The sequence below is a fragment of the Bufo bufo genome, chromosome 4, assembly GCF_905171765.1.
Source record: "Bufo bufo chromosome 4, aBufBuf1.1, whole genome shotgun sequence".
NCBI classification, from domain to species: Eukaryota; Metazoa; Chordata; class Amphibia; order Anura; family Bufonidae; genus Bufo; species Bufo bufo.
Window position 1 is genome coordinate 408775816 of NC_053392.1, and position 144179 is coordinate 408919994.

Genomic DNA, 144179 nt, shown 5'->3' on the forward strand with positions numbered 1-144179 from the left:
AAAAGAGAAGTGCTATCTGGTGATAGAATAAAGAAACAAGTGGGAACACCAGGTGACATTAGAACGGCTGAAGGGTGGTTTAAAACTGATCAGCCGGATCTCCAACAAAAGGAGGAGGCGGGAGCTCCCCGTGGAAAACGCGGCTATAAAGGTTGCGGAAGTTAAAGGTTGTGGGCCTAAGAAGAAATCTAGAAAAGAAGCAAGCCGGAAAGCTAAGCTCTCCAGTGAAGAGGAGACGGAGGAGGCCCTTAGACACTGTAGTCTAGGTAGGAAGGCAGTGTTTATGACAAACAAAGCTCTGATGGCCTGGGTCTGGCAACATAAAGGGAAGCATGTGACGCTGGCCATCTCTTCCAAGGGGAACATTGAGCTGGAAGATGGCAGTATAATGCGGATGCCCTGTCACGAGCATCCAGTTGGTACATGTGTTTACCCCCACAGGTTTCAACAGAGGGGGGGGGGAGATATGTGGCAATGTGAACATTGAGGTGTTGTTTCCCCAGGTTCCAGTCCGGGACTTGAGGCATGCTCATGTCCAAGGATCCTATTTAATCCTGCTACTGGATCTTGGGTGTGTCTCACTCTGGAGTGTCTTGTGAAGCTGTGTCCTGGTGAGGCTCTGTGTGAGTGGTCTCAGCCGGGTGGGCTGAGGGGCCACGAGGCTAGGAGATAGCCTGAACTTTGGGTGACGCCTGTGAAACAAGGATCACGAGGCCAGAGTCGGGAGGACTATTGGGCCACAATCCTCCAAAAGGTATTGAAGTGTCACAGCCTGGAGGTTGCTGGACTGAATGGCTGAGGAAAGCCGCATTTGTGTTCCATGTGTGAACAGGGCTCTCTAGGTGAGTCAGGGATACACTTGTGTTTAGTTAGAGCCTAGCCGGGCAAGCGTTTGCTATTTTATGTGGATGTCACACGTGATAAGTTGAAGCTACGACTTCTTAACCTGTGCTTTGCTAAAGTGTCTGAAATAAAGCAAGAGTTTGGACATTATAATCGTGTCTGCGAAGATATCTGAGTGTGACCCCCTGAAAAGAGACGATCCCTTTATAATATATAAAGAAGGACGTGTATATATGTATGTATGTATGTTTCGCGATCACTCAAAAACACAACCATCAATGTCAACAAAACTTTGTATAGACATCCCTTGCTACCTGGAAAGAGATATTGTGGGGGTCACAGCTCTCTAGGACGTACCGTTCCTGAGATATTCCCAAAATATGACCTGCATTAGCCAATACAAGCCTGCAAGTCTTTCTCTTCATATCCCAACTGCCATACACACGGTCACATGTCCCTTATCAGCCAATAGAAGCTCGCAGGCCCTTAGTCTCTACATACACACAGTTTTACTCCGGGGTTCCATAACAAGCCAGCCATTTTCTTCACTGCTGTCGGTCAGCTTTAGGCTAGGGCTACATGAGGACAATAAGTCGCAAGACACATAGGGCACAACTACACTGCTACATGTTTTGTGCGACATTAATGTTTATAATGATAGTCTACGGTGTTGCACTGCGACATGTGACATGCTGTGACGCGACAGTCACAGAAAAATCCATCTTGGATGGGATTTTTGCAACTGTCGTGTCGCAGTCGCAGTGCAACACCATAGCCTATCATTATAGAAATTGTTGAGACAAAATGTAGCACGACACATGTTGTCGAATATCCCTAGCATTAAAGGGGCAACTGCTGTGGAGGTCACTGTTAAGGCAGCAGGGTACTGTGAAGGTCACTGTTAAGGGGGCGGGCCCCTGCAGAGGTCACTGTCAAGAGAGTAAGGTGCTGTGAAACTCACTGTTAAAGGGGCTGGCTGCTGTGAAGGTCAAAGTTGAGGGGATGGGCTGCTGTGGAGGTCCCATTTTAAAGTGGCGGGGCACTGTGGGGGTTCAGTGTAAAGGGATGGGGAACTGTGGAGTTCACTGTTATGGGGGATACTGTCAATATCTTTTAACTACACACACAAACATTAAATGAAATAGATGAACTATACCTGTGTGAAGCCGGGTCCTTCTGCTAGTCATTAATAATGAAAGAAAAAAATGCCATACCAAAGAGGGACAATATCAGTGGTCCTGCCCTGTACCTCGACGCGTGTTTGGCGTATTACCGCTTTGTCAGGATATTCAATAAATAAATGTTTTTATGGGTAAAGTTTATTGGCTCAGTTTATTTCTGATTGATGATAAATAATAATACCTTCAGAACTGGGGACTCGGGATCTCTATTCTAGTGGTTGGTGTAGTTGATAAATGTTTGGAGTAGGATACCCCTTTAAGGCTGTCCGCATTCAATAGAAGTTAATGGATCCACATGCGATCCACAAAAAAAATGTCAGATGCAGATGTAAAATACGGTTATGTTCATGAGGCCTATAACTGAAACTTCTTGCCCTGATACTGTAATGAAAGAGTAACATGCCAATAATGTATCTATCAGATGGCAAAAAATGCCTTCTTCATCAGAACATCCAATGACTGGAAATAATTAGGAATAAAGAAAAATTTCCACTAAATGTCACCTTTTTTATCCAACGAGAAGTGCAATGTCTTAAAATCACTAAAATAGACAAGTCACTGAGTTCAGATGTACATCCATGAGTTCTAAAAGAATTAAAAGGATTATCCAGCTTTAACCCCTTCAGGATCAGGCCATTTTTAGCAAATCTGACGTGTCACTTTGTGGTGATAACTTTAAAATGCTTTTACTTATTCAGGCCATTTTGACATTGTTTTCTCGTCACATATTGTACTTCATGACAGTGGTAAAATTAAGAGTCAAAAAAATAATTTAAAAAAAAAAAAAATGCCACATTAACCACCTCCGGACCGCCTAACGCAGGATCGGCAAAATTAAAAGAAGTATTTCGTCACCAGCCTGCCAGCAACGATCATTGGCTGGCAGGCTGGCAATTTTCAAAAAATCCAATCAAAAGTCATATAACAGATCATATTAGTAAATATGATCTGTTATATGGCTTGTCTGCTCCTGTGCTGGTCCTTTTCGTCGGTTGGATCCAGCACAGGAGCAGACTGAACTGTGAGTACACCAACACTACACCTTAGCCCCAGATCACCCACCTGCACCCCAATTAACCCTTTGATCACCCCTTTGATCGCCCCTGTCAATCACTAGTGAAAGGAAAAAAAGTGATCAGTGTAAACTGTCACTTTTTTTTTTCCACTGGTATTGGCTGTTAGGTTTTAGGGATAGTTTAGGCCCCTTGGTTAGGTAGTTAGCGTCAGTTAGCGCCCACCTCACCGCACCGCAGTCACTTTTATTCGCTGTTTAGCGTATCGCTAATCAGCATTTGTACTTTTATAGTATCTGTAAGTGATCAAAACTGATCACGGTCAGATCTATAATAGTATTAGTGTCACCTTAGCTCGCCCTCCACCCAAAACGCAGTGTTTGCCCGATCAGGCCTGATCGGTCGCCCACACGTGCGTTCACCCACGCCCGCCCCACCGCAGTGACAAAAAATATATATTTTTTGATCACTGCACATTCATTTTACACGCACTGCGGCGATAAAAAAAATCAGTTTTGATATTTTTTATCAACCGCAGCAGCCTCCGGTACTTCGCTAGCCTCCCCTTTGTAAGACAGGTTTGCTTTTTTTCTTGGGTAGTCTCAGGGAATACCCCTAAATTTAGTAGTCCAAAATGTCAAACAGGGGGTCTGAAGAGGCCTACAGGATTCTGACCCAGTCGGATGAGGAATGGGAACCCTCATCTGACGAATCTAGCGGGTCAGAATATGAACCTGTGGAAAGCAGTGGCTCTCTGACCCAAAGTTCGGACGAGGAGGTGGAGGTCCCTGGCAGCACCAGGCGTACCCGGCCCCATGTCGCTAGACCACAGGTTACGCAGGATCCGCTTCAAGAGCAGCAGAGTGGGGCTGTCACTGCCGGATCACGTGGTGAGGCATACACCAGCAGCGCAGCCCTTCCTGGACCTAGTACCAGCACTGCCGTACAACCTGGTGAAGTAGCGAGCACCAGAAGGGCAGTTGAAGCTGGTGCGGTGGCACGTGCAATAGTTACCCCGTCGCAGCCACCGCACAGACAGGCCCGTAGAGCCCCTAGAGTCCCTGAGGTGCTGGCAAATCCTGATTGGCAGTCACCAACTTCAGCCGCACCAGTAGTTCCCCCTTTCACCGCCCAGTCTGGAGTTTGGGTTGAGACGGCTCAAATCGGTTCGGCCCTGGGATTTTTTGAGCTGTTCTTGACTGCGGAGCTCTTGGACTTAGTCGTGGCAGAGACCAACCGGTATGCCACACAATTTATAACCGCAAACCCGGGAAGCTATTATGCCCAGCCTTTCCGGTGGAAACCAGTCCAAGTTTCCGAACTTAAATTTTTTTTGGGCCTTCTCCTCAACATGGGCCTGACAAAAAAGCATGAATTGCGGTCATATTGGTCAACGCACCCAATTCATCACATGCCCATGTTCTCTGCTGCTATGTCCAGGACACGATTTGAGACCATCCTCCGTTTTCTGCATTTTAGCGACAACACCACCTCCCGTCCCAGAGGCCACCCTGCTTTTGACCGGCTCCACAAAATTCGGCCCCTCATAGACCATTTCAACCTGAAATTTGCAGATTTGTATACCCCTGAGCAAAACATCTGCGTAGACGAGTCCCTAATACATTTTACCGGGCGCCTTGGCTTCAAACAATACATCCCAAGCAAGCGTGCCCGGTATGGGGTCAAATTGTATAAGCTCTGTGAAAGGGCCACAGCTATACCCACAAATTTCGGATCTATGAGGGAAAAGATCAGACCCTGGAGCCGGTCGGTTGCCCTGACTACCTGGGGAGCAGTGGGAAGACAGTCTGGGACTTGGTGTCACCCTTATTCGGCAAGGGGTATCATCTTTATGTGGACAATTTCTACACAAGTGTGGCCCTCTTTAGGCATTTGTTTCTAGAACGGATTTGCGCCTGTGGCACCGCGCGAACTAGTCGCGTGGGCTTCCCCCAACGGCTTGTAACCACCCGTCTTGCAAGGGGGCAGAGGGCTGCCTTGTGTAACGAAGAACTGCTCGCGGTGAAATGGAGAGACAAGCGTGACGTTTACATGCTCTCCTCCATTCACGCAGACACGACAATCCAAATTGAGCGAGCAACCCGTGTCATTGAAAAGCCCCTCTGTGTCCACGACTATAATGCGCTCATGGGAGGGGTGGACTTCAATGACCAGATGTTGTCTCCGTATTTACTTTCCCGCAGAACCAGACGCTGGTATAAGAAGGTGTCTGTATATTTGATTCAATTGGCGCTGTACAATAGTTTGGTTCTCTACAGTAAGGCTGGGAGAACAGGATCCTTCCTCAAATTCCAGGAAGAGATCATCGAGAACCTCCTTTACCCAGGAGGTTCCGTGGCCCCATCCACCAGTGTAGTTAGCCGTCTACACGAGCGACATTTCCCCAGTGTCGTTCCTGGTACCTCAACCCAACCGTCACCCCGAAAAAGATGTCGTGTCTGTAGCAGGAGTGGAATAAGGCGTGACACCCGCTATTTCTGTCCTGACTGTGCTGACCACCCTGCCCTATGCTATGGAGAGTGTTTCCGGAAGTACCACACACAGGTACACCTAGCATAGGGATCACATCTCACCAGGACAGGCACACAGGGCTATTAGGGCCCATTCACTCACAGCTGCTGAAAACCTCTCCTTTCACCTGGGATAAAGTGCATAACGTACTTCGCCACATCTTTGGGCGATTTGCGCTTTGCACATTGTCCCATGGGGAAGGAGAGGTTTGTTCTATAAAGGTAAAAAAAACTAAACAAAAAAAAAAATACCGGTAAGTAAAAAAGTTAAACGTTCAGTTAAAAAAGTGCAAAAATTTTTTCTATGTTCTGTTAAACAGTTAATAAATTTATTGCGTTGCGGCCTGGTTTTTTCTTTTTTGTTTTGTTTTTTTTACCTTTCAGGTGGACCAACCGATCGACTAGCTGCAGCACTGATGTGCATTCGGACAGAAGCATTGCGCTGCTGTCAGATTACACGCAAGTCGGTGTATGCGGCGCTGCAAGATGAGATTTCTCCTCTGCAGTAAAAGATACGTTTGCCGAGGCATATGAGCTGAGGAGGAGGCGGTGTTCATATACTTTGGCAAAAATTTTTTATATATAAAAAAACAAAATCCCGGCAATGATTTATTCATCCACATCGATTGATGTGAATGGAGAAATCTGGTTTGCCAGGGCATACGAGCTAAGTGGGCATGGATGTTGGGCGGAGCTCCTATGTCCTGGCAGATGCCTTTCCCCTCCTTTTTCTTTTTTTGGCAGAGATTTTTTCATCCACATTGATCGATGCGAATGAAGAAATCTGTGCCGTTCATTTTTTTCTTTCAGCCCAGAGGCTGAACGGAAAAAAAAAATCTCATTACCTGTATGCTCAATATAAGGAGAATAGCAGAAACTCCTAATGCTGGGCATACATGTAATGATTGCGGAGACCCTCAAATGCCAGGGCAGTACAAACACCCCACAAATAACACCATTTCGGAAAGAAGACACCCCAAGGTATTCGCTGAGGGGCATATTGAGTCCATGAAAGATTGAAATTTTTGTCCCAAGTTAGCGGAAAGGGAGACTTTGTGAGAAAAAAATTTAAAAAATCAATTTCCGCTAACTTGTGCCAAAATTTTTTTTTTTTCTATGAACTCGCCATGCCCCTCATTGAATACCTTGGGGTGTCTTCTTTCCAAAATGGGGTCACATGTGGGGTATTTATACTGCCCTGGCATTTTAGGGGCCCCAAAGCGTGAGAAGAAGTCTGGTATCCAAATGTCTAAAAATGCCCTCCTAAAAGGAATTTGGGCCCCTTTGCCCACCTAGGCTGCAAAAAAGTGTCACACATGTGGTATCTCCGTATTCAGTAGAAGGTGGTGAATGTGTTTTGGGGTGTCATTTTACATATACCCATGCTGGGTGAGATAAATATCTTGGTCAAATGCCAACTTTGTATAAAAAAATTGGAAAAGTTGTCTTTTGCCAAGATATTTCTCTCACCCAGCATGGGTATATGTAAAATGACACCACAAAACACATTCCCCAACTTCTCCCGAGTACGGCGATACCAGATGTGTGACACTTTTTTGCAGCCTAGGTGGGCAAAGGGGCCCACATTCCAAAGAGCACCTTTCGGATTTCACAGGTCATTTACCTACTTACCACACATTAGGGCCCCTGGAAAATGCCAGGGCAGTATAACTACCCCACAAGTGACCCTATTTTGGAAAGAAGACACCCCAAGGTATTCCGTGAGGGGCATGGCGAGTTCCTAGAATTTTTTATTTTTTGTCACAAGTTAGTGGAAAATGATGATTTTTATTTTTATTTTTTTTGTCATACAAAGTCTCATATTCCACTAACTTGTGACAAAAAATAAAAACTTCCATGAACTCGCCATGCCCATCAGCGAATACCTTGGGGTCTCTTCTTTCCAAAATGGGGTCACTTGTGGGGTAGTTCTACTGCCCTGGCATTCTAGGGGCCCAAATGTGTGGTAAGGAGTTTGAAATCAAATTCTGTAAAAAATGACAACTTTTCCCATTTTTTTATACAAAGTTGGCATTTGACCAAGATATTTCTCTCACCCAGCATGGGTATATGTAAAAAGACACCCCAAAACACATTCCCCAACTTCTACTGAATACGGAGATACCAGATGTGTGACACTTTTTTGCAGCCTAGGTGGGCAAAGGGGCCCATAGTCCAAAGAGCACCTTTCGGATTTCACTCGTCATTTTTTACAGAATTTGATTTCAAACTCCTTACCACACATTTGGGCCCCTAGAATGCCAGGGCAGTATAACTACCCCACAAGTGACCCCATTTTGGAAAGAAGAGACCCCAAGGTATTCGCTGATGGGCATAGTTAGTTCATAGAACTTTTAATTTTTTTGTCACAAGTTAGTGGAATATGAGACTTTGTAAGAAAAAAAAAAAAAAAATCATCATTTTCCGCTAACTTGTGACAAAAAATAAAAAGTTCTATGAACTCACTATGCCCATCAGCGAATACCTTAGGGTGTATACTTTCCGAAATGGGGTCATTTGTGGGGTATTTGTACTGTCTGGGCATTGTAGAACCTCAGGAAACATGACAGGTGCTCAGAAAGTCAGAGCTGCTTCAAAAAGCGGAAATTCACATTTTTGTACCATAGTTTGTAAACGCTATAACTTTTACCCAAACCATTTTTTTTTTACCCAAACATTTTTTTTTTATCAAAGACATGTAGAACAATAAATTTAGAGCAAAATTTATATATGGATGTAGTTTTTTTTGCAAAATTTTACAACTGAAAGTGAAAAATGTCATTTTGTTGCAAAAAAATCGTTAAATTTCGATTAATAACAAAAAAAGTAAAAATGTCAGCAGCAATGAAATACCACCAAATGAAAGCTCTATTAGTGAGAAGAAAAGGAGGTAAAATTCATTTGGGTGGTAAGTTGCATGACCGAGCAATAAACGGTGAAAGTAGTGTAGGTCAGAAGTGTAAAAAGTGGCCTGGTCTTTCAGGGTGTTTAAGCACTGGGGGCTGAAGTGGTTAACAAACTATTTGGAATAATTAGCAAATTTTCAAATTTCAATTTCTCCTTTTATAATAGATAGTATTACTTCCAAAAATAGTTATTACTTTACATTTACCATATGTCTACTACATGTTTAGATCATTTTGTGAATGCCATTTTAATTTTTGGGGACGTTAGAAGGCTTTTAAGTTTAGAAGCAAATCTTGAAATTTTTTAGAAAATTTCCAAAACCCACTTTTTAAGGACCAGTTCAGGTCTGAAGTCACTTTGTGAGGCTTACATAATAGAAGCCCCGCAAAAATGACCCCATTTTAGAAACTGCACCCCTCAAGGTATTCAAAACTGATTTTAAACACTTTGTTACCCTCTAGGTGTTCCACAAGAATTAATGGAAAATGGAGATGAAATTTTAGAATTTCACTTTTTTGGCAGATTTTCCATTTTAATAATTTTTTTGCCATTAACAAAGTAAGGGTTAACAGCTAAACAAAACTTAATATTTTTTTCCCTGATTCTGTAGTTTACAGAAACACCCTATATGTGGTCATAAACTGCTGTAAGGGCACACAACATTGCGCAGAAGGAAAGGATCGCCATATAGATTTTTCAGTTTCTCCACATTCTGAAAGCCGTAGTTTTATTTATTTTTTTGGGCAACTATCTTGTGTAGAGGCTTATTTTTTTTTCGGGATGAGATGACTGTTTGGTACTATTATACAGTGCATATGACTTTTTGATCGCTTGCTATTACACTTTCTGTGATTTAAGGTGACACAAAATAGCTTTTTTTTTTTTTTTTTTTTTTTTTTTAACGATGTTCACCTTAGGTTAGGTCATGTGATATTTTTATAGAGCAGGTTATTACGCACCCAGCGATACATAATATGTCTACTTTTCTTTTTTTTTCTTCTATTTTTCACAATTTTTTTTCCCCTTTTTATTTTGGCAAAATGATATAAAAAATATATATAAAAAAACTACTGGCAGCACCACCTTGGAAGCAATTGAAGGCGGGTGCAAAGTCCAAGTACGGTAACTGGATCTTACCCACTTATAGATAATGGAAAAAATTGGACTGCACTCCAGACGGTTTCTTCAGTAAAACAACAGGTAGTGTTTATTCACTCATGTGGTAGCAGCAAAAAAGCCTTTTTGCTGCTACCACATGAGTGAATAAACACTACCTGTTGTTTTACTGAAGAAACCGTCTGGAGTGCAGTCCAATTTTTTCCAATATATATATATATATATATATAAAAACGAAGAAAGGACAGCACTCCAAGTAAAAATATGATGGTCTTTAATCACCCATGTAGATGGCAACGTTTCAGCTCCAAACAAGAGCCTTTCTCAAGCGAGAAAGGCTCTTGAGAAAGGCTCTTGTTTGGAGCTGAAACGTTGCCATCTACATGGGTGATTAAAGACCATCATATTTTTACTTGGAGTGCTGTCCTTTCTTCGTTTTTGTTCATCTGGGGTAAGCAGCAATATCCCTGGACATAGCACCCATTTTTGCTTGTTTCCAGTGCCGCCGCCTTCTTCCTTTTTTTTTTTTTTATATATATATATATATATATATATATATATATAATTTATTATTATTATTATTATTATTATTATTATTATTAAATTTTTATTTTTTAGAAAAAACTTTATTTTGTAACTTTTTTTTTTTTTTTTTTATACATACTGTAATACACTTACAGCCTTCCTGCCTGTGAGATCCACAGGCTCTCCCGGAAGGCAGACACTCATGAGAAGCGTTTAAAACTATGAACAGATTGTGAACTGCTTACCAAAGGGTCTGAAAAAGAATGAAGGGATGGAGAAAATGCAGCCTGAAACTGACAACTGAACACTTTTCCATTTCATGTGTCAACAGTATTGTGCCATTAGTTGGCAATATAAGCCTTTATAATATTTAAAGGGCTTCTGTCAGCCCACTAAACTGTTTTTTTTTTTGTTTACTAATAATCCCTACACTGCGATTTATGCATACATAAGTTAAATAATCATTTCTGTTCAGTAAAATATGCAAATTACCTTGCTACCAGCAAGTAGGGCGGCTACTTGCTGGTAGCAGCCGCATCCTCCGACCCTAATGACGCCCCCTCCGCATTGTGATTGACAGGGCCAGGGAACGGAATCGTTCTCTGCTGGCCCTGCCTGTTCGCATTCAAAATCTGGCGCCTGCGCTGCAGCCGTACATATCTTCAATCTGCGCAGGCGCACTGAGAGGCAACCGCTCTCTCCTCAATGCGCCTGCGCCGGGTGTAGATGTGACGTCATCGGCGCAGGCGCATTGAGGATGGAGCGGCCGAGCGAGTGGCCGTCTCTCAGTGCGCCTGCGCAGATTGAAGATAGGTACGGCCGCGGCGCAGGCGCCAGATTTTGAATGCTAACAGGCAGGGCCAGCAGAGAACGATTCCGTTCCCTGGCCCTTTCAATCCCAATGCGGAGGGGGCGTCATTAGGGTCGGAGGATGCGGCTGCTACCAGCAAGTAGCCGCCCTACTTGCTGGTAGCAAGGTAATTTGCATATTTTAAAAATCATTTAAAACACATATAAAAACCCCAGTATGCTTTTCTGTTTGGAAAAGCTCCATTTTGTAAGGATTTTATCTAGTGTTTAGAGTGCTTGCATTTGTTCCTTTGCAGGATGTTTGCTTTCCCATTATCAAATCCTGACCATGTGCTCTTGCACTGGCTGGTGTACCGATGCTTTGGAGAGTGGAGAGAAATGCTTGAGGAGGAACTGTGGAGGAAGAGGATGTGGGTTCATCCTATTATTTCGCAGAGGGCTTGCAAAGGTCAGTTTGCAGACCTACGACCCTGCAAAATTTTATAATTATTGTCGCATGTCGATCACTGCTTTTGGCGGAGTTGAGGCCTGGCTTGACATTCATGGACACCAACATGCGGCGTAGTGTTTTAGCTGAAGAACAGCTAATTATAACTCTGAGGTATGTAAATATTTGTGCACTTATAACCTCAGAAATAAAAAGAATTCCTGATATATAGATGATTTGATTTTGCATATTAAAGGGGTTGTCCAGGTTCAGATCTAAACCCGGACATATACCCATTTTCACCCAGGCAGCCCCCCTGACTTGAGCATCGGAGCAGTTTATGCTCCGATGCTCTCCTTTGCCCTGTGTCATGCCCCACTCTGACGATGTGCGGAGGTCAGCCAGGATTGCAGCAATAGTCTAGCATTTGTTTTGATGCTGTGCTGGATCCGCCTCGCATCAGGTGCACTGGGTGGAGTCATTAGTTTAAATGGTCTCCAGCTAAAGTGCTCTGAGCGGATTATACTGTTCTTTAGTGTCTGGGAAGTTTGGAAGGAAGGTTGGCTGTTTGTTCCTGCTCTCAGCAGATAAGTATCTTTTCTTTTTTGGTTGTTTATGTCATCTTACCCATCCAGGTTCTGTGCGAGCTGGCTGCTCCTTTCTCCCCACTTCACCATCTCAGGGAGTTCAGGGTTCTGTTAGTTTAGGCTGGTGGACACAGCAAATCTACCATCAAGGTTTGTCTGTGGGCTGAGCATTGCAGGGAAAGAGGTCAGGGATATATTAGGAGGTGACCCTTCCCCTGTCTCTCGTCCAGAGCCTGGTTGGTGTGTTGTCTGTTTAACTGTGCACGTCCGCCGTGACACCCTGCGTTAAAGGGCTTCTGTCAGGCCACTAAACCGTTTTTTTTTTTTGTTTACTAATAATCCCTACACTGCGATTTATGCATACATAAGTTAAATAATCATTTCTGTTCAGTAGAATTTGCTAAAAAGTGATTTTAAAAATATGCAAATTACCTTGCTACCAGCAAGTAGGGCGGCTACTTGCTGGTAGCAGCTGCATCCTCCGACCCTAATGACGCCCCCTCCGCATTGTGATTGACAGGGCCAGGGAACGGAATCGTTCTCTGCTGGCCCTGCCTGTTAGCATTCAAAATCTGGCGCCTGCACCGCGGCCGTACCTATCTTCAATCTGCGCAGGCGCACTGAGAGACGGCCACTCGCTTGGCCGCTCCATCGTCAATGCGCCTGCGCCGATGACGTCACATCTACACCCGGCGCAGGCGCATTGAGGAGAGAGCGGCCGCCTCTCAGTGAGCCTGCGCAGATTGAAGATACGTACGGCTGCAGCGCAGGCGCCAGATTTTGAATCCTAACAGGCAGGGCCAGCAGAGAAGGATTCCGTTCCCTGGCCCTGTCAATCACAATGCGGAGGGGGCGTCATTAGGGTCGGAGGATGCGGCTGCTACCAGCAAGTAGCCGCCCTACTTGCTGGTAGCAAGGTAATTTGCATATTTTAAAAATCGCTTTTTAGCAAATTCTACTGAACAGAAATGATTATTTAACTTATGTATGCATAAATCGCAGTGTAGGGATTATTAGTAAACAAAAAAAATAAAAAACGGGTTAGTGGGCTGACAGAAGCCCTTTAAATCACGCAGGGCAAAGGCATTTTCTGGAGTTCTGGTGATGAACTGGGCACTCCTTAGGGCTGCCAGGTGGTGGCTTCTGCCCAGCAGTGAGCCCGATGGCAACACCGACACTGATGGGCAGGCTTTAGCGCTACCCCAGTCTATAAAACGGCTAGGGGAGAGATAAAGTCCGCCCATCAGAGCCGGAAATGTCACCGAACACACTTCTGGGCGGAAGCCTCCACCCGGCAGTGTGTTATTGTAAATAAAAGAGCCCTTGCCCTGCGCGATCCAGCATAGGGCAAAGGAGAGCATCAGAGCATGAAATCTTCCGATGCTAACATCAGGGGGGCACCCTGGGTGAAATTATGGGTATGTCAGGGTTCAGCTCTGAACCCGAACAACCCCTTTAAATAAATATAGTGGATGGTGATAGTGTTTTGACTGTTCCCTGATTGTTTTTATTTTTTGTTCACAGATTTTTGGCCACAAGAAATTCTTTTTCCTCATTACATTTTGAATTTCGAATGGGGACCTCCACAATTGCTGGGATAGTGAGGGAAACCTGTGCCACCATTTGATTGTGACTTCGAGCTGCTGTGCTGCCACAACTAACAAGGCAGCAGTGGCTTCAGATTGCCAAGGGCTTCCTGGAGAGGGCCAACTATATTGGTGCCCTTGACGGGAAGCACATAGAAGAAGAATCCACCAAACTCAGGGTCCCGATTCTATAATTATAAACAGTTTTTCTCTGTAGTTTTGTTGGCCAAACTACAAGTTTATAATTGTAGATATCAGGACCTTTGGAAGTTTGGCTGATGCTCGCATCTTCCAGGCTTCCAGAATGGGTCGTGGCTTCAGTCCAACCAACAGGACATTCCTCAGCCAGCTCCTCTTCCTGGCTCCTCTGGGCCACCTGCACCATATATTATAGTTGGTGATGAGGGGTTTGACCTATCGTCAAACCTCATGTGTCCTTTCCCCAGGCGAGGATTGGATGAGAAAAGGCGCACATTCAACTTTCGGTTAAGCAGGACCAGAAGGTTTGTGGAGTGTGCCTTCGGGATCTTAGCCAGCAAATGGCATATATTTCTTTCGGCCATCCAGCTGGCCCCGGAAAATGTTATTCATGTTATTAAAGTGGGTGTAGTTCTCCATAACTACATTCGCATTTATGAGGCCACTCCTGATGAAGATGTGGAAGTCTTTACAGCAGCAGCCCATGGAGATCCCTCTCAACTTGGAAGAGCTGGTTCAGCAGGACTGAGAGTAAGGGAATTCTTTTCAGACTATTTTTATGTCTCCAGTTGGTTCATTCCCTTTTCAGCAACAGCACTCTTTACATGAAGCAACATAATTTTTTTTCCCTTCCCCTCAAGCTGACTATACAGTGTATGTATCCTGGATAGATAATTTATCTTAGTTAATATTTTTGCTTTTTTTAAGTTAGGGACTCGCAAAACAATGAGGACCCTTGACGTGGGTTGCGAGCTTACATATTTTGCATACATAATGTAAGTTGAAATGTGTGTGAAATATAAACTAATCTCTCATTATGTTTAAACATTTTTATTGAATGTTTTCAAGTATTATATCAATATACTAACCTGAAAGAGAGATTGACCAGCCAAAGCAAGCACCTATTACGGTATACATATATTGGCAATTAATGACTGTCTAAGTTTGTTCAAAAAAGTACCGTATTTTTCCCAAAAAAATAGGAAGTTAAAATGGCAGTGCGTCTTATGGGGCGAATGCTGCCACTTAACACTGATACATCGTGGCAACAATGTATCAGCGGGGAGGGAGGAGGGGCTGGGGGCCGGCAACTGATATTGGAATGGTAGCAGGGCCTGATACAGTCACTGTATTCTATTACACTGGGCCCCGCTCACTGTAGTATTCATATCTAACGTGTAGGCACGGGCGCTTTTTTAAACGATAGCAATTTTTCGCAGCAGTAGAGAAATAAACTGTAGTACTTACTTGAAATTCCCGTAACAGGCAGGCCGAGCGGCAGCATAACATCACTCACGTGCATAGGTCACGTGCCTGCTCCGTCTGCTTCATTCACAAAGTGGGAGGAGCAGGTGCGTGACATAGTGAGTGACATTACACTGCCGCCCGGCCTGCCTACTACAGGAATTTCAAGTAAGTACTACAGTTGATTTCTCTACCGCGGCAAAAAATTGCTATCGTTTAACAAAGTGCCCATGCCTACACGTTAGATATGAATACTACAGTGAGCGGGGCCCGGTGTAATAGAATACAGTGACTGCACCGAGCCCCGCTGCCATTCCAATATCAGTTGCGGGCCCCCAGCCCCTGTATTGGGGGGTCATTCACTATTTACATAGGCACACTGTTGGGGGGGGGGGGGGGGGGGATCTGTGGATGACACATATATAGCATAAGATGCTATATATGTGTCATCCACAGATGCACTCCATAACAGTGCCTATCCACAGATGCACTCCATAACAGTGCCTATCCACAGATGCACTCCATAACAGTGCCTATCCACAGATGCACTCCATAACAGTGCCTATCCACAGATGCACTCCATAACAGTGCCTATCCACAGATGCACTCCATAACAGTGCCTATCCACAGATGCACTCCATAACAGTGCCTATCCACAGATGCACTCCATAACAGTGCCTATCCACAGATGCACTCCATAACAGTGCCTATCCACAGATGCACTCCATAACAGTGCCTATCCACAGATGCACTCCATAACAGTGCCTATCCACAGACCACCATTAGTTCAAAACCCACCAAAAACACACCTTTTGGTTCAAAAAAATTTCTTCTTCTTTTCCTCCTCAAAAACCTAGGTGCGTCTTATGGGCAGGTGTGTCTTATAGGGTGAAAAATACAAAAATAAAGTAGTTTAACATCCATATTACGATTAAGTTAAAGAAAGGAATAAGGAAAGGGGAAAGAGAGCGGAGAGGGAAAAAAAAACAAAAAAAACGTCCCAAACCCACTACTCTCAAGTTGTGAGAAGGGAGTGAAAGCCTGTGGATTCCTGAAAATCTATCAATTTTGACCAAATCTTGAGGTATTTGAAGGACTCTTCATTTGCTTCTGATAAGATGGTTGTGCGCCAGTGCCTAGATATTACTGATCTTGCCGCAGAGATGCAAAATCTCAGCAGGCTCTTTTTTTGGGACTGCTGCTTTCTGCGTGATGCTGCGGTATATGTCAAAGACCTGAGCGGTGTAACCAGTTTACATCCCCACCATATGTGAAGTATTGTGCCTCTTTCCCTTCCACACCGCCAGCACAACTCAGATACTGTAGGAAAGATCCTGTGTAGTGTAACTGGATATCTATACTAGTGTGACAATATCTTATTGTTTTTTCCCTGTGCAGAACAGGCCATTGAGAGTTTACTAATCTCTCATTATTACAATATAACAAATCATCTTCAGAACTATATTTAAATCAAATTACAGTGTGTATTACTTTAAAGAAAAAATAAAAACCATTAAACTTTTTTTTTTTTTAATAAACAAATAAAAAACAATAGTCTGGTCTGACAATGTAATGATCATTTCTTACACTATAACCAACATAATTACAAATTATAATAACGTCCTGGTGTGGCCGGGAGACCTTCACATTGAGAGGGCTGGTAAGTGCCCTAAGAAGAGGGTTCTAAGTGCTGGGGTGGAGCAGCCTGAGAAGCGGAGGAAGCTTGGTGCATATAGGATGTCTCACTAATGTATTGTTAGCCATTTTGTTGAGGTGAAGGGGCAAATTTTCGGTGAGGAGAAGGGTAGTGGGGAAGCCTGATGGGTATCTGTGGAGGAGCCCTAGGTGGTGGCTCATCAATGTTCCTATATCAGCGCCAGTTTTCTAGGGCCCAAAATACATCTGTGGGGTCATTTGGAGGCGTGGCTGCCTCCAGAACAATCCCAACTGCGCCTTAGGGCCGCAAGTACAGATTTGGAGGCACTCTCTTCAAAAGAACCCCCAGACTATGGCCATAAAGTTCATAATGGTCCTTCCAGCGGGCACTATTCACTTCCACTTCAGCAGAAGACAATGGCTGTTTCCGATGTGTTGGCAGCTGAAGTGAAGGGGCCCACTCCACTGCAGGAGGGATGTTGGTCATTGAGACAGTTAAAGGTCCTGCTTTGGCCATATCTTTCGGAGCCTGTGAAGGGGGATTCTCCTCCTCAGCTGCAGAAGAATGCTGCTGGGCAGCCTGGTCACTTTCTTTCTCCAGGTTGTCCTCCATTTTTCAATAGAAAAAGCATTAAAAAAATTACAAATTTGATTTTGGCCAATCCGAGAATTTCCTAGACATTACCAAGCATATATGATTATATATTTACTTATGGGAGCAGGTCCATTATGTCACGAAGGAACATTAGTTGTTCTTAAGTGGGCCTGACCCACTGTGGCCTTAATGGAGCATTTCTTTCCGGAATTGGTCCCAGCAGCTACTCCATCGATTCTTTACTTCTTCAACTTCAAACAATTTTTTTTTTTTACTTTTTTTTTCAACATGAAATACTGTATCACTACCATGTGCGAACCTAGGGGTGTCATCAGTAGCATAGCACATGTCAAACAATGTCGTCAGTAGCATAGCACTGTCACGCACATTCCCGCAACAGGTGACAGGAGATCGGTGAGAATGGCAACACATAGTTTGATCTGACATGTTTTCCGTTTGGATCAAATGACATCTGTGTTCTTTCTGGTGCTTGCCACACCTTCTTTCCCCAGGTGTGGCTATTATGGTCATTTAACCTTTTCAATTTATTGTTGTTTCTCCCACTATGCTATGCGGTTTATAGCTTCAGTTTGAGTTGTGGATAGCTGGTGTGTGGATCTCGGCTGAGCTCTTGGTGCTGCCATAGCCACTTGAAGTTAAGTGTTTTCTTTCCCTTTTGTATTCTGTTTGGGTTATTTTGTGTGTTGTATTTCCCTGTAATTTGTATCAAAGCCTGAGGGAGACTCCTGTTCATGCTTCCTTTTGGAGTAACAAGTTGTCTCAGTCCTGACATTAGTACCAGGGTCCTATAGGGTGAGTTAGGGCACTAGGTATTCCTGTGTATGAACTCACCTACCTCTGTGGTCTGTTCATACTGGTTGTTAGTCAGGACTTTTGATTAGGGTTTTACTAGGAGGTGTACATCTCCTTTCCCTAGTTTCCTGGACTTTTTACTTCACCCCTTTCCCTTCTTTGTTTGGTGTTGTGTTTCCCTCCCACACGCGAACGTGACAACTACATGTAAAACAATGGCTAAAGTAGCATAGCACATGTCAAACAATGTCATCAGTAGCACATCACATGTCAAACAATGTTTTCATTTAATGTGCTATGTAATGGAGGACAACATTAGACATGTGCTACAGGTATGCTAGTTAACAGAAAGTGAATATCACACATGTATATGTATGTAAGTATATATATATATATATATATATATATATATATACACTGCTCAAAAAAATAAAGGGAACACTTAAACAACACAATGTAACTCCAAGTCAATCACACTTCTGTGAAATCAAACTGTCCACTTAGGAAGCAACACTGAGTGACAATCAATTTCACATGCTGTTGTGCAAATGGGATAGACAACAGGTGGAAATTATAGGCAATTAGCAAGACACCCCCAATAAATGAGTGGTTCTGCAGGTGGTGACCACAGGCCACTTCTCAGTTCCTATACTTCCTGGCTGATGTTTTGGTCACTTTTGAATGCTGGCGGTGCTTTCACTCTAGTGGTAGCATGAGACGGAGTCTACAACCCACACAAGTGGCTCAGGTAGTGCAGCTTATCCAGGATGGCACATCAATGCGAGCTGTGGCAAGAAGGTTTGCTGTGTCTGTCAGCGTAGTGTCCAGAGCATGGAGGCGCTACCAGGAGACAGGCCAGTACATCAGGAGACGTGGAGGAGGCCGTAGGAGGGCAACAACCCAGCAGCAGGGCCGCTACCCCGCCTTTGTGCAAGGAGGAACAGGAGGAGCACTGCCAGAGCCCTGCAAAATGACCTCCAGCAGGCCAAAAATGTGCATGTGTCTGCTCAAACGGTCAGAAACAGACTCCATGAGGGTGATATGAGGGCCCGACGTCCACAGGTGGGGGTTGTGCTTACAGCCCAACACTGTGCAGGACGTTTGGCATCTGCCAGAGAACATCAAGATTGGCAAATTCGCCACTGGCGCCCTGTGCTCTTCACAGATGAAAGCAGGTTCACACTGAACACATGTGACAGACGTGAGAGTCTGGAGACGCCATGGAGAATGTTCTGCTGCCTGCAACATCCTCCAGCATGACCGGTTTGGCATTGGGTCAGTAATGGTGTGGGGTGGCATTTCTTTGGAGGGCCGCACAGCCCTCCATGTGCTCGCCAGAGGTAGCCTGACTGCCATTAGGTACCGAGATGAGATCCTCAGACCCCTTGTGAGACCATATGCTGGTGCGGTTGGCCCTGGGTTCCTCCTAATGCAAGACAATGCTAGACCTCATGTGGCTGGAGTGTGTCAGCAGTTCCTGCAAGATGATGCATTGATGCTATGGACTGGCCCGCCCGTTCCCCAGACCTGAATCCAATTGAGCACATCTGGGACATCATGTCTCGCTCTATCCACCAACAGACTGTCCAGGAGTTGGCAGATGCTTTAGTCCAGGTCTCGGAGGAGATCCCTCAGGAGACCATCCGCCAAGGCATTGTAGGGAGGTCATACAGGCACGCGGAGGCCACACACACTACTGAGCCTCATTTTGACTTGTCTTAAGGACATTACATCAAGTCAAGGAGGAAGGGGCAAGTACCCCGAAACGCGTTTGGTGAAGAGACCCCCAGAGTAATCATAAGAAGGACATGCTGGTATTATAAAGGCTGTGCTGTACTCAAAATCAATTGAGGACTCCGTGATTTACCAAGCCCTGACACGCCGGCGGCTACAAGCGCAATACACGAGGACACACAGTATCGTGACGCAGGTCAGCCGACGTGGGGAAAGGAACTTTGAGTCCCAGAGCTTGCCGGCTCTTAGCTACTACAGAGCGGTAGCCAGAGGAACACAAAGACACGGGAAAGAAAGCCGCAGCATTACACAGCCACAAGTTGACCATCAAAAAGAACCGCACTGCACAGTGAGTAAAAGCGGGACGCCGCGAACATACTCACCTAAGTGAATTTCTCTAACTGCAGTAATTTTATTCTCCTCCAAAGGATCAGGACTGTGAACTCTATATGACATTGCGAGGTTATTATCTGTAGTTACAAGACCACCATAAGCCACCAGCCGGGATCCCCTTATTTATTGATTTATATGGACTGATCACCGCCCAGTTTTAGTCTCAGTGCGGCTGGTTATATCCATTTTTTACACATGGTATTGAATGTCTAGTGGTTTTAGTGTGTTATCTATTCTATTTTAATCCATTTAATGGTTTTATTATGACTATGCGTTTACAGACCAATTGATTATATTATATATGTGTACAAATAAAGTGTATGATTCTACATAAGCGAGGGTGCCCAGTATTTTTTATCTTTAAGTAGCAATAAGAGGCTGGAAAAAGTAAATTTGAGCATAACAAAGAGCTGGAAGACCAATTAACACTAATTAGGTCAATTGGCAACATGATTGGGTATAAAAAGAGCTTCTCAGAGTGGCAGTGTCTCTCAGAAGCCAAGATGGGTAGAGGATCACTAATTCCCACAATGTTGCGCAGAAAGATAGTGGAGCAATATCAGAAAGGTGTTACCCAGCGAAAAATTGCAAAGACTTTGCATCTATCATCATCAACTGTGCATAACATCATCCGAAGATTCAGAGAATCTGGAACAATCTCTGTACGTAAGGGTCAAGGCCGTAAAACCATACTGGATGCCCGTGATCTCCGGGCCCTTAAACGACACTGCACCACAAACAGGAATGCTACTGTAAAGGAAATCACAGAATGGGCTCAGGAATACTTCCAGAAACCATTGTCAGTGAACACAATCCACCGTGCCATCCGCCGTTGCCAGCTGAAACTCTACAGTGCAAAGAAGAAGCCATTTCTAAGCAAGATCCACAAGCTCAGGCGTTTTCACTGGGCCAGGGATCATTTAAAATGGAGTTTGGCAAAATGGAAGACTGTTCTGTGGTCAGACGAGTCACGATTCAAAGTTCTTTTTGGAAATCTGGGACGCCATGTCATCCGGACCAAAGAGAACAAGGACAACCCAAGTTGTTCTCAACTCTCAGTTCAGAAGCCTGCATCTCTGATGGTATGGGGTTGCATGAGTTCGTGTGGCATGGGCAGCTTGCATGTCTGGAAAGGCACCATCAATGCAGAAAAATATATTCAGGTTCTAGAACAACATATGCTCCCATCCAGACGTCATCTCTTTCAGGGAAGACCCTGCATTTTTCAACAAGATAATGCCAGACCACATTCTGCATCCATCACCACATCATGGCTGCGTAGGAGAAGGATCCGGGTACTGAAATGGCCAGTCTGCAGTCCAGATCTTTCACCTATAGAGAACATTTGGCGCATCATAAAGAGGAAGGTGCAACAAAGAAGGCCCAAGACGATTGAACAGTTAGAGGCCTGTATTAGACAAGAATGGGAGAGCATTCCTATTTCTAAACTTGAGAAACTGGTCTCCTCGGTCCCAGTCCCGTCTGTTGAGTGTTGTAAGAAGAAGGGGAGATGCCACACAGTGGTGAAAATGGCCTTGTCCCAACTTTTTGGGGATTTGTTGACACCATGAAATTCTGATTCAACATATTTTTCCCTTAAAATGGTACATTGATTTATGCTCTATTCTGAATAAAATATTAGAAGTTGGCACCTCCACATCATTGTATTCAGTTTTTATTCACGATTTGTATAGTGTCCCAACTTTTTTGGAATCCGGTTTGTATATAATATATATATTATAGACAATGCACTTACCTAAACTCATGCGTTTTGTTCAGGGGTTTTTGAACAAACACTTGAGAACACCTCCTGTATTACTTTCACCCAGGCGGCATCCTTTTTGTATCTGTCATGATAGTCCCCCGACCTGGTGTCCCAAAGACAGGGCCTCTCCTGGACCATCACTATTAGTTTCTCCACATCCATAGGCTTGGTGGGTTGCCTTGGCATCTTGGCTGTGGCTCAGTAAGGGCAGCAATATGTCCAATAAAGCAGCTCTGTACAGGTATGCTCATTTTCTGTGGAATTTACCTTCAACTGCATTGGTAGACATGCGTTAAAAATGGAACGCAACGCATTGCATCCGGATGCAATGCGTTATTCACTGAGGCCCCATTCATTTCTATAGAGCCAGGGCTGCATGGAAAACGCAGAATATAGAACATGCTGCTATTTTCACGCAACGCAGAAGTGATGCAAGAAAAAAATTGCTCATGTACAGTACACAGACCCATTTAAATGAATGGGTCAGGATTCAGTGCGGGTGCTATGCGTTCACGTCACGCATTGCACCCGCGTGGAAAACTCGCTTGTTTGAAAGGGGCCTAAGACTCGAAGCTAGTGTTGAGCGAACTTACGATTTGTAAGTTCAGCGTTTGGGTTATCTAAGAATTCCGTAATGGATTCCGTTACCATGGACCATAACCGAATTCTATGACGGCATGCACCACAGAAGCCTATAGCATAGATTTCTATTATAATGGAATGCAATACGGAATGCCTCTTTTAGGCTTCCGTGGTGCATGCCATCATAGAATCCCATTATGGTCTGTGGTAACGGAGTCCATTATAACTCGAATGTGAACGCAGAACTTGCAAATCGCAAGTTCTCTCAACACTACTCTCAGCACCTCCCATGCTGAAGGTCGCCAAGCAGCCAGAAAGGAGATAAAAGCCGACTAACTGCAGCTTGAGGACCTTTGATAATGTCATGCCTGGGAGATATCAAATGAGAAAGAAGAAGAGGACTCCACAGTGGGTACTGTATTGTCTTTACACTGTAACTTATCATGTTTATTAAAGATAATAGTGTGTAGGGTGCCTGCAGGGATAAGGTGTACTGTGCATGCAGCAGAGTCGTGTTTGTATGTTCAGCAAAGCTGTGTGTATATACTTTGCATGTAGCAGTGCTGTGTGTATATGTATCTACTGTGTATATTGCAGTGCTAAGTATATAGTAAGTGCAATCTGCAGAGCTGTGTATCTAAAGTGTTCAGAGTTGGGTATATACAGGGCCTTGAAAAAGTATTCATACCACTTGAACTTTTCCACATCTTTTCACATTATACTCATAAACTTGAATGTATTGTATTGGGATTTTGTGTGATAGATCAACACAAAGTAGTAAGTATATGTGAACTGAAAAGAAAATGATACATCTTTTTCAAAAAATTTTAATCAATAAATATAAAAAGTGTCGTGTGAATTAGTATACCGCCCCATGTATTCTGATACCCATAAATAAAATCCAGTGTTACCAATTGCCTTCAGAAGTCACCTAATTAGTAAATAGGGTCCACCTATGTGTAATTTATTCTCAGTATAAGGCCTCAGGCACACGACCGTTGTGTGCATCCGTGGCCGTTGTGCCGTTTTCATTTTTTTTTCACGGACCCATTGACTTTCAATGGGTCAGTGGAAAAATCGGAAAATGCACCGTTTTGCAGCCGCATCCGTGATCCGTGTTTCCTGTCCGTCAAAAAAATAAGACCTATCCTATTTTTTTGACGGACAACGGTTCACGGACCCATTCAAGTCAATGGGTCCGTGAAAAAAACACAAATGCACACAAGATTGGCATCCGCGTCCATGGTCAGTGGCCGTAGGCTACTTTCACACAGACGGATCCGCAGATCCGTCTGCATAAAAGCTTTTTCAGAGCTGAGTTTTCACTTTGTGAAAACTCAGATCCTACAGTATATTCTAACACAGAGGCGTTCCCATAGTGATGGGGACGCTTCTAGTTAGAATGTACTAAGAACTGTGTACATAACTGCCCCCTGCTGCCTGGCAGCACCCGATCTCTTACAGGGGGCTGTGATACGCAAAATTAACCTCTGGCCTGAACATCTTACGGAGTAATGCATTATCCGAAAATGAAAGGAGTATTGCACAACTGCAAACCTACGAGGCCATGGCCGTCCACTTAAATTGACAGCCCAGACAAGGAGAGCACTAATTAGAGAAGCAGCCAAGAGGCACATGCTCACTCTGGAGGAGTTGCAGAGATCCACAGCTCAGGTGGGAGAATCTGTCCACAGGACAACTATTAATTGTGTTCTCCACAAATCTAGCTTTATGGAAGAGTGGCAAGAAGAAAGCAATTTTTTTTTTTTAAAGCAAGCCATAAGCAGTCCCGTTTGCAGTTTGCCACAAGCCATGTAGGGGACATAGTAAACATGTAGAAGAAGGTGCTTTGGTCAGACGAGACCAAAGTTAAACTTTTGGTCTAAATACAAAACACTATGGGGGTAATTTATTAGTAGATACAGTTGCAAGAAAAAGTATGTGAACCCTTTGGAATGATATGGATTTCGGCACAAATTGGTCATAAAATGTGATCTGATCTTCATCTAAGTCACAACAATAGATAATCACAGTCTGCTTAAACTAATAACACACAAAGAATTAAATGTTACCATGTTTTTATCATGAACACACCATGTAAACATTCACAGTGCAGGTGGAAAAAGTATGTGAACCCTTGGATTTAATAACTGGTTGAACCTCCTTTGGCAGCAATAACTTCAACCAAACGTTTCCTGCAGTTGCAGATCAGACGTGCACAACTGTCAGGAGTAATTCTTGACCATTCCTCTTTACAGAACTGTTTCAGTACAGCAATATTCTTGGGATGTCTGGTGTGAATCACTTTCTTGAGGTAATGCCACCGCATCTCAATCGGGTTGAGGTCAGGACTCTGACTGGGCCACTCCAGAAGGCGTATTTTCTTCTGTTTAAGCCATTCTGTTGTTTATTTACTTCTATGCTTTAGGTCGTTGTCCTTTTGCAACACCCATCTTCTGTTGAGCTTCAGCTGGTGGACAGGTGGCCTTAAGTTCTCCTGCAAAATGTCTTGATAAACTTGGGAATTCATTTTTCCTTCGATGATAGCAATCCGTCCAGGCCCTGACGCAGCAAAGCAGCCCCAAACCATGATGCCCCCACCACCATACTTTACAGTTGGGATGAGGATTTGATGTTGGTGTGCTGTGCCTCTTTTTCTCCACATATAGTGTTGTGTGTTTCTTCCAAACAACTCAACTTTGGTTTCATCTGTCAACAGAATATTTTGCCAGTACTGCTGTGGACCATCTAGGTGCTCTTGTGCAAACTGTAAACGTGCAGCAATGTTTTTTTTGGACAGCAGTGGCTTCCTCTGTGGTATCCTCCCATGAAATCCATTCTTGTTTAGTGTTTTACGTATCGTAGATTCGCTAACAGGGATGTTAGCATATGCCAGAGACTTTTGTAAGTCTTTAGCTGACACTCTAGGATTCTTCTTCACCTCATTGAGCAGTCTGCGCTGTGCTCTTGAAGTCATCATTACAGGACGGCCACTCCTAGGGAGAGTAGCAGCAGTGCTGAACTTTCTCCATTTATAGACAATTTGTTTTACCGTGGACTGATGAACAGCAAGGCTTTTGGAGATACTTTTATAACCCTTTCCAGCTTTATGCAAGTCAACAATTCTTAACCATAGATCTTCTGAGAGCTCTTTTGTGCGAGGCACCTTTTACATCAGGCAATGCTTCTTGTGAAAAGCAAACCCAGAACTGGTGTGTGTTTTTTATAGGGCAGGGCAGCTGTAACCAACACCTCCAATCTCATCTCATTGATTGGACTCCAGTTGGCTGACACCTCACTCCAATTAGCTCTTGGAGATGCTATTAGTCTAGGGGTTCACATACTTTTTCCACCTGCACTGTGAATGCTTACATGGTGTGTTCAATAAAAACATGGTAACATTTAATTCTTTGTGTGTTATTAGTTTAAGCAGACTGTGATTGTCTATTGTTGTGACTTAGATGAAGATCAGATCACATTTTATAACCAATTTGTGCAGAAATCCATATCATTCCAAAGGGTTCACATACTTTTTCTTGCAACTGTATGTGGCAATTTTAAGCATATATCTGTCGCAGATTCGGTCGCAAATGGGATTTGCGGCCATATCTGCAACTTTTCCCCGCTCACGCTAGATCTAAAAAATGTACGGCGAAAGGGGAAGTCTGGATGGCAATCTCAGCACTCTACTGGGCTTTCTGTACTAAGTGAGTTTCTGAATAAGTGGAGTTTGAAGAACCGGAGTGCTGGTGCTGAGTGTGATTTTGTGGGAGTGATTGCAAATAGTTGCATATAGTTTATAGCAAAGGTCCTTGTAAGCAGGGGCGTAGCTGAAAGCTCATGTGCCCTGGTGCAAGAGTTCAGCTTGGGCCCCCGTCCCTCAGTGCTTGTTGGCAAGGGGCAGGGGAACACATATCCTTCCTGCTGCCTGAGGCAAACATTGAAAGGGCACCTCCTCATGCCAAATTCTTAACCTAACCCTTTCCCTCCAGCCAGAGGTGTAAATTGACCAGTATGCACTTTCTATAATGCCAGTATCTTATGTGGCACAAGGGTCTTTGGGCCCCCTCAGGCTCCTGGGTCCGGTAGCGACTGCTACCTCTGCACCCCCTATAGCTACGCCCCTGCTTGTAAGTTAAGTGCTTGCATTTTGGTACTGACATTGTTTAACCCTTTCCTGACCAGCGGCGTAATAGTATGGCGCTGGCCGGGTTTTCAAAGGGATTCTGTCACCAGGATTAACGCTATAGTGATATTTATATGTGCCCATCACTCTCCTTGCTGTGTTTAAAATGATCCCACTGTTTATGCTCTGTGTGTGTTAGATTCTTATAAAAATCGATCTTATTTATATGTAAATCACCTCTGTCAGGAGCCCAAGGGGTTGTCCCACGATCTGTTGGAGCCCAGCCGCACCCATCAATCCCGAGCCCAGCACCGCCTACCACTTAATATATTCACTCCACTTGCCCTGACGTCATTTCTTCTCAGTGCCGTAGTCTCACGCAGGCACAGTGGACACTGTAGTCTGCACCCGTGCGGACTACAGGCACCTGCTTCGACAAGTCAACTGCGCATGCGCCGGCTTCCTGCGCACCACCCTGGCACTGGAAAAGGGAACCGGTGCATGCGCAGTTGACTCGTCAAAGCCGTTGCCAGTAGTCCGCACAGGCGCAGACTACAGTGTCCACTGCGCCTGCGAGAGACTACGGCACTGAGAAGAAATGACGTCAGGGCAAGTGGAGTGAATATATTAACCACCTCCCGACCGCCTAACGCAGGGATGCGTCCTGCGGGCGGCCGGGTTATTCCTCCTGGACGCATCGGCGCGTCATTTCGCGAGACGCGAGATTTCCTGTGAACACGCGCTCACAGGAGTGCGCGTTCACAGGATCGCAAGGTAAACGAGTTGATCTACAGCCTGCCAGCGGCGATCAATCGCTGGCAGGTTGTAGATGCGATTTTTTTAACATCAGAAAGGTACTGTTTTGTTAACAGCGTCTAATATACCTGCTACCTGGTCCTCTGGTGGTCCCTTTTGCTTGGATCGACCACCAGAGGACACAGGCAGCTCTGTAAGTAGCACCAAGCACCACACTACACTACACCCCCCCCTGTCACTTATTAACCCCTGATCACCCCATATAGACTCCCTGATCACCCCCTGTCATTGATCACCCCCCTGTAAGGCTCCATTCAGACGTCCGTATGTGTTTTGAGGATCCGCAAAACACGTGTCCGTGTTTTGCGGATCCACAAAACACATACGGACGTCTGAATGGAGCCTTACAGGGGATCCGCACATTGCCAGAATTATATATAAAATGCCTTTTCTTGTCCACAATTGCGGACAAAAATAGGACATGTTCTATATTTTTGCGGAACGGAAGTGCGGACCCGGAAGTGCAGATCCGCAATTCCGGATCCGAGCGGGACAAAGTCTGTCCCCACAGAAATGAATGGGTCCGAAATTAAGTTCCGCAAAATGCGGAACAGAATTGCGGACATGTGAATGGGGCCCAAGGGTCCCTTATCACCGCCAGTTAGTTAGCCACTTGTTAGGTAGTTAGCGCCCACCGCACCGCAGTCACTGATTAGCGCCATCGCTGTCGCTAATCAGCACCAGTACTATATAGTATCTGTAAGTGATCAAGACTGATCGCAATCAGATCTATATCAGTACATTAGGGTCACCTTAGGCTCTACAAAAAACGCAGTGTTCGCCCGATCAGGCCTGATCTTGTGCGCACACTTGCGTTCAGTCCGCCCCACCGCAGTGACAGAAATGTTTTTTTTTCTGATCACTGCAAAAACGCCGTAAAATCGCTGCAGCGCTATAAAGATCACTTTTGAGCTTTTTGGATCTTTATTAGCGATCGCAGGTTTGTTTGTTTTTTGCACATTTTTGGGCAGAGATTTTTTCATCCACATTGATCGATGCGAATGAAGAAATCTGTGCCATTCATTTTTTCTTTCAGCCCAGAGGCTGAACGGAAAAAATAAATCTCATTACCCGTATGCTCAATATAAGGCCTCATGCACACGACCGTGCAGTTTTTTGCGGTCCACAAACCGCGGATGCGCAAAAAACGGAAGGTGCCCGTGTTGACTTCCGCAATTTGCGGGACGGAACGGGCGCCGGCAATATAAATGCCTATTCTTGTCCCCAAAGCGCGGACAAGAATAGGACATGTTATATTTTTTTAGAGGGGCCGCGGAACGGAGCCACGGATGCGGACAGCACACAGAGTGCTGTCCGCATCTTTTGCGGCCCCATTGAAATGAATGGGTCCGCATCCGAGCTGACAAAATGGCGGCTCAGATGCGGACCCAAACAATGGTCGTGTGCATGAGGCCTAAAGAGAAAAGAAGAAACTCCTAATGCTGGCCATACATGTAATGATTGCAGAGACCCTCAAATTCCAGGGCAGTACAAACACCCCACAAATGATCCCATTTTGGAATGAAGACACCCCAAGGTATTCGCTGAGGGGCATATTGAGTCCATGAAAGATTGAACTTTTTGTCACAAGTTAGCGGGAGACTTTGTGAGAAAAAAATATAAAAAATCAATTTCCGCTAACTTGTGCCAAAAAAAAAATCTTCTATGAACTCGCCATGCCCCTCACGGAATACCTTGGGGTGTCTTCTTTCCAAAATGGGGTCACATGTGGGGTATTTATACTGCCCTGGCATTTTAGGGGCCCTAAAGCGTGAGAAGAAGTCTGGAATCCAAATGCCTAAAAATGCCCTCGTTGCACTTTCGGCCCCTTTGCGCATCTTGGCTGCAAAAAAAGTGTCACACATGTGGTATCGCCGTACTCAAGAGAAGTAGGGCAATGTGTTTTGGGGTGTCTTTTTACATATACCCATGCTGGGTGAGAGAAATATCTCTGTAAATTGACAACTTTGTATAAAAAAATGGGAAAAGTTGTCATTTAGGCCTCATGCACACGACCGTTGTGTGCATCCGTGGCCGTTGTGCCGGTTTCAGTTTTTTTTCGCGGACCCATTAACTTTCAATAGGTCCGTGGAAAAATCGGAAAATGCACCGTTTTGCAGCCGCATCCGTGATCCAAGTTTCCTGTCCGTCAAAAAAATATGACCTGTCCTATTTTTTGGACGGACAACGGTTCACGGACCCATTCAAGTCAATGGGTCCGTGAAAGAACACGGATGCACACAAGATTGGCATCCGCGTCCGTGATCCGTGGCCGTAGGTTACTTTCATACAGACGGATCCGAAGATCCGTCTGCATAAAAGCTTTTTCAGAGATGAGTTTTCACTTTGTGAAAACTCATATCCGACAGTATATTCTAACACAGAGGCATTCCCATAGTGATGGGGACGCTTCTAGTTAGAATATACTACGAACTGTGTACATGACTGCCCCCTGCTGCCTGGCAGCACCCGATCTCTTATAGGGGGCTGTGATCCGCACAATTAATTGTTAATTGTGCATATCATAGCCCCCTATAAGAGATCAGGGGCTGCCAGGCAGCAGGGGGAAGACCCCCTCCCTCCCCAGTTTGAATATCATTGGTGGCCAGTGTGCGGTCCCCCCCGCCCCCCCCTATTGTAATATCCTTGGTGGCCAGTGTGCGCCCCCCCGCCCCCCCTTATTGTAATATCATTGGTGGCCAGTGTGCGGCCCCCCCGGCCCCCCTCTATTGTATTAATATCATTGGTGGCCAGTGTGCGGCCTCCCCTCCCCCCCCCCGATCATTGGTGGCAGCGGAGAGTTCCGATCGGAGTCCCAGTTTAATCGCCCTGGGGCTCCGATCGGTAACCATGGCAGCCAGGACGCTACTGCAGGCCTGGTTGCCATGGTTACTTAGCAATATTACAATATTAGAAGCATCATACTTACCTGCTGCGCTGTCTGTGACCGGCCGGGAGCTCCTCCTACTGGTAAGTGACAGATCATTAAGCAATGTGCCGCACAGACCTGTCACTTACCAGTAGGAGGAGCTCCCGGCCGGTCACAGACAGCGCAGCAGATAAGTATGATGCTTCTAATATTGTAATATTGCTAAGTAACCATGGCAACCAGGCCTGCAGTAGCGTCCTGGTTGCCATGGTTACCGATCGGAGCCACAGCGATTAAACTGGGACTCCGATCGGAACTCTCCGCTGCCACCAATGATCGGGCGGGGGGGGGAGAGGGGAGGCCACACACTGGCCACCAATGAAATTACAATAGAGGGGGGGAGGGGGGCCGACGGAGGCCGCACACTGGCCACCAATGATATTACAATAGAGGGGGGGCCGGGGGGGGGGCCGCACACTGGCCACCAATGATATTCAAACTGGGGAGGGAGGGGGGTCTGCCCCCTGCTGCCTGGCAGCCCCTGATCTCTTACAGGGGGCTATGATACGCACAATTAACCCCTTCAGGTGCGGCACCTGAAGGGTTAATTGTGCTGATCACAGCACCCTGTAAAAGATCGGGTGCTGCCAGGCAGCAGGGGGCAGTCATGTACACAGTTCGTAGTATATTCTAACTAGAAGCGTCCCCATCACTATGGGAACGCCTCTGTGTTAGAATATACTGTCGGATCTGAGTTTCACGATGTAACTCAAATCTGATGGTATATTCTAACATAGAGGCGTTCCCATGGTGATGGGGACGCTTCAAGTTAAAATATACCATCGGATTGGAGAAAACTCCGATCCTATGGTATATTAACTCCTGACTTTACATTGAAAGTCAATAGGGTACGGATCCGTTTGAAATTGCACCATATTGTGTCAACGTCAAACGGATCCGTCCCCATTAACTTGCATTGTAATTCAGGATGGATCCGTTTGGCTCTGCACGGCCAGGCGGACACAAACAACTTTTTTTTCATGTCCGTGGATCCTCCAAAAATCAAGGAAGACCCACGGACGAAAACACGGTCACGGATCACGGACCAACGGAACCCCGTTTTGCGGACCGTGAAAAAATACGGTCGTGTGCATGAGGCCTTACAGAGATATTTCTCTCACCCAGCATGGGTATATGTAAAAATACACCCCAAAACACATTGCCCTACTTCTCCTGAGTACGGCGATACCACGTGTGACACTTTTTTGCAGCCTAGGTGCGCAAAGGGGCCCAAATTCCAATGAGTACTTTTAGGATTTCACAGGGCATTTTTTACGCATTTGGATTCCAAACTACTTCTCACGCTTTAGGGCCCCTAAAATACCAGGGCAGTATAAATACCCCACAAGTGACCCCATTTTGGAAAGAAGACACCCCAAGGTATTTCGTGAGGGGCATGGCGAGTTCATGTAAAATTAAATTTTTTGCCACAAGTTACTGGAATATGAGATTTTGTAAGAGAAAAAAATAAATAAAAAATCATTTTCCGCTAACTTGTGCCAAAAAAAATCTTCTATGAACCCGCCATGCCCCTCACGGAATACCTTGGGGTGTCTTCTTTCCAAAATGGGGTCACTTGTGGGGTATTTATACTGCTTTGGTATTTTAGGGGCCCTAAAGCGTGAGAGGTAGTTTGGAATCCAAATGCGTAAAAACTGCCCTGTGAAATCCTAAAGGTAATCATTGGAATTTGGGCCCCTTTGTGCACCTAGGCTGCAAAAAAAGTGTCACACATGTGGTATCGCCGTACTCGGGAGAAGTAGGGCAATGTGTTTTGGGGTGTATTTTTACATATACTTATACTGTGTGTGAGAAATATCTCTGTAAATGACAACTTTTTAATTTTTTTTTATACAAAGTTGTCAATTTACAGAGATATTTCTTTCACCCAGCATGGGTATATGTAAAAATACACCCCAAAACATATTGCCTACTTCTCCTGAGTACGGCGATACCACATGTGTGACACTTTTTTGCAGCCTAGGTGCGTAAAGGGGCCGAAAGTCCAACGAGTACCTTTAGGCTTTACAGGGTTGCTCAAAATTTAGCCCCGCCCAAAATGCCAGAACAGTAAACACACCCCACAAATGACCCCATTTCGGAAAGTAGACACCCCAAGGTATTCACTGAGGGGCATAGTGAGTCCGTGGGAGATTTTTTTTTGCCAGAAGTTAGCAGAAATGGAAACTTTATTTATTTATTTTTTTCTCCGAAAGTGTCATTTTCCGCTAACTTGTGAAAAAAAATTAAATCATACATGAACTCACCATGCCCCTCCGCAAATACTTTGGGGTGTCTTCTTTCTAAAATGGGGTCATTTGGGGGCTATTTATACTATCCTGGCATTCTAGCACCTCAAGAAACATGACAGGTGCTCAGAAAGTCAGAGCTGCTTCAAAATGCAGAAATTCACATTTTTGTACCATAGTTTGTAAATGCTATAACTTTTGCGCAAACCAATAAATATACACTTATTGGATTTTTTTTTTATCAAAGACATGTAGCACAATAAATTCTGACACAAACTTGTATAGAAATGTAATTATATTTGAACAATTTAACCAGAGAAAGTTAAAAATACACATTTTTTTTGAAAATTGCGGCCTATTTTGATTAATATCAGAAAAACTAAAAATCTTAGCAGCAATCAAATACCACCAAAAGAAAGCTGTATTTGTGAGAAGAAAAGGAGGTAGAATTTATTTGGGTGGTAAGTTGTATGACCGAGCAATAAACCATGAAATTATTGTAGTGCAGAATTGTAAAAAGTGGTCTGGTCATTAAGGGGGTTTAAGCTAGGGGGGCTGAGGTGGTTAAGTGGTAGGCGGTGCTGGGCTCCGGATCAATGGGCGCGGCTGGGCTCCAACAGATCACGGGACAACCCCTTGGGCTCCTGACAGAGGTGATTTACATATCAATAAGATAGATTATTATTATTATTATGCACTTGTTAAATATAATGTGTGTCCTCCTTGGGTTTGTTTTCGGTATTTTTACATTGGCACCTATAACAAAGTCAGGGGGAGATGGAAGGTCCTTAAAAATGATTTTAGGGAACTACGAGAGAAGCTCAAGTCCAGGACCTCCAAGGTAGTGTTTTCCTGAAATACTACCAGTGCCTTGAGCGTCACTAGAGAGACAGTGGGAGCTTAGGTAGTTTAACCCCTTAGTGACCAAGCCTGTTTGGGCCTTAATGACCAAGCCAAATTTTGGAAATCTGACGTGTCATTTTAGCTTAGAATAACTTTGTAATGGTTTTGCTCATCAAAGTAATTCTGACATTGTTTTCTCGTCACATATTGTACTTTAGTTAGGTGGTAAAATTCTACCAATATAATATGCGTATCTTTATTAAAAAAGTGAAAATTTATGAAAATTTGTAAAAATTGGCACATTTTCCTATTTTCAACTGCAATATTTCACATACATACATAAATACTATTCAATATTTTTATCAGAAATATATTTCCACATCTTTACTTTATTTTGGCTGCACTTACAAAAATTTTTTACTTTTTTTTTATTTAGGAGGCTTAACATTTTAAAATAAATTTTTGAAGTACATATTTTTTCCTGCAACAAGCCAAGTTTGCAGAGGCTTATAAGTGTCAGAATAATAGAACCCCCAAAAAGTGAACCCATTTTAAAAACTAGGCCCCTCAATGTATTTATCTATGGGTGTAATGAGTTTTTTGACCCACTAGTTTTTTAAAGAAATTAATGCTAAGAAGGTGAAAAAAAAAATATTTTAATTTTTTTACACAAAAGTATTAATTTAAAAACATATTTTTCCTACAGAGCACATTATTATTGGTCCCTGATGGTTACTGTGCTGAAGGCAGATCTGGTTACTGTGCTGAAGGGGTGGGGGTGAGGATCGGGACCCAGCTTAGGCCCAGAAGCGCTGGGGGACCCGATCGCTGCATCAGAGACTTTCTCCTTCCTCTCTTACATGAGAGGAGGGAGAAAGTTTAGTGCGGGCAGCTCTGCTGCCGGCATTTTCTGTGATCGCCGTGATAAAGTGTATCACGGCGATCACGTGATCAGAGACCGCTTGTCACGGTCTCTGATCACTGCCCCGAGACCTCAGCTACCTCCGGTAGCTGCGGGCACGGAGCTACAACAATTGATTTTATCACTAACTTGGGTTGAAGTGCCGCCGTAAAAACACGTATGAGTGGTCACTAAGGGGTTAATAAGTGGCTCGGAAACTGGTGCAGGAAGGAAGGGTTTGGGTTCATGGAGAACTGGACTGACTTCTCTGTTGGCTACAGGCTCTACAGTAGGGATGGGCTGCCTCTAATTGCGAGGGTGCAGTTGCTCTAAGGAAAAGAATGGTTAGACAGTTGAAGGAGCTTTTAAACTAGGATTTGGGGGAAGGAGGGGGGTCATACTAAGGTAGTAGATAGTGTAGCTAGAGAATGGGGTATAGGAGGGGACAGTGGGGATTTAGTGGGGGCTGGGGTTAGTGAGGAAAGTAGGGATAAGACTTGGCAGAACTGTACTTCAATGAAAAATAGAGCTGCTGGTAACATGGACCTGTTACATATAAACATCAGCTAAGGTAACCAAAAAATCCCAGATATTCACTTTATAGGTAATAGTAATTTAAAATGTATTTTCACAAATGCCAGAAGTCTAGCTAGCAAAATGGGGGAGCTAGAGGCTATGGTACTAGAGGATCACATATATTTAGTACAGTGGTCATAATGGGAGATTTTAACTTCCCAGACATTAACTGGGGTCATGGTTCTGCCTCAACTGCAAATGGGAGAAGATTCCTCAACTTGCTGCATGACCACTTCATGGACCAGTTTGTAGAAGCTCCCACTAGGGGTACTGCTCTTTTGGATCTGGTAATTTCTAATGAATGTTGTTGGAAATGTTACACTTCGTAATAGTGACCACAATCTAATTATATTTCCCCTGAACTATATGGCTGGTAGAGCAAAAACACTGAAAAGCCAATTTCCCCAGGTTGAGTGCAGAATTTCAGGGCATAGACTGGGAGCAGCTACTGTCACATAATAATATTGAGGATAAATGGGAGAGCTTTAAATCCACATTGAGTAATTGCAGTAAAAAATGTATTCCCTTAGGTAACAGTTATAAATTACTAAAATTAAACCCCCATGGCTTACAGCTATTGTAAAAAGAGCAATAAATGATAAAAAAATAGGGCATTTAAAAATACTAATTTGAGGGGTCAGCTGTAGCCTTTGAAGTTTACAAAGGGCTTAATAAAATCTGTAAAAGGGAGATAATAACTGCAAAAATACAAAATCAACAGCAGGTGTCAAATATATAAATGCTAAAAAAAACAAGGCCTAAGCAGGTAGGTCCACTAAATAACAATAAAGGGGGAGGGGGGGGGTAGTCACTGAAGATAAGGAAAAAGGCAGAGTTAAAAAAATATTTTTTGCTCTGTATATACAAAAGAAGAGAAAGAAGCTGATATACACTCACCTAAAGAATTATTAGGAACACCTGTTCTATTTCTCATTAATGCAATTATCTAGTCAACCAATCACATGGCAGTTGCTTCAATGCATTTAGGGGTGTGGTCCTGGTCAAGACAATCTCCTGAACTCGAAACTGAATGTCAGAATGGGAAAGAAAGGTGATTTAAGCAATTTTGAGCGTGGCATGGTTGTTGGTGCCAGACGGGCCGGTCTGAGTATTTCACAATCTGCTCAGTTACTGGGATTTTCACGCACAACCATTTCTAGGGTTTACAAAGAATGGTGTGAAAAGGGAAAAATATCCAGTATGCGGCAGTCCTGTGGGCAAAAATGCCTTGTGGATGCTAGAGGTCAGAGGAGAATGGGCCGACTGATTCAAGCTGATAGAAAAGCAACGTTGACTGAAATAACCACTCGTTACAACCGAAGTATGCAGCAAAGCATTTGTGAAGCCACAACACGCACAACCTTGAGGCGGATGGGCTACAACAGCAGAAGACCCCACTACAAATAGGAAAAAGAGGCTACAATTTGCACGAGCTCATCAAAATTGGACTGTTGAAGACTGGAAAAATGTTGCCTGGTCTGATGAGTCTCGATTTCTGTTGAGACATTCAAATGGTAGAGTCCGAATTTGGCGTAAACAGAATGAGAACATGTATTCATCCTCTGATGGCTACTTCCAGCAGGATAATGCACCATGTCACAAAGCTCGAATCATTTCAAATTGGTTTCTTGAACATGACAATGAGTTCACTGTACTAAAATGGATGTGGTGGAACGGGAGCTTCGTGCCCTGGATGTGCATCCCTCAAATCTCCATCAACTGCAAGATGCTATCCTATCAATATGGGCCAACATTTCTAAAGAATGCTATCAGCACCTTGTTGAATCAATGCCACGTAGAATTAAGGCAGTTCTGAAGGCAAAAGGGGGTCCAACACTGTATTAGTATGGTGTACCTAATAATTCTTTAGGTGAGTATATCTGTGGTGCCGGGGTTGTTGGTACATCCAGTAATATACTCAATTGGCTAACTGTAGATATGGTCCAAGAGAAGTTAAATAGGCTAAATGTGAACAAAACTCCAGGTCCAGATGGATTACACCCAAGAGTGCTTAAAGAGCTCTGTTCAGTCATTGTTGTGCCCCTGTTTATAATTTTTAAAGATTCTCTAGGTACTGGTACAGTGCCAAGTGATTGGCGCAAGGCAAATGTGGTGCCCATATTCATAAAAAGGATCTAGGTCTCCTACATTTATTTATAGACCAGTTAGTTTAACTTCTGTTCTGGGAAAAATGTTTGAAGGACTCTTAAGGGACTATATACAGGAGTATGTGACTATAAATAATATTATAAGTGATAACCATTATGGGTTTACCAAGGACAGAAGTTGTCAGACTAACCTGATTTGTTTTTATGAAGAGGTGAGTAGTAGCCTGGACAGAGGGGCGGCTGTGGATGTAGTGTTTCTGGATTTTGCAAAGTGGTATACCCCAATGATTCCTATTCAGAACGGTCCCAGGTTATAAGTGGTGTACCCCAAGGTTCAGTGCTGGGGCCTTTATTATTTAATTTATTTATTAATGATATTGCGGACAGGATTAATAGCACCATATCTATTTTTGCAGATGACACAAAGCTGTGTAGAACTGTACAGTCTATAGAAGATGTCCATAAACTACAAGCTGACTTGAACACTCTGAGTGATTGGGCATCAACTTGGCAAATGAGGTTCAATGTGGACAAATGTAAAGTTATGCATCTTGGTAGTAATAATCTCTGTGCTTCATATGTCCTAGGTGATGTAGCACTGGGAGAGTCACTTATAGAGAAGGATTTGGGTGTCCTTGTGGATGGTAGATTAAATTATAGTATACAATGTCAATCAGCTACTTCTAAGGCCACCCGGATATTGTCATGCATTAAACAAGGCATGGACTCGCAGGGCAGGGATGTAATACTACCACTTTACAAAGAGCTGGTGCAGCCTTATCTGGAATATGCAGTCCAGTTCTGGGCACCAGTCCATAGAAAGGACGCACTGCAGCTGGAAAAATTACAAAGGAGAGCGACTAAAATGATAAGGGGAATGGAGGGTCTTAGTTATGAAGAAAGCTTAAAATAATTGAATTTATTTAGTCTTGAGAAGAGACGTCTAAGGGGGGACATGATTAACCTGTACAAGTATATAAATGGGCCATACAAAAAAAAAACGGTGAAAAACTTGTAACTGATGTAAAATAAGCGTCAAAGCTTCTTTACTGTAAGAACTGTGAAGCTGTGGAATAGACTTCCTCAGGATGTGGTCACAGCAGGAACAGTGGACAGTTTTAAAAAGGGTTTAAATTAATTCTTAAAAGTAGAGGTGGGACGACGAATCCGTCGAATCCCTTGAATCTTGCTGGATTCAAAGGATTCGTGGACTCGAATCCCGACCTCCTTTTCAAAATTCAAATCCAACGAATCCCGGGCATAGTCATCCGTATCACTGTCCTCAGGACAGCGATACAGATGACTTGCCTGTGCTGTAGCAGGAGAGGAAGATGACTGTCTGCTGGGACTCCAACCCACGACCTTCTGTATCAGAGGCAAGGCACTTACCCACACAGCTATAAGAGCTGCATAGCTACTGACTGAAAAAATATGAGACTTCTACTGTAGACTCTGTTAGCTGTTATAGCCAGTGTACATCTATACACATGACAGCTGCCCCAACACACCCAGCTCTGCTATATCTCTATATGACAGCTGGCCCAGCACAGGTTGGCACTATGATACTTATTACTGGCACATGGGGGGGGTTTGGGCACTTGATACTGGCACATAGGGGGTTTGGCACTTGATACTGGCACATGGGGGAGGGGGGTTGGCACCTGATACTGGCACATGGGGGGGTTGGCACTTGATACTGGCACATGGGAGGGTGGGAAGGATGGGAAGGAGAGAGGCACTTGATACTGGCACATTGGTGGGGAGATGGCACTATGATACTGGCACATGTTTTTTTTTGGCACTATAATAATTGCACATGGGGTGTGGGTGGGAAGGAGAGAGGCACTTGATAATGGGACATTAGAAGGGGGGGAGATGGCACTATGATACTGGTACATTGGAAGGGAGGAGATGGCACTATGATACTGGCACATGGGGGGGGAGAGAGGCACTTGATACTGGCACATTGGGGGCGGAGATGGCACTATGATACTGGCACATAGGGGAGGAAGGAGAGAGGCACTTGATACTGGCACTTTGGGGGGGCGAGAGATGGCACTATGATACTGGGACATAGGGGGGGAAGGAGAGAGGCACTTGATACTGGCACATGGGGGGGTTGGCACTTGATACTGGCACATGGGGGGGCATCTATATGGACACTTACTGGCACATTATTGGGGGGCATTATGAGAGTCCCTTTTTACTGGCACATTATTGGGGGTTACTATGGGGGCATCTACTGAGGCCACAAAGAAGGGGTATTTTATATGGGAGGGCTCTGCAAATTAATGCGTTTTGCACGCGGGTGATAAAAAAATTAAGGTATACAAACAACATCTCTTAGCAACCATCCGTGAAAAACGCATTGCATCCGCACTTGCTTCCGGATGCCATGTGATTTTCATGCAGCCCTATTCACTTTTATGGGGCCAGCGTTGCGTGAAAAACTAGTGATGCGTGAAAACCAATGCACATGTACACGGCCTCATTTAAATTAATGGGTCCGGATTCCGTGCGGGCGTAATGCGTTTGTATCACGCATTGCATCCGCGCAGAATACTTCACACGACCATATTTTTCTGTCCTTATCCGTTCTTATTCATTTCAGGCTACTTTCACACTCGCGTTTTGTGCGGATCCGTCATGGACGTTGAGATAATACGACCGTCTGCATCCATTCAGAAAGTGTCAGTGAAAACGTATCCGTCTTGGCACACAATGTAAGTCAATGTGGACGGATCCGTTTTCACTGACACAATCTGGCACAATAGAAAACGGATCCGTCCTCCATTGACTTTGGCTCAGTTTCATCAGACGGACACCAAAACGCTGTGTCCGCCTCCAAAGCAGAATGGAGACGGAACGGAGGCAAACTGATGCATTCTGAGCGGATCCTTTGCCATTCAGAATGCATTAGGGCAAAACTGATCCGTTTTTGACCGCTTGTGAGAGCCCTGAACGGATCTCACAAACGGAAAGCCAAAACGCCAGTGTAAAAGTAGACTCACCAGGTGTTCTCCACATCGGCACTTCCATTCTGCATCCTCGCAAAAAAGATTGAAGATATCATATTCTTGAGTTTTTTTGCAGATAAGAGTAGGCATTTCTATCATAGGGAAGGACCTTCTGATGCAGAAGGCACACGGCTGCGTGTTTTGCAGATTCGCAAAAACAGATATGGTCATGTTAATGGACCCTTTGCCTAATAGATATAGCACGGTGTAATAATCTTCTGTAGATTGAAAGCCACGATCTTGGGGGAGGAGGATGAGATGAGAGAGTACAGAGAAGAGCCTCTTCCCTTTTAAAAAATATTGATGCTGTGGTTGCTACTGGCCACAGCATCTAAGGGGTTAAGCTGCCTGGACAGGACAGCTGGGATCCTGTTGCAACGGCCAAGATCGGAGCTAGCTCCTCTTCAGCTTTCACGGGTTTAGTTCCTGAGCCTATGCCATGCATCTACAGTCCTGCTGCACTGTACATGTCCTCTGCAGCAAATAGCATTTATTACGCAGAGAAAGTTTCATGATTATGACCACTGTAGGAAAGCGCAGGGGTCCGTCATTGACAGAAGGTACGTGTCACCGAGGTTCCTGACCTCGGTGAGATAAGAACCGGTAATTTTGTGTGTCAGCGGCAGCTAGTGCTTGCTGACACTGTTTTATTTAGTGTGGCTGTAAAACTAATCCGGGCCGGTTCTTATTGGAAGCAGCCAAAGAGCAGGGTGGGTGGCTCCTCCCCACGCTCTAGGCTGTCAAGGTATATCTTTTATATAAAATATAAATATTTTTTATAAAAAAATAAAATGTCAATAAAATATGGAAATCAGTCAGGAAATCCACTAGGCGGACATAAAACACCTTTTCTTTTATCTTCAGACTCTAAATTTAATTTATGCAATTAATGAAAACAAAGGGGCAATCAATTATGCAAAATATACAGTACAGACCAAAAGTTTGGACACACCTTCTCATTCAAAGAGTTTTCTTTATTTTCATGACTATGAAAATTGTAGATTCACACTGAAGGCATCAAAACTATGAATTAACACATGTGGAATTATATACATAACAAGCAAGTGTGAAACAACAGAAAATATGTCATATTCTAGGTTCTTCAAAGTAGCCACCTTTTGCTTTGAATACTGCTTTTCACACTCTTGGCACTCTCTTGATGAGCTTCCCCTGAAATGGTTTTCACTTCACAGGTGTGCCCTGTCATGTTTAATAAGTGGGATTTCTTGCCTTATAAATGGGGTTGGGACCATCAGTGGCGTTGAGGAGAAGTCAGGTGGATACACAGCTGATAGTCCTACTGAATAGACTGTTAGAATTTGTATTATGGCAAGAAAAAAAGTAAGAAAAAACGAGTGGCCATCATTACTTTAAGAAATGAAGGTCAGTCAGTCAGCCGAAAAATTGGGAAAACTTTGAAAGTAAGGGCTATTTGACCATGAAGTAGAGTGATGGGGTGCTGCGCCAGATGACCTGGCCTCCACAGTCACCGGACCTGAACCCAATCGAGATGGTTTGGGGTGAGCTGGACCGCAGAGTGAAGGCAAAAGGGCCAACAAGTGCTAAGCATCTCTGGTAACTCCTTCAAGACTGTTAGAAGACCATTTCAGGGGACTACCTCTTGAAGATCATCAAGAGAATGCAAAGAGTGTGCAAAGCAGTAATCAAAGCAAAAGGTGGCTACTTTCAAGAACCTAGAATATGACATATTTTCAGTTGTTTCACACTTGTTTGTTATGTATATACTGTAATTCCACATGTGTTAATTCATAGTTTTGATGCCTTCATAGTCATGAAAATAAAGAAAACTCTTTGAATGAGAAGGTGTGTTCAAACTTTTGGTCTGTACTGTATATAATAAATAATTTATTTATAAATGAGTAAAAATCCAATATAAAACAGACATAAGATCAATGGATAGATAAATCGACGCAGTACCAACAAACCACCACTAGATGGTGGTGTAACCCACTATCACTTTCTCACCAGCACAGAATTATTTTGAGTTACATAAGATAAGATATAAATGCTATATCTCTATCAAACAGACCAATAATTAATACATCAAGAGCAACTCAGGATTTTCTGTTTACCAATAGTGTTGATCACGAATATTCGAATTTTGAATTTTTATCGCGAATATAGGTACTTCGAAAATTAGCGAATATTTCGAATATAGTTATATATATTCGTTATTTCGAATATTCGAATTTATTTTTCTATTTTTTTTATTTATTTTTTATTTTTATTTTTTATCAGTACACATGATCCCTCACTGCTTCTAGCTTGTGGGCCAATAAGAAGGCTGCAATATACTTGACTTTAAGAGTAGTAGTGTTTGCAAATTTTGCTCTATATTCGTTTTTTTTGAATATTCGCTATATTGCTAGATATTCTTGTTTTAGAATATTACGAATATTCGAAAAAACTAAGTTATAGCAATATAGAGAATATTCGAAAAAAATCGAATATAGAGCAATTTAGCTAATATAGTGCTATAATCTTCTTTGTCTAATAGTTGTAAGTTGAAAAATTCTCAATAAAAAATTCGAATCCGAAAATTCGCATTTTACACAATCATTACCTTTTCCGATTTTTCGAGTAACAAAAATAATCGTGAATTTTTGAATTTGCGAATATTCGATGAATATTCTACAAAATATTCGCGAAATATTGCGAATTCGAATATGACTCTTGCCGCTCATCACTATTTACCAACAGGTTATTACATGACAAAATACAGATTAATACAAGAACAATAAATGTTGTCCCTTGACTCTGTCTCAGCCTATGACAATCAAAAATATAAATGGTATTAATATGATATTATATCCCACTCAGCAATCAGACTATGGAAATATAATTTCCCAGAGTTTTTCCTCTACTCAGACAATGTCTAATCTCCCATTAGCAATATGCATCTTTGCTAAGAGGACAACTAGCATTAGGGAGGTGTTTAACACTATACGTTCCCACAGTATGGGAACTCTTGACTATATGCTGAGAGGAATATCTTATTAATATCACAAGCAAAAAGTATAACATACGTTACCAAGTCGAGGATGGGCAGAGTTTCGGATGGGACCAGTTCTCAGGAGTTCTCTAGTGGTCAAAATATAATTCAAGTTTCTTTTGATATCCTTTCTTATAATCTGATCTGATGGTTTTTCTGATGGTTTTGATCTCCCTCTATGTTTCTCTCCAGCAATACTTATCCTCCCTGATATCTTACGTTACCTCCTTCTGGATTATGATCTCCCAATCAACTGAGGAGGGTGTAACATATGTTAATACTACTATAATGTAATCTTAACCCTTGATATGCTGGAGAAAACAAGTTATAAAATAATATAATATCGTCCATCTACCTCTAGATGCAACTGTTGTACCACATAATAATTTCAACATTAATTCTAAATACCTAATAATATGTTCATATGACCTTCTTGACCTATTCAGTATACATCAGTATTAAGGGTTTCTTCCTGACATTTTAATTACCCCTAATCTAGTCATGTTGGAGTCACCATCTCCTACTGTCTTCTTAGGGACAATGGACAATGGTTCCTTTTACTTGACATCCGGGTTCATTAACTTGCCCACATGGCTGGCTAATAATATTCAGCTCTCCTCATGAAACCCAATTAGTAGGAAGACAAATTCAATACTTTCTAAACCTTAAAAAGTCTATATGGTCAGTGGGATACACACGGCATAAAATATATATTCTAAATTTTATATATATATATATATCGACACACTGTTATACATAGATGACATATTATATAAGTCATTGGTTAAGATATGTTGCGAATCTAAATATACCACACATAAATATATAGAATATAATTATGAAGACATGAATGGGACATTCACACACCCAATTCTTCCTATAAAGTAGACTTCCCTAATGACTTTGTAATGAAGTAAAAAAATACATTGCTATTCAAATGGTCCTCTCTCACAGACACATGTCTGTAGGACCCATCATAGCATTAACAGATATACCACATCTGCTCATAATAATTTTAAGAGACAATACACTCTATGTCCCTACAAACATTTTACCCAAACTGAACTCAGCATAACCTCATCTCTGCCTGTTTCAACCTATAGAAAAGATTTTAGACTCTGGTTCAGTCTGTGATTACACTTAAAGGCAATGAGCATTGATATTTAGACTATAATATCTTCAGATAAGACTGTACACTTATGAAAATGCATGACAAATCCCCCTTCATTCCAAAATGTTCCATAAAGTGTGAATATATTTGGAATGTTCAAAAGGGCTTTTCATATGTCTTCTTCATGGGTCACGGCGCGTAGACTTTGTCTATGGTGTTTTAGCCATAGTTTACCTAAAGTCTTTTTGAATAATCTTATCCAACGCACTGTTTTGGATGGTCAGCAAACACAACCATTACATAGATTCTGCAAAACAGTATATAAGTTCGATAAATGTTTGTTTTGATTCTTCATCTCCACATAAATACTTAGTAAGTTACTTTTCAGTGAACCGATCTCCAGTTCCAATGTTTTAATGGAGATGGAATTAGTAACCGTTACACCTGTGACAATGACAGCGCCCACTACGCTAAAGATTATAGTGGCAACGATGGCAGAAATAAACCGTCTTGGTCTTTGACTCGTAGAAAACTGCTCTCTGGTCAAGGTCTTTCTCGCTTGCTCCAGGATTTGCGTAATCCGTTCTTGGGAATATCAGATGTGAGTCTGGTACCAGGTTTGGATCTCCGGTGACAGGATCTCGGACACGTTGAATTGTTTTTCGATGAAGACGCGTGGATCCAGGCTGATGTAAATCTTCTGGGACAAAATCCTCTTGTTCGTCAGAATGAATCCCGCGGTGTCCTGCAGCATGATTCCGGATGAAGGACCTGGCACAACAATCGGCTCGGCGTGGAACTCCTTCCACAAGATCAGGATGACATGGCAATCATCTTAGTTGGCATCTTGCGCCTAAAATATTGTATGAAAAATATGAGTACATACATCTTTCACTTTTTATCCTGCAAGAAAATAGGTTAATGCTATCATATATTTTTGAATGGCATAGGTTCTTTTCTTGAACAGGGTAAGTTTCTTGTTTTAGAGGTCAGTTAAGAGATGTTTAGTTATAGAGGAAACACACGTGAGGATGGGTTAGTATACACGTTTGTTCATACAATACCAATCCTAATTTCCGTCTTTAGCTGGAACTGTAAAATCTCTTCACCTCTCCTTCTCAGACTCCTTCTATCTCTCGAAGTCGTGAGCTAGGATGACAAACACGTAATTGATTAATGTGCACCCATTTTTCCCCAAATTCATCCCCCTTAGGGATTTTTATCTTGTATACCACTGGTGACAACTTTTCAATAATGACATAAGGTCCTTTCCATGAAGTTAAGAATTTTCTCTCCTTCACTTGATCCCGAGCGAAGTTATAGAGATAAACCTGATCGGAAATTTGATACTCCTTCTGAGTAGTTTTCAGATCGTAGTATGTTTTAGCACTTACTGCGGCTTTCTCTATATTCTTCTGGGCAAATTCAAAAGCATGCTGAAGGTGCTTGCGTAAATTTTCCACATATTGATGCGATGTTGTAGCATTTATCAAATATGATCTGTTGTCCGGTATAATAAATGTTGGGGTAACACCATCTTCCTTCCTGTGATCATCTCAAAAGGAGAAAGTTTGGTTGCTGCGCTTGGGGTGGCCCTGATGTTTATAAGGACCAAAGGCAACTTGACATCCCAATCTTTACCGGATTCATTGACAAACTTTTTTAGAATATTCACAATAAATTGTTTGTAACGCTCCACTCCACTCAACCACTAGAGGCTGGCCGATAAGCTATGTGTAGCTTCCTCTTTACTCCCAGTATTTCCTACATCTTTGTCATCACTTCACTAGTAAAATGACTTCCACGATCGGACTCGATGCGTTGGGGAAGACCAAACCTGGAGAATATGTGGTTAATGAGCAGAGATGCACATACGCTTGAACTGCATGTTTTGCACGGCAAACATTCCACCCATTTTGTGAACAAACAAGTTACGGTTAACATGTATCTGTTGCCTTTTGATGACGTGGTTACTGGTCCAATGAAGTCAATTTGGATGTCTGACCATGGCATGGACATCCCCCTTTTCATCAGCGGTGCCCGATGAGTGAGTCCTTGTGGCTGGAATTGAGGGCATATTAGACATCCTTGACAATATGTTTGCACGTCTTGTAACATAAGTGGCCAATAAGCGTAGTCCCGTAACAACTCGTACGTCAACTTCTCACCTCGGTGACCAGCTGTTGGAGAATCATGGGCATGTTGTAGCATCAGACCTCGATACGCTGTGGGTACTACCCATTGCGTGATACCGTTCTTTGAGGTCCTTATCAGCAATCCATCCTGTAATGAGAATTGGGACTTACCCTTCATCAAAATCTGTAACTCCTCTTTGCAATCATAGTCTTCCGTATTTATGGGACAATTCTGTGGATCTTCAATGTGTTTATAAAAGATACCAATAACTGGATCCCCCTTTTGGCTTGCAATGAGATCCTCACTAGGGGAATCTTGGCTCCATTGCAACACATTAGTTTCAGTTCCCTAATGGGCCTGACTCCTTGTTGTTGCGTCCACTTGGATAGTTCCCATGAGGTCATCAACGTCAAAGACCTCTCTGTCAATGGCTGCTTGCTTGGCGAGGGAATCTGCTAAATCATTCCCTTCCTTATCCATACCTGGATACTTTGAATGACCCTTTACCTTTTTCCAGTAAATTGTAAGACTGTGGGTAATAACCATCTCGTCGATTTTGCAAAACATCTTATCATGCTTGACTGGCTTGTTGTTGCTTCTCATCATGTCAGATCTTTTCCATCCGGGGAAATATTCCACAAAGCTATTTCGAATATAATCAGAATCTGTGATTATGACAAACTCTTTAATATCATATTCGCCATTTGTACAGCTTTGTACACAGCGGTAAGTTCTGCGACCTGGCTACTTTTGGAACCGATTTTGTATCCTGTGGACACATCCGGGAATATATTATTCCACACGATTCCGACACCTGCAACCAGCATGCGTTCGGATTCTATATCGGTATGGAAGGAACAGCCGTCTACATATACACCTGGTAATGATTTGCAGTACTCCTCTTCGCACGAATTATATGGGGATGATGATTGTTCCTCCAGGAAATCATTCTCCTGTGACTCACCTTTATGTTCCGCATTGGTACAATCATGGAGTTCAGCTAATCCTTGAGCAACTGGGTTTTTATTATTTTGTTTATACCTGATCTCCAACGGCCATCCCATTAAGGACATCGTCCAGGCAGTTATCTTGCTATTTGACAGGTTTCCATTCCTTATCCGATCACTTTGCAAGTATTGCAGCGCTTGGTGTGCAGTCTCCACAATGATCCTTTCACCTTGGATAAAACTCCTGAAATATTGTAATGCCCACACAGTTGACAGTAAGGCTTTCTCACAGCTTTTGAATTTTACCTCTACTGGTGACAAGGACTTGCTGGCATAGGCAATGATTTTGTTCCGGTTTTCCTGTTTTTGGAAAAGGACTGCACTCATGCCCTTGTCAGTGAAACCTGTTTCCACGAAGAAAGGTTTTCCACCTTCTGGATAGGCAAGGCATGGAGCCTGGATAAGTTTGGCCTTGAGTTTATTCACAGCTTGCTCATGACGCTCACTCCATTCCCATTTTACTCCTTTCTTCAGTAACTGCAAAAGAGGCTTTGGAATTTCGGCATAATTATCTATAAACTTACGTGAATAGTTCATGCCCAAGAATGATCTCAATTCCTTGAGATTTGTAGGTGACTTGGTATTGATCACTGCTTCTACCTTCTTCTGTGGGTTGATTCCATCAGCAGTGATTTCGTGACCTAGGAAATTAACCTTGGCAGGACACCATTGAGCATTCTGAAAAGAAAGTTTCACATCTGCTTTCCTCAGCTGGGTTAATACATGCCTCAGTTCTACAATGTGTTCCTCAAAAGTCGTGCTTTTGATTAGAATGTCATCAACATAGGATAAGGTACCTCGTTCAGTGGCATCAGGCATTGCCTTATGCATGAACACAGCAAATTCATGGCCCGCATTTATGTACCCGAAGGGTAGTCGGGTCCATGCATATTGTTGCTTTCCAAATGTGAAGGCCAGTTTGTATTGATCCCTCTCATCAATTTTAATAGTCGAATATCCTTGTGCACAGTCAAGGGCGGTGAAAATTTTTGATCCTTGAATTTGTGCCAAACATTGGTCAATATATGGCATGGGCCACCCGGACATGTAAATACGTTTGTTTAATTGTCTTAGGTCCGAGCAGAGACGAAATTGACCATTGGGTTTGAGGACTCCAAGTATCGGATGATTGAACGAGCTATGTATTGGACAGATAATGCTCTCCTCTCCAGGTTCTTAACGATTTCCGATAGTGACTCGTAAGCTGCCAGCGGAAGTCGGTATTGTTTGACAAATACAGAGGGTGCATCGGGATCTGTCTAGATTCTTGCAACATGTATGTCTGTTTCTCCACAGTCATAAGAATACTTGGCGAACATGCCCTGGAACTCTGTGAAGAGCTCTTTTAGCTCTTGACGCTCTGACTCATCGGAGCATGCATCAGCTATATAGAGACTTGTTCTTCCACCCGCTCCTGAAATTCTGAAAAGACTTCAGGCTGACTTAACTCGTAAGCTTCTTCAAGCTCACTAGTTTAATCATTTTGGGTGTAGCGTACCTTTATCCTTTCCTTGTTGGCATGACTCATACTCCTATTCATCGATCTCATGGTTGAAAACCAATGATGACTCTTCGATGTGGCATGTACCTTCTTCGGAGCTGAAAGGATAAACAGAGTGTATATTGAATAACCCCTCAGGGGTTGAGGAAAAACTTTGTTCTACTACCTGTTCTTCCGTCAAGTATTCATGAGGAATAAGTCCAATGACATCATTCTGGAATCCAAAGGTATAGTATTCTGAATCCATAGCTAGACCAATCACAGTGTCCTTTTGTAGGGATATGCTATGGGGAACCATATTATGGACTACCATCTGTAATGGAACCTGATGGACGTTTATCATGGGAGTAGGCTTTACCTTTACCTCTCAAAGCCTGCTTTTGTCACCACCAGACATCTGAGAAGCTCTGACAGATGTCCTTCAGAACCTCCTCCTTGAGGTTCCTTTTGTTTTGCTTTCATTTTCTCATCTCGTTAGCCTCTCTCAGCTGTCATGTAGTTGCACTGATTGCATCCCTTTAAATCCCTTCCCATACTGCTTCACTTTGCGGTTTATACAACTTCCTGGAGTGTATGCATGCTGGATGCTACTACTGAGTCTTCTACAGATAAGTTTTGTTCATTCATTTGTATTTTCCTGTTTGCTGGATCCAGGTGACCCTGACTCCCTCCGTATCAAGTGTAGGGAGCCAGTGGTCGTGTCCCCTCACTATTATAGGGTGTTCAGGCGTTATACAGTCGAGGTACGAGGATATGCGATCTTCTATCATTCAGAATTTTGCATAAGCTGAGCAGTCAGGGAGAGAGCCAGGTCTGTTGCAGGGCTATCCCTTTGGTTCCTTAGTTTTGGATCCATTCAGTCGGATCTTCCTTTTGTGTCTTCTAGTTTGCTGTACACCTTCCGTGACATTATAAACCGCCAAAACCGTCTTAAGCATAAATCCGGTTTCAACCTTGATTGACCGCATGCAGGGTCTTTCACTGGAGGTAGAAGATCTCCGGAAAACTGTCTCTCAGTTTGAGACCGTTTCTGCTTGCGTTCATGGAGTTTGTTCTGAGCCTAAGATCTCACTTCCGGATACGTTCTCCGGGGGTAGTGAGAATTTTGTTCGTTTTAGAGAGGCTTGCAAACTCAATTTTCGCTTACTTCCCCATTCCTCTGGTGATGAGGAGCGGAGGGTGGGGATCATCATCTCGCTGCTCAGGGATAACGCTCAGTCTTGGGCTTTTTCGCTGCCGGTGGGGGCACGGCCCCTCCGTTCAGTGGATGATTTTTTTTTAGCCCTGGGTCAGATATATGATGATCCGGATCGTATTGCTCTGGCTGAGTCTAGACTACGTCTTTTATGCCAGGGTAAACAATCCGCAGAGATATACTGCTCAGAATTTCGGAGATGGGCGGCTGATACTGGTTGGAATGATGCTGCACTCCGAAGTCAATTTTGCCATGGTCTTTCAGAGGGATTGAAAGATGCATTTGCCTTTCATGAGAGACCTACCTCCTTGGACTCTTAGAGAGAGAGGAGAGATCACTCCTTCCTGTCATACTCAGTCCAAGGACAGTGCGGCGGTCTCATTCAGTGCACAGGGGTCTCAGTCGCTCTCAATCCCTTCTGAGCAGGGGCCCATGCAGCTGGGTTTGCTTGCCTCTGACAATAGAGGATTCAGCTCTCATGGGAAGGTTTGTTTCTGTTGTGGAGGTATAAATCATTTGGCAAATGTTTGTCCCTCTAGGAGATTCAGGCAGTTTTTTGAGAGTAATAAAGAAACAAAAAGAAAAAAATCCTCTAAAAACGTTCCATCTGTTACTATTGGCAAGGTTGATGCGGAAATTGAAGGTTTTCCGTTTGCTCGTAGTTCCCGTTTTGTCCTACATGCTAGGGTGGCGCTAAAGAGCAAGAATATTTTTTGTGAGATTTTTGTAGATAGTGGAGCAGCTGTCAATCTTATTGATAATCAATTTGCTATAACTCATGGTTTCCAGGTATGCACTTTGGGAAAGGATATACCTGTTTTTGCTATTGATTCCGTTCCACTTTCTCAGAAATCGTTAAAGGGCATAGTTCACAATATCCGTTTGATTGCGAGTGATACTCATGTTGAGGATGTGTCATGTTTCGTCCTAAACGGGTTGCCTACTCCTCTAGTGTTGGGGCTACCCTGGCTCACTAAACATAACCCCACCATTGATTGGCAAGCGAGGCAAATAAATGGTTGGAGTGACTTTTGCAGAGAGAATTGCCTCACGACATCTGTTTCAGAGGTTTCTACTAAGACTGTACCATCTTTTCTCTCTGAATTTTCGGATGTGTTTTCTGAGAGTGGTGTTCAGGAATTGCCCCCTCACAGGGAGTACGATTACCCTATTAATCTCACCCCAGGCGACAAGCTTCCTAAATCTCGTTTATACAATCTCTCCCAACCTGAAAGGGTCGCTATGCGTGCTTATATCTCTGAGAGTCTGAGAAAGGGACACATACGACCCTCGAAGTCACCTGTTGCCGCTGGTTTTTCTTTGTTAAGAAAAAAGATGGTTCTCTAAGACCATGTCTGGATTTCAGGGAGCTGAACAGTATCACAATTCGTGACCCTTATCCGCTTCCTCTGATCCCGGACCTGTTTAACCAGATTGTGGGGGCTAAAGTTTTTTCCAAATTGGATCTAAGAGGGGCATACAACCTGGTCAGGGTCAGAGAGGGAGACGAATGGAAGACGGCCTTCAATACCCCTGAGGGCCATTTTGAGAATTTGGTTATGCCTTTTGGTTTGATGAATGCTCCAGCCGTCTTTCAGCATTTTGTGAACAGCATTTCTTATCATTTAATGGGGAAATTTGTATTAGTGTATCTGGATGACATTTTGATTTTTTCTCCTGATTTCAAAACTCATAAGGAACATTTACGTCAGGTCTTGCTCATCCTGCGGGAGAATAAATTGTACGCAAAACTGGAAAAATGTGTGTTTGCGGTTCCAGAAATTCAATTTCTGGGGTTTCTTCTCTCCGCTTCTGGTTTTCGCATGGACCCCGAGAAGGTCCGCGCTGTGCTTGAGTGCGAGCTTCCTGAGAATCAGAAGGCGCTGATGCGTTTTCTGGGTTTTGCCAATTATTACAGGAAGTTTATTTTGAATTATTCCTCTGTTGTTAAACCACTCACTGATATGACTAGAAAGGGGGTAGATTTTTCCTCCTGGTCGGTAGAGGCGCGTAAGGCCTTTTCTAATATCAAGGAGAGTTTTGCTTCCGCTCCCATTTTGGTACAACCTGATATTTCTCTACCCTTCATAGTTGAGGTTGATGCTTCTGAGGTGGGTGTGGGTGCGGTCTTGTCTCAGGGTCCCTCTTCTGCCAAATGGCGTCCGTGTGCCTTTTTCTCGAAGAAACTCTCCTCCGCAGAGAGAAATTACGATGTGGGAGATAGGGAGTTGTTGGCCATCAAGTTAGCTTTTGAGGAATGGCGCCATTGGCTAGAGGGAGCCAGACACCCTATTACCGTGTTTACTGATCATAAGAATCTGGCCTACTTGGAGTCAGCCAAGCGTCTGAACCCGAGACAGGCCAGATGGTCTTTGTTCTTTTCAAGGTTTAATTTTGTTGTCACCTTCCGCCCTGGGGTTAAGAATGTGAAGGCGGATGCCCTGTCACGTTGTTTTCCGGGAGGTGGGAATTTTGAAGACCTGGGTCCCATTTTGGCTGAAGGTGTGGTGGTCTCTGCTCTATATCCTGAATTGGAGGCAGAGGTTCAGGTAGCCCAGTCAGAGACTCCTGATCTTTGTCCTCCTAGGAGGTTGTTTGTGCCTCTCGCTTTAAGACACAAGATTTTTAAGGAGCACCACAATACTGTCCTTGCTGGGCACCCGGGGGCAAGAGCAACAGTGGATCTCATCGCTCGGAGATTCTGGTGGCCGGCGATTCGTAAGTCGGTTGAAGGTTTTGTGGCAGCCTGCGAGACCTGCGCTCGTGCCAAAGTCCCTCATTCACGGCCATCAGGTCCTCGCCTTCCGTTACCCATTCCTTCCCGTCCTTGGACACATCTGTCCATGGACTTCATTACGGACCTGCCTCGTTCCTCTGGTGGTGGTGGACCGTTTTAGCAAAATGGTGCATTTCATTCCTTTTCCTGGCTTGCCCAATGCTAAGACGCTGGCGCAGGCATTTATTGATCACATTGTCAAATTGCATGGTATTCCTTCAGACATAGTCTCTGATAGGGGCACACAGTTTGTTTCCAGATTCTGGAAGGCTCTCTGTTCTCGCTTGGGGGTTCGGTTGTCATTCTCTTCTGCTTTCCACCCGCAGTCGAATGGTCAGACAGAGCGCGTCAATCAGAATCTGGAGACATATCTGCGCTGTTTTGTGGCGGAGAATCAGGAGGATTGGTGTTCTTTTTTGTCCCTTGCTGAGTTTGCTTTAAATAACCGTCATCAGGAGTCCTCTGATAAGTCACCATTTTTTGGTGCATATGGGTTTCATCCGCAGTTTGGGACATTCTCTGGAGAGGGGTCTTCTGGTTTGCCTGATGAGGACAGATTCTCCTCATCTTTGTCATCGATTTGGCAAAAGATTCAGGATAATCTAAAGAGCATGAGTGAGAGATATAAGCGTGTGGCGGATAAGAGACGTGTGCCTGGTCCGGACCTGAATGTTGGTGATCTGGTGTGGTTGTCTACTAAGAATATCAAATTGAAGGTTCCCTCCTGGAAGTTGGGTCCTAAGTTTATTGGGCCTTACAAAATCTTGTCCGTCATCAATCCTGTTGCCTACCGTCTTGATCTTCCTCAGACTTGGAAGATCCATAATGTTTTTCATAAGTCCTTATTAAAACCTTATGTCCAACCCATTGTACCCTTGTCTTTGCCTCCTCCTCCGATTGTGGTTGATGGTAATCTTGAATTTCAGGTCTCTAGGATTGTGGATTCTCGTGTTGTCCGCGGTTCTCTCCAGTACCTCGTTCATTGGGAGGGTTATGGTCCTGAGGAGAGGATGTGGGTCCCAGTGACGGACATTAAGGCCACTCGTCTCATCAGGGCTTTCCATAGGTCCCATCCTGAGAAGGTGGGCTCTGAGTGTCCGGAGTCCACTCGTAGAAGGAGGGGTACTGTCACCACCAGACATCTGAGAAGCTCTGACAGACATCCTTCAGAACCTCCTCCTTGAGGTTCCTTTTGTTTTGCTTTCATTTTCTCAGCTCGTTAGCCTCTCTCAGCTGTCATGTAGTTGCACTGATTGCATCCCTTTAAATCCCTTCCCATACTGCTTCACTTTGCGGTTTATACAACTTCCTGGAGTGTATGCATGCTGGATGCTACTACTGAGTCTTCTACAGATAAGTTTTGTTCATTCATTTGTATTTTCCTGTTTGCTGGATCCAGGTGACCCTGACTCCCTCCGTATCAAGTGTAGGGAGACGGTGGTCGTGTCCCCTCACTCAGGGGTTATACAGTCAAGGTACGAGGATATGCGATCTTCTACCATTGAGAATTTTGCATAGGCTGAGCAGTTAGGGAGAGAGCCAGGTCTGTTGCAGGGCTATCCCTTTGGTTCCTTAGTTTTGGATCCAGTCAGTCGGATCTTCCTTTTGTGTCTTCTAGTTTGCTGTACACCTTCCGTGACAGCTCTACATTCTGGAATCCCTCTGGGTTTCCTGGTAATCTGGACCATAAGGTCTTATTCACCAGATCAATCTGCACGGCCAATTGGTGTAGAAGGTTGTTACCTATATACATTTGGTATCGTGGTTCATTTATCACGATGAAAACGTGTTCCGTGGTCTTACTTCCTATGGATATAGACAAAAGACATCTTGCAACCACATTATGACTCTGGGAATCTCCATCCAGATCATGAATCCATTGTTCCTGTGGAGAGAAACTTTTAATCATTTTAGGATTGGTGACCTGTTTTAAGAGTCCTAAGCTTATGTAGCTGGCTTCGGATTTCAGATCCAATTTGGCATATTTCACCCGGGCTATATTGTTCACCTGTATGGGAATCAATAAATTGTCATTGACCTTTTCAATCCGTACCATGGATTGAGTATGTTTGGTCAGGTCCGCGAATTTGTGATTTCCTCCTTCAAGAGAAATAGTCAATACATCATCATCCAAGGCTACCTTTTCGATTCTGTCCCTCTGGATGGTAATGATATGAGCGGCACCATTGACAACTTCCTCGGGCTTACCATTTTTCAGGATCGTGACATCCGGCGTTTGATTGTTCCTGAAATGAACTTCAATCGAGTTAGGCCTCTCTTCAATCACGTGACAACTGTGTTGTGTTTGTGTATTGCAAGAGAATTCATAGGCAATGGGTGTCTTAACCTGAGTCCAGACTGCTTCATTAATGAAGTCTATTATGGTACTCAATCTTTTCATAAGGTCAATTCCTATGATCAGCCGATCATATGGAAGATCCACAATCAATGTGGGGTGTCGAATGGTCTTTTTGCCAATTCTAAATGTCAACCATGCTGTACCTTTTACCTGTAAAGCGTCTCCACCTATACTTATCAAAGAGCCATCAAATGATCTTAATCTTGGCTTCTTTGTTGTTAAATCCAGAATCTTTTGGAAATAACTATATGATAAGATAGTGGCCTGTGATCCCGTATCAAGTAAACTTTTGATTGGTCCGATAAATTCATTTTGGAGATACGAATCCACAAAATATCGTCCTTCAATCTGAAATAAATCACACAAGAAATTAGAATGTTTGCTCATATGATTCCTCTGGAGGGTTTGACCTCTCTGCAGCGTCGTGACCTCTGCATTCCTGTGTCTCACAGGAGAAGTTGGAGGAGCAGCGTCAGCCCCCACCCTTGGGGAAAACTGGATTAAATCACAGTTTACAGCTGATTCATGACTAGAGGCTGGAACGATGGGATCACACACGGGAACAGACGCATGGTCGCAGGCATCGACATGATTAGACTGCAAGACAAATAACATATTAGACACCTCCTCCCTGGCCCCAATCTCTGGGTCAGGGGTACTGCAAGGAGAAATGGTATTAGTAATCACATCAGATTCTTTCACATCCATCTTAATAGCCTTGCAGTGGCCTGGGTTCTGACCCGGCCCAATCTTCTTTATGATGTAGAGCTAGGACCTGGAGTTGCCCCTAAAAAAGCTTCAGGCTGTTTTCCTGGGGATACCTGGGATAACTTTCTCACAATGTCACTCAACTGGGCCACTTGTTCTGCCAGCTGATCAAACCTGTTTGGTTTGCGCATATTTTGGTTTTGTGGGGTGCCCTGATTATTGGTGGGTGACCTACTCCTAGGTGAATTTGAGGGATCCTGCCTATCTTCCCTCTGTCTGGGCCTGTTATTCCAGTGCCTGTAACCCTGGGAATCCCTATTGTATTAGAACCTATATCCCTGAGGACCCTTATTGTAATAGGGACGGTAGTTAGACCTCCCAGCACCAGAATTATCCCCCTCTGACCCATTGGGATTTTGGGGCTTGGTTTGCTTGGGTCCTACCTGTTGTTGCTGGGTTTGTTCGACAGGTCCTGAAGACTAAAGATACTTACGTGGCTGTGTTTCAAATCCCAAGCTAGGGTTTACCTTCGCTTCAGCTACATTTTGCTCTGGGGACTTTTTAAATCTTCTCTCACCTGTTTCATGGCATTCACTGATATTATACAGCGTGGTGGCAGCCGTCACCAACCTATCCAAGGGAGCTTCAATATCCAGATCTCTGGCTAGGCTAAGTTTGATCTGGGTTGGCATAGCATCATAGAACAACTGCTTAAACTCTTCAGGTTCCCAGCTTGGGGACCTATATGCTGACCTATATGCTAACCCATAGGCATTTTTAAGGACAGAAAGGAATTCACGGGGACTTTTATTGGGCCTACATGTAAGATTATATATGTCCCGTTTTGCAGCAGTAATGGTTCGGTATGGTCCGAATTCCAGTTTAACTTCATGCAAGACACTTGGCCAATCTTGAATTCCTCTCTCGCTAAATGAGGTAAAGTAATGACGATACTTATCATCAAATGCCCATGGAAGGAATCTGATCCTGTCAGCATCAGAGTATAATTTTAAAGAATCCATAGTGGATTCATACAACTCTAAGTGATTCGCTATCTGAGAAGAACCTTTGGACACAGTGGTATTTAAAAACTTAATTATGCTGGATGAACTTTGATCCTTTTCTGAATATTGGTAATTTTTCTTCCTAGAGACCACCTCAGCATATGATGGTCGCCTGGGACCCTGATCCTCTATGTGGGTAAACACCTGCCTGTGTGGCAGAGAGTAAGATACATGCTTTCCCACATCACTATCAGACTCACATGCGCTTTCCCCACTCTCATGAGACACATATTGCACAGGTGATTTAACCCTAACCCTAACATGTCTATCCAGGGGACTATGAGGAGAGACACTTCTAGGGGCTTCCGTGTTACTGGCACCTAGTAAGGCGGTTACAGTTTGGAACGCCCGACTCAATTGGGTTAATGCCTCCTGTGTAATCATGCATACACTTTCAGGTTGATGAGTGTCTTGGATGGGGTCTGCTTTAAGAGCATGTAATGAAATGTCTGGATATTGGGGAGTAAGAAATGGAGGGTCAGGAGATCCCACAGTGTTAGATGGATCCATTTCAGCATTGACTAGATTATGGGCTGATCCATCTGTCTGTTTAATTTGGGAATACTGGAGATGTAAATCCTCTAAATCGCTTTTTGCCTTTTGGTATGCATCATGGCTGTGAAGAAGGTTGTATTTTAAGTCCTTGATCGTGGCCTCAGTGGCTTTGAGATCTGCTTCTAGCTGGGCTATATAGTGCTCCATTCTGTTCACAGACTCTTTTCTCTTTTGTGAAAGAGTATTGACCGCCAATAATGCATACAAAACAGGTGGCAATGTGCATAAAAGGTGTTGATCTCTCTTGGTATTATCTTGTGTCAACTCTATATATGTCAGGTATCTATCAACCATGCCACCTAACTTCCATATATCCCCACGTTCTTCATAGGCTCTTGCCTGCAGCTCATTAGTCCATTCATCTATATTTTTATCTAACTTCAAACGGGAATAAACATATTTGATAATGGATGGACTATCTGCTAAAGCCTGGCTATTACCTGGGTCGCTGCCTGTTACACTCATGATTCTGATCAATAATCAATAATCAATACAGATAACAATAACAATCTGGCAAGCTAAGAAGTGTAGAATTTTTCACTATTTTGCATAAATAATTTATAGAAATATCTCAAGTTCTCACTGGGGCCTCCATATATGTCAAGGTATATCTTTTATATAAAATATAAATATTTTATATAAAAAAATAAAATGTCAATAAAATATGGAAATCAGTCAGGAAATCCACTAGGCGGACATAAAACGCCTTTTCTTTTATCTTCAGACTCTAAATTTAATTTATGCAATTAATGAAAACAAAGGGGCAATCAATTATGCAAAATATATATAATAATTTATTTATAAATGAGTAAAAATCCAATATAAAACAGACATAAGATCAATGGATAGATAAATCAACGCAGTACCAACAAACCACCACTAGATAATGGTGTAACCCACTATCACTTTCTCACCAGCACAGAATTATTTAAAGTTACATAAGATAAGATATAAATGCTATATCTCTATCAAACGACCAATAATTAATACATCAAGAGAAACTCAGGATTTTCTGTTTGCCAACAGGTTATAACATGACAAAATACAGATTAATACAAGAACAATAAATGTTGTCCCTTGACTCTGTCTCAGCCTATGACAATCAAAAATATAAATGGTATTAATATGATATTATATCCCACTCAGCAATCAGACTATGGAAATATAATTTCCCAGAGTTTTTCCTCTACTCAGACAATGTCTAATCTCCCATTAGCAATATGCATCTTTGCTAAGAGGACAACGAGCATTAGGGAGGTGTTTAACACTATACGTTCCCACAGTATGGGAACTCTTTACTATATGCTGAGAGGAATATCTTATTAATATCTCAAGCAAAAAGTATAACATACGTTACCAAGTCGAGGATGGGCAGAGTTTCGGATGGGACCAGTTCTCAGGAGTTCTCTAGTGGTCAAAATATAATTCAAGTTTCTTTTGATATCCTTTCTTATGATCTGATCTGATGGTTTGATCTGATGGTTTTGATCTCCCTCTATGTTTCTCTCCAGCAATACTTATCCTCCCTGATATCTTACGTTACCTCCTCCTGGATTATGATCTCCCAATCAATAGAGATGTCGCGAACATAAAATTTTCCGTTCGCGGGTGGCGAACGTGAATTTCCGCAAATGTTCACAAACGGGCTAACTGGGCGAACCGCCATAGACTTCAATAGACAGGCGAATTTTAAAATCAACAGGGACTCTTTCTAGCCACAATAGTGATGGAAAAGTTGTTTCAAGGAGACTAACACCTGGACTGTGGCATGCCGGAGGGGGATCCATGGCAAAACTCCCATGGAAAATTACGTAGTTGACGCAGAGTGTGGTAAGTTAAATTCACAATGCGATTAATCTAACCTGTATTAATCGCATTGCGATTATAACTTAGATATGAGTTCCTAATGATTGTATTGCTAGGATATAATGAAGATTGAGAATATAGTGCTATATTCGTCAATTCTAGCAATAGCAATACAACCATTAGGAACTCAGATCTAAGTTGTAATCGCAATGCTATTAAAACAGGTTATGTTAATCGCATTGCGATTACAACTTAGATCTGAGTTCCTAATGGTTGTATTGCTAGGATATAATGAAGATTGAGAATATAGTGCTATATTCGTCAATTCTAGCAATACAACCATTAGGAACTCAGATCTAAGTTGTAATCGCAATGCGATTAATACAGGTTATATTAATCGCATTGTGATTACAACTTAGATCTGAGTTCCTAATGATTGTATTGCTAGAATATAACGAAGATTCAGAATATAGTGCTATATTCGTCAATTCTAGCAATACAACATAAAGTAACACAGTACTGTGTGTTAAGTAGTACTATTCCTATCAGTTTAATCCCTGTTACGTTCACTAGTATTATTATTATTATAAGGTGTGTTAAGTAGTACTATTCTTATCAGTTTAATCCCTGTTACGTCCCCTATCATGGAACGTGTATGTGGAATCGATTTTAGGAACCGGGAGATGGAAAAAGATGCTTGGTCGGTCCTCCTACTTCAAATTTGGGGCACTGCGCGTGCAATCTAATGTGCCACCAGATATGAATGGTGTGTTAAGTAGTACTATTCTTATCAGTTTAATCCCTGTTACGTCCCCTATCAGGGGACGTGTATGTGGAATCGATTTTAGGAACCGGGAGATGGAAAAAGATGCTTGGTCGGTCCTCCTACTTCAAATTTGGGGGACTGCGCGTGCGCTGTGTAATCCCAATATGTGTGGTGTGTTAAGTAGTACTATTTTTATCAGTTTAATCCCTGTTACGTCCCCTATCACGGGACGTGTATGTGGAATCGATTTTAGGAACCGGGAGAAAAAGATGCTTGGTCGGTCCTCCTACTTCAAATTTGGGGCACTGCGCGTGCAATCTAATGTGCCACCAGATATGAGTGGTGTGTTAAGTAGCACTATTCTTATCAGTTTAATCCCTGTTACGTCCCCTATCAGGGGACGTGTATGGAATAGATTTTAGACAACCGCAAAGAGTTGTCAATAGTTGACACACTCATGACATGATTTTTATACCTCTATGCGTCAATCTTGGTGTAGTTATGACTGTGCTCGTGCGCACGTTTGGGAGATTGCAGGCGATGGGGTTTTTCAAAGCCTATAGTCGTGCTGAGGTAGTTCAGTGACAGTTACGTGACCCAAAAAACAATGATTCTGCAGTGTGGGCCCATTGTTGGCCTAGTAGGCTTTAATGATCACCTTAGATGATCACAAAGAAAATTAATGTTTTTTCTATGCAAAATTATTCAGCCGATCGCTTTTGGTCTGTTCACAATGAAGCAACGACCTTACGATCTGGGGTGTGCCAACATTGCCATTGCTAACACACTCATAGAGGTGGTCGCTTCATTGTGATACGCAAGCCCCTTCACCACAACAAGGTAACGATCACGAAGGGGAATTGACACATGTATGTGCCTTTTTTTTGTTTGGTTTTTGAAGCCACAGTGCAGCACCAAAGGCCAGAAAAATTAGGCATGTACATATGCCTGAAAAATTAGGTATTGTTGCAGCCGCTGCTGTAGCAGCGGCCAGAAAAATTGATGTTTGTTTCCCAGGCAGAAAGTGCCCTAAAACATTGCGGCGTAAACTCTAGTTGGTGGCGGATAAGTCACGCAAGTCATCCGGCATTCAGAGATAAAATACAGCAGCGTGTGGACCATTTTTAGCCCAAGGCAGCTCATCTCAACACGCCTTTTTTAGTCAAATGTATCGCCCACTGTCAGTCCCTTCGGGATCCATCCCTCATTCATCTTAATAAAGGTGAGGTAATCTAGACTTTTTTGACCTAGGCGACTTCTCTTCTCAGTGACAATACCTCCTGCTGCACTGAAGGTCCTTTCTGACAGGACACTTGAAGCGGGGCAGGCCAGAAGTTCTATCGCAAATTGGGATAGCTCAGGCCACAGGTCAAGCCTGCACACCCAGTAGTCAAGGGGTTCATCGCTCCTCAGAGTGTCGATATCTGCAGTTAAGGCGAGGTAGTCGTTCTCTGAGGGTGGACCCCGAAGGGCTGTGGCGATGCGTAGGACTTAAAAAGCTCTGCATGTCCTCCATCAACAACACATCTGTAAAGCGTCCTGTCCTTGCCGCGTGGTCGTGGGAGGAGGAGGATTACTTTGACCTCTTCCCCTGTTAGATTCCCATTGTGCTGTGACATCACCCTTATACGCTGTGTAAAGCATACTTTTTAATTTATTTTGGAACTGCTGCATCCTTTCCGACTTGCGGTAATTCGGTAACATTTCAGGCACTTTCTTCTTATACTGGGGGTCTAGTAGCGTGGACACCCAGTACAGGTCGTTCTCCTTCAGCCTTTTTATACGAGGGTCCCTCAACAGGCACGACAGCATGAAAGACCCCATTTGCACAAGGTTGGATGCCGAGCTACTCATATCCCGTTCCTCGTCCTCAGTGATCTCACTGAAGGTATGTTCTTCCCCCCAGCCACGTACAACAACATGGTTACCAGATAGGTGACAGAGAGCACCCTGGGATGCCTGTTGTGGTTGGTCTTCCTCCTCCTCCTCAAAGCCACATTCCTCCTCTGACTCCTCTTCCTCACAATCCTCTTCCAGCGTTGCCGCAGATCCAGCAAGCGATGCTGGAAAAGGTTGTTTCTGGTGGTGATGGTGACCACAACTCTTCCTCTTCACGCTCATCTATGGCCTGATCCAGCACTCTTCGCAGGGCACGCTCCAGGAAGAAAACAAATGGTATGATGTCGCTGATGGTGCCTTCGGTGCGACTGACTAGGTTTGTCACCTCCTCAAAAGGAGGCATAAGTCTACAGGCATTGCGCATGAGCGTCCAGTAACGTGGCAAAAAAATTCACAGCCCCACAGAGGCTGTCCTAGCACCCCGGTCATACAAATACTCGTTGACGGCTTTTTCTTGTTGGAGCAGGCGGTCGAACATTAGGAGTGTTGTAATTCCAACGTGTCGGGCTGTCGCAAATCAAGCGCCTCACTGGCATGTTGTTTCGCCGCTGAATATTGGAAAAGTGCACCATGGCCGTGTAGGAACGCCTGAAATGGCCACACACCTTCCTGGCCTGCTTCAGGACGTCCTGTAAGCCTGGGTACTTATGCACAAAGCATTGTACGATCAGATTACACACATGTGCCATGCACGGCACATGTGTCAACTTGCCCAAATTCAATGCCGCCAACAAATTGCTTCCGTTGTCACACACCACTTTGCCGATCTCAAGTTGGTGCGGAGTCAGCCACTGATCCACCTGTGCGTTCAGGGCGGACAGGAGTGCTGGTCCGGTTTGACTCTCTGCTTTCAGGCAAGTCAACCCCAAGACAGCGTGACACTGCCGTATCCGGGATGTGGAATAGCCCTTGGGGAGCTGGGGAGTGCCGTTGATGTGGAGCAAGACGCAGCAGCAGAAGAGGACTCTTGTATGGTAAAAGCTGGTGGGCTAAGAGTTCAGACAAACCAGCTGTCAGACGCCGGGCAAGGGGGTGACTTTATGACATTGGCTTCTTACGCTCAAACATGTCCTTGACAGACACCTGACTGTGGGCAGATGAGCAGGAACTGCTCAAGGCTAGAGACGGAGTGGTGGATGGTTGAGAGGGGGCAAGGAGGACAGCAGTGGTTGATGTGGCTGAAGATTCTGGACCAGGAGGAGGATGGCGGCTTTGAGTTTGTGTGCTGCTTGTACTCATGTGTTGATCCCATAGGCGTTTGTGATGTGCGATCATGTGCCTTCGCAAAGCAGTTGTACCTAGGTGGGTGTTGGACTTCCCACGACTCCGTTTCTTTTGGCACAGGTTGCAAATGGCATCGCTGTTGTCAGAGGAAGACACACAAAAAAAATGACACACTGCTGAGCTCTGCATTGACGGCATTCTGGTGGTGGCAACAGTATGCGTTGATTAGCGTGCTGTCTGGCTGACCCCGGGTGCCGATGTATGCTGTCTTGACTGTGCCACTAGCTCCTTGCGATGACCTCCCCCTGCTTCCAACTCGTCTCCTTCTCCTCTCTGTCTCCCCATCTGAACTTTCCCCCTGTTCTTCTTCTCTTCGAGCGGGCACCCACGTGACATCCACGGACACATCGTCATCATCAACCGCTTCACTTGTATCTGACAACTCAGCAAAGGAAGCATCAGCGGGTACAACATCATCATCACACCGTACGTCCATGTGTGTAATGCTGCCTGACTGAGACATATCCCTGTTATCTACATCCTCTGGCAATAATGGTTGCGCATCACTCATTTCTTCCAACTGATGTGTAAATAACTCCTCTGACAGATCAAGTGAAGTGGCTGTGGTGCTAGTGTTGGTGGTGGCGGCAGGCGGGCGAGTGGTAACTTGAGAGGTGCCCGAAGCTGAGATGGAGGAGGATGGTGCGTCAAGGTTCCGAGCGGAAGCTGTAGAAGATTGGGTGTCCTGTGTTAGCCAGTCAACTATGCAGGGCCGGTTCTAGGTGAAATGGGGCCCTGGGGCGAAAAACAATAAGGCCCCCCCCACATGACACTTAACATCCCCCCCATAGCACATTTCTCACACTCCAATGGCCCCCCCGCCCCCCCAATGGCACATTTCTCCAGCAGTGCCAGCACATGCACATCTCTCATCATGAGTCATTCGCCCCCCCCCCCAAATGCACATTTCTCCAGTCCAAGCAGAACCAGGGTGGGCTAGTACATCTCTGCTCAGTGCTCCCAAGTCCCACTGCCACTGCCACTGGGACGGGTGAGATGGTGGGAATGGGATCCAGTTGTTATAATTAAAGGGCTTCTGTCACCCCACTAAACAGTTTTTTTTTTTTTTGGTTACTTCTAATCCCTATACTGCGATTTATGCATACATACTGTAATTAATCATTTTGGTTCAGCAGATTCTGTTAAAAACGTACTTTTAAAATATGCAAATTACCTGTCTACCAGCAAGTAGGGCGGCTACTTGCTGGTAGCAGCCGCATCCTCCTATCCTAAAGACGCCCCCTTCACATGTTGATTGACAGGGCCAGCGGACGGGATCTTTCTCTGCTGGCCCTGTTTGCAATCAAAATCTGGCGCCTGCACCGTACCTGTCTTCAGTCGGCGCAGGCGCACTGAGAGGAGGACGCTCGCTCGGCCGCTCCTTCCTCAATGCGCCTGCGCCGGGTGTAGATGTGACGTCATCGGCGCAGGCGCATTGAGGATGGAGCGGCCGAGCTGGTATATTTTAAAAGTAAGTTTTTAACAGAATCTGCTGAACCAAAATGATTAATTACAGTATGTATGCATAAATCGCAGTATAGGGATTATAAGTAACAAAAAATATATAAAACAGTTTAGTGGGGTGACAGAAGCCCTTTAACCTAAGTTCCTACCAGTAACTGTTCTGTACTTGGAACTTGGCTGTCTGTGTGTGTGGGCGGGCCTTTCCTGGCAGAGTCTGTGGGCTGTGGCTGGCTGCCGCTGCCGCTCGCTCCTTCTTCTCTGCTCTGGGGGCGGAGTTGTGGCAACATCAGACGCGAAGACGTGCCTGTGCAGCAGCGGCGGCACACTCACAGCCACTGCTCTTTAAAAGTGGCTGGCAGGCAGAGCGGTGCTCAGAGCGGCTGCGGGACCCCTCCTTTCCATTAGTCCGGACCGCCCGCTGCCTGGGACTTCATGCGCTTAGCGGAGTTAGCAACAGCCCGCCGTCACACAAAATTATAGAATAATAGTTAGTTGCGGGCCGGCGCTGGGGGCCCCTAAGGACTCGGGGGCCCGGGGGCAATTGCCCCCCTTGCCTCTATGGAAGCGCCGGCCCTGCAACTATGTCCTCAGAACTTTTTGAGTTCAGGGTACGTGGCCTCTGAACACTGGGCATTATTCTAGGGCCAAAGGGAATCACAGCACCATGACCACGACAGCCCCTGCGGGGTGGCCTGCCTCTGCCTGTCATTTATTTTTGATTCGTTAAGTTGTACTATGCGTGCAAGCTACTGTGACACCAGATATGAGTTGCGCTGGTGACACTATGCACTTGCAGCTGGGCCTTAAGCACACAAACACGTGCAGGCAACTGACTGCTATTTATTCACAGTCAAAATTGTTGTTTTTATTTAAATGGAATCGAATGTGACACCAAATATGAATGGTGCTGAAGTGACACTATGCGCTTACAGCTGGGCCTTAAACACACAAACACGTGTGTGCAACTGACTGCTATTTATTCACAGTCAAAATTGTTGTTTTTATTTAAATGGAATCGAATGTGACACCAGATATGAGTTGCGCTGAAGTGACACTATGGACTTGCAGCTGGGCCTTAACCACCTGCCATCTGGGCCATTTGCCCCCTTCCTGACCAGGCCAAATTTTGCAAAACTGACATATCTCACTTTATGTGGTAATAACTTTGGAACGCCTTTATTTATCCAAGTTATTCAGAGATTGTTTTCTCGTGACACATTGTACTTCATGATAGTCATAAATTTGAGTCAAAATATTTCATCTTTATTTATGAAAAAATCCCAAATTTACCCAAAAATTTGAAAAATTCGCAATTTTCTAAATTTCAATTTCTCTGCTTTTAAAACAGAAAGTGATACCTCATAAAATATTTATTATTTAACATTCCCCATATGTCTACTTTATGTTGGCATCATTTTGGAAATGTCATTTTATTTTTTTAGGACGTTAGAAGGCTTAGAAGTTTAGAAGCAATTCTTCAAATTTGTAAGAAAATTGCCAAAACCCACTTTTTAAGGACCAGTTCAGGTCAGAAGTAACTTTGTGGGGCCTACATAGTGGATACCCCCATAAATGACCCCATTGTAGAAACTACACCCCTCAAGGTATTCAAAACCGATTTTACAAACTTTGTTAACCCTTTAGGCGTTCCACAAGAATTAAAGGAAAATGGAGATCAAATTTTAAAATTTCACTTTTTTGGCAGATTTTCCATTTTAATCAATTTTTTTTCTTTAACACATCGATGGTTAACAACCAAACAAAACTCAATATTTATTACCCAGATTCTGAGGTTTACAGAAACACCCCACATGTGGTCATAAACTGCTGTACGGGCACACGGCAGGGGGCAGAAGAAAAGGAACTCCACATGGTTTTTAGGTGCCATGTCCCATTTGAAGCCCCCTGATGCACCCTTACAGTAGAAACTCCCAAGAAATGACCCCATTTTGGAAACTAGGGAATAAGGTGCCAGTTTTATTAGTACTATTTTTGGGTACATATGATTTTTTGATCATTCATTATGACACTTTATGGGGCAAGGTGACCAAAAAATTGGTTGTTTTAGCACAGTTTCTATTTATTTATGTTTACAGCGTTCACCTGAGGGGTTCAGTCAAGTGACATTTTTATAGAGCAGATTGTTACGGACGTGGCGATACCTAATATGTATACTTTTTCTCATTTATTAAAGTTTTACACAATAATAGCATTTTTGAAACAAAAAAATTATGTTTTAATGTGTCCATGTTCTGAGAGCTATAGTTTTTTTATTTTTTGAGAGATTTTCTTATGTAGGGGCTCATTTTTTGCGGGATGAGGTGACGGTTTTATTGGTACCATTTTGTGGGACATACGCGTTTTTGATCACTTAGTGTTGCACCTTTTGTGATGCAAGGTGACAAAAATTGCTTGTTTTGACACAGTTTTTTTTTTTTTTTTTTTACGGTGTTCATCCGAGGGGTTAGGTCATGTGATATTTTTATAGAGCTGTTTTTTACGGACGCGGCAATGCCAAATATGTCTATTTTATTTTATTTTTTCTATTTTTAACATTTTTTTTTTCATTCCTTACTTGGGGACTTTTTTTTTTTACATGTGAAACTTTTTTTTTATTTTATTTTCAACCTTTTATTTTTAGTTTTTTTATTTTACACTTTTCGTCCCCCATAAGGTCATACAAGACCTCTGGGGGACATTTACTTCACTTTTTTTTTCACTGTTGATTTCTCCTGTAACTGGGGCTGACATAGTAGCCCCAGTTATAGGACAAATACACCCCTAGAGAGGCTGTACAGCAGCAATCCAGCGCTGTACAGCCTCAGAGCAGGGCTGATCGAGGTCTCTGAGAGACCTCACACAGCTCCTGCACGCTCCGGTCACGGCGGTCACATGACCGCCGGGCCGGAACAGGAAGCGCATAGCGCTGTCTGCAGCGATCCAGAAGGCAGGGACACCTGGGAACTGTCCCTGCCTTCTCTAAGGGTTGCCCTGCTGTCACTGACAGCGGGCAACCCGATCAGCAGCTGCACGATTAGCGTGCAGCTGCTATTTCTGAAAGGACGTTTTAAAATAGAGGTCCACCCATAGGACGTTTATATCCTATGGGCGGACGTAAAGCGGTTAAACACACAAACACGTGTGTGCAACTGACTGCTATTTATTCACAGTCAAAATTGTTGTTTTTCTTTAAATGGAATCGAATGTGACACCAGATATGAGTTGCGCTGGTGACACTGTGCACTTGCAGGGCATGAAACACACGTGCGTGCCGGCAACTAACTGCTATTATATTACAGTCCAAAAAGTTTTTTTTTTTTTTTTTTAATGCAAGCTACTGTGACACCAGTTATGAGTGGTGGCACTGGGCAAGTGGGCACAGTATACGCTGTGAGCCTGACACACACGCTGGCAGGCAGGCAACTGTAATTAGATTACACAGGGGGGAAAAAAGCAGACTGATGTTCTAGCCCTAAAAAGGGCTTTTTGGGGTGCTGTCCTTACAGCAGAGATCAGATGAGTCTTTCAGGACTGTAGTGGACACTAAATACACTAGCCTAGCTATCGATTTCCCTATTAAATCAGCAGCAGCTACACTGTCCCTCCTCTCACTAAGAATGCAGCTTCCGAATGAATCTAAAATGGATGCTGTCCAGGAGGTGGGAGGGTCTGGGAGGGAGGGTCTGCTGCTGATTGGCTGGAATGTGTCTGCTGACTGTGAGGTACAGGGTCATTAGGAACCCAGCTCTAAGTTGAAATCGCAATGTGATTAATATAACCTGTATTAATCGCATTGCGATTACTACTTAGATCTGAGTTCCTAATGGTTGTATTGCTACAATTGATGAATATAACGAATATAGCACTATATTCTCAATCTTCGTTATATTCTAGCAATACAACAACCATTAGGAATCCAGCTCTAAGTTGAATTCGCAATGCGATTAATATAACCTGTATTAATCGCATTGCGATTACAACTTAGTCAAATTTGTGACACTGCAGCTTCCGAATCAATCTAAAATGGATGCTGTCCAGGAGGTGGGAGGGTCTGGGAGGGAGGGTATGATGCTGATTCGCTGGAATGTGTCTGCTGACTGTGAGGTACAGGGTCAAAGTTTACACAATGATGACGAATAGGGGGCGGACCGAACATTGCATATGTTCGCCCGCCGCGGCGAACGCGAACAAGCGATGTTCGTCGGGAACTATTCGCCAGCGAATAGTTCGGGACATCTCTACCAATCAACTGAGGAGGGTGTAACATATGTTAATACTACTATGATGTAATCTTAACCCTTGATATGCTGGAGAAAACAAGTTATAAAATAATATAATATCGTCCATCTACCTCTAGATGCAACTGTTGTACCATGTAATAATTTCGACATTAATTCTAAATACCTAATAATATGTTCATATGACCTTCTTGACCTATTCAGTATACATCAGTATTAAGGGTTTCTTCCTGACATTTTAATTACCCCATATCTAGTCATGTTGGAGTCACCATCTCCTACTGTCTTCTTAGGGACAATGGACAATGGTTCCTTTTACTTGACATCCGGGTTCATTAACTTGCCCACATGGCTGGCTAATAATATTCAGCTCTCCTCATGAAACCCATTTAGTAGGAAGACAACTTCAATACTTTCTAAACCTTAAAAAGTCTACAGTTGCAAGAAAAAGTATGTGAACCCTTTGGAATGATATGGAATTCTGCACAAATTGGTCATAAAATGTGATGTGATCTTCATCTAAGTCACAACAATAGACAATCACAGTCTGCTTAAACTAATAACACACAAAGAATTAAATGTTACCATGTTTTTATTGAACACACCATGGAAACATTCACAGTGCAGGTGGAAAAAGTATGTGAACCCTTGGATTTAATAACTGGTTGAACCTCCTTTGGCAGCAATAACTTCAACCAAACGTTTCCTGTAGTTGCACAACGGTCAGGAGTAATTCTTGACCATTCCTCTTTACAGAACTGCTTCAGTTCAGCAATATTCTTGGGATGTCTGGTGTGAATCGCTTTCTTGAGGCCATGCCACAGCATCTCAATCGGGTTGAGGTCAGGACTCTGACTGGGCCACTCCAGAAGGCGTATTTTCTTCTGTTTCAGCAATTCTGTTGTTGATTTATTTCTATGCTTTGGGTCGTTGTCCTGTTGCAACACCCATCTTCTGTTGAGCATCAGCTGGTGGACAGATGGCCTTAAGTTCTCCTGCAAAATGTCTTGATAAACTTGGGAATTCATTTTTCCTTTGATGATAGCAATCCGTCCAGGCCCTGACGCAGCAAAGCAGCCCCAAACCATGATGCCCCCACCACCATACCTCACAGTTGGGATGAGGTTTTGATGTTGGTGTGCTGTACCTCTTTTTCTCCACACATAATGTTGTGTGCTTCTTCCAAAAAACTCAACTTTGGTTTCATCTTTCCACAGAATATTTTGCCAGTACTGCTGTGGAACATCCAGGTGCTCTTGTGCAAAATGTAAACGTGCAGCAATGTTTTTTTTGGACAGCAGTGGCTTCCTCTGTGGTATCCTCCCATGAAATCCATTCTTGTTTAGTGTTTTACGTATCGTAGATTCGCTAACAGGGATGTTAGCATATGCCAGAGACTTTTGTAAGTCTTTAGCTGACACTCTAGGATTCTTCTTCACCTCATTGAGCAGTCTGCGCTGTGCTCTTGCAGTCATCTTTACAGGACGGCCACTCCTAGGGAGAGTAGCAGCAGTGCTAAACTTTCTCAATTTATAGACAATTTGTCTTACCGTGGACTGATGAAAAGCAAGGCTTTTGGAGATACTTTTATAACCTTTTCCAGCTTTATGCAAGTCAACAATTCTTAATCGTAGGTCTTCTGAGAGCTCTTTTGTGCAAGGCATCATTTGCATCAGGCAATATTTCTTGTGAAAAGCAAACCCAGAACTGGTGTGTGTTTTTTATAGGGCAGGGCAGCTGTAACCAACACCTCCAATCTCATCTCATTGATTGGACTCCAGTTGGCTGACACCTCACTCCAATTAGCTCTTGGAGATGTCTTTAGTCTGGGGGTTCACATACTTTTTCCACCTGCACTGTGAATGTTTCCATGGTGTGTTCAATAAAAACATGGTAACATTTAATTCTTTGTGTGTTATTAGTTTAAGAAGACTGTGATTGTCTATTGTTGTGACTTAGATGAAGATCAGATCACATTTTATGACCAAGTTGTGCAGAAATCCATATCATTCCAAAGGGTTCACATACTTTTTCTTGCAACTGTATATGGTCAGTGGGATACACACAGCATAAAATATATATTCTAAATTATATATAAATATATATATATATATATATATATATATATATCGACACACTGTTATACATAGATTACATATTATATAAGTCATTGGTTAAGATATCTTGCAAATCTAAATATACCACACAGAAATATATATAGAATATAATTACAAACCGGATTCCAAAAAAGTTGGGACACTAAACAAATTGTGAATAAAAACTGAATGCAATGATGTGGAGATGGCAAATGTCAATATTTTATTTGTAATAGAACGTAGATGACAGATCAAACGTTTAATCCGCGTAAATGTATAATTTTAAAGGAAAAATAAGTTGATTCCAATTTTCACGGTGTCAACAAATCCCAAAAAAGTTGGAACAAGTAGCAATAAGAGGCTGGAAAAAGTTAATTTGAGCATAACGAAATGCTGGAAGACCAATTAACACTAATTAGGTCAATTGGCAACATGATTGGGTATAAAAAGAGCTTCTCAGAGTGGCAGTGTCTCTCAGAAGCCAAGATGGGTAGAGGATCACCAATTCCCACAATGTTGCTCAGAAAGATAGTGGAGCAATATCAGAAAGGTGTTACCCAGCGAAAAATTGCAAAGACTTTGCATCTATCATCATCAACTGTGCATAACATCATCCGAAGATTCAGAAAATCTGGAACAATCTCTGTGCGTAAGGGTCAAGGCCGTAAAACCATACTGGATGCCCGTGATCTCCGGGCCCTTAAACGACACTGCACCACAAACAGGAATGCTACTGTAAAGGAAATCACAGAATGGGCTTAGGAATACTTCCAGAAACCATTGTCAGTGAACACAATCCACCGTGCCATCCGCCGTTGCCAGCTGAAACTCTACAGTGCAAAGAAGAAGCCATTTCTAAGCAAGATCCACAAGCTCAGGCGTTTTCACTGGGCCAGGAATCATTTAAAATGGAGTGTGGCAAAATGGAAGACTGTTCTGTGGTCAGACGAGTCACGATTCGAAGTTCTTTTTGGAAATCTGGGACGCCATGTCATCCGGACCAAAGAGGACAAGGACAACCCAAGTTGTTATCAACGCTCAGTTCAGAAGTCTGCATCTCTGATGGTATGGGGTTGCATGAGTTCGTGTGGCATGGGCAGCTTACATGTCTGGAAAGGCACCATCAATGCAGAAAAATATATTCAGGTTCTAGAACAACATATGCTCCCATCCAGACGTCATCTCTTTCAGAGAAGACCCTGCATTTTTCAACAAGATAATGCCAGACCACATTCTGCATCAATCACAACATCATGGCTGCGTAGGAGAAGGATCCGGGTACTGAAATGGCCAGTCTGCAGTCCAGATCTTTCACCTATAGAGAACATTTGGCACATCATAAAGAGGAAGGTGCAACAAAGAAGGCCCAAGATGATTGAACAGTTAGAGGCCTGTATTAGACAAGAATGGGAGAGCATTCCTATTTCTAAACTTGAGAAACTGGTCTCCTCGGTCCCCAGACGTCTGTTGAGTGTTGTAAGAAGAAGGGGAGATGCCACACAGTGGTGAAAATGGCCTTGTCCCAACTTTTTGGGGATTTGTTGACACCATGAAATTCTGATTCAACATATTTTTCCCTTAAAATGGTACATTTTCTCAGTTTAAACTTTTGTTCCGTGATTTATGTTCTATTCTGAATAAAATATTAGAAGTTGGCACCTCCACATCATTGCATTCAGTTTTTATTCACGATTTGTATAGTGTCCCAACTTTTTGGGAATCCGGTTTGTATGAACACATGAATGGGACATTCACACACCCAATTCTTCCTATAAAGTAGACTTCCCTAATGACTTTGTAATGAAGTAAAATAATACATTGCTATTCAAATGGTCCTCTCTCACAGACACATGTCTGTAGGACCCATCATAGCATTAACAGATATACCACATCTGCTCATAATAATTTTAAGAGACAATACACTCTATGTCCCTACAAACATTTTACCCAAACTGAACTCAGCAGAACCTCATCTCGGCCTGTTTCAACCTATAGAAAAGATTTTAGACTCTGGTTCAGTCTGTGATTACACTTAAAGGCAATGAGCATTGATATTTAGACTATAATATCTTCAGATAAGACTGTACACTTATGAAAATGCATGACAAGGCCAGGTTTTGGGTTGGGGTTTAAAAGCCCAGCCAGCAGCTCAGCTGAGTGTGGAATGAACCTCCAGGTGATAGTGGACATCTGTGGTTTGGGAGCTGAGGAGTTCTGCAAGGCTGAGAGCTGCCAGCTGGAAGCCAGGCGCCCTAAAGCCTGCTGTGGACTGCCAGGTGACGTGTTTTTAAGTTTTGTGGACTTTTGCTGTGTGGATTAACACGAGGATTCCTGCGGTGTGAATTAACACCAGGGCCCTGCCAAGTATTGTTTCTTTTCTGCCTTTTTTGTGTGACTAAACACTGGCTTTTGCTTTTCAACCGTGGTTTTGCCTCTGTATTGCGTCCGCTTACCCCGCCTACCAGAGCAAATCCCTACACCACCCAGCAGTCCAGAAGCATGGCCGTGCTTGTACACTACAGAAAAAAGTGCCAACCTACGTGAGCTCCCACGGTCCCAGCCACCAGAGAGGCCGGCATTTTTTCCTATAATGTGCAAGCTCGACCACCACTGCCGGATTAAATTGTGGTTGTAACCATGGAAAGGAGCAGTGTATAATGTGATGGAAAAATAAATCCAGCCAGCAAAGGAAGCAATATGGACAATCAATACATTAGTAAGTGCCACGTATTAACTTTCTCTACATGAGAAAATGGATGCGGACAGCACACACAACATTCGTTGCCCCATAGAAATAAATGGGTCTGTATTTGATCTATAAAAAATTCAAAACAAAAATACATTAGTCTGCATGAGGCCTAAGTGTGTATACATATGTACACAGCTCTGTAGTCCCTGATAGTTCAATGGGGGCAGTCTTAGGGCTCTTTCACACCTGCGTTATTGTCTTCCGGCATAGAGTTCCGTCGTCGGGGCTCTATGCCGGAAGAATCCTGATCAGTTTTATCCTAATGCATTCTGAATGGAGAGAAATCCGTTCAGGATGCATCAGGATGTCTTCAGTTCCGGAACGGAACGTTTTTTGGCCGGAGAAAATACCGCAGCATGCTGCGCTTTTTGCTCCGGCCAAAAATCCGGAACACTTGCCGCAAGGCCGGATCCGGAATTAATGCCCATTGGAAGGCATTGATCCGGATCCGGCCTTAAGCTAAACGTCGTTTCGGCGCATTGCCGGAGCCGACATTTAGCTTTTTCTGAATGGTTACCATGGCTGCCGGGACGCTAAAGTCCTGGCAGCCATGGTAAGTGTAGTGGGGAGCGGGGGAGCAGTATACTTACCGTCCGTGCGGCTCCCCGGGCGCTCCAGAGTGACGTCAGGGCGCCCCAAGCGCATGGATCACGTGATCGCATGGATCACGTCATCCATGCGCATGGGGCGCTCTGACGTCATTCTGGAGCGCCCGGGGAGCCGCACGGACTGTAAGTATACCGCTCCCCCGCTCCCCGCTCCTACTATGGCAACCAGGACTTTAATAGCGTCCTGGGTGCCATAGTAACACTGAAAGCATTTGGAAGACGGTTCCGTCTTCAAATGCTTTCAGTACACTTGCGTTTTTCCGGATCCGGCGGGCACCTCCGGCAACGGAAGTGCATGCCGGATCCCAACAACGCAAGTGTGAAAGAGGCCTTAAAGGGTTGTCTCACTTCAGCAAGTGGCATTTATCATGTAGAGAAAGTTAATACAAGCCACTTACTAATGTATTGTTATTACTCGTATTGCCAGGGAAACTTTCTCTGCATAATAAATGCTATTTGCTGAAGTTCACTGCCTGTGTGGATACTAAAACCAAAAACAAAAAAAATCTTTATTCATGATATATGTTAAAATCTTCACATGGGCAATGGTACCCTTAGTATCCCAGGCTCTAGTCACTGGAATGCTGGAACCCTTTATATTATGTGTAGAGATGTCCCGAATAGTTTGCCGGCGAATAGTTCCCGGCGAACATAGCTTGTTCGCGTTCGCCGCGGCGGGCGAACATATGCAATGTTCGGTCCGCCCCCTATTCATCATCATTGAGTAAACTTTGACCCTGTACCTCACAGTCAGCAGACACATTCCAGCCAATCAGCAGCAGACCCTCCCTCCCAGACCCTCCCACCTCCTGGACAGCATCCATTTTAGATTCATTCGGAAGCTGCATTCTTAGTGAGAGGAGGGACAGTGTAGCTGCTGCTGATTTAATAGGGAAATCGATAGCTAGGCCAGTGTATTCAGTGTCCACTACAGTCCTGAAGGACTCATCTGATCTCTGCTGTAAGGACAGCACCCCAAAAAGCCCTTTTTAGGGCTAGAACATCAGTCTGCTTTTTTAGTTTTTATTTTCCCTGTGTAATCTAATTGCAGTTGCCTGCCTGCCAGCTTGTGTGTCAGGCTCACAGCGTATACCGTGCCCACTTGCCCAGTGCCACCACTCATATCTGGTGTTACAATAGCTTGCGTTTAAAAATAAAAAATACTTTTTGGACTGTAATATAATAGCAGTCATTTTCCTTCACACGTGTGCGTTTCAGGGCTGGGACAAGGTCCACCACCAACAGAGGCTGAGCTGCCCAAGTGCGCCCCCCCCCCATCTACCCCACCAGACATTTAGATGTTATTTATTCCTGCAGCTCTAATGCTCTGATGATCACTGATCAGTAGATGACTCAAGCAAGCCCCCCCCCCCCACGCCATTTAGATATGTATGTTTGTTGATTAATCATCTCCCACCCCAACCCACCCCAAGACGCACCTAGGTTTTAGAGGAGGATAATAGGAAACAATATTTTTCATTCCACCTCAGGTCAGACCAGCCATCAGACCCCCAATGTTAATTAGACCTCAGCTCACAGGCACAGCCCCAATGCCTCAAATCAGACTCCCATGTCAGCCATCAGCCCTCCATGTCATATTTCTCCCCGTCCATGAAACAGACAGACTACAGACATTGTCTCCGGCCCATCATGTAACCTCATCCTCACCCATGTCACATTTCTCCCCCTCCATTTGATTGCTCTAACACCTAAAGAAAAAGTAATAATTTAAAAAAACTGATGTTTCTCCAGATGATCTTATGCTAAAAGTCATGGTAATAGAGTCTCAAAGGTCTATAGAAGCAGGTACACTATTTTTACAAACCTTTGAGACTCTATTAACACTACTATCAACATCAGGTCATTTAGAGAAACAGCAGTTTTTTTTTTTTTATGTTTTTCCTTTAGGTGTTAAAACATAACTTTCATTTGATTGCTATAACACCTAAAGGAAAAATCATTTTAAAAACCTGCTGTGTCTCTAGATGACCTGATGTTGATAGTAGTGTTAATAGAGCCTCAAAGGTCTGTAAAAATAGTGTACCTGCTTCTATAGACCTTTCAGACTCTTACCACTGCTATCGACATAAGGTCATCTTGAGAAACAGCAGGTTTTTAATTTGTTTTCCTTTAGGTGTTCAAGCAATCAAATAATGTTTTAACACCTAAAGGAAAAAAAATATTTTAAAAACTTGCTCTTTCTCTAGGTGACCTTATGTTTATAGTAGTGTTAATAGAGTCTCAAGGGTCTATATAAGCAGTTACCCTATTTTTACAGACCTTTGAGACTCTATTAACACTACTATCAACATAAGGTCATCTAGAGAAACAGCAGGCTTTAAAAAAATCCCTTTAGGTGTTGGAGTGCAATCAAATGAATGTTATGTGTTAAGATTAGGGTCAGAGGCAGACAAGCAGGGTTTTGTTTAGCCTCTTGGGTATTAGTTTTTACAGTCATAAAGCTCCACATTGAGCTTCCAGCAGCAGACAGATGCCAGGGCACTTCTGTGGTCACCTCACCTGGGCACATGGTCTTTGCTCAGCAGAGTCCTGCCATACATGCTGGGTAGATGCTAGAATGGATTTGTTAGAAGGAGGTCTGTGACGTCACTGGTCACATGCTCCTTCATGGTCACATGATCTACTGTGAGAACGCCTGCCTCCTGCTGTGTTCAGCTCCAGAGAGAAGGGGGTGTGAAAGGATGGACCAATGGCAGGGCAGCTAGCTGATACTGGCCAATCAGCAGCCTCCTGCTCCTATCTGTGGCTTAACACAAGCGCAGCTTAGAGTGAACACTGGCTGGGGAGGGGGCCCGGCAGCGCTGCTGGCAAGTAAGTGATTAAAAAAAAGTTTGTTTTTCCGCCCACCCCAAGCTGCGCCCTGAGGCTGGAGCCTCCCCAGCCTCTGTGTCGGCCCGACCCTGCTGCCAGGGCACAGTGTCACACCAGTGCAACTCATATCTGGTGTAACAGTAGTGCACATAACAAAAAAATAATAATTTTGACTGTAATAGATTGAATAGCAGTTAGTTGTCTGCAAGCGTGTGTGTCAGGCATACAGCCTCTACTCTGCCAACTTCTGCCACTGCACAGTGCCACTCATATCTGGTGTCACAGTAGCTTGCACACATAGTACAACTTAACTAATCTAAAAAAAAATGACAGGCAGAGGCAGGCCACCCCGCAGAGGCCGTCGTGGTCGTGGTGCTGTGATTCCCTTTGGCCCTAGAATAAAATGCCAAGTGTTCAGAGGCCACGTACCCTGAACTCGAAAAGTTCTGAGGACATAGTTGACTGGCTAACACAGGACACCTAATCTTCTACAGCTTCCGCTCGGAACCTTGACGCACCATCCTCCTCCAGCTCAGCTTCGGGCACCTCTCAAGTTACCACTCGCCCGCCTGCCGCCACCACCAACACTAGCACCACAGCCGCTTCACTTGATCTGTCAGAGGAGTTATTTACACATCAGTTGGAAGAAATGAGTGATGCGCAACCATTATTGCCAGAGGATGTAGATAACAGGGATATGTCTCAGTCAGGCAGCATTACACACATGGACGTACGGTGTGATGATGATGATGATGTTGTACCCGCTGCTGCTTCCTTTGCTGAGTTGTCAAATACAAGTGAAGCAGTTGATGATGACGATGTGTCTGTGGATGTCACGTGGGTGCCCGCTCGAAGAGAAGAAGAACAGGGGGAAAGTTCAGATGGGGAGACAGAGAGGAGGAGGAGACGAGTTGGAAGCAGGGGGAGGTCGTCGCAAGGAGCTAGTGGCACAGTCAGACAGCATGCATCGGCACCCGGGGTCAGCCAGACAGCACGCCAATCAACGCATGCTGTTGCCACCACCAGAATGCCGTCATTGCAGAGCTCAGCAGTTTTTTTGTGTGTCTGCCTCTGACAACAGCGATGCCATTTGCAACCTGTGCCAAAAGAAACTGAGTCGTGGGAAGTCCAACACCCACCTAGGTACAACTGCTTTGCGAAGGCACATGATCGCACATCACAAATGCGTATGGGATCAACACATGAGTACAAGCAGCACACAAACTCAAAGACGCCATCCTCCTCCTGGTCCAGCATCTTCAGCCACATCAACCAATGCTGTCCTCCTTGCCCCCTCTCAACCATCCGCCACTCCGTCTCTCGCCTTGAGCAGTTCCTGCTTATCTGCCCACAGTCAGGTGTCTGTCAAGGACATGTTTGAGCGTAAGAAGCCAATGTCACAAAGTCACCCCCTTGCCCGGCGTCTGACAGCTGGCTTGTCTGAACTCTTAGCCCGTCAGCTTTTACCATACAAGCTGGTGGAGTCTGAGGCTTTCCAAAAATTTGTAGCTATTGGGACACCGCAGTGGAAAATACCCGGCCGAAATTTCTTTGCACAAAAAGCAATCCCCAACCTGTACTCGATTGTGCAAAAGGAAGTAATAGCATGTCTGGCACACAGTGTTGGGGCAAGGGTCCATCTGGCCACTGATACCTGGTCTGCAAAGCACGGTCAGGGCAGGTATCACAATGATGCGACCACCTCTATGAGTGTGTTGGCAATGGCAATGTTGGCACACCCCAGATGATAAGGTCGTTGCTTCATTGTGAACAGACCAAAAGCGATCGGCTGGATCATTTTGCGTAGAAAAAACATTAAATTTCTTTGTGATCATCTAAGGTGATCATTAAAGCCTACTAGGCCAACAATGGGCCCACACTGCAGAATCATTGTTTTCTGGGTCACTTAACTGTCACTGAACTACCTCAGCACCACCATAGGCTTTGTAAAACCCCCATCGCCTGCAATCTCCCAAACGTGCACACGAGCACAGTCATAACTACACCAAGATTGACGCATAGAGGTATAAAATTTATGCTATGAGTGTGTCAACTATTGACAACTCTTTGCGGTTGTCTAAAATCTATTCCATACACGTCCCCTGATAGGAGACGTGACAGGGATTAAACTGATAAGAATAGAACTACTTAACACACCACTCCTATCTGGTGGCACATTAGATTGCACGCGCAGTGCCCCAAATTTGAAGTAGGAGGACCGACCAAGCATCTTTTTCCATCTCCCCGTTCCTAAAATCGATGCCATATACACATCCCCTGATAGGGGACGTAACAGGGATTAAACTGATAGGAATAGTACTACTTAAAGGGAACCTGTCACCAGTTTTATGGTGTCCTAACTAAGGGCAACATAAATAAGTGACTGATTCTCTTAGCACAATGCTGGGTCACTTTCTTTAATTGACCCAGTCAATCTGACAACATCTTGTATTGAAAAGCTCCAGCTGATAATGATGAGTCATGAATATTTATGAGCTCCTGCCTCTCCCCGCCCACCTGCTGCTGAATAACAGTTTGTTTCCATAGGAATCAGCAGCAGGTGGGCAGGGGAGTGGCTATAGCTCTGAATTAAATATACGCTGGACTCAATGACATCACGCTGGACTCCAATCAGCTCATTAGCATGCGGCATGCGGCATCTTTATGTGTATATTATGAGGTAACCATCTGTCACACCAGTAAGTGAATACATCTAAGGCACTTTTTAGTAGTTAATGATTGTATATAATTAGTTAGATTATAATCAAATATCCACATGACAGGTTCCCTTTAACACACCTTATAATAACGCAGAGAGAGGCAACGCAGAGAGAGGAGTCTGAAGAAGAGGAGTCAGAGGAGGAAGGTGGCTTTGAGGAGGTGGAAGACCAACCACAGCAGGCGTCCCACGGGGCTTGTTGTCACCTTTCGGGGACCCTTGGTGTAGTATGTGGCTGGGTGGAGGAAGAGACCTTCAATGACATCAGTGAGGACAAGGAACGGGACATGGCTAGCTTGGTATCCAACCTTGTGCAAATGGGGAGTTTGCGGTTGGGCAAATAGACTGTTTGCGGTTGTTTGCGGTGCGTTAAACGGGGAGTTTGGTCTGTCACTGTGAAGCGGGCGTAACCCTTACACTACCTGATCGATACAACATCATACCTGATGTTTTAAAGCACGTTATTCCAAACAATTTAGAAATGTTAGGTGATTTATTCCCTTTATGGATTAAAACCAGACTCTGCGTCAACTATGTAATTTTCCATGGGAGTTTTGCCATGGACCCCCCTCCGGCATGCCACAATCCAGGTGTTAGTCCCCTAGAAAAAACTTTTCCATCACTATTGTGGCCAGAAAGAGTCCCTGTGGGCTTTAAAATTCGCCTGCCTATTGAAGTCTATGGCGGATCGCCCATTCGCGAACATTTGTGAAAATTTGCGTTCGCGAACAGAAAATTTGATGTTCGCGACATCACTAATTATGTGTCAGAAGGACTGCAAAGTCCTTGCATCCAACCTAACTGGGTATCATTCAGCATCCAGTGGTCTAGAAGATAATCCTGGAGGTTTTTTCATTTTTGCGTTCTTCTTTTGCCCTCCCTGCCTTTCCAGAGCCTTTTTTTTTTTCCCTTTTACATAGTAGCCGTATGAGGGCTTGTTTTTTTGCGGGACAAGTTATACTTTCCAACGCCACCATTTAATATTGCATATGATGTAGTGGGAAGCAGGAAAAAATTCCAAATGTGGTGGAATTACAGAAAAAAAAAAGCAATTTGGCCACAGTTTTACAGGTTTTTTATTTACGTTTAATATGGGATAAAATTGACCAGTTACTTTCTTTCTCCAGGTCAGTACGACTCTGGTGATACCTTATATGGGCAGTTTTTGATACTGATAAAATAATAAAATCCTATATATATATATATATATATATATATAACTTTTTTTGTGGGGCGATCTGTACTTTTCATTGATACCATTCTGAGATGTATATGAGTTTTGATCACTTTTTATTTGTTTTTGTTTTTTTTTGTAGGAAATGAAGCAACCAAAAATGTGAATCTGCCATTTTTCTTTTTACGTTTCACCGTTTGCTGTATGGGTAAAATATATTTTTTATGGGTGTTTTTTGCATGTGGCATTATCCATGATGTGTATTTTTTTATTTATTTTTTTTGGGGGGGAAAGGGCGGTGATTTGAATTTTTATATTTAAAAAAAAAAACACATTATTATAAATCACTAGCAGAAGGACCCGGCTTTGCACGGGTATATTTAGTCTATTTCATTAAATGTTTGTGGGTGTTGTTAACCACCTCAGCCCCCCTAGCTTAAACACCCTTAATGACCAGGCCACTTTTTACAGTTCTGCACTACACTACTTTCACCATTTATTGCTCGGTCATGCAACTTACCACCCAAATGAATTTTACCTGCGTTTCTTCTCACTAATAGAGCTTTCATTTGGTGGTATTTCATTGCTGCTGACATTTTTACTTTTTTTGTTATTAATCGAAATTTAACGAAATTTTTGCAAAAAAATGAAATTTTTCACTTTCAGTTGTAAAATTTTTCCAAAAAAACGACATCTATATATAAATTTTTCTCTAAATTTATTGTTATACATGTCTTTGATAAAAAAAAAAATGTTTGGGTAAAAAAAAAAAAAATGGTTTGGGTAAAAGTTAAAGCGTTTACAAACTATGGTACAAAAATGTGAATTTCCGCTTTTTGAAGCAGCTCCGACTTTCTGAGGTTCTACAATGCCTAGACAGTAGAAAAATCCCACAAGTGACCCCATTTCGGAAAGTAGACACCCTAAGGTATTCGCTGATGGGCATAGTGAGTTCATGGAAGTTTTTATTTTTTGTCACAAGTTAGCGGAAACTGATGATTTTATTTTTATTTTTTCTCACAAAGTCTCATTTTCTGCTAACTTGTGACAAAAAAAAAAAAAATAGGAACTCGCCATGCCCCTCACGGAATACCTTTGGGGTGTCTTCTTTCCAAAATGGGGTCACTTGTGGGGTAGTTATACTGCCCTGGTATTTTAGGGGCCCTAATGTGTGGTAAGTAGAAGTAGTTTGAAATCAAAATGTGTAAAAAATGCCCTGTGAAATCCTAAAGGTGCTCTTTGGAATGTGGGCCCCTTTACCCACCGAGGCTGCAAAAAAGTGTCACACATCTGGTATCGCCGTACTCAGGAGAAGTTGGGCAATGTGTTTTGGGGTGTATTTTTACATATACCCATGCTGGGTGAGAGAAATATCTCGGCCAAAGACAACTTTTCCCATTTTTTTATACAAAGTTGGCATTTGACCGAGATATTTATCTCACCCAGCATGGGTATATGTAAAATGACACCCCAAAACACATTGCCCAACTTCTCCTGAGTACGGCAATACCACATGTGTGACACTTTTTTGCAGCCTAGATGGGCAAAGGGGCCCACATTCCAAAGAGCACCTTTCGGATTTCACCGGCCATTTTTTACAGATTTTGATTTCAAACTACTTACCACACATTAGGGCCCCTAGAATGCCAGGGCAGTATAACTACCCCACAAGTGACCCCATTTTTGAAAGAAGACACCCCAAGGTATTCGCTGATGGGCATAGTGAGTTCATAGAAGTTTTTATTTTTTGTCACAAGTTAGTGGAATATGAGACTTTGTAAGAAAAAAAAATCATATTCCGCTAACTTGTGACAAAAAATAAAAAGTTCTATGAACTCACTATGCCCATCAGCGAATACCTTAGGGTGTCTACTTTCCGAAATGGGGTCATTTGTTGGGTGTTTGTACTGTCTGGGCATTGTAGAACCTCAGGAAACATGACAGGTGCTCAGAAAGTCAGAGCTGCTTCAAAAAGCGGAAATTCACATTTTTGTACCATAGTTTGCAAACGCTATAACTTTTACCCAAACCATTTTTTTTTTTTTACCCAAACATTTTTTTTTTATCAAAGACATGTAGAACAATACATTTAGAGAAAAAATTATATATGGATGTCGTTTTTTTTTGCAAAATTTTACAACTGAAAGTGAAAAATGTCATTTTTTTGCAAAAAAAATCGTCAAATTTCGATTAATAACAAAAAAAGTAAAAATGTCAGCAGCAATGAAATACCACCAAATGAAAGCTCTATTAGTGAGAAGAAAAGGAGGTAAAATTCATTTGGGTGGTAAGTTGCATGACCGAGCAATAAACGGTGAAAGTAGTGTAGGTCAGAAGTGTAAAAAGTGGCCTGGTCATTAAGGGTGTTTAAGGTAGGGGGGCTGAAGTGGTTAAATACTCCTGTGTTGTCTTGGCTGTGCACTTAAGGTCATTGAGGGACATTTTTCAAGATGGCACATCTATAGACCAATCTTGATCTCCTTGCACTGGTGTGAGTTGCGCCTAATTTATTAAGAGGCAATTGACTCTTAACAAATCAGGCGCATTTCGGCCCTGCCGTGCACCAGATACTGAAGTCTACTTAAAGGGGTTAGCTGCCCTTAGTATAAAAAAATCCAAAGTGCCCTAGACCAGGGATGCTCAACCTGTGGCCCTCCAGCTGTTGTAAAACTGACCAGATGCAAGTCCAGAACCTGAAGAGGCCGAGTCTGCATCAGCGGTGACTGTACCTGCGCCGGCGGCGCCAGCAGAGAACAGCGACTCCGACACCGAGAGTATTGGTGAGCAGATCGTCCGGCTGGAGGAGAAGTTGCGGGAGTTGCGTAAGACCTACACCGCCAGGATCCAGACGCCGCCGAAGAAGGATGAGGTAAGGGTGCCTGTCACCACCCGCCGACCGCCTTCTGTTGTCACCGCTCCGTCAGTGCCCCAGACCGGACCCGCGATTGCTGTGAATTGCTGCACCCAGAGCACCGGACCGCTTGCTGCGGCGGTACCAAGTATGTCACACCCTGCAGTGATTATGCCAGGGCCGGCACGGCCCACCAGAGGGTTCACCCCTAGGCCTATGGGGCCAATACCTATTAGGGGCCCCTTTACCCTGCAGCTACCCCCTGATACAGTCATGTGGGCCCATCCTCCTGTAGAGGAATACTACAGAAGATACCTCCCTGCAGAGCCAAGTAGCTACAATATGCCACTGTGATCAGCCTGCTAGGCCTGTGATTTATTTCTTCAGAAGGTGATGTTAACCCTTCCAGGACAGGAGTCCTATGTTGCTGGTCCTTTGTTGCAACTGCCAGTTTGTCCACGGCTCAGTGGTAGGTGTTGACCACTGAAATCACCAAGTCAGCAAGGCCACGTTTGTTTCCAGGACCTCCTGCCTGCTTTTGTTACCCCACACCAAGTTGTGCCTGTTCCTTTGTTGCACCTTTTACCCTTCACCCCCTTTTCAGGTTGATCAGGGGTTTTACAGCACTTTTCTGGCTGTCCATTTTATTGTGCAACCTGTTACTAAGGAACCGTGCCCGGAGACAGACTCAAAAGATACCTGAGCCTCTGAGATTCTTACTCTTTTAAAGTATTGTGCCCAGAGATGGACTCCACCGCATGAGAGCCTCTGTGATTTAATAAGAAATAGCCTGGGTACGGACTCATGTTTGTTCTTTGAGCCTCCAAGAACTTTTATACTGTTTTATCCATTTTGCTGTTCTATCATGGACTTATTCATTGTCATGGACTATCCTGGTTATAATGTTACGCTGTGCCAGGTCAGCGCCCCCGTTCCATTCATTATCCTGAGAGAAGAGAACGACGCCCCTTGTCACTGCCCTGCACCTTTGCCAATTGGACCTGATGCAAATGTAAATGCAGATGAATTACATGTATGTATGCCTGCATGTCTCTATTTTCTATTTCAGGTAGAGATTCCAGTTGGGCGACCCATGATGGAGTACGAGGTCGTACTCAGCTTAAAGCAGTGGGGTATGTAGTGTACGGGAACTGTAATACCCGTCACTACCAAAGGTCACTTGGTGTGCTGTCGTCCCTCCTAATTATGGGGAAGTTGTTATGTCAGTTTTATAAAATGTCATGTAATGTAATGCATGTATTTCCCTGTTGCTATGAAACTTGCAAGTACAGGCCGGCTAGGGGTGTCATTCCAGCTCTTAGGCATTAGAGGGAGCTAGGGAGCCCTAGTTTATATAAGGGCCAGACAAGGAAGGGAAAGTCAGTGTAACCTGATCTAGTGTGGAGTGCAGAAGTCAGTCTAGACCACAGCTCAGAAGTTTCTAGAGCCTGAGGAAGTGTCCAGAAGCTGAGAGAGACAGAGGCAAAGATCAGGAAAGCAAGAGGTACTCAGAAAGACAGAGGAGGTACTGATTAAAGCTATAGCCAAGGATATAAAGCCAGAACTAGGTTAATGGGCCTTGGTGAAGATATGCTATATTCCAGGATCAGACAGAATTAGAGTGCTAGCTCCTGTGCTGCAAGTCCTGTGTTCAACACTCTGTAATTACCCTGCTGTAACTGAATTGCCTGCATCGACCGAATTGCAAAATCGACTGTATGCTGAGGAACTGCGATTCCACTATTGTCTCTGCTGGAAAACTACTAAAGTTGGAGTGCTGTTTTAATACTACGTTTCCTCAATTTATTCCTGCATCCGCAAACGGCGTGCCACCGTTTACTTGGCACTGGCGTCACGAACTATTTCTACCTATACCTGCCCTTGCAGAGAGTCAGCTGTACCAGGTTAGTGTATATTGCACTACATCACCCAGAAACACCTACTGCACACAACTTGAGTACACTGCACAACTCCCACCATGCCCTTCTGTAGGTTGTCCGAGAATGATGGGAGTTGTAGTTTTGCAACAGCTGGAGGGCTGCAGGTTGAGCATGCCTGCCCTAGACAATAGCCAAAACCATGAAGTATTTACATCATGTGACATGTACTGGCTATATATAGTTTTTCTAACCTGTTCACCATGACATGCCTCCCTGGAGGAGCTCCTCAGTTTGGATGTGTGGGAGGAGCAGCTATAAAGTGAAAGTAAAAATCCTAGCATGCATTGCAGCAAGCATGTTCAGAGGAGTGGTCACATGACATCCCCGCCCACCTGTGTTTCCATAGAGACAAGAGCCCCTCATATAATATCAATTACTCAGTTAACAGTGAATAACTGCTGTACAGACATAGCAATAGGAAGTACGTCCCAGTCCCAGCAGCACACAGGAATATGATGCTAATGTATTATACATATGTTACTGGGGGGAAGGAGGCCCTGTTCATAAACTTGCTCTGGGGCCTAGTCATTTCTACTTGCACTATTGGATTTAAGCCATGAACAGAATGTATAGAGGGGGAGATTTATCATTTCCCTTGTTTCTGAAAAGTGGCATTAAAAAGTTGCAAACTATGTGTTTGCAACTTTTTAACTGTGCCGTTATAATAAAAAAGTGTGACAATGGCAAGGAGGGGGCGTGACCAGTCACCCCAAAAAAATGTGTTAATTTTCGCCAGTTTTCTGACTCAAATGAAGCCAGAAATCCACGGCAGCTTTGAGCTGTCATAGATTTCCGTTTAGGTGCCCGGACTGCCATAGGAGGGGGCTGTTGAGCGGGAGGACAGGTCTTTGTTGCACAAGAGCTCTGATGAATACATTTGTACAAATCGATCTGCTCACATCGAAAAGAGCATCCTGTCTATCATCACACGACTAAGGCTACTTTCACACTAGCGTTAGCAGGGTCTGGCAGGCTGTTCCCCTGCAGGATCCGTGCTAATGGTAGCCCACAAGAGCCCACATTCACTGATGCCCAACACGCAGCTTTTTTTGTCCGGCCGCCCCTCGGCATGTTTGCTGTGCTGCGGCCGCATCTCCGACCTGTCCCCATTAAAGTGAATGGGGCCTGAGCGGACTTCCGGAGGCACTTGTGGGTAGAGATGTCCCGAATAGTTCGCCGGCGAATAGTTCCCCGCGAACATAGCTTGTTCGCGTTCGCCGCGGCGGGCGAACATATGCGATGTTCGGTCCGCCCCCTATACATCATCATTGAGTAAACTTTGACCCTGTACCTCACAGTCAGCAGACACATTCCAGCCAATCACCAGCAGACCCTCCCTCCCAGACCCTCTCACCTCCTGGACAGCATCCATTTTAGATTCATTCGGAAGCTGCATTCTCAGTGAGAGGAGGGACAGTGCTGCTGCTGCTGATTCAATAGGGAAAGAGTTAGCTAGGGCAGTGTTATGTGTCCACAGACTCATCTTCTGTAAGGACAGCGTCCTGACAGCACCCCAAAAAGCCCTTTTCAGGGCTGGTACATCAGTCTGTTTATTTTTTAATTTTTTATATATACATATATTGCAGTTGCCTGCCCGTGTGTGAGAGGAGGGACAGTGCTGCTGCTGCTGATTCAATAGGGAAAGAGTTAGCTAGGGCAGTGTTCTGTGTCCACAGACTCATCTGCTGTAAGGACAGCGTCCTGACAGCACCCCAAAAATCCCTTTTCAGGGCTGGTACATCAGTCTGCTTTTTTTAATATTTTTTATATATATATATATATAAATATATTGCAGTTGCCTGCCCGTGTGTGAGAGGCTGCAGGCTCAGTCACAGACAGTACTGTGTGCACACCATTCATACAGGGTGTGACAGAAAATACCTCGCAGATAAAAAAAAATTATATTTTATCTTTTTCTGTGATATAATCACAGTTGCAAGCCAGTGTGTGTCAGGCCCACACAGACTGTATTGTGGCCACTGGCTAGTGGCTAGGCCTCCACTCATACCGTTACAGGGTGTCACTCACTCACAAATACCTCGCAGATAAAAAAAAATTCTATTTAATCTTTTTCTGTGATATAATCACAGTTGCAAGCCAGTGTGTGTCAGGCCCACATGGACTATATTGTGGCCACTGGCTAGGCCTCCACTCATACCGTTACAGGGTGTCACTCACTCACAAATACCTCGCAGATAAAAAAAAAATCTTTTTAATATTTTTCTGTGATATAATCACATTTGCAAGCCAGTGTGTGTCAGGCCCACACAGACTGTACTGTGCCCACTGCCCACCACTTATATAGGGTGGCACAGTAGCTTGCACGCATAGTAACACTTATCTAATAAAAAATGACAGGCAGAGGCAGGCCACCCTGCAGGGGCCGTCGTGGTCGTGGTGCTGTGATTTCCACTGGTCCTGTAATAATGCCCAGTGTTCAGAGGCCACGTACCCTGAACCCAAAAGATTCGGAAAAAATAGTTGACTGGCTTACACAGGACACCCAATCTTCAACAGCTTCCGCTAAGAACCTTGACACACCATCCTCCTCCAGCTCAGCTTTTGTCATCTGCTCTCAAGTTACCACTCTCCCGCCCGCCGCCACCACCACCACTACCACCACAGCCACCACAGCCACTTCACTTGATCCCTCAGAGGAATTATTTACACATCAGTTGGATGAAATTAGTGATGCGCAACCATTATTGCCAGAGGATGGAGATAACAGGGATATGTCTCAGTGAGGCAGCATTACACACATGGATGTACAGTGTGATGATGATGTTGTACCCGCTGCTGCTTCCTTTGCTGAGGTGTCAGATACAAGTGAAGTGGTTGATGATGATGATGTGTCCGTGGATGCCACGTGGGTGCCTGCTGGAAGAGAAGAAGAAGAGGGGGAAAGTTCAGAAGGGGAGACAGAGAGAAGGAGGAGACGAGTTGGAAGCAGGGGGAGGTCGCCGCAAGGAGCTAGTGGCAGAGGCAGACAGCATGTATCGGCACCCGGGGTCAGCCAGACAGCACGCCAATCAACGCATGCTGTTGCCACCACCAGAATGCCGTCATTGCAAAGCTCAGCAGTGTGGCATTTTTTTTGTGTGTCTGCCTCTGATAACAGCAATGCCCTTTGCAACCTGTGCCAAAAGAAACTGAGTCGTGGGAAATCCAACACCCACCTAGGTACAACTGCTTTGCGAAGGCACATGATCGCACATCACAAACGCCTATGGGATCAACACATGATGACGAGTAGAAGCAGCACACAAGCTCAAAGCCACCATCCTCCTCCTGGTCCAGCATCTTCAGCCACGTCAACCACTGCTGTCCTCCTTGCCCCCTCTCAACCACCCGCCACTCCGCCTCTCACCTTCAGCAGTTCCATCTCATCTGCCCACAGTCAGGGGTATGTAAAGGAAATGTTTGAGCATAGGAAACCAATGTCACAGAGTCACCTTGCCCGGCGTCTGACAGCTGGCTTGACGGAACTCTTAGCCCGCCAGCTTTTACCATACCAGCTTGTGGAGTCTGAGGCCTTCAAAAAATTTGTCGCTATTGGGACACCACAGTGGAAGGTACCCGGATGCAGTGGCGTACCAAGGGGGGGGCGGCCCGCCCCGGGTGCCACTCACAAGGGGGGTGCCATGACGGAGTCACCCCTCCATCCACTGCTGCACCGCGACTCCGCCAGGCGCCGGCTTCTGTGGAAGGATTATTGCGGCGGCGCGCAACATGATGTCACGACGCTGACGCCGCGCCGCCTTCAAGGATCTTTTAAAGAAGCGGAAGGATCCATTACCAGCGGTCGGACGGAGCCTGAGACATCATCAAAATGTGAGTAAATAATTGTGTAATTAAGGGGTGTGTGTGCGTGTAATTAAGTGGGGGTTTGTAATTAAGGGGGGGGGGTAATTAAGGTGTAATTAAGGGATGTGTGTGTGTGTAATTAAGGGAGGGGTTTGTAATAAAGGTGGGGAGGGAGGGGGTGTAATTAAGGGGGGGAGTGTGTAATTAAGGGGGGGAGTGTGTAATTAAGGGGGGGTGTAATTAAGGGAGGGGGTGTAATTAAGGTAATAAATATTATTGAAAACATTGAAAAAAGTTTGTGCATGTTTTCTTAACTTTCTTGGGGGGGTGCCAAACAAAGGGTTCGCCCCGGGTGCCAAATGCTCTAGGTACGCCCCTGCCCGGATGAAATTCTTTTTCAAAAAAGGCAATCCCAAACCTCTACTCAGTGATTGAAAAGGAAGTCATGGCATCTCTGGCATACAGTGTTGAGGCAAGGGTCCATCTGACCACTGATACCTGGTCTGCAAAGCACGGTCAGGGCAGGTATATCACCTACACTGCGTATTGGGTCAACCTACTGACGGCTGCCAAGCATGGAATGCGTGGCTCTGCAGCGGAGTTGGTGACACCGCCACGACTTGCAGGCAGGCCTACTGCCATCTCCTCTACTCCTCCTACTCCATCCTCTTCGATAACCTCCTCGGCTGAGTCCTCTTCTGCTACGGCGTCTGGCTGCACATCAACTGAATCCCCCCAGCTCCCCAGGGGCTATTCCACATCCCGGATACGACAGTGTCACGCTGTCTTGGGGTTGACTTGCCTGAAAGCAGAGAGCCACACCAGACCAGCACTCCTGTCTGCCCTGAACGCACAGGTGGATCAGTGGCTGACCCCGCACCAACTGGAGATCGGCAAAGTAGTGTGTGACAATGGAAGCAATTTGTTGGCGGAATTGAATTTGGGCAAGTTGTCACATGTGCCGTGCATGGCACATGTGTTGAATCTCATCGTACAACGCTTTGTATCTAAGTATCCAGGCTTACAGGACGTCCTCAAGCAGGCCAGGAAGGTGTGTGGCCATTTCAGGCATTCCTACACGGCCATGGCGCACTTTTCAGACATTCAGCGCCGAAACAACATGCCAGTGAGGCGCTTGATTTGCGACAGCTCGACACGTTGGAATTCAACACTGCTAATGTTCGACCGCCTGCTCCAACAAGAAAAAGCCGTCAACGTGTATTTGTATGATCGGGGTGCTAGGACAGCCTCTGCGGAGCTGGGAATTTTTTTGCCACGTTACTGGACGCTCATGTGCAATGCCTGTAGGCTCATGCGTCCTTTTGAGGAGGTGACAAACCTAGTCAGTCGCACCGAAGGCACCATCAGCGACCTCATACCATTTGTTTTCTTCCTGGAGCGTGCCCTGCGAAGAGTGCTGGATCAGGCTGTAGATGAGCGTGAAGAGGAAGAGTTGTGGTCACTATCACCACCAGAAACAGCCTGGTCATCATCGCTTGCTGGACCTGCGGCAACGCTGCAAGTGGAGTATGAGGAAGAGGAGTCAGAGGAGGAATGTGGCTTTGAGGAGGAGGAAGACCAACCACAGCAGGCATCCCAGGGTGCTCGTTGTTGTCACCTATCTGGGACCCGTGGTGTTGTACGTGGCTGGGGTGAAGAACAGACCGCCAATGACATCAGTGAGGACGAGGAACGGGAAATGAGTAGCTCGGCATCCAACCTTGTGCAAACGGGGTCTTTCATGCTGTCATGTCTGTTGAGGGACCCTTGTATAAAAAGGATGAAGGAGAACGACCTGTACTGGGTGGCCACGCTACTAGACCCCCGGTATAAGCAGAAAGTGGCAGAAATGTTACCAAATTACCGAAAGTCAGAAAGGATGCAGCAGTTCAAAACAAAACTAAAAAATATGCTTTACACAACTTATAAGGGGGATGTCACAGCACAATGGGAATCTAACAGGGGAAGAGGTGAAAGTAATCCTTCTCCTACCACGACCACGGCGGCAAGGACAGGACGCTTTACAGATGTGTTGTTGATGGAGGACATGCAGAGCTTTTTCAGTCCTACACATCGCCACAGCCCTTCGGGATCCAGCCTTAGAGAATGACTCGACCAACAGGTAGCAAACTACCTCGCCTTAACTGCAGATATCGACACTCTGAGGAGCGATGAACCCCTTGACTACTGGGTGTGCAGGCTTGACCTGTGGCCTGAGCTATCCCAGTTTGCGATAGAACTTCTGACCTGCCCCGCTTCAAGTGTCCTGTCAGAAAGGACCTTCAGTGCAGCAGGAGGCATTGTCACTGACAAAAGAAGTCGCCTCGGTCCAAAAAATGTTGATTACCTCACCTTCATTAAGATGAATGAGGCATGGATCCCGAAGGGACTGACAGTGGGGGATACGTTTGACTAACAAAAGGCCTGATGACATGCCTTGGCCTCAAAATGGTCCCCACGCTGTTGTATTTAATGTCTGCATACCGGATGATTTTCGTGAATTCTCCACCACCAACTAGGGTTCAAGCCGCAATGTTTTAGTCACCTTTCTGCCTTGAAAACATCAATTTTTCCGGCCGCTGCTACAACAGCGGCTGCAACAATAACATTATTTTTCAGGCATGTGTACATGCCTAATTTTTCTGGCCTCTGGTGCTGCACTGTGGCTGCAAAAACAAAACAACAAAAAAAAGGCACATACAAGTGTCAATTCCCCTTCGTGATCATTACCTTGTTGTGGTGAAGGGGCTTGCGTATCACAATGAAGCGATTATCACCTCTATGAGTGTGTTGGCAATGTTGCCACACCCCAGATGATAAGGCCGTTGCTTCATTATGATCAGACCAAAAGCGATCGGCTGGATAATTTTTCATAGAAAAAACATACTTTTTTTTATTTTTTAAGGTGTATGGGTGGGTTTTTAATACATAAAATAAAAAAATCATAATAAAGTCTCTTAATAGTTTATTAGAAATAATGCAGACAATTTAAAAAATCCCCAATCAATTCCAATACAAAGCTCAGAACTAAATTATTGCAGGATTTCATAATGGTTCGTTAATTCGACAATGGTTAATCAATTCGACACATGTCCCCGGATAGGGGACGTAACAGGGATTAAACGGATAGGAATAGTACTAGTTAAGACACCACTCATATAGGGTGTCACAGCACATTGCTCCCTGCACGCGCAGTGCCCCAACTTGGGAGTAAGAGGACCGACCAAGCTGTTTTTTTCATCTCCCGGTTCCTAAAATCAATTCAGTTTGGTGTATCAGAGTTTGGTCTGTCACTGTGAAGGCAGTCGAAGGTACCCGGCCTAAATTTTTTTTCACAAAAGGCAATCCCTGATATGAGACGTAACAGGGATTAAACTGATGACAATAGTACTACAGAAAATACCACTCATATCGGGTGTGAGAGTAAATTGCACGGCGCTGACGCAGTGACCGTGGCGTGGATTCAAACAAAGGGGAGGGAGCCAGCGTTTTTTTAACCATCTCCCCGTTCGAAAAATCTATTTAATAAATGGATCCCAGATTGGGGACCATACAGGGATTAAACTGATGAGAATAGTACTACAGAAAATACCACTCACGGCGTGACAGTAAATTGCACGGCGCAGACGCAGTGACCGTGACATGGATTCAAACAAAGGGGAGGGAGCCGGCGTTTTTTTAACCATCTCCCCGTTCGAAAAATCTATTTAATAAATGGACCCCAGATTGGGCATGTAACAGGGATTAAACTGATGAGAAGAGAGAACTACAGAAAATACCACTCATATCGGGTGTAACAGTAAATTGCACGGCGCAGACGTAGTGACCGTGGCGTGGATTCAAACAAAGGGGAGGGAGCCAGCGTTTTTTAACCATCTCCCCGTTCGAAAAATCAATTCAATTCACCTTTCGGGGACCTTTGGTGTTGTACGTGGCTGGGTGGAGGAAGAAACCTTCAATGACATCAATGCGACATGGCTAGCTTGGTATCCAACCTTGTGCAAATGGGAAGTTTGCGCTTGGGCAAATGGACTGTTTGCGGTTGTTTGCGGTGCATTAAAAGGGGAGTTTGGTCTGTCAATGTCTGTGAAGCGGGTGTAACCCTTACACTACCTGATCGATACAACATCATACCTGATCGTATACACACACTGGATGTTTTAAACCACGTTGTTCAAAATTTTTGGGGATTGTTAGGTGATTTATACCCTTTATGGATTAAAATCCAACTCTGCGTCAACTATGTAATTTTCCATGGCAGTTTTGACATGGATCCCCCTCCGGCATGCCACAGTCCAGGTGTTAGTCCCCTTGAAACAACTTTTCCATCACTACTGTGGCTAGAAAGAGTCCCTGTGGGTTTTAAAATTCGCCTGCCTATTGAAGTCTATGGCGGTTCGCGAACATTTGCAGAAATTCGCGTTCGCCGTTTGCGAACGGAAAATTTTATGTTCGCGACATCTCTACTTGTGGGCTACTGTTAGCACAGATCATTGTATACAGTGTATCAGGGGTCACGGATCTCTATATGCAGTGGTAGGTGTCACATATCACCATATACAGAGTGCAGGAAGGAGAGGGCACACAACTATAGGTGGTGAGACCAGTGACTGCTGCTGATATCACTGACCTCAGACATACTGACAGCTCACAAGGGGTTAAAGCTCCTGATCTGTTGGTCTGGCTGTAATATCCTGTCTGTGATAACACAGTGCAAAGGGGCCATAACCAGGACAGACACTTGAATTCCTCACAGTTTGTGGTCCACAGCACCATCCTGGCTCTGCTACATCCTCACATACAGCAGGATCCTCTCAGTACAGGAGAGACAGAGGGGCGGAGTCTGCAGTCAGTGAGCTTTGCATCTGCCATCACAAGTTGGGGAATGTGTTTTGGGGTGTCATTTTATATATACCCATGCTGGGTGAGAGAAATATCTTGGCAAAAGACAACTTTTCCCATTTTTTTATACAAAGTTGGCATTTGACCAAGATATTTATCTCACCCAGCATGGGTATATGTAAAATGACACCCCAAAACACATTCCCCAACTTCTCCTGAATACGGGGATACCACATGTGTGACACTTTTTTGCAGCCTAGGTGGGCAAAGGGGCCCAAAATTCCTTTTAGGAGGGCATTTTTAGACATTTGGATGCCAGACTTCTTCTCACGCTTTGGGGCCCCTAAAATGCCAGGGCAGTATAAATACCCCACATGTTTCCCCATTTTGGAAAGAAGACACCCCAAGGTATTCAATGAGGGGCATGGCGAGTTCATAGAAAAAATAAAATTTTGGCACAAGTTAGCGGAAATTGATTTTTTTGATTTTTTTTCTCACAAAGTCTCCCTTTCCGCCGCATACACCGACTTGCGTGTAATCTGACAGCAGCGCAATGCTTCTGTCAGAATGCACATCAGTGCTGCAGCTAGTCGATCGGTTGGTCCACCTGGAAGGTAAAAAAAAACAAAACAAAAAAGAAAAAACCAGGCCGCAACGCAATAAATTTATTAACTTTTGAACAGAACATATAAACTTTTTTTAACTTTTTTAACTGAACGTTAACTTTTTTACTTACCGGTAATTTTTTTTTTGTTTAGTTTTTTTTACCTTTATAGAACAAACCTCTCCTTCCCCATGGGACAATGTGCAAAGCGCAAATCGCCCAAAGATGTGGCGAAGTACGTTATGCACTTTATCCCAGGTGAAAGGAGAGGTTTGCAGCAGCTGTGAGTAAAAGGGCCCTAATAGCCCTGTGTGCCTGTCCTGTGAGATGCAATCCCTATGCTAGGTGTACCTGTGTGTGGTACTTCCGGAAACACTCTCCTAAGCATAGGGCAGGGTGGTCAGGACAGTCAGGACAAAAATAGCGGGTGTCACGCCTTATTCCACTCCTGCTACAGACACAACATTTTTTTCGGGGTGGCGGTTGGGTTGAGGTACCAGGAACGACACTGGGGAAATGTCGCTCGTGTAGACGGCTAACTACACTGGTGGTTGGGGCCACGGAACCTCCTGGATACAGGAGGTTCTCGATGATCTCTTCCTGGAATTTGAGGAAGGATCGTGTTCTCCCAGCCTTACTGTAGAGAACAAAACTATTATACAGAGCCAATTGAATTAAATATACAGACACCTTCTTATACCAGCGTCTGGTGCATCGGGAAACTAAATAGGGAGCCAACATCTGGTCATTGAAGTCCACCCCTCCCATGAGCGCATTATAGTCGTGGACACAGAGGGGCTTTTCAATGACACGGGTTGCCCTTTCAATTTGGATTGTCGTGTCTGCGTGAATGGAGGAGAGCATGTAAACGTCACGCTTGTCTCTCCATTTCACCGCGAGCAGTTCTTCGTTACACAAGGCAGCCCTCTCCCCCCTTGCAAGACGGGTGGTAACGAGCCGCTGGGGGAAGCCAACGCGACTAGTTCGCGCGGTGCCACAGGCGCAAATCTGTTCTAGAAACAAATGCCTAAAGAGGGCCACACTTGTGTAAAAATTGTCCACATAAAGATGGTACCCCTTGCCGAATAAGGGTGACACCAAGTCCCAGACTGTCTTCCCACTGCTCCCCAGGTAGTCAGGGCAACCGACCGGCTCCAGGGTCTGATCTTTTCCCTCATAGATCCGAAATTTGTGGGTATAGCCTGTGGCCCTTTCACAGAGCTTATACAATTTGACCCCATACCGGGCACGCTTGCTTGGGATGTATTGTTTGAAGCCAAGGCGCCCGGTAAAATGTATTAGGGACTCGTCTACGCAGATGTTTTGCTCAGGGGAATACAAATCTGCAAATTTCTGGTTGAAATGGTCTATGAGGGGCCGAATTTTGTGGAGCCGGTCAAAAGCTGGGTGGCCTCTGGGACGGGAAGTGGTGTTGTCGCTAAAATGCAGGAAACGCAGGATGGTCTCAAATCGTGTCCTGGACATAGCAGCAGAGAACATGTGATGAATTGGGTTCGTGGACCAATATGACCGCAATTCATGCTTTTTAGTTAGACCCATGTTGAGGAGAAGGCCCAGAAAAATTTTAAGTTCGGAAACTTGGACTGGTTTCCACCGGAAAGGCTGGGCATAATAGCTTCCCGGGTTTGCGGTTATAAATTGTGTGGCATACCAATTTGTTTCTGCCACGACTAAGTCCAAGAGCTCCGCAGTCAAGAACAGCTCAAAAAATCCCAGGGCCGAACCGATCTGAGCTGTCTCAACCCGAACTCCAGACTGGGCGGTGAAAGGGGGAACTACTGGTGCGGCTGAAGTTGGTGACTGCCAATCAGGGTTTGCCAGCACCTCAGGGACTCTAGGGGCTCTACGGGCCTGTCTGTGCGGTGGCTGCGACGGGGTAACTACTGCACGTGCCACCGTACCAGCTTCAACTGCCCTTCTGGTGCTCGCTACTTCACCATGTTGTACGGCAGTGCTGGTACTAGGTCCAGGAAGGGCTGCGCTGCTGGTGTATGCCTCACCACGTGATCCGGCAGCGACAGCCCCACTCTGCTGCTCTTGAAGCGGATCCTGCGCAACCTGTGGTCTAGCGACACGGGGCCGGGTACGCCTGGTTCTATCAGGGACCTCCTCGTCCGAACTTTGGGTCAGAGAGCCACTGCTTTCTACAGGTTCATATTCTGACCCGCTAGATTCGTCAGATGAGGGTTCCCATTCCTCATCCGACTGGGTCAGAATCCTGTAGGCCTCTTCAGAAGAATACCCCCTGTTTGACATTTTGGACTACTAAATTTAGGGGTATTCCCTGGGACTACCCAAGAAAAAAAGCAAGCCTGTCTTACAAAGGGGAGGCTAGCGAAGTACCGGAGGCCGCTGCGGTTGATAAAAAATATCAAAACTGATTTTTTTTTTTATCGCCGCAGTGCGTGTAAAGTGAATGTGCAGTGATCAAAAAAAATTATTTTTTTGTCACTGCGGTGGGGCGGGCGTGGGTGAACGCACGTGTGGGCGACCGATCAGGCCTGATCGGGCAAACACTGCGTTTTGGGTGGAGGGCAAGCTAAGGTGACACTAATACAATTATAGATCTGACCGTGATCAGTTTTGATCACTTACAGATACTATAAAAGTACAAATGCTGATTAGCGATACGCTAATCAGCGAATAAAAGTGACTGCGGTGCGGTGCGGTGGGCGCTAACTGATCCCTAAACTACCTAACCAAGGGGCCTAAACTAATCCTAAAACCTAACAGCCAATACTAGTGAAAAAAAAAGTGACAGTTTACACTGATCACTTTTTGTCTTTCACTAAGTGATTGACAGGGGGCGATCAAGGGGTTAATTTGGATGATGGGGGTGATGGAAGGTGATCTGGGGCTAAGGACAGTGTTTGGTGGGTACTCACAGTGAAGTCTGCTCCTCTGCTGGATCCAACCGACGAAAAGGACCAGCAGAGGAGCAGAGAAGCCATATAACAGATCATATTTACTAATATGATCTGTTATATGGCTTGTGATTCGATTTTTTAAAAATCAGCAACCTGCCAGCGACGATCATTGGCTGGCAGGTTGCTGATGCAATTCTCCTCGAACTTTTGCCGGCCTGCGATGCGCATGCGCGGGCCGGCTGTGACCGAAATCTCGCGTCTCGCGAGAGGACGTGCCGGCGCGTCCAGGCGGAATGAATCAACCACCCCCAGGACGCGTCGCTGCGTTCGGCGGTCCGGAGGTGGTTAATAAGTGCTAACAGAGTGGCCAACCCCTTTAAGCTATAACTTCCGCCACTTTCTGTGTATAGCAAATCTGGCGGCTGTGCAAAACCCCATTTCCCCCCTCTAAGCCATTGTAACAATATGTTATATGTTATATGTTATATGCTGTGTATGGCCTCTAGGGGTCTCACTACTTAGAGATTTGTACAACTGTGTTATTGCAACTCGTTGGTTGTAGTTCAGGAAGCAGCCTCATGTGTAATGGCAGCTAAGATGTACACCTAATAAAATGCCTGCTACCAACTACAGTGTGTGAGCATCTGGAGCAGGACCAACTAATAGAACATGGTGGCAGCTGGGCACAGCATAGCAAGTCTGCTGTCTACAAATACAGATTGTGTGACACTAGAACTGTACAGAGTCCCTATCATACTGCACTATGGAGAGTGGCCTGAAACCTCCTCAGAGACTGGATGTCACTTCTTCCAATCTCTCACAGACATGGAGACACTGGAAGGAAGAGTTTACCCTGTATGTGGATCTGACCGTGGCACCCAGAGATGAGCAAAGGGAAGGCAAGCTCTTTTTTATTACTTAGTTGGGGAAAAAGGCAGAGAAATAGCCCAGACCCGGCTGACAGACAGCCTGACACTGACAGACATACTGCAGGCATTTAATAAGCACTGTGACCTCAAAAAGAATGAGACAGTGGAGAGATACAAGTTCTTCTCCGAGAATCAGGAGGCTGGGGAAAGTGTGGACAGATATGTGACAGAGCTGAGGAGACTGGCTACAACCTGTGGATTTGGGGACATCAGGGACTCCCTCATCATAGACAGGATAGTGTGTGGCATCAGAGACTTTCACCTCAGAGAAAGATTACTGAGGGAGGAAAATCTGGCTTTGGAGAAATGTATGCAAATCTGCAGGGCTGATGAGCTGACCAAAGATGATGGAGGGCACCAGTGATGCCTCAGTACATGCAATATCTGTGAAAGGGAGAGCAATGTCCAGTGTAAATACTGTGGCAAAAGACATGAGAGAGACAAAGAGAAATGTCCAGCACATGGGGAGAACTGCAGGACTTGTGGCAAGATGAACCACTTTTTAGCTGTGTGCAGATTGAAAACCAGCAAACAGTACAGACAAGTCCACACAGTGACCCAGGACACAAACAGTGACAGCACAGAGGACATCACATGGCTGCAGCTTGCAACAGAGAATGTCAATGTAGTCAAACATCCAGTAGTCAATGATGCAAAGCAGCTCTTTGCCATAATCATAGTGGATGAACAGCCCATAGGATTTCAGCTGGATTATGGAGCAAGCTGCAATATCATTCCTTTTACTATGCTTAACCTCCCTGACGGTATTCCCGAGTGTGACTCGGGGTTAATTTTCGCTGCCAGGAGCGGTAACCCTGAGTCACACTCGGGGTAACATTGCAGAGTCCCTTCACCTTCTGCCGGCGATGTCCTCCGCTTGTGTTCTGCCAGATATCCATACCTTGCGAAAAGTCTATACCGGAAGTGACGCGGCCACACAGAAATCAGCTGGAGGATAGTGCTGCCGCACAGAGCACTCGCTACAATACACAGCCCAGGAGGACTGAGAGACAGGAAACTGGACTGTTCAGCCTAAAGTCCAATGTCTGGCAATCTGCACATAACATCTCTCCATCATCAACAGAGTGACGTAATGTGCTGTACTGGCACATCGGCTGGCAGCAGGCAGTTAAAGGGACTACTGCCAAGAATAACAATATGTGAGGGGGCACATATCTGAGTCTAACGAGGGTATCTGCTTTGTCTTTTGCCACCTTTGACCTTCACCCTTATTATGGATCCGCTAGCTACAAAAATCCGTACGGATCTGTATAAATATGGAATATCAGTCGGCAACATCATCAGTTGCAGTTCATCCTGATTTGATCTGATGATTTGTGCGCGCGTGCACACTCAGGGGTAGGCAGATCTGATGCAACATTTTGCACTGCAAAATCTCTATACCCCTAAGTGTGCACGCGCGGTGCACGATGTACTGCTATCGCGGTGCTGCAACGATTCTTTTCTAAGCCAGTGGATGTGCGCTTGCGCAGCACCGCACACACCCTCATCCAGCTGATTCCTGTACGGCCGCGTCACTTCCGGTATAGACTTTTCGCAAGGCATAGAGATCTGGCAGAACACCGGCTGGCATTTGACTTCCTGGTTCCGTTCCCTGCGAGCAGCAGCTGCGCATGGGAGCGGAACTGGGCGGGAAATTCAAATAAATATAAACATAAAATGTGACAAACACACATAAAAGAGGTTATACATTGCAATCTAAGAGGATTACACTGTATAACCTCAGATCTGACATTTGATGTACAGTGCCCCTTGCTGCCATTTTACTGTCATTTGTGCCCATAAAATATTTATGCAAAAAATGTTACCACTTTTGGTACAAAATTCCTGACAGAATCATACCGCCAGGGAGGTTAAACAGGTTCCCATTGAGCCCACTGGTGATGTACAACAAAAGTGTTCTGAAACCCATGGGAACATGCAAGCTAAAATTAGGAAATCCACATAACAGAAAGAGCTACAGAGTGGAATTTACTGTACTGCAGGAGGACGATCACATTCCTTTGCTGGGATTTAAAGAAGTTCAGGCTGTGCAGTCCCATAACATCATGGCTCTGGAAGTTTCTCAGAATACAAAAATTCCTAAACAAAAGGCAGAATGCATTTTGGATTTTCAGTACATAAAAACAGAGTATGCTGATTTATTTGAAGGTGATGGGTCAGGGTGCCTGGAAGGTAAATACAACCTAGACATTGATCATACAATACAGCCTACCATACTGCCTACAAGAAGAGTACCTATAGCCTTAATGCAACCACAGGGGTGTAGGTAACGGCTCATGGGCCCTGGTGCAAGAGTTCAGCTTGGGCCCCCCTTCCCTCAGTGCGTTGTGTGTCTTCTTATGTGGCACAAGGGTCTTTGGGCCCCCTCAGGCTCCTGGGCCCGGTAGCGACTGCTACCTCTGCACCCCCTATAGCTACGCCCATGTGCAACCACTTAAAGAGGAACTGCAGGATTTGCACAGCAGAGGCATGATAGCTCCAGTACAGGAAAGCACAGACTGGATAAGCAGTTTAGTGGTAGTGAAAAAACCATCAGGCAAGTTAATAATCTGCATTGATCCTAAGCCACTGAACAAGGCTCTTAAAATAAATCACTATCCAATGCCTACAATAGAAGATGTTCTCCCAGATCTCTCAAAGGCAAAAATATTTTTGGTATGTGATATGAAAAATGGGTTCTGGCATGTGGAACTGGATCAAGATCAAGATCAAGTTTAGTGACAACATTTTCTACCCCATTTGGACACTGTAAGTGGCTGAGAATGCCCATATGATTAAGCCTGGCTCCAGAAGTGTTCCAACAAAAATTTATGCAAGCTTTGGAAGGACTGACTGGAGTAAAAATAATAGCAGACAATATACTAATAGTTGGAGAAGGTGGTGATCTAGAATCTGCAACAAAGGATCGCGATAAAAAGATGACACAATTCTTGGACAGATGTAGAAAAAATATAAAATCAACCGGAAGATGGAAAAATTCTAACTAAAAATGACAGAAGTACCATATATTGGACATCTTCTAACCTCAAATGGTGTTAAAGTGGATCCAGAGAAGGTGATGGCAATACAGGACATGCCTACACCTACAGACATACGTGGAGTACAACGATTCCTGGGCATGGTGAATTATCTTTCTAAATGTTGCAAGCATTTATCAGACATGTGTGAGCCACTGAGACAGCTAATTTACAAAGACATACTGCTTTTTAGTCAGTAAAAAATGCGATTGCAGACACAGCAACACTAAAATGTTTTGATCCAGATCAAGCAGTGGTAGTACAATGTGATGCCTCAGAAACAGGCCTTGGAGCCACACTAATACAGGATAAACAGCCAATCACATATGCAAGCAGAGCTTTAACTCTAACGGAGCAAGGATATGCTCAAATAAAAAAGGAACTACTAGCTGTAGTATTTGGGTTGGAGAAATTCCACCAGTACACCTACGGTCGACAAGTAGTGGTGCATTTGGATCACAAGCCTTTAGAAAGTATTACAAAGGAGCCACTACTGAATGCCCCAAAAAGACTACAGTGTATGCTTTTAAGGCTTCAGAAATATGATTTTAACATTTGTTACTGTCCAGGGAAGGATTTACTGATTGCAGATGCCCTAAGCAGAGCTTACTTACTCATTACAAATGAAGAAGAAGAAAAAAAGACATTGAAAGCATCAATATGTATGAATATCTGTCTCAAAATACAGACTGAAAAAAATACAGACCTGCACAGAGGAAGATAAAACTCTACAGATCTTAGGGGGCGTGGCTGACTGCCGGCATGAGCGCACGCACTTGAGAGAGGTTCCGTTCCCTGTACTAAATCCTAATTGATCCTGCCAAGCTGTCTACGCCAAATTCCGAGTGGCAAGTGCAGAGGAGAAGGAGGAAGCCCAGGCAGCTCGATATGGGTCCCAGCAAGGCGCAATCGGCGGCTGAGAAGCTAAAGGAGTATGCCCGCCAGGAAAACCAACATGGCGCCGCTCCTCCCGCCACTCCACGTGCGGCGACTCGCGGACAGGCTGCGCAACAGTTAGAGCCTGATGATGCTGGGGAACCAGAAATTACCCTGAAAGCAGTGTCGGAGCAGCTTCTAATGGCAATCTGCTCCTGCCAGTCCTCCCTCACATGTAAGATCGAGGAGGTACGGGTGGACCTGGGCCTGTTAAGGCAGGACGTACAGCAGCTGAGGGAGAGGGTGAAGCAGACGGAAGATCGGGTGTCGGCACTTGAGGATTATACTAGGCCTCTGGACACAAGACTGCAGAAGGTGGAGAGATCTGTGGGATTATGGCGGCAGAAGTGCGACGACCTGGAGAATCTGTCCCGCCTCAACAACGTGCGGATTCTGGGTATACCCGAGAGAGCGGAGGGACGGGATCCTGCCAATTTCCTGGAGGTATGGTTCAAGGCCCAGTTTCCCGATGCCACGTTCTCGACCGCGTATGCGGTTGAAAGGGCGCATAGAATCCCTGCCAGACCGCCTCCCCGGGAGCCCCGCCGAGACCTTTGCTAGCCCGTATGCTCAACTGGAAGGACCGGGACTTAATTCTCAGCCAGGCAAGGAGCAAGGGAGCGCTGATGTACGACAACACCAACGTATCATTATTCCCAGACTTTTCTGCGGAATTGCAGAAGAAGAGGGCCACTTTTGTCTCGGTAAAGAGACGTCTCCGCGAATTAAACCTGCAATATTCGATGGCCTACCCAGCACGTCTCCGTGTGATCGATGGGGATAGACCACTTTTCTTCACTGATCCAAAGGAAGCAGAGGACTGGTTATCCAGACGCCCAAGACCGCACTAATCAGGACACTGGGACTGCGCCGCAAGTATTATGGGGTATTGTACTGAGCAATATGGTACCTTACCGCAGTGCTTAAGTGTCTGTGATGCTATGTTCTCCTTCTCACTTGTGTGTTGCGGGACACTTTCAGTCACTGGGCCTTCTAGAATTGTAATGCTGGCTATTGTTGTTCATTTAATAGCTGGTAAGGGGTCTGGTTGCGTATTATATTTTGTTACCCGCTGCTCCTCTTAATAATTACAGCTGTACTACAACATGTACAGGGAATGCTCGGCCACCGGTATGGGCCTGAACAACTTCTTTGCCGTACCGGTCCCCGAACACGTTGCCACGAAACTAACGCATTAATGGTTGCACTGGATGAATATCTAGAGCTGTTAGTTAATCATATGTTATGTTCTATGTTTCTACTGTTGATTAAGGCATGGGCATCTGCGTGTTTATCATGGGCTAAGGAAGTGAAGCGACTACTTAGGAAAGGGGGGTACTGTGCTGGATCTGACAGAGTGACCCTCATTTGTATGGGAGATGTATTGGTGACTGAGCCATGGGGTCTTTAACAATGATGTCCTGGAATGTGAGAGGTTTGGGCGCACCGAATAAGAGGATTGCGGTATTTTTGCATGTCAGGAGATATTGCCCTCACATTCTGGGACTTCAGGAAACTCATTTGACATCAGACACTGGGCACAGAATAATTAAATCATGGGTGCAGTGGTCTCTGCAGGCGCATGGCACCTCACACTCCAGAGGAGTAGCAATATTGGTTCGCAAGGGCCTCATATGGGAGCCGCAGCAGACTGCTGTAGACCCTGAGGGGCAATATCTAATGGTGTACGGGTTTATTAATCACGTGCCTTACGTTATTGTTAACCTATATAACCCCCCTCCGGCCAGGGTTTCACTCTTGCAGACGACATTGGGATTTGCAGCGCAGTATCCCTCGGCCCGTTTAATCTGCATGGGTGACTTTAATATGGTCATGGGGGAGGAGCTAGATAGACACCGCCCACCCGGGATGCGGATAGATGAGTCTTCCTCTGTCACTGCGTTGTCTAGAGTTGCTGCAGAGTTGGGTTGGCTGGATCTCTGGAGACTTAGGAACCCGCGGTTGAGAGAGTACTCCTGCTTCACCCCTGCTAGAGGTGCGCTGTCTAGAATCGATTATGTCTTGGGCAACGCTATGGTGTACACGGACCTGATCGATATTACCTATGTACCACAGGGCCCTTCAGATCATGCTCCGTTAGTAACACGTTTGAATGTTCCTGGCGCCGCCTCTGGGGGAGGTAAAGTGAGGATTCACCCTTTTTGGCTCACGCTCTTTACCCAGAATGATAGGATTCCTGATCAGTTGGAGGTGTTCTTGGAGATGCAGGGGGATGAGACGGAGGGGTTGCTATTATGGGACACCTTGAAGGCCTACCTGAGAGGCTGCCTGAAGTCCTCCATTTCATATGTGAAAAAGTGCACTGCTCGTCAGGAGCTTGAATTACACACCAAGTGTAGGGAGGCAGAAGCCTCTTTTTGTTTAGATCCCACAGAAGTGAATAGAATTGAATGGATGACGAGGGGTCGATCTTATATGCTGCATATTAAAGAGAAAAGCGAGCGCAGGATGTTCTTCATGAAGCAGCAGTCATTTGAATCTGTCACGGATGGTGTACAGGAAACAAGACAATACCATATAAACAATGTCTCTCTGGATCCACAACTAAGGAACAAAGGGAGACCCCTGCAATGGACCTGCCGCTCTCCCTCACTGCTCAGCCTATGCGAACACCCCAAAGGTGGATGGCCGCATATCCACGTTCCTCGGCTAACTATTACCTGAAGACCCTACAATAGTGAAGGGACACGACCACCGGCTCCCTACACTGACACGGAGGGAGTCAGGGTCACCTGGATCCAGAAAAGACAAAATCATAAATACATAAACAGCACTTATCTTGCAGACGAATGACGACTGACGACTGGGAACAGGGAACTGGGAACAGGGAACTGGGAACAGCATGCACACACACTCCAGGAAGTTGTATCAGCCGCACACTACTGCATTATGGGGAGGAACTTAAAGGGTAGCGATCAGTCCCACTGCATGACAGCTGAGATAGACTAACGAGATGAGAAACGAAACCAAAACAAAGAAATTCAAGGAGGAGGATCTGAGAAGCTCCTGTGAGCGCTTCTCAGCTGTCTGGCTGTGACAGTACCCCTCCCTCTAGGAGTGGACTCCGGACACTCAGGGCCCACCTTCTCAGGATGGGACCTATGGAAAGCCCTGATGAGACGAGAGGCCTTAATGTCCGTCACTGGGACCCACATCCTCTCCTCAGGACCATAACCCTCCCAATGAACGAGGTACCGGAGAGAACCGCGGACAAGACGAGAATCCACAATCCTAGAGACCTGAAATTCAAGATTTCCATCAACCATAATCAGAGGAGGAGGCAAAGGCGAGGGTACAATAGGTTGAACATAAGGTTTCAATAAGGACTTATGAAAAACATTATGGATCTTCCAAGTCTGAGGAAGATCAAGACGGCAACAGGATTGATGACAGACAGGATCTTGTAAGGCCCAATAAACCTAGGACCCAACTTCCAGGAGGGAACCTTCAATTTGATATTCTTGGTAGACAACCACATCAGATCACCAACATTCAGGTCCGGACCAGGCACACGTCTCTTATCCGCCACACGCTTATATCTCTCACTCATGCTCTTTAGATTATCCTGAATCTTTTGCCAAATAGATGACAAAGACGAGGAGAATCTGTCCTCATCAGGCAAACCAGAAGAGCCCTCTCCCGAGAAAGTCCCAAACTGCGGATGGAACCCATATGCACCAAAAAATGGTGACTTATCAGAGGACTCCTGACGACGGTTATTTAAAGCAAACTCAGCAAGGGACAAAAAAGAACACCAATCCTCCTGATTCTCCGCCACAAAACAGCGCAGATATGTCTCCAGATTCTGATTGACGCGCTCTGTCTGGCCATTAGACTGCGGATGGAAAGCAGAAGAGAATGACAACCGAACCCCCAAGCGAGAACAGAGAGCCTTCCAGAATCTGGAAACAAACTGCGTGCCCCTATCAGAGACTATGTCTGAAGGAATCCCATGCAATTTGACAATGTGTTCAATAAATGCCTGCGCCAGCGTCTTAGCATTGGGCAAACCAGGAAAAGGGATAAAATGCACCATTTTGCTAAAACGGTCCACCACCACCAGAATCACAGACTTCCCCGAGGAACGAGGCAAGTCCGTTATGAAGTCCATGGACAGATGTGTCCAAGGACGGGAAGGAATGGGCAAAGGAAGGAGAGGACCTGATGGCCGTGAATGAGGGACCTTGGCACGAGCGCAAGTCTCGCAAGCTGCCACAAAACCCTCAACCGACTTACGAAGCGCAGGCCACCAGAATCTCCGAGCGATGAGATCCAGTGTGGCTCTTGCCCCCGGGTGCCCAGCAAGGACCGTGTCGTGGTGTTCTTTAAAAATCTTGTGTCTCAAAGCGAGAGGCACAAACAACCTCCCAGGAGGACAAAGATCAGGAGCTTCTAACTGGGCTGCCTGCACCTCTGCCTCCAATTCAGGAAAAAGAGCAGAGACCACCACACCTTCAGCCAAAATGGGACCCGGGTCTTAAAAATTCCCACCTCCCGGAAAACAACGTGACAGGGCATCTGCCTTCACATTCTTAACCCCAGGGCGGAACGTAACAACAAAATTAAACCTTGAAAAGAACAAAGACCATCTGGCCTGTCTCGGGTTCAGACGCTTGGCTGACTCCAAGTAGGCCAGATTTTTATGGTCAGTAAACACGGTAATAGGGTGTCTGGCTCCCTCTAGCCAATGGCGCCATTCCTCAAAAGCCAACTTGATGGCCAACAATTCCCTATCTCCCACATCATAATTTCTCTCTGCGGAGGAGAGTTTCTTTGAGAAAAAGGCACTCGGTTGCCATTTGGCAGGAGAGGAACCCTGAGACAAGACCGCACCCACCCCTACCTCAGAAGCATCAACCTCAACTATGAAGGGTAACGAAATATCAGGTTGTACTAGGATGGGAGCGGAAGCAAAACTCTCCTTGATATTAGAAAGGCCTTACGCGCCTCTACCGACCAGGAAGAAAAATCTACCCCCTTTCTGGTCATATCAGTGAGTGGTTTAACAACAGAGGAATAATTCAAAATAAATTTCGTGTAATAATTGGCAAAGCCCAAAAAACGCATCAGCGCCTTCTGATTCGCAGGAAGCTCCCACTCAAGCACAGCGCGGACCTTCTCGAGGTCCATGCGAAAACCAGAAGCGGAGACAATAAACCCCAGAAATTGGATTTCTGGAACCGCAAACACACATTTTTCCAGTTTTGCGTATAATTTATTCTCCCGCAGGATGAGCAAGACCTGACGTAAGTGTTCCTTATGAGTCTTGAAATCAGGAGAAAAAATCAAAATGTCATCCAAATACACTAATACAAATTTTCCCATTAAATGATAAAAAATGCTGTTGACGAAATGCTGAAAAACGGCTGGGGCATTCATCAAACCAAAAGGCATAACCAAATTCTCAAAATGGCCCTCAGGGGTATTGAAAGCCGTCTTCCATTCGTCTCCTTCTCTGACCCTAATCAGGTTGTATGCCCCTCTTAGGTCTAATTTGGAAAAGACTTTAGCCCCAACAACCTGGTTAAACAGGTCCGGGATCAGAGGAAGCGGATAAGGATCACGAATAGTGATACTGTTCAGCTCCCTGAAATCCAGACAAGGTCTTAAAGAACCATCTTTTTTCTTAACAAAGAAAAAACCAGCGGCAACAGGTGACTTCGAGGGTCGTATGTGTCCTTTTCTCAGACTCTCAGAGAAATAAGCCCGCATAGCGACCCTCTCAGGTTGGGAGAGATTGTATAAACGAGATTTAGGCAGCTTGGCGCCTGGGATGAGATTAATAGGTCAATCATACTCCCTGTGCGGAGGTAAACCCTGAACTCCACTCTCAGAGAAGACATCCAAAAATTCAGAGAGTAAAGGTGGTACAGTCTTAGTAGAAACCTCAGAAACAGATGTTATGAGGCAATTCTCTCTGCAAAAGTTACTCCAACCATTTATTTGCCTCGCTTGCCAATCAATGGTGGGGTTATGTTTAGTGAGCCAGGGTAGCCCCAACACTAGAGGAGTAGGCAAACCGCTAAGGACGAAACATGACACATCCTCAACATGAGCATCACTCACAATTAAACGGATATTGTGAACTATGCCCTTTAATGATTTCTGAGAAAGTGGAGCTGAATCAATAGCAAAAACAGGAATATCCTTTCCCAAAGTGCATACCTGGAAACCATGAGTTACCGCAAATTGACTATCAATGAGGTTGACAGCTGCTCCACTATCCACAAAAATCTCACAAAAAATGCTCTTGCTCTCTAGCGCCACCCTAGCAGGCAGGACAAAACGGGAACTACAAGCAAACAGAAAACCTTCAATTTCCGCCTCAACCCTGCCAATAGTAACAGACGGAACATTTTTAAAAGATTTTTTCCTTTTTGTCTCTTTATTACTCCCAGAAAACTGCCTGAATCTCCTAGAGGGACAAACATTTGCCAGATGATTTATACCTCCACAACAAAAACAAACCCTCCCCTGCGGGCTGAATCTTCTATTGTCAGAGGCAATCAACCCCAGCTGCATGGACTCCTGCTCAGAAGGGGCTGACAGCGACTGAGACCCCTGTGCACAGAATGAGACCGCTGCACTGTCCCGGGACTGAGTATGACAGGAAGGAGAGATCTCTCCTCTCTCTCTAAGATGCCTGTCAATACGAACAGCCTGAGACATAGCAGAATCCAAGGAGGTAGGTCTTTCATGAAAGGCAAATGCATCTTTCAATCCCTCTGAAAGACCATAGCAAAATTGACTTCGGAGTGCAGCATCATTCCAACCCATATCTGCTGCCCATCTCCGAAATTCTGAACAGTATATCTCTGCGGATTGTTTACCCTGGCATAACAGACGTAGTCTAGACTCAGCCAGAGCAATACGATCCGGATCATCATATATCTGACCCAGGGCTAAAAAGAATTCATCCACTGAACGGAGGGGCCGTGCCCCCTCCGGCAGCGAAAAGGCCCAGGACTGAGCGTTACCCCTGAGCAGCGATATAATGATCCCCACCCTCCGTTCTTCATCACCAGATGAATGGGGAAGAAGGCGAAAATGGAGTTTGCAAGCCTCTCTAAAACGCACAAAATTCTCACTACCCCCGGAGAACGTATCCGGGAGCGAGATCTTAGGCTCAGCACAAACTCCATGAACGCAAGCTGAACCAGTCACTTGAAACTGAGAAAAAGTCTTACGGAGATCAGCTACCTCCAAAGAAAGACCCTGAAAGCGTTCAGCCAAAAGTGAAACCGGATCCATGCTTGAGACGGTTTTGGCGGCTGATAATGTCACGGATGGTGTACAAGAAACAAGACAATACCATATAAACAATGTCTCTCTGGATCCACAACTAAGGAACAAAGGGAGACCCCTGCAATGGACCTGCCGCTCTCCCTCACTGCTCAGCCTATGCGAACACCCCAAAGGTGGATGGCCGCATATCCACGTTCCTCGGCTAACTATTACCTGAAGACCCTACAATAGTGAAGGGACACGACCACCGGCTCCCTACACTGACACGGAGGGAGTCAGGGTCACCTGGATCCAGAAAAGACAAAATCATAAATACATAAACAGCACTTATCTTGCAGACGAATGACGACTGACGACTGGGAACAGGGAACTGGGAACTGGGAACAGCATGCACACACACTCCAGGAAGTTGTATCAGCCGCACACTACTGCATTATGGGGAGGAACTTAAAGGGTAGCGATCAGTCCAACTGCATGACAGCTGAGATAGACTAACGAGATGAGAAACTAAACCAAAACAAAGAAATTCAAGGAGGAGGATCTGAGAAGCTCCTGTGAGCGCTTCTCAGCTGTCTGGCTGTGACAGAATCTGGGGATAGAGCGGGCAAACTCCTCGCCCAGATTGCGAGAACCAATCAGATGTTCCCCCCGGTTCTGCGCATATTAAATTCTGAGGGGCAGCTGCTGGAATCAGTGGAGGGTATTCTAGATACTTTCAGATGCTTCTATCAGTCGCTTTACAGTTCCTCAGCTCAATATACTGCTGGGGAGCTGTGTGACTATATTGCTGAGGTGTCCCACCCTAAGCTTAGCGCGGAGGTTAGACGACTGCTGGATGCGGACATAACACTAGAGGAGATTCAGCTAGCCATACAGGACTTACCTAAGGGGAAGGCGCCGGGCCCGGATGGGATACCTGTGGAAGTATATGCTAGATATAGCAAGTTCCTGGGACCCCAACTCCTTAAACTGTACTCAGAGTTGCTCCAGCGGCATTTATTGCCTGACTCCTTGTATGATGCCACCATTGTAGTAATTTTGAAACCAGACAAGGATCCAAATGAGTGTGGGTCTTATAGACCAATCTCATTGTTAAATTTAGACTACAAGATATTGACTAGGCTTCTGGTTTCACGCCTAAATAAAGTGGTGACATCCATAATACATAAGGATCAGGCCGGATTTATGCCGGGCAGTACGACTTCTGATAATATTAGAAGGGCGCAGGTAATAGCACAGATCGGGGCGGCGGAAGATAGGAGGTGGGCCCTGGCGTCCATTGACACTGCTAAGGCCTTTGATTCTGTGGAATGGCCCTTCCTGCTGCAGATCTTGAGAGATTTCGGCTTTGGTCCTCAGTTTGTAAGTTGGATTGAAATACTGTATCAGAGACCTAAAGCAAACATACTAGTGAATGGCACTCAATCTGACTCCTTTGCGCTCCACAGGGGTACGAGACAGGGCTGTCCCCTTTCCCCGCTGCTATTTGCTGTTGTGATAGAGCATCTTGCGCTACGCATTAGACAGGATGAGGCCTATCTGGGGATCTCCAGGGGGAATAGAGTAGAGAAAATAGGGCTTTATGCTGATGATTTGCTCCTGTTTATGGATGAGCCTGAGAGGACCCTCCAGAGTGCGATGGAAGTGATAGAGAGGTTTGGTACTTACTCGGGCTTGCACATAAATTGGACGAAATCTGCTATCATGCCTCTCTGGACACATGATTGGCCCGGAAGGCTACTTAACCTACCAGTGGTGGATCATTTTAAATACCTTGGCATTGTGATCACTAGGGATCCCCATGTATCAGTGGCAAGAAATATAGACCCTATAGAATCTTTATTCATTGACAAATTTAAAACATGGAAGTCCTTGCCGCTTTCGGTAATGGGCAGATTGAATCTGGTCAAAATGGTATTACTTCCGAAGGGTCTCTATCTCCTGTCACACGCATGTGCCCCGGTCTCTAAAGCCTTCTTTGACAGATTGCACAAGATGACAGTGGCTTTTGTCTGGGGAGGAGCTAGGAGAAAGCTCTCCCTGAACGTCCTACAGAGGTTCAAACTTCACAGGGGAGTAGCTTTGCCCGACTTTTTTCTGTATTACTTAGCTAGTCAGCTGAAATACGTAGCTGCATGGGTGGGGCAGGGGGAACTGCCGGGGCCGGAATACTGGCTGAAGGAATATCTTAACCTTGTCACTCTGTGGCCTGTGTTGGAATCCCCTTATCAGGTACTTGGTAGGCTTCTTCCTGCCCATAAGTTAGCCAACCAGGTCTGGAGGGCGGCCAAACTTAACTCGTACAAGGATTTGCCTGATGCTGCTCCTATCTGGGATAATCCCATGTTTCCACATTTGGTGAATTTGGAGGGAGTGGCGGTTTGGAAAGAGCAAGGGGTCCGGACCTTGGAGGACTTATATATAGGAGGCGTTTTGCGGTCTCTACAGCAATTGCAAGAGAAGTTTGAGATCCCCCATACACACTTCTATAGATACCTTCAGCTGCGACATGCCCTAACTGCTCAATTTAGAGTAGGAACATCTCTAAGTATCCCTTGATAGGGGTGTTAAGGTCACAGGGTCCCAAGGGTGTAATTTCTGTGTTATATACTCATCTGCTGGGAGAACGCATGGCACTCCAACCTTTGGAGGTAGAGGCAAAGTGGAGAGACTCCATTTCTACACTCGATGCTGAGGATTGGGAGGAGGCTCTGCTGGTGCCCACTAGGGTTTCCCCTTCTGTGAACAACAGACTAACCCAGATATTTATACTCCATAGGAGCTAATTATCCCCTCTAAGATTATATAGAATGGGAAGATCTCCCAGCAGTAGATGTCATAGGTGTCAGGAGGAAAGGGCTGATTTCTGGCATTTGATTTGGGGGTGCAGCTACATTCAGGCCTTCTGGGATAAAGTTGTGGACGTTCTTTCAACAATGGTCCCTGCTCAACTAGCTATTTGTCCTAAAGTTTGTATTCTAGGAGTTTTGGATGAGGAGCAGTGGACACATCACCAGAGGGTATTTTTAGGAGAGGCCTTATTCATGGCTAGGAAGGCGATAGCGCTGAGATGGATGGCTGACAGGCCTCCTACTGTCAATCAATGGAAAGCACTGGTGAACCAAGCCATGTCTATGGAGAAAGTAGTATACGTTCATAGAGGGTGCCCGCAGAAATTTCAAAAGGTATGGGGGGAGTGGTGTTCCTCATCCTTGACCTTGCAACCCATACACATGCACTCTATGTAAGCAAGATCTACATGATGCATCCCTTTGGTTGATATTGTGCAATGATGTATTTAATGCCTGCTTAGTGTTTTATGAAACACAATGTTATGTTTATTCGATTGTAATTGCTCCTGCTCTAAGATACTGTCCTTGCCCATATGTGATTTTCATGTAAAACACCATGCTGCCTGGAACTCCCCTGCGTGGGTTGTTCCAGTTCTTTGATGCCTTATTGTATGCCTTTTTATTAAAACTTCAATAAAACGAGTTTAAAAAAAAACCTCTACAGATCTTAAAGAGTGTCATCTTGAAAGAATGGCCAAAATACAAGAAACATGCTTCGATGAAAGTTTCTAAATTTTTTCACATAAGAGATGAAGACTCTGTGCAGCATGGAGAAAGGGCTGTTATACCAGAATCCCTCAGAAGAGACCTAATAGAAAGATTACACTCTACTCACTTAGGTGTAGAAGGAGGTCTACGTCGGGCACGAGAATATGTTTATTGGCCTGGAATGAATGACCACATAAAAAAAAACTTTATAGCACAGTGTTAAATTTGTGCATCGTGCAATGATAAGCAAACAAAAGAGACATTGCAACCACATACAATTTCAAACAGACCATGGTCAAAAGTAGGAACAGATCTGTTTACGTGGAACGACAAAGAGTATCTGGTAACTATGGACTATTTTTCCAACTTCTGGGAGACTACTTACAGGACACAAGGGCAAAACCAGTAATTAAAAAATTCAAAGCCCATTTTGCCAGGTATGGCATTCCTGACGTTGTGTTCTCTGACAATACTGCTCAATTTACATCTGAAGAGTTCAAAAAATTCAGGGAGAGGTGGGAATTTGAGCACCAGACATCATCTCCAGGATATCCTCAGAGTAATGGTAAAGCAGAGTCAGCAGTAAAAACAAAAGATTCATGCAAAACAGGCAGGTATACATGTATACCTGTCTATACTGGACCATAGAAACAAGGCTTAGACACCAGTTCAGTACAGCAGCTTATGAGTAGACGTACAAGCACTCTCTTACCAACTGCAGGTCAACAACTAAAGCCAAAGCTTGTGGGCAATGTTAAAGCCAAACTGAAGAAGAATCAAGATAGGCAGGCTTTCTATTACAATAAATCTGCAAAAGATCTGCCTCTTCTCTGGAACAATTAAAATGTACGGATTCAGCCATTAGGCAAATATGACAAACAATGGCAAAAGGCCAAGTTTGTCCAGAAATTTGGACCACAGTGTAGCTGTCTGTCATGGTGGGGAATGGGGAAAACCCCCCACCATAAAATGTCACAAATTACTAGGCCATAGGCAGGGAAAAGGGAGCTTATCACCTCTTAAAGCTTCCCTCAAACAGCCCTAGTCTCCTGGCTGTATGAGCCGCCTTCAAAGGTAAGGGGGCTCATACCCACAAACCTAGAAGTCTAGGAAACCCTGCATTACCCTCAACATTGTGACAGGGCAGAGACCTCCTTTTCATCCAACACCACGGATGAAAGGCGTCTCCAGAGGCCCAGTAGCTGACAGGGAGAAAGACAATGCAGCAACTGCATAGCAGGTAAGTACACAGTGTAGCAACAGAACACTAGCAACAATCAACACTTACCTGCCACAGCAGAGATGGAGAAACGACATCAAACTTCTACCCGGACCTCCATGTGAACACTAGATGCACGGAAGCTCCAGGCAGCGCTGCATTCAGGATTATGGTTCACCCCTCCGGGAAACCAGCGCCCTTTCGGAGGTAACACACACAAAAGGAAACATCTTGCACACATGCAGGGGCAAACACCAACCACATCCCAGACATGCAACAACAAACAAGACGTACAACAAAACTCCAACTCAAACCCACACCATAAACAACACACCAGGAGTGGAAGGAAGACAAGGAGGAAACGCACAGTATGACATCACAGATGACATTGCAAAGAACATCGATGTCAAACTTGGATGGCCCTCAGATCTCATCCATGCACAGAGAAAGCATCTCTCATGCAAGGCAGACAAACCAAAACTGATCTCAGTCTCTAAGCCAAAGTATATAAAGAGACCTGAGACCACACCCAACTCACCACTTTGCTCCAGCCAGTATATTAACCCCACACACACCACACAGCAGGGAGACAATACTTAAAGGGGAATTGCACACACAAGCAAAGGGCAACAGGTTGCCGCAGACAACAGCATGCGTGGCCAGCAAGTCACGGCGCACACAGCAAAACCCGTGACACTGCCGTAACATGCCAAAACAGCAACATGTTGCCACTGGCAACAGCAAGCGTGGCAACAGTGTCATGGCGTACACCATAGGCTGTGACACTGGCCAGCTAAGGCCTGTTTTGGGTTGCTAAAGTTTATACAGCTAGACCTGCCAATAACCTTAATACAGTTCCTATGTTTGTGTGTTAAAGACAAAAGCAGAGTTATTCACAGTGACTTCGTGTTTGGAGGTCATATAACTGTTATATATATTGCGTTCACAGAAGCAGAAAAGATAATATGCCTTTAAGATTCATTATATGGATGTGAGGTAAGCTCAATGACACAGCAGAAACAACAGAAAGCATGGAGTTAAACTGTTGTTGCTGGGCAGGACCAATTACAGCCAGCCTCACTCACAGCCTGTGTGGGAAATTCCCTAGCAGGAGCTGCTAGAAATTATTATTCACCAGAGAGAGAAGCTGAACAGACATTCACTCCACTAAGAGCTGTGTTTTATGGAAGCAGAGAGGCCAAAATTGGTATTTAAAATGGTTATATAATGTTCCTACTGTTAATATAGTGATTAGAACTGTATACTGAACCAGTTATGTGTGTTAACTTACAGCTCCACCAATTGCAAACTACAAAGTTCACAATCCAAATTAAAATTCCATATTGCAAAGCAAATTGCATACAACCATACCAGATCATACTCAACCAAACTGCAAATAGTTACTGCTAACTGCAAATTGCGACCAAATTCAGCAAGTAGAACTATTAGTTAGACCTCAGATATACCTCTCAGAGAGATCATAAAGTGCTTAAATAACTTAAAGTGAAAGTACAGATACTGAAGAGAGAAATATATCTACCATTTTATGTTCAATGACAAGATTGAACAGTTGAACCACCATTTTATGCATACCGCCATTTTGCGATATCTTTAAACACGTGTTATGTACATGGACTATCTGCTGCAGAAGCGGCAGTGTTATATATGAAGAAAAGTTGAAGTTAATAAAGAAGTTATTTCAAGCATTTGGTGTGCTCTTTAAACCTACTGTTTCCATAGAACGGCGCCAGAGGAATTAGAGTAATAGACAGTCTGGTTAGACTAAAAAAGCCAGCGATATCAGAATTCTTCTATTGCTACAGAGCAAAAGGCACTTTATAGTGCTCCGCCTGCCACACACGGTCCTATGAAATTATAACAGAGGAAGGAAGAAGATTGAGGAGAAATCGGAGACATCTGAGAAAAACACAAGAAAGAGATGATACAGCGCCCCTTGGAACAGTATCTGGGCACTCAAACCAATGAGACTATGAATACTGGCAACAAAGAAACAGGGACTGCTGAGGCGCTTGGGGAGGTCTCTGGTCAGAGACAGCCAGTGCCAGAAAATAGACTGCCAGAATCAGAAGAACACCAAGATTTGTGTGAAGAAACCTCATATGTTACGCAAGCTGGCAGAACAATCAGAAAGCCAGCTCACCTCAAGGATTATATCTAACTTATAGCTATGTTTTACTTGTTCATGTTCACCATTTTGTGTTAGTTATATTTCATTGTTCTTTCATTTAAAAGGGAAAGGATGTAACAATATGTTATATGCTGTGTATGGCCTCTAGAGGTCTCACTACTTAGAGATTTGTACAACTGTGTTATTGCAACTCGTTGGTTGTAGTTCAGGAAGCAGCCTCATGTGTAATGGCAGCTAAGATGTACACCTAATAAAATGCCTGCTACCAACTACAGTGTGTGATCTGGAGCAGGACCAACTAATAGAACAGCCAGTACCCCTTTTCTCTGCACTTCAAAAAAGTGCAGAGAATCTCAAAAAGTTGCAATTTATGGTGCACACATGGCGTGCACCATAATCCGACTTTTTTATGCTAAAGAGCTTAATAAATGTCCCTCGTGGTCTCTTTAGAAGGTAAACCTTTGGCCCAGTCTGAGGTCTAGAGCAAACTGGATCAGGTTTTAAGAATATCTCTGTACTTTGCTCCATTCAGCTTTCCCTCTGACCATTCTCCCTGTCCCAGCTGCTGATAAACACCCGCACAGCATGGCAACATAACAAAACGTGAAAAAGTGAGAGGGTCTGAAGACTTTCCAAATGCATTATATATCAGTGTTGGGGAAGGGAGGGGCCCAAGCATAGTCAACAGCCCAGGGTCTATGGACTACTTAATCCGCTACTGATCAGTACATGATAAGTAATGCAATGTATAGTAGTTACAAAGTTGAACACCATATTGTAGTAATATGGTGTTGAGTAAAAAACTGGCAAGTAAAAGGAGGCTTACAAAGTTGGAAATAATAGGTCTAAACTTAAGTTTATGTAATCCTATTACGTTTCTTCCTTATCCATCAAATGTGTGAAGCAATGTACACTGCAGCACAGCCTTGAAGTTTCCTTGACAACCAAATTCACTACCTTGGTGACAGTAAGGCTACTTTCACACTTGCGGCAGAGTGATCCTGCAAGCAGTTCCTACTGCCTAGGATCCACAAGGACTTGTATAACCCGCCTGGAAGACCAATTGTCTCAGCCAGGGAAGGTCAGAGAGATAACAATACCGACTGGGGCCATACTGGTCTCCTTGGATATAGTAAGTCTGTATACAAGTATTAGACATGAGTTGGGTCTCAAAGCGGTCAGACACACATTGATGGGCTCAGATTTTACACCAGAGTGCCAGGAGTTCCTTTTAAATCTACTCCATGCTGTACTAACTAATAATTATTTCTTATTTGGAGATAATTATTTTATGCAAATGAGGGGCATGGCGATGGGGTCAAATGTGGTACCCACTTACGCCAACATAAATGTTGCATTTTTGGAGGAGATGTCCATCCGGAGGTGGAATTATTGGAATTTTTTTCCTTTTTAAATTCAATCGATCAGGATATTAAGTTTAATTTAAAAAAATCAACGATTGTGAAATACTGAGTACCATATATGTCAAACCAACGGACAGGAACACATTACTACATTTTACAAGTGCGCATCCGAGACCCATGATTAAATCCTTACCCTTTAGTAAATTTTTGAGAGCCAAGCGTATAATCAGTAATTCAACACAACTCAAACAAACTCTGACTGACAACAGTGTGGATACCCAAAAAGAAGTTTGGATACACAGATTAGGAGAGTGGAGGAATTGAATAGGGATCAACTCTTGACAGCCGGTAAAATTTTTAAACACAAGACTAACAGAATACCTCTGGTAACTACATATACGCAGGATAGTTATCGTGTTAGGGACATTATCAACAAACATTGGCCCATTTTAAAATGTGGCCTAGATAGAGTAGATGCATTTAAAGCTGCACCTCTTATGTCCTACAGACGGTCCAAATATTTACATAACAAACTGGTCCACGCTGATGCGGGCCCAATTCGAAAAGCTGGACAGAGCTGACGTATGATTCTACATATGTCATATATTCACTATGGTGTGCTCTTGTATGTAGGGTAGACAACACTAGACTTTAAAACACATTTTAACCAGCACGGTACACCATCCGCAAAAAACAGATGGATCTACCGGTGTCTAAACACTGTACGGAAGCGGGTCAGAGTGAAAGAGATATCAAATGGATGCTTATTGACCATATTCCCATGTCACGAAGAGGCGGGAATAAAGGGATTAGCTTTGAAAAAAAGGAAAATCTTTTGGATTATGAAATTAAATACACTTAAACCGACGGGACTGAACGTTGATTTTAGACCGTGGATCTGTACATAGGCTGTACCGCCTTGCATGTTACTGAAGTTCTGTCATGTCATCCTGCAAGTATGTATGGGGTGCGACTTTAATTTGTAATTGTCTCCCTTATCTCTCTCGCAGACAATATATCATTCAACATTGAGAAACAAAGACCGGTGTGGATCCGAGACACATGAGGATGCTGGACACTTACTACTAGTAACAGATATATAACAATTGAAACTGTTTCCTCTTTCTCTTCCCACCCTTCCCCCATATATCGTTTATTTAGTTATTTTTTTGCATGATTAGGCTTGCTATCTACATATGGGTTTTCAGCAGATTAAGTGTTCTATCTGCATATGGGATTAAGATGCGGGAGTGCCAGTGCCCCAAATTTGGGAGCTCAGGACACCCCTCATCAGTCCCCTTTGTTGGAGTGTGAGAGGGTTCTTTGGAATCCAGTCTGAATGTCACAATTTGGACTGGATCTGATATTTCCATTCTCACAGTCCTGATATAAATTACCTGTGATGTGGATAGTGGCCGGCACGGTTTGATTCCGTGTTTGGGCACAAATACGGAACAGCCAGTGCTGCTTTCGGACACAGCTAATGGGCATATAGATATATGTGACCAGCTGTTGATGGCTCCATCCACACAGTTTCTATAATCTGCTGCCCAATATGGAGTTACGGATAGTATTAAATAATCTTTTTTAACTGAAATGGGAGGAATCAGCAACAAAATGGATTAGAATAGCGGCTTTAAAGTAAATGAATGGATCTCACTATGGTGATACAGCACATCACTCCGCAGGTTTTATATTAGTGACGGGCCGGAGGACTCTGGTATACATGGCCACGTGACCGTTAGCTGGGCGACGTTTACAGGGGCCAGTCATGTGATCCCGACACTTCTGGCCACCTGACCTAGTGGCCATGTGATCGGATATACTACACTGTGCGAGTATCCGTGTGCTTCAAGGAATGCGGAAGTGACCCAGCGCAGGCGCACTCGTTTCTATACCACACCAGCACCTCAGTGTTTTATGTAGGATTTTAATTATCGTTTTATTGTCACACCTGTGCACTATGTATGTATTTATCCACATACTAATATGAATTTTGGTCTTTTTTAAATATGAATTATAGCAATTTTCTATTCACAATTATCCACTTTATTTCTATTTTTTCCTAATCATGTTTTATATTGATTTACACTGTATTTATGGACTTTATTCACGGTTTTCATTTAAATCATGGAATTGATATTGATGACCCTTTATACAGTCAGGTCCATAAATATTGGGACCTGGACACAATTCTAACATTTTTGGCTCTATACACCACCACAATGGATTTGAAAAGAAATAAACAAGATGTGCTTTAACTGCAGACTGTCAGCTTTAATTTGAGGGTATTTACATCCAAATCAGGTGAATGGTGTAGGAATTACAACAGTTTGCATATGTGTCTCCCACTTGTTAAGGGACCAAAAGTAATGGGACAATTGGCTTCTTAGCTATTCCATAGCCAGGTGTGTGTTACTCCCTCATTATCCCAACTACAATGAGCAGATAAAAAGTCCTGAGTTAATTTCAAGTTTGCTATTTGCATTTGAAATCTGTTTCTGTCAACTCTCAAGATGAGATACAAAGAGCTGTCACTATCAGTGAAGCAAGCCATCATTAGGCTAAAAAAACAAAACAAACCCATCAGAGAGATAGCAAAAACATTAGGAGTGGCCAAAACAACTGTTTGGAACATTCTTAAAAAGAAGGAATGCAACACCAAAAGACCTGGAAGACCACGGAAAACAACTGTGGTGGTTGACCGAAGAATTCTTTCCCTGGTGAAGAAAACACCCTTCACAACAGTTGGCCAGATCAATAAACTCTCCAGGAGGTAGGTGTATGTGTGTCAAAGTCAACAATCAACAGAAGACTTCACCAGAGTGAATACAGAGGGTTCACCACAAGATGTAAACCATTGGTGAGCCTCAAAAACAGGAAGGGCAGATTAGAGTTTGCCAAACGACATCTAAAAAAGCCTTCACAGTTCTGGAACAACATCCTATGGACAGATGAGACCAAGATCAACTTGTACCAGAGTGATGGGAAGAGAAGAGTATGGAGAAGGAAAGGAACTGCTCATGATCCTAAGCATACCATCTCATCAGTGAAGCATAGTGGTGGTAGTGTCATGGCGAGGGCATGTATGGCTGCCAATGGAACTGGTTCTCTTGTATTTATTGATGATGTGACTGTTGACAAAAGCAGCAGGATGAATTCTGTAGTGTTTCAGGCAATATTATCTGCTCATATTCAGCCAAATGCTTCAGAACTCATTGGACGGCGCTTCACAGTGCAGATGGACAATGACCCAAAGCATACTGCAAAAGCAACTAAAGAGTTTTTTAAGGGAAAGAAGTGGAATGTTATGCAATGGCCAAGTCAATCACCTGACCTGAATCCGATTGAGCATGCATTTCACTTGCTGAAGACAAAACTGAAGGGAAAATGCCCCAAGAACAAGCAGGAACTGAAGACAGTTGCAGTAGAGGCCTGGCAAAGCATCACCATGGATGAAACCCAGCGTCTGGTGATGTCTATGCATTCCAGACTTCAAGCTGTAATTGACTGTAAAGGATTTGCAACCAAGTATTAAAAAGTGAAAGTTAGATTTATGATTATTATAATGTCCCATTACTTTTGGCCCCTTAACAAGTGGGAGGCACATGCAAACTGTTGTAATTCCTACACCGTTCACTTGATTTGGATGTAAATACCCTCAAATTAAAGCTGACAGTCTGCAGTAAAAGCACATCTTGTTCGTTTCATTTCAAATCCATTGTGGTGGTGTATAGAGCCAAAAAATTTAGAATTGTGTCGATGTCCCAATATTTATGGACCTGACTGTATATGCTATATGCACCCTATGTTTGTATCACTGCTTGTGAAAGGTTCCAGTGTGTGAACCGAAACATTGCTACTGGTGAATAAACCTACACATTTTTACTGAAGGAAGTGCCGTGGATATTGCTCAATTAAAACTAGCTATCACTCTATAAATATATTGCTTCTGTTCTGCAGATGCAAGCACCAACGGGTGTGCACTACCCTAATTGCATCCTACCATTTCTGCTTTTTTGTCAGTTCATATTACTGACACTATAAATCTTTAGAGTGGTAGCACTTAAAATCACAGCCCCCCAACATGCTTCGCCAGGTCTCTGGCTTCTTCAGTGGTATGGGTGAGTGTAAAGCTAAAATGCAATGCACTGTGCTTAGATCACCTCCGAACTGACCAGCTAGGCCACTGCGCCTGCAAACAGACTTAATTTTTTAAGAAACTAATATACCACAATGCGTCTGTGCACAGACTTAGAAATTCTTAGACATAATACTAAATGGTGCACTTATTTTCATTAATATACAGAATAGTGATGTGCCCATTGAGAACTGCAGTTCATTCTGTATATATTATTTATGTCAGATATCTAGGTACTTATATCAGATTAAATCATGTATTCACATGGATCTATAATTCTACGCTGGTCTTAGATTCCCTTGTGCTGACATTTGGCTCATTTATGATGAGATGTACACTTAATCATAAATTGGTGCATAGACAGGAGCTATGCCCCTGGAGAGAAAAAACAAAACACTCCAGTAGTTCTTCATCAACATTTACTCCCGGAAACAGGCATAAATGTTAGTAAATTTGCCTGGTTCCAGGTCCCAACCCTGGCCGGGCCTTCACCAATCCAACATGAATACATGGCAAAAACATATTTTTGTACAGGTGTTTAAAAAGTCGCAAAAGGGTTTTTATGACTTTTTACACAAAAAAATTGCCTCCAATTTTTTTTTAGGTATTTATTTTTTAGAATTATTGTTTCTCACAAAGTTACAAGAAGGTGGATATAGATATCAAAAGCCCAGCAAAACAACTGCAGTCATCAGGTTGCGTGCTTTCAGTTTAGAGGTGCACTTACCTTTTGTTACTTTTTTAAAATATTCCAGCCTGAAACCAAATTATTAGCGTGTCCGGATTAGGTCCGGATGCGTCCTGGTGCATTGCGGCAAACCCGCGCGAGTAGGTACGCAATTGCAGTCAGTTTTGCGTTCCGTTGTTCATTTTTTATCGCGCGTGTGCAATGTGTTTTGCACGCGCGTGATAAAAAACTGACTGTGGTACCCAGACCCGAACTTCTTCACAGAAGTTCAGGTATGGGTTCAAGGTTGTATAGATTGTATTATTTTCCCTTATAACATTGTTATAAGGGAAAATAATACACTGCTCAAAAAAATAAAGGGAACACAAAAATAACATATCCTAGATCTGAGTTAATTAAATATTCTTCTGAAATACTTTGTTCTTTACATAGTTGAATGTGCTGACAACAAAATCACACAAAAATAAAAAAAATGGAAATCAAATTTTTCAACCCATGGAGGTCTGGATTTGGAGTCACACTCAAAATTAAAGTGGAAAAACACATTACAGGCTGATCCAACTTTGATGAGGCTCAGTAGTGTGTGTGGCCTCCACGTGCCTGTATGACCTCCCTACAACGCCTGTGCATGCTCCTGGTGAGGTGGCGGACGGTCTCCTGAGGGATCTCCTCCCAGACCTGGACTAAAGCATCTGCCAACTCCTGGACAGCCTGTGGTGCAACGTGACGTTGGTGGATAGAGCGAGACATGATGTCCCAGATGTGCTCAATTGGATTAAGGTCTGGGGAACGGGTGGGCCAGTCCATAGCATTAATGCCTTCGTCTTGCAGGAACTGCTGACACACTCCAGCCACATGAGGTATAGCATTGTCTTGCATTAGGAGGAACCCAGGGCCAACCGCACCAGCATATGGTCTCACAAGGGGTCTGAGAATCTCATCTCAGTACCTAATGGCAGTCAGGCTACCTCTGGCGAGCACATGGAGGGCTGTGCGGCCCTCCAAAGAAATGCCACCCCACACCATTACTGACCCAATGCCAAACCGGTCATGCTGGAGGATGTTGCAGGCAGCAGAACGTTCTCTACGGCGTCTCCAGACTCTGTCACGTCTGTCACATGTGCTCAGTGTGAACCTGCTTTCATCTGTGAAGAGCACAGGGGGCCAGTGGCGAATTTGCCAATCTTGGTGTTCTCTGGCAAATGCCAAACATCCTGCACGGTGTTGGTCTGTAAGCACAACCCCCACCTGTGGACGTCGGGCCCTCATATCACCCTCATGGAGTCTGTTTCTGACCGTTTGAGCAGACACATGCACATTTGTGGCCTGCTGGAGGTCATTTTGCAGGGCTCTGGCAGTGCTCCTCCTGTTCCTCCTCGCACAAAAGCGGAGGTAGCGGTCCTGCTGCTGGGTTGTTGCCCTCCTACGGCCTCCTCCACATCTCCTGATGTACTGGCCTGTCTCCTGGTAGCGCCTCCATGCTCTGGACACTATGCTGACAGACACAGCAAACCTTCTTGCCACAGCTCGCATTGATGTGCCATCCTGGATAAGCTGCACTACCTGAGCCACTTGTGTGGGTTGTAGACTCCGTCTCATGCTACCACTAGAGTAAAAGCACCGCCAGAATTCAAAAGTGACCAAAACATCAGCCAGGAAGCATAGGAACTGAGAAGTGGTCTGTGGTAACCACCTGCAGAACCACTCCTTTATTGGGGGTGTCTTGCTAATTGCCTATAATTTCCATCTGTTGTCTATTACATTTGCACAACAGCATGTGAAATTGATTGTCACTCAGTGTAGCTTCCTAAGTGGACAGTTTGATTTCACAGAAGTGTGATTGACTTGGAGTTACATTGTGTTGTTTAAGTGTTCCCTTTATTTTTTTGAGCAGTGTACATTCTGAATACAGAATGCATAGTAAAATAGGGCTGGAGGGGTTAAAAAAATATATATATTTTTTTTAACTCACCTTAATCCACTTGTTCGCGCAGCCGACATCTCTTCTCTCTTCAGCTGTAGGAAAAGGACCTTTGACGTCACTTCGCTCATCACATGGTGAGTCACATGATCCATGTGACGGACCATGTGATGAACGTAGTGATGTCATCAAAGGTCCTATTCCTCACAGAACAAGACAGAAGAGATGCCGGCTGCGCGAACAAGTGGATTAAGGCGAGTTGAATTTTTTGACATTTTAAAAAAAAATTTTAACCCCTCCAGCCCTATTTTACTATGCATTCTGTATTCAGAATGCTATTATTTTCTCTTATAACCATGTTATAAGGGAAAATAATAATGATCGGGTCCCCACCCCGATCATCACCTAGCAACCGTGCGTGAAAATCGCACCGCATCCGCACTTGCTTGCGGATGCTTGCGATTTTCACGCAACCCCATTCATTTCTATGGGCCTGCGTTACGTGAAAAACGCACAAAGAGGAGCATGCTGCGATTTTCACGCAACGCACAAGTGATGCGTGAAAATCACCGCTCATGTGCACAGCCCCATAGAAATGAATGGGTCCGGATTCAGTGCGGGAAATCTCGCCCGTGTGAAAGGGGCCTTAGTCTTTCCAGTTCTGGCGACTTTATGAAGATATGTGCATGTAAATTTAGGCCTACAGTATGTGGTATGTGTGAGGTCTGCAAATGTTGAACATTTAGTTAGGCCGCATGTACACGACCGTGGTGTGTTTAGCAGTCAGCAAATCGCGGATTCGAAAAACACGCATGGCGTCCTTGCGTGTTCTGCAATTTTCAGAACGGCATGGACAGCTTTCGATATAAATGCCTATTCTTGGCCGCAAAGCGCGGACAAGAATAGGACATGTTATATTTTTTTAGCTGGGCCACGGAACGGAGCAACGGATGCGGACAGCACACAGAGTGCTGTCCACATCTTTTGCGGCCCCATTGAAGTGAATGGGTCCGCATCCGAGCTGCCAAAATGGCGGCTTGGATGTGGACAAAAACAACGGCCGTGTGCATGAGGCCTTAGTGTGATGTGTATAACTTTCTGCTTGAGTCACACTTGTACCCATTAATATTTGTATGCAATTTTTTTATGAAGTTTCACCTTAAAACAAAATTGAATTAAGTTATGGTACTTTCACACTAGCGTTATTCTTTTCCGGCATTGAGTTCCGTCCTAGGGGCTCAATACCGGAAAAGAACTGATCAGCTTTATCCTAATGCATTCTGAATGGAGAGCATTCCATTCAGGATGCATCAGGATGTCTTCAGTTCAGTGTTCTTGCCTTTTCAGGACGGACATAATACCGCAGCATGCTGTGTTTTTATCTCCGTCCAAAATTCTGGAACACTTGCTGGAATGCCGGATCCTGCATTTTTTTCCATTGAAATGCATTAATGCCGGATCCGATTTTGTGGTCTGCGAATGCTCAAATGTTAAAAAAAATTATTGCCTGATCCGTTTTTCCGGATCCTGATCCCTCTGACAAATGCCATCATTTTTTTCAAAAAGTAAAGCAACAGTCAGAAATCAGCTGATAAAATATAAGTACACTCTATAATTCACCACATTTAGCAACAAAAACTTGAAGTAAATGTTTTCTGTAGAAGTCCACGCATATTGTTTTGAAGAAACTGACTTACTCTATTTTTAAGAGAACCTGTCGTGTTGAATATGGTGTTTGATCTACAGTACAAGCAGTATGTTGTAGAGCAGAAGGAGCTGAGTGGATTCATATATAGTTTTGCATATTGGACAAGTTCACACTTCAATGATTTGGTTACCGATTTTAATGCTTGTGAGCCAAAACCAGGTGGGGGTCCAGAACACAGAACAGGTGTATATCTTTCCATTACGCTAGGGCTACACGGTGACATTTACATACACGTGTCGCACAACAAAAAAGGGTACGACTACATAGCGGTATTTCATAAAATGTCATTTACAATGCGACATGCTTCTACTGCGACGTAACAGTAGCAAAAAAAAATCCATTTGCGATTGTCACATTGTAACACCATTGAAATACATTACGTGAAATGTGGCGCAGCATTTTTGTCACGTGACCCATGCCACCATGTAGCCCTGGCCTTACACCTTATCTTTGTCTACGCTCCATTTCTGGTTTTGGCTCACAATCACTGATGGAAATCACTGAACTGTGGAATAGTTACTACATAGAAAGGAATGATGTTGCAGTGCAACTTGTTTGCTGTGACTGCGACCACAGAATCTTAAAAAAATCAAGCGGGGTGTGGATTCTTTGTGATTCTGGGGTCTCGGCAAACATTTAATGGCTGCCCTTCTACAGTCGTGGCCAAAAGTTTTGAGAATGACACAAATATTAGTTTTCACAAAGTTTGCTGCTAAACTGCTTTTAGATCTTTGTTTCAGTTGTTTCTGTGATGTAGTGAAATATAATTACACGCACTTCATACGTTTCAAAGGCTTTTATCGACAATTACATGACATTTATGCAAAGAGTCAGTATTTGCAGTGTTGGCCCTTCTTTTTCAGGACCTCTGCAATTCGACTGGGCATGCTCTCAATAAACTTCTGGGCCAATTCCTGACTGATAGCAACCCATTCTTTCATAATCACTTCTTGGAGTTTGTCAGAATTAGTGGGTTTTTGTTTGTCCACCCGCCTTTCGAGGATTGACCACAAGTTCTCAATGGGATTAAGATCTGGGGAGTTTCCAGGCCATGGACCCAAAATGTCAACGTTTTGGTCCCCGAGCCACTTAGTTATCACTTTTGCCTTATGGCACGGTGCTCCATCGTGCTGGAAAATGCATTGTTCTTCATCAAACTGTTGTTGGAAGAAGTTATTGTTGGAGGGTGTTTTGGTACCATTCTTTATTCATGGCTGTGTTTTTGGGCAAAATTGTGAGTGAGCCCACTCCCTTGGATGAGAAGCAACCCCACACATGAATGGTCTCGGGATGCTTTCCTGTTGGCATGACACAGGACTGATGGTAGCGCTCACCTTTTCTTCTCCGGACAAGCCTTTTTCCAGATGCCCCAAACAATCGGAAAGAGGCTTCATCGGAGAATATGACTTTGCCCCAGTCCTCAGCAGTCCATTCACCATACTTTCTGCAGAAGATCAATCTGTCCCTGATGTTTTTTTTGGAGAGAAGTGGCTTCTTTGCTGGCCTTCTTGACACCAGGCCATCTTCCAAAAGTCTTCGCCTCACTGTGCGTGCAGATGCGCTCACACCTGCCTGCTGCCATTCCTGAGCACTTGCTGGACTTTCTTGGACGCCCTGAAGCCTTCTTAACAAGAATTGAACCTCTTTCCTTGAAGTTCTTGATGATCCTATAAATTGTTGCTTGAGGTGCAATCTTAGTAGCCACAATATCCTTGCCTGTGAAGCCATTTTTATGCAACGCAATGATGGCTGCACGCGTTTCTTTGCAGGTCACCATGGTTAACAATGGAAGAACAATGATTTCAAGCATCACCCTCCTTTTAACATGTCAAGCCTGCCATTTTTGTGCTTGTCAACATTCTTACCTGAGTTAACAAGACCATTACTGAAATGATCTCAGCAGGTCCTTTAATGACAGTAATGAAATGCAGTGGAAAGGTTTTTTTGGGATTAAGTTAATTCTCATGGCAAAGAAGGACGATGCAATTCATCTGATCACTCTTCATAACATTCTGGAGCATATGCAAATTGCTATTATAAAAACTTAAGCAGCAACTTTTCCAATTTCCAATATTTATGTAATTCTCAAAACTTATGGCCACGACTGTAGACTCTGATTCTTAGTTGTGTGACACTTGTGCCCCAGATCACAGTATAGCCCTAGCCTAATACCTTCTCTCCTATGATCCATGCCCGATTTTGGATTCAAAAACTGCACCAAAAAACCAAAACATGTGGTAGCACCCTCAGGATATGTTCACACATATATTTTTTTTCCAAGGATCCTGCGCCAAAAAGGCATACAGAATTTTCTTCATAGATTTTTTCCCCGCATCATGTTTTTTCAGAACACGACTGTTAGGCCCCTTTCACACGAGCGAGTTTTCCACGCTGGTGCAATGCATGACGTGAACGCATAGCACCCACACTGAATACACCCACAATTCATTTCAATGGGTCTGTCTGCGTGAAAATTGCAGCATGTTCTATATTCTGTGTTTTTCACACAGCCCTGGCCCCATAGAAGTGAATGAGGCTTCACTGATGGTTGCACTGATGTTTGTAAACCTTCAGTTTTTTATTACGCCCGTGAAAAACGCATCAAAATGCATTGCACCCGCACGTAAAAAACTGAAAAACGTAACACAATCTCAGATAAAAAAATTACTTAACTTGCTTGCAAAATGGAGCGAGTTTCACTGAAAGCATCCCGAACGCAATCCGTATCGTTCATGTGAAAGAGGCCTTACATGTGCGTTTAGCAGCTGAAGACATCTGTATGATCACATTTTCACATTGTCTGGTCCTGTCAATCAAAGTGCAGAGGGCATGGCAGTTGCAGAGAGAGCAAAGCCTCTGGGTGTAACAGCAACACCCCCTTTGCTCCTACAGGTTCATTTGCATATATTAAAACATAACTTTTCTCAGCAATGCAGGCACATATGAACATGAGACCAACACAGATGCCTTCAGCTGCCAAGTGCACATGTAACAGGTCAGCCAGGTTCATAGCTACAAATCTGCTGACAGATGCCCTTTAAAGGGGAATCCACATGTAAATGCTTACAGCTTTTAAAACCGCATCATAGAAAAATGAAGTGACCTGTTCATTCTTGATGCAGATTACGCATGGAATCTGTGCCCAAAATTCCCATTGAAAATGGGCAGGATGAAAAACCGCCTTGGTAAAAAAAAATACAAAAAAAAGGCAAAGCAACAACAACATATCTAAGACACACAGCAAACTTTGAATGTATGACCACTCAGTGCGATCCTGTCACGGTTATGCAGTGGGCTCTAATTAAACTAATGAAGACCATACTTTGCAGTGGGTCTGTATTATTAATGGCCAAATGGTATTGAAAGGGTCAGTCGGCCATTAACAATACAGACCCGTGTAATCTTCATTAGTTTAATTACAGCCCGCTGCGGCCTTCTCAGTCTCATCACAACCGTGGCACAGCCACGCCGTGTGGTCGTACCTTAAAGGGAACCTGTCACCTCCCAAAACCATCCCAAGCCGCCAGCAGTACCTGCGTGTAGCCAGCAGCGTGTTTCTGATGATTCCTTTCTTCCTGAAGACAGATGCAGCAAAAGTACTGAAAACTTTGTTTTACCCCCTGCCCGGAACACCACTCCACACATGCTTGAAGTCAAGGGGGCAGCGGTAACCATGCCCCATTCCCTGCCCCTTCACTGTGACTGACAGCGCTTATGCAGAGAGTTCGGCAAAGCCAGCTGGGGGGCAGGAAAGGGGGCGTAGTTATCGTGACTTGAAGCAACGAGGCCGCTGCCTCCTTGACTTCAAGCATGTGTGGAGAAGCGCAACATTTTCAGTACTTTTGCTGCATCTGCCTTCACGAAGAAAGGCATCATCAGAAACACACTGCTGGCTACACGCAGGCAGGGCCGCTGATAGAAATCATGGGGCCCCGTACAGCATACATGACGGGGCCCCTTCAGCTCCACCCCCTGATCCCTCCTTCAGCCACACCCCTGGCCCCGCCCTTGGCCCCTCCCCAGACGCCGCCTTGAAACAACATGCAGATTTGTCTACAAGTGATATTTATGGCGCTGGGGGGTCGTCTGTGAATGGCGCTGTTATGGAGGGGATTTGTGAATGGCACTGTTATGGAGGGGATCTGTGAATGGCACTTTTATGGAGGGGATCTGTGGATGGCACTGTTATGGAGGGGATCTGTGGATGGCACTGTTATGGAGGGGATCTGTGGATGGCACTGTTATGGAGGGGATCTGTGGATGGCACTGTTATGGAGCGGATCTGTGGATGGCACTGTTATGGAGGGGATCTGTGGATGGCACTGTTGTGGGGGGATCTGTGGATGGCACTGTTATGGAGGGGATCTGTGGATGGCACTGTTATGGGGGGATCTGTGGATGGCACTGTTATGGGGGGATCTGTGGATGGCACTGTTATGGGGGGATCTGTGGATGGCACTGTTATAGAGGGGGATCTGTGGATGACACATACCGTATATAGCATCTTATGCTATGTGTCATCCACAGATACCCCTCCATAACAGTGCCATTCACAGATACCCTCCATAACAGTGCCATCCACAGATCCCCCCCATAACAGTCATCCACAGATCCCCCCATAACAGTGCCATCCACAGATCCCCCCCATAACAGTCATCCACAGATCCCCCCATAACAGTGTCATCCACAGATCCCCCCCATAACAGTGTCATCCACAGATCCCCCTCCATAATGGTGCCATCCACAGATCCCCCCCATATGTGTCATCCACAGACCCCCCGGCCCCCCCCATAAGTGTCATCCACATGACAGACCCCCCCCCATAACAGTGCCATCCACGGATCCCCCGCCCTCCCTATAACAGTGCCGTCATGACGTCATCCATATAGATCCCCCCCCGCCACTCACAGTAGTATACATTAATAAATCGGTGCAGCCGTGCAGGCTGCAGACAGTAACTTTAATTTTAGCACAGGCACAGCGCTCATCTCTTTACTAAAATACTACCTTACATTCAGCTCCTGCCTCCTCCCTCCACCCTCCAGCCTCCAGTAACAAGTGCGGGCGGCAGCGCTCACTCACTGACGTCACGCGCCTGCGCCGCCTAGTGGGAGGAGCAGGCGTGTGACGTCAGTGAGTGAGCGCCGCCCCCACACTGCCTGCTGTTACTGGAGCCAGCCCACTGACAGCAAAAAAATTAAAATGGCTCGGGAGTCGGCAGCCCGGGCCCCCCTGCCAGCCGGGCCCGGTACAACTGGGCCAGCTGTACTGGCCTATCAGCGGCCCTGCACGCAGGTACTGCTGGCGGCTTGGGATGGTTTTGGGAGGTGACAGGTTCCCTTTAACTCAACTTCAAGTTTTCTGTGTGTTTTCCTTTGTGGTAAGGAAACACAGAATAATCGCAGATACAGTGCCTTGAAAAAGTATTCCTACCCCTTGAACTTTCACACATTTTTTCACATTAAATTCACAAACTTAAATGTATTTTATTGGGATTTTATATGATAGACCAAAAGAAGTAAAAGATGGTAAATGTGTCGGGCCTGATGCCCCAAGTGGCAAGCACGGTGCAAAAACGCCCTTGCAACAAAATATTGTTGGACAGGTGTTTAACAAGTCGCAAAACAGGGTCTTGTGACTTTATAATGCCAAAAACGGGGGTAGCACCTGTAGTACATGACCCCCACATGTGGTATTTTTTGCCTTCATGACCACATAGACAATTGGTAGTCTTAGTAGAAAGGAAAAATTAACTTTAGCAACCAGTATCAAGTAGCTGCTAACAGGACAAATACATCATGGCAAGCACAAAAAGGTGTCAAGACACACAATGAGAATGTTGGGGGTCATTCACAAAGACTGGCTTTTACACTGGTCTTTGTTTACCGCTTGCGCTGCAGGAGGATTTGTCTCATTTATGACCAAAAACTTTACTCCAAAAACGATTGTAAATTACCTCCATTGCTGTACCCTTATATATACTTATTGAAAAAATAACGCGCCTAGAAATGTCAGATTGCTGCAGTTATGTCTCTGGAGGGTATGTAAATGATTACAGGTGTTGCCTAGGCACTAGTTCTTGCCACAAGAAGGTAAGACCCTGACAAACCTCCAATGGTGTCGTCAACGGGAAACATGCACATCTATGGACTGGAAGCATATCGTCTTCAGAGATAAATCCAAGTTATGTTTAGGATCCCATGATGGTTGGGTTTGATTATAGCGGTCTCATGGTGGGCACTTCAATCCTGTCTTTGCTGGAGCGACACACTGCCACAACTGCTGGTGTGAAATGAGGAGCCGTCATATACAGTACAACAGTAACAGGGCATTGTACAGCATAACGTTCACCCACACACAGCACGGGCAGATACAGGGTAGTCAGCGCCAAATGCACTACAAAGGGCACAAAAATATGTGGTCAAAAGCTTGCTCAGTCAATTCAGGTCAATCACAGGTAGCAACAAAGACCAGATAAATCAATGTAATTGGCAGGATATAGGGCAGGGGTAGGCAACCTCAGGCACTCCAGCTGTTGTGAAAACACAACTCCCAGCATGCATACTTCCTCTGCTCTTCTCAGAACTCTCACATAAATTAATGGAGCATGCTGGGAATTGTAGTATCACAACAGCTTGAGTGCCGGAGGTTGCTGATCCCTGATATGGGGTATACAGCAGCAATACTGGCAACTAGTGAAAAAGCCACTGAACACAATTGCAGACAAAACTGACTGAACTTGTTTGTGAAATGGTGCGAGTTTCACTGAACGCTTCCTGACACAATCCGTGTCGTTTGTGAAAGAGGCCTAAGGCCTCATGAAGACGACCTGTAGTTTTGGTCTGTATCCGATCGAACATGCTGCGATTCTCAGGCAACGCAGAACTGATGCGTGAAAAACAACACTCATGTGCACAGACCCATTGATATGATTGTTTCAGTGCTATGCATTTTCACTTCACGTCTCGCACCCACGCGGAAAACTCGGTCATGTGAAAGGGGCCTAAAGGCCAGCATCAGAAACTATTTAACTCCTTAGATGCCAAGATCATTAACTTGCACAAACAAAGGGAAGGATTTGCTTTATTTCACCATCAGCCCCAGCATTTTGATCCAGGATTTTGCAGCAATAGAACCAGTTAAGGCACCTTAGTATATTTTATATGCAACAGTCGTAATGTATTAGAAAATACAGCAGTGAAAGTTGCTAGTGGTACTAAAAACTAAATACAGTGAAATAACCATGACGTTAACAGTCACGAAATAAAAAAATATATACACATGATTTTAAAACAGGCATTTTTATTAATTAAACATATTAAAAACATTAAAAGATATGTAAATGATTGGTAAAAGGTGCATGACATAGCAGAATTTTTTTAAATTTATTCCACCATTATAAAATGTAAATAAATTAAAGATTAAAATATAGGCATATCAGTATTATTTGTAAATCTACAAAATCTACAACCCTCTATCCGACATAAATGCAGCTAGTACACAGATGAAAAATACGGTGGTTCGCATGAGGCCTAAGCATTGCCCCTGCATTAAACTCCTGTCTAACCTACGTGCTTCCTATGTGTTCACCCTTTTCCGTGTTCCATCTTACCTGTATACTGTACCTCTTGGCGTAGTAGGTATTGCCACTGTTGTGCCCTGTTTCCCCATGTTATCTCTTCTATGGTTGAAATGCGTTTTCTAATTATTGATTTTATTATTATTGTATGCAAAAAAAAAAAAATATGTAAAAACCTAGTAAAAAAAAAAACACACAGTAGCTGACGCCCATTGAAATCTATAGAACGGTCTTCAGTAACATCTGCATATCAATCCACTAGTAATCACATGCAGATTTTGTGACGACAAAATTTAGAAATATTCTAGAATGGATGAACATAACCTTTTAATAGCCAATTTAAAGGGGTTTTCTATGGAAAAAGATATCTTTAAAATGACTGAGCATCAATTAATAAATAATATAATCCATATGGCCTTCACTGGTCCCCTGCTGTTTCCAGTCCAAGGCTGACCAGTCCCCACACCATTCTCTCCTGCTGCAGATTGGCGATCTCCCTGTGTCAACATGCGGTTTGCCGTTGGTCACATGGCCATTGCAACGAATGACTGGCTGCAGCTGTGACATATCGACCCATTGACATGATGCATGAGGAACATCTCTCTGAGGCCAGTCATTTGCTGCAGTGGCCACGTGACCCACAGCAAACTGGATGTTGACACAAGGAGACCAGCGGTATGCAGTAGCTTCTGGGGAGTCAGAACCCAGAACCGACGATCAAGTATGATTCTCTCCGTAGGTCCAGCTATTCTGGGGGATTGCCAGAAATGACCCAGGAATAATTAACCCCTTTAGGCCTCCTGCACATGACCGTATCCATTATGCAGTCTGTAAATTGCGCATCCTCAAAATACAGATGCGGTCCATGTACATCCTGCAATTTTTGCGGACCCACTGTAAAGAGGCCTATCCTTGTCCACAAAATGGACAAGAATAGGACATGTTCTATAATCTGCGGCACGGCCACACAGGTGCGGACACCACACAAAGGACATTGTGTGCTGCCGTTTTTTTGGGCGGACCCATAGAAATGAATGGGTCCGTGTGCAATCCGCAGAAAAATCTGGATTGGACACAGATACAAAATACGGTCGTTCCCCGCCTGCTATATCTTCTACATGCCCTACCAGTATATCTGCGCCCCAAAGACGAGAAGAAAATTAACTGCTTATACCGCCCATTTATCTGGCATGGTCTTCGCCCCAGGATACCTTATATTATTTTACAACAACCTAGGCTGAATGGGCGTGGGGGAGGGGGGGATCTGAACTTTCCTAACATCAGGGCTTATAATATCACAACTCTGATGAGAATAGCAATAGACTGGATACATCATACATCCATGTTCTAAAACAGGTGTCAGGAACAGGCCTTTATACCCAGACTGGCTCTGAACAATTTACTCCATACCTTATATGGAGAGATTCCAGAGCGGGCTAGAGAGAACATCCTACTGATGTCGACCTGGCGGGCTTGGCAAAAGATGAGGCTTCTCAAAAATGTACACCCTCATTGTTCATTACATACAGCCAGGTCCATAAATATTGGGACATGGACACAGTTCTAACACTTTTGGCTCTATACACCACCACAATGGATTTGAAATGAAACGAACAAGATGTGCTTTAACTGCAGACTGTCAACTTTAATTTGAGAGTATTTACATCCAAATCAGGTGAACGGTGTAGGAATTACAACAGTTTGCATATATTGCCTCCCACTTGTTAAGGGGCCAAAAGTAATGGGAAAATTGACTTCTCAGCTGTTCCATGGCCAGGTGTGTGTTATTCCCTCATTATCCCAATTACAATGAGCGGATACAAGGTCCAGAGTTCATTTCAAGTGTGCTATTTGCATTTGGAATCTGTTGCTGTCAACTCTCAAGATGAGATCCAAAGAGCTGTCACTATCAGTGAAGCAAGCCATCATTAGGCTGAAAAAACAAAACAAACCCATCAGAGAGATCGCAAAATCATTAGGCGTGGCCAAAACAACTGTTTGGAACATTCTTAAAAAGAAGGAATGCATTGGTGAGTTCAGCAACAACAAAAGACCCGGAAGACCACGGAAAACAACTGTGGTGGATGACCGAAGAATTCTTTCCCTAGTGAAGAAAACACCCTTCACAACAGTTGGCCAGATCAAGAACACTCTCCAGGAGGTAGGTGTATGTGTGTCAAAGTCAACAATCAAGAGAAGACTTCACCAGAGTGAATACAGAGGGTTCACCACAAGATGTAAACCATTGGTGAGCCTCAAAAACAAGAAGGCCAGATTAGAGTTTGCCAAACGACATCTAAAAAAGCCTTCACAGTTCTGGAACAACATCCTATGGACAGATGAGACCAAGATCAACTTGTGCCAGAGTGATAGGAAGAGAAGAGCATGGAGAAGGAAAAGAAATGCTCATGATCCTAAGCATACCACCTCACAGTGATGCATGGTGGTGGTAGTGTCATGGCGTGGGCATGTATGGCTGCCAATGGAACTGGTTCTCTTGCATTTATTGATGATGTGACTGCTGACAAAAGCAGCAGGATGAATTCTGAAGTATTTCGGGGAATATTATCTGCTCATATTCAGCCAAATGCTTCAGAACTCATTGGACGGCGCTTCACAGTCATGGACAATGACCCAAAGCATACTGCAAGAGCAACCAAAAGAGTTTTTTAAGGGAAAGAAGTGGAATGTTATGCAATGGCCAAGTCAATCACCTGACCTGAATCCGATTGAGCATGCATTTCACTTGCTTAAGACAAAACTGAAGGGAAAATGCCCCAAGAACAAGCAGGAACTGAAGACAGTTGCAGTAGAGGCCTGGCAGAGCATCACCAGGGATGAAACCCAGCGTCTGGTGATGTCTATGCGTTCCAGAATTTAGGCTGTAATTGACTGCAAAGGATTTGCAACCAAGTATTAAAAAGTGAAAGTTTGATTTATGATTATTATTGTGTCCCATTACTTTTGGTTCCTTAACAAATGGGAAGCCATCTACCCCTATTCCTTGAACTTTGTTTGACCCATGAGAAATATATAGAGAGGCCCCCATTCAGATTAAACCCTTATTGATTATCAGTGATAAAGAGACATGAAATAATACAAAAGGAAATTAACGGATTCTGGGACACTAACTATGGCTCCGTTTTTTTACATTAACCCATACTAAGTGCCTCATATTACTAATTGGACACTTCCTTCCCTTTATTTTTATAATCCCAGTTTCTAGGAAACTGAAGATGTTGTATTGGAGACTTTCGAACTCACCCACCAAATAATGACGCAGTCTGTCGTCCTCCATCATTAACCACTGTAGCTGGGATGCGTAATAATAGCCTCGAAAGCAAGGGACGGATAAGCCACCATCTTCTTCATTTAACCACAAATATTTTGTTTCATCATAACCCTTTTTCTGACCTCATATGGGGGACAAAAAGGGTTAGGATGAAACAAAAATATTTGTGGTTAAATGAAGAAGATGGTGGCTTATCCGTCCCTTGCTTTTGAGGCTATTATTACGCATCCCAGCTACAGTGGTTAATGATGGAGGACGACAGACTGCGTCATTATTTGGTGGGTGAGTTCGAAAGTCTCCAATACAACATCTTCAGTTTCCTAGAAACTGGGATTATAAAAATAAAGGGAAGGAAGAGTCCAATTAGTAATATGATGCACTTAGTATGGGTTAATGTAAAAAAACTACTGGGTATAAACCACTCATTAAGGATTACCCCATATGGGGAAATATTAATTTAGGTGAGTTTCAGAGGTTGGATGACTATGTTTTTTGGGAAAAAAAATGGTATTAAGTTTGTTTCACAGATTGATGCTAAAGGAAAGCTCAAGACATTAGAGGAACTGGGGGTTAGTATAGAGCTAGGCCCCCTTACACGGTTTAGATATCTTCGATTGAAGCATGCATTTGACTCAACCGAGAATAAAGATTATTTAATCACTAAACACTCAGAATTTGTAGAATTCTGCTATCACAGTAGCGCTACTAAAATATCAATTTCACAGATATATAAAAATGTAAAGAGGGGGTTGGGGGGGTGATAAAATTTAAAAGTGAAAGTAAATGGGCACAAGAAGTTGATTCTAACACTTTAGATTGGAGATTTATTTATAAAAGTATAAAAAGGTGCACTATATCGAGCCATTTCTGGCTGATACAGTTCTTTATTCTCCATCGTACCTATATAACTCCTTTGGTGTTGAGTAGGATGTATAACACAAGGGACTCTAGATGCTGGAAATGCAGAATGGATAACGCGGACTTCATCCACTTGATCTGGTACTGTCCTCTTATACAGGTCTACTGGACACAAGTATTTAAAGAGCTTACCAGAGTAACTGGTAGCACTGCGCCATTGAAGATCTCGATAGCTGTGTTTGGATATATTAGAGAAATAGGTTTGGAAAGAAAAATGTGAAGAGAAATGGGAAAAAGGATTAATGATGGCGCGGGTTGTTGTGGCTAGAGAGTGGGGGGCGGATAGACCACCAAATGTTGAAGAGTGGAAGAATTTATGTGAGAGGGTACAGAGATATGAATATATCTGGAAGATAAAAGAAAGTAAAAGGGAAAGTAAATAGGCAGAAGGAAAAAGGGGAATAAGGAGTTAAAAAGTGTAAAACTAACAAAGAAATGAAGGAAGGACGACTGAAATCCCCGATATGAGATCATGAAATCAATTTTTCCTGGAAACACCCAAGACAACCTGGGGGGGGGGGTTTATGTACTTTTTTATGTGTAATGAAATAACAAAAAAGGATAGGAATACGATGATATCAATGATAATCATGCAATACGTATTGTTTGTGTACAGTCGTGGCCAAAAGTTTTGAGAATGACACAAATATTCGTTTTCACAAAGTTTGCTGCTAAACAGCTTTTAGATCTTTGTTTCAGTTGTTTCTGTGATGTAGTGAAATATAATTACACACACTTCATACGTTTCAAAGGCTTTTATCGACAATTACATGACATTTATGCAAAGAGTCAGTATTTGCAGTGTTGGCCCTTCTTTTTCAGGACCTCTGCAATTTGACTGGGCATGCTCTCAATCAACTTCTGGGCCAATTCCTGACTGATAGCAACCCATTCTTTCATAATCACTTCTTGAAGTTTGTCAGAATTAGTGGGTTTTTGTTTGTCCACCCGCCTCTTGAGGATTGACCACAAGTTCTCAATGGGATTAAGATCTGGGGAGTTTCCAGGCCATGGACCCAAAATGTCAACGTTATGGTCCCCGAGCCACTTAGTTATCACTTTTGCCTTATGGCACGGTGCTCCATCGTGCTGGAAAATGCATTGTTCTTCACCAAACTGTTGGTGGATTGTTGGAAGAAGTTGCTGTTGGAGAGTGTTTTGGTACCATTCTTTATTCATGGCTGTGTTTTTGGGCAAAATTGTGAGTGAGCCCACTCCCTTGGATGAGAAGCAACCCCACACATGAATGGTCTCAGGATGCTTTACTGTTGGCATGACACAGGACTGATGGTAGCGCTCACCTTTTCTTCTCCGGACAAGCCTTTTTCCAGATGCCCCAAACAATCGGAAAGAGGCTTCATCGGAGAATATGACTTTGCCCCAGTCCTCAGCAGTCCATTCACCATACTTTCTGCAGAAGATCAATCTGTCCCTGATGTTTTTTTTGGAGAGAAGTGGCTTCTTTGCTGCCCTTCTTGACACCAGGCCATTTTCCAAAAGTCTTCGCCTCACTGTGCGTGCAGATGCGCTCACACCTGCCTGCTGCCATTCCTGAGCACTGGTGGCACTCAGATCCCGCAGCTGAATCCTCTTTAGGAGACGATCATGGCGCTTGCTGGACTTTCTTGGACGCCCTGAAGCCTTCTTAACAAGAATTGAACCTCTTTCCTTGAAGTTCTTGATGATCCTATAAATTGTTGCTTGAGGTGCAATCTTAGTAGCCACAATATCCTTGCCTGTGAAGCCATTTTTATGCAACGCAATGATGGCTGCACGCGTTTCTTTGCAGATCACCATGGTTAACAATGGAAGAACAATGATTTCAATCATCACCCTCCTTTTAACATGTCAAGTCTTCCATTTTAACCCAATCAGCCTGACATAATAATCTCCAGCCTTGTGCTCGTCAACATTCTCACCTGAGTTAACAAGACGATTACTGAAATGATCTCAGCAGGTCCTTTAATGACAGCAATGAAATGCAGTGGAAAGTTTTTTTGGGGATTAAGTTAATTTTCATGGCAAAGAAGGACTATGCAATTCATCTGATCACTCTTCATAACATTCTGGAGTATATGCAAATTGCTATTATAAAAACTTAAGCAGCAACTTTTCCAATTTCCAATATTTATGTAATTCTCAAAACTTTTGGCCACGACTGTATATTTTTGCTCTTTTTCTGTTTTTCTTTTTCTATACTGAAAACGAACATAAAAATATTTATAATAAAAAAAAACAACTATGGCTCAGCAAAAATCCAGGTGGTTTGGGATACCTTTAAGGCCTATATGAGGGGGATAATGGTCAGAAACATTGCGAACTTGAGAAAGGAGTATGGGAAAAAACAGAAAAACGTAGAAGAATTAGCGTCCTCAGCTACACAATCCTTTTATATAAATAAGACGGAGAAGAATAGGGAAAATATGCAGAAGGCTACACAAGCATATTCTAACTTTTTGTTGGATAAGGCCCAACAAAGTTTATTTTTTAAGGGGCAAAAATATTTCACCGAGTCAGGGCGACCTGGGAAACTTCTATCCAGAGTGATTTCGAGCCAAGAATCCAAAAAATATATAGATAATGTCTGACTGGCCAACGGTAGGATGGCTAGTGGACAAAGTTCTGTAGAGAAAGCTTTTTTGGAGTACTTTTCAGATCTCTATAAAGCTGAATCTAAGATTACAGATGAAATAATGGATTCTTATCTTGATGGTATCGTTTTCCCAACTATTACTGTGGCTCAAAAGGAAACACTTGAGTTAGACTTCTCGATTCAGGAACTTGATGGGGCAATTAAATTATGCTTGGGTAATTCCACCCCCGGCTCAGACGGACTCCCATATGAATTTTATAGTAAATATAAGGAGATTATTCTCCCTAGATTGTTGGGGGTCTTTGCTGAATCGGTGGAGGATAAGAAACTCCCATACTCAATGATGGAAGCTGTGATAACATTAATTTCAAAAAAAGGCAAGGGCCCTACAGATTTGGGATCATATAGACCGATTTCACTGCTTAATGCAGATGTAAAACTCCTTGCAAGGATTTGGCCACAAGGCTTTCCAGGGTCATTTCTTCCATTGTCCATCTGGATCAGAATGGCTTTATTCAAAATAAGGGCACTCATCACAATCTCCATCGGCTCTTTGCCAACATACAGGCCACTGGGGGGGCCGCCCGCTCCATCCTGTCATTGGATGCCTCTAAGGCCTTTGACAGGGTGGAGTGGCGTTTCCTCTGGAGGGTTCTGACCAAGATGGGCTTTGGGGAAAGATTCATAAATACCCTTAAATTACTGTATAAATCACCTACTGCGAAACTGAGTCTTAATGGGATTCTGACTACTAGTTTCGATTTAAATAGAGGTACTCGCCAAGGCTGTCCAATATCTCCATTGTTATTCGATATTTATATTGAGCCTTTAGCTCTGGCCATTAGGCAGGATGATCAAATTAAAGGATTTGGAACATTAGGAGTAGAAGATCGTATCTCCCTATATGCGGATGATGTTCTTTTTATATAGACCATACGGAAATAACTCTCCCAAGAATCATCCAAGTGGTTAAACTATTTGGTGAGGTATCTGGTCTTCACATAAATTGGTCTAAGACCAGTTTGATGCCAATAGACCCGTTATCCCATAAGGAGGTTTTGATAACCCAGTTGGATGTTGTTGATAATTTTCAATACTTGGGCCTGATGATATCGCCCAGGGTTGAAAACTTTGTCCAACTCAATCTGATCCCATTAATAACGAAAACCAGAGCAAAAATAGGGATTTGGTTGAAACTCCCTCTATCTAGAGCTGATCGAGTTTCACTGGTCAAAATGGTGATTTTACCACAATTCCTGTATGTGCTCAGGAATACACCTACCTGGATAGAAGATAAATATTTCAAACTTATGGAAAGAATAATTTATGATTTAGTCTAGGGAAGAAAACGAGTCAGGTTAAAATTGGAATATCTATACAAACCATTGGAATATGGGGGTCTAAACCTCCCTTACTTCAAAGGTTACTTTATTGCCGCTCAGTTACTGATGTGTTATGAATGGAAAAATAGTGCACTTTTTAGGAGCCTAGTAGGGAGGTAGTCATATAATGACATATTTACTCTTTTGGAATCTGGACTATTGATTAGTCAAGAGCGGGGTTATAAAGAGACTACAAAATTACTTTAAAAAATGTGGGCTACTACTAGAATATGGTTGAGGGTAAAGGGAATATGTTAATTGGGACAAAACCTGGGTAAGGTTTATTTTAGATACTTTATTTACATATGCCTGAATAGGCGTTGAACCTATCTTGCCCCAGGTGTGAATTAATACTTCGCTTTTATTAATACTACAAGTTAAAACCTGAATGTGAACACAGTACACTTATTTAATTGTAATTAACGAACCAAAATAACAAAAATGGTTAAAAAATCCAGTCACCACTCCACTGATAGACGGAAAATATTCAGTGAATTTGGGGGGGGAGAGCTTGTGCACTTACTCTCACCCTTATCACTTTGCAGGCAGAGTACTGCCCTCTCTATGCTTGCAGTGCTGCTACCAGTTAGGCGGGGTTGTCAATCCAACCAAGTAACTACGGACGCTGTGGTGCATGAGCCCACTATGCAATCAGCTCTTTGACTCATAAAGTGTGCCTAATGCACAGCCATTACATGTGCTTGCTGTGCTATTAGCAGTTAGATATGGTTGTCAATCCAACCGTATTCTGTGGGAGCCGTGGTGCATGAACCCACTATGAAAGTCACACTTTAAGTCATTAAATAAGCTTGAAAACTAACAGATGTCCTAAAGGCAGTGGTCTCTGCAAGCAAGAGTACAGCACGGTTTTAATGCCGTGCCTATAAGTTAGGTGAACCTAACAGTGTGAAGTAGGCCAGCCGGACTACTATGAACTAGTTTTCAGTGGAATGGAGTACTGAGCTTAAAAGCTAAAACTGCCCCCCAACATGTTTCGCCAGATCTCTGGCTTCTTCAGGGGTTAATGGCCAGCATTGAGTGACCCTATGCAGGCAGTGGCCTAAATACGTCACGTTTGGATTGACAGGCTCGGCATCCTGTCAACAGGTGCATCAAAAAACAGCCGGCCAATTATGTCTGAAGACACTCCCCCCCCCCAAGAGGTGCGATGCACCAATCCACATCTCCTACTGAACTCACCATCTATGACGCGCCGCCATCATCACGAGTGCGCCGCCAGAGGCGCCCACTGGAGACGTCAACAGTGACGTCCTGTCCTCCAGGCTCCTGCGCAGATACTTAGAGTGTCGGAACTCCGATCGGCGAACTGCGCATGCGCGCAGACTTAGAATCTGTAAGAGAAAAATACTAAGCTATTATAGAACTGCGCATGCGCGCAGACTTAGAATCTGTAAGGGAGAAATGCTCTGCA